The sequence below is a fragment of the Artemia sp. Qi Xiang Cuo genome, chromosome 15, assembly GCF_049724085.1.
Source record: "Artemia sp. Qi Xiang Cuo chromosome 15, ASM4972408v1, whole genome shotgun sequence".
NCBI lineage: Eukaryota > Metazoa > Arthropoda > Branchiopoda > Anostraca > Artemiidae > Artemia > Artemia sp. Qi Xiang Cuo.
Genome location: NC_142808.1, coordinates 37,510,345 through 37,638,111, shown reverse-complemented (window position 1 = coordinate 37,638,111; position 127,767 = coordinate 37,510,345). Strand labels below are relative to the sequence as shown.

At 34.9% G+C, this 127,767-nt stretch overlaps 1 protein-coding gene across 2 annotated transcripts; it reads right to left on the bottom strand.

The window, feature by feature from the left end:
* Nucleotides 1-6,689: 6,689 nt before the first annotated feature.
* LOC148943634 (dymeclin) lies at nt 6,690-119,718 on the bottom strand. 2 transcript variants are annotated; one of them, XM_089100873.1, is made up of 14 exons: nt 119,514-119,718; nt 93,350-93,496; nt 89,740-89,861; nt 85,753-85,837; nt 79,431-79,538; nt 78,476-78,615; nt 72,990-73,148; nt 60,826-61,007; nt 57,903-58,028; nt 18,627-18,740; nt 15,579-15,785; nt 13,862-14,044; nt 12,824-12,937; nt 6,690-7,000 (listed from the first exon to the last, which is right to left on the bottom strand). In XM_089100873.1, the coding sequence occupies exons 1-14, from the start codon at nt 119,648-119,650 to the stop codon at nt 6,842-6,844; spliced, it is 1,983 nt and encodes a 660-aa protein (XP_088956999.1). In that variant the 5' UTR covers nt 119,651-119,718; the 3' UTR covers nt 6,690-6,841. The 2 variants fall into 2 exon arrangements, with proteins under 2 accessions (XP_088956999.1, XP_088957000.1); XM_089100874.1 differs by lacking the exon at nt 79,431-79,538.
* Between the last annotated feature and the right edge of the window lie 8,049 nt (nt 119,719-127,767).

Below are 127,767 nucleotides of genomic sequence, written 5' to 3'. Positions count from 1 at the left end.
CTTTGACTTTATTTTTAACGTACGGTATTTTGATTTCACAAAACACTCTATTATTAAACACAGTGGAGAATTTTGGGTAATCAGTTGAGACTGATAAACTTCAAAGCCAAGCCTTAGAATTTTTTGCAAGAAAAATTAGATTTCAGTTTAAAGCGTAGAGTATCAAAACACGTGTTTCTGTTCTGTCTTTACTCTAAATAAAGATATAAGAGTTTAAGCGTCAAATATGAGCATTATATAGTCTTTCCAAGTAGGTCCAAAGCGTCGCTGTAGTGCATTTCATACAAATTTCTCTAGCGTGGCCAAAAGAATTTTCGAGATTCTTAACAATTAGTTAAACAGTCTATTTGCCACACTGACGACACACGTTTGAGATTTTCTGAAGAAATCAAAAATAGCATAAAACAGTTTTTTATTTTAAATTTATGAAAACCCGTAAAACAAGGGAAAAAGTTAGGTGCAAAATGTGATTTTATAAAATAGCATAAGGATGAAATAATAACAACACAAACTTGAAATAAAATAAAAGCAATCGTCTATTAAAAAAATAATCATCAGAAAACAATTAACATAAGAAGCAAAGGCTTAGAACGTAATTTCGAATCAAAAAGCAAAAAACAAATCGAGTAAAGCTGCAAAGCAACAGTTATGCAATCTTTTTTATATGTAAAAAATGTTCTTCAAACTTTTTAAGGCTTAACCATTGGACTAGTCATAACTAGGGGATAAAGGGTCTTAAAAGACACCAATTTTGGTTCTAAATATCAAACAATCTTTGCTATATTTAGTTTAAACTAAATACACATGCCCATTAGAACACAAAGACCCGTCAATTTGGAATTTATTCAGATTCTGAAAGTGTACCGTAATTTGAAAATCATTATCTTTTTTACATTATGGTTTCTTTTTTTATCATTCGATTTGTATTTTCTTATTTCTGTGTTTAAATTGTGTTCCCTTTTTGCTATTATTTTTTCTCTCTATTATTTATTGTTGTTACCCTTTTTTATCGTTTTTGCGAGATGAATTTAGACGACACTATCGCTACCTAGAAATTGTTCCTAATATGATAGAGAACGATTCAATAGATTTCTCTAAAAAGAATTGCGTCGTTTCATTGACAGCGTGTCCAATAATACACTATATGAAAATGTGGTTCAACCTTGTTTTCTAGGGCTATAATGAAAGAAAGGTTGTAATGTTTAGGTTACGTTTTATGGCTGACAAGCTGCCAAAAATAAAAAGTTCCTCATACGACTGACCGTATATCCAAGAAATAGACCATAATAAAAATATGGCTCAACCCCACTTTCTATCGATGATAAGCTGGCAGAAATCGTGCTTTACAGCCATACACCTGGGGCCAAAAGAAAGGCAAGATATACTATTACGAGGTGGGAAAATTCGTATTTCATGAGAGGGAGCAAAGATTGAAGTTTTGAACAGAATGTTGTAAAGGAGGGGCGCATAGAGTTGCTTGCCTCAGACCACTTGCTGTTGCAATGGGTTGCTTGAAGTGGTAGTTTATTTGCAAGAGCCTGGAAGTTCTGAAACGCTTTTTCTTACAGCCACTGCCATATTGGAAGGTCATAATAGCAAAACAAAAACTTCAGAGGGTGACTTTACCATTTTCGAATCTTTAAATTAAATATATACAAAAGATTAATATAGGACACGGATGTTGACACTCAATTCAGCATACTAGTAATTAATATTCGAAAAACATTCTTAAGCCATTATATCAACAATATATTGCCAACATTAACGAATATAATCCCTGAGTAAACCAGTATTAGATCAGCAGCAATGTATAATCACAAAAATGAGTTAAAAAATATATAACTTTACCATTATACTAAGTTTTGCTATTTGAAATTTGCGATTCTCTTCATTCTACCCAAATTATGGCCTAAAATTGAACTATTATAGAAAATATAAGAAGGGTTGAATATCGGAGAGCTTAAAGGCCAATATTAGATGTAAATTGCTGAAAAATATGCAAGATACCAATAGAATAACATGCAAAATGTCCGTAGTATCAGAGAAAAATGGTCGTGAGATACCTTAAATAATCGCCTTTTCTTTTCCATTATAGACTTTTTTTAGTTTGTGTGGACAAACTGTTTAGAATTGTAGATAGCTTGTATAGACCCAGGATTTTGATAAGAGCAAACAACAAACTACTAAAAACCAGCAAATACTTTCCCAAAAATTTTAGGAAAACCATTAAACATTCCCCGTTTTGTGTTGGAGACAGACATATTAAATTTTAATGAAACTTACATTATCAGAAAGTGTAAATTTTGTTTGTTCAATTTAGCGGAGCAGAATTTTCTTTTGGAAAATCAGAAAAGGGCAGTCCCTAAAAAGGTTCTAGTATACCTGCTCGAAAAAGGCTAAGAATAAGTTCAAACGAATTATCATTTGAGTAACCTGACCTCTTTGGGAGTTCCCGGTGGTGCCACCCGCTTTGACTGATAAACTTGCCGAAAAAAGATAAATATAAATTGTTACTTGCTTTACAGTCAAATTCCACTGTCAGACCACAAATCACGACACTAGGAGAATTTCCCTGGGAGAATTCACTAATGGATTAAAGATTTCTTTGAAATGGCCAGCCGACGCTGAGGCTCGGAAAATGAGTTTTGAGGTATCGTATCGCCTTAAGAGCTAAAAAGCAGCCCCTTCTCAATACTGCTAATTCAACGACATTTATAGGGTGTGGGGCAAATATAATTTCAATATCTGGGAGGGTGGGAATTTGTTGTTTTTTCGGTTTTTCAACAGAAGTACAACAATAAATTAGCTTTCTAAACAGAGGGGGAGGTACAACAGGTACAATTAAGCCCCTCCCTCCTTTGTCTCTCAGAAGCTTCCTATGAGTATTGACGCAACTTGAACAAAATAGCCCTGCAAAAATGTTGGCTTTATTCATCTAACTACTTTCAAAAATTAATCACACCTTAATGGTGAAACGTATGAAGCAGATAGAAAACGGTATACATTACTAGTTCTGTCTTAGAAAAAACTACTTACAGGAAACAGGCTAATTTATTTCTAAATAAATTTTCCTGTCAGCATAATTTATTTCCAAATTAGATTATCTTTTGCTTTTATTGCTTCCTGAAATTACTAGTTGTGATTTTTTGTTATATGGTGTGTACAGCCATTTTTACATTGTTTTTATTTTTGTGGGTAAAAACTAAATAAGTGGATTCTCCGCCGTTTCAGTAAGTAAAGCAAATACAGATGGCCTTCTCAAGGTCATCAATATTCATGTCTCATTGGCGGTATCCTATTCATTTTGACAAATATCTAAAAAAAACTAAAAAAGTTAACAGCTAAATATCTAAAAAAAATTAAACTAATAGTCGCAGAACTTTTTGCTTCTTTAATGGTGTTCAATGGTCTTGGTTTGATGTTCTTTAAAATTTTGAAATTCTCCAATAAAAGGATATGAGCATAAAATAGCTCTAGAATTGACGACTCTTGAAGGGTTTTGACAGGTCAAATCTATAAAGTTTGAATGTGACCATTTAAGTCTGAAAAACTTTTATACAAAAAAAGCTTTATTTTTATTTATAAGACAAATATGTAAAATTGTTAAAGTACCAAAGAAAGAGAAAACGAAATCTGACTATTTGAAGTGGTTAAGTGGGAGGTTACACAACTATATAGATTTTAAAAAATTCGAAAAAAAAACAGAAAATTAACTTTTAATGAGAAAGACCTCCATAGTTAGGCAGTTTTTGTAGAAGCCGGTGCCATATTAAAAATAATCAACACGGTTGGAAAATAAGCTAAAAACAAATATCCCTAAACAGTTTAAGAAGGTCGAGCTTTCCTTTGAACGTGTAAATGTCTTTGGGAATTAGCAGATCGTTGGTGGTTGATCTCTTTGCTGGGGAAAACCGTTGCCAATTTATTTTTATGGTCCAAGGTGGCAACAGGGACGAAAATATAATAAAAAAGAAAATTCATAAACTCGAAACAACCAAATGAAATACCTTATGAAATCGCATATTAGGTATGGATAGACCTAAGACAAGCCCTAGGGGCAAAAACTGTTTTATTACGATGCCCTTGGCACTTTAAGAGTTAGCCTACCATAAAAAAAGAAAAAAAATTATTTACTCCTTGGGCCCCGCTATTACTATCTTTATGGGCTGATCCAGCAAACTAAGTTAATACTCAGCTCACGAAGACCCATTACCTACACCCCCTCCCGTGAAAAAAATAGCATCAGTGGCCGATAGGCTCTTGGTGCCCTTTCAAGCACAGTATTTTGAAATAGGACTTTACCTGTCTCTTTTTTTCCCTTTGTAGAACAACCTTCCTTGGTTGTTAATGTCTCCACCCTTTTCTTCCCCATCCCGAGAACCCCGAACACTAACACCAAACTGGCTTGGATAGGCAATAGTCTTCTCCCAAAAGAGGAGAGTTACAAATCACTCTCCAGTCGTCAGCGGCAAGTGGCACTTCATCCTTAGAGCCTGCACTTGCCACTGAAATTTTTTCTCCCACCTCAGATTTCTCCTCAAGGTATCGGTACCACGTTCGGCGCTTCTGATCACCTAGGACATGATTTTACAAGCCATTAATGGCCTCAGTTAATTTATCCTTGACAATGTGATCCCCAAAATACCCTACCTAACGGTCAGACGATAGCCGGGATGACAAGTGGCTGGACAACCATGAAATTAGCAGTAGTAGGCCTCAACTTATGCCTACTACTCTCAGTAGCAGTACGACCTGGTTGTCAATACTATCCCCCCTCGAACCCATAAAAGGGTAGAGAAAATATATAATTTTCAAGATGGTTTTTCATAACTAAGATTTACGATGAGAAACCAAGACTAAGATTTTACACGACAGGTTTGTGTTTCGAGTTCAAATAGAGAAATCTTTGAATTTTTAAATTGCCCCTTGTTTCCCCATGAAGAGCCAATAATGCTTCTTGAAGTTATGCCACTAAATCCCTCCCTCCAAGATCAATGAAGGCATCCATCAATTAGTTTATATATATATATATATATATATATATATATATATATATATATATATATATATATATATATATATATATATATATATATATATATATATATATATATATATATATATATATATATATAATATATATACGTAAATTAGTATACCTTGTATCTGTCAATAGTGGAGGGTATCGTCTTGAAAATTGGTAGAATCGTATTCAGGTTAAGGCAGGAATCTAGTGAGTAGATGTGGCGCTGATTCGGTACTCTACAATTCACTTGAAATTTTCAACTACTATTTTCGGTCTTTGGCTTCACAATTCAATACATCTAAGAACAGTTTTTCTTTAGATAGAAATCAATCCGCCACACATTTTGATATTGCAAAGTATTATCAGAATCAAGGCACCTCAATTTATGAGATAGAATTCGAAGTGCTTCATAGCCTTTGTTTAATAGAACTTTTTTATAAAATTTATTTCATGATTCGCTATAATATATTATTTAAAATGTTCATGCCAAATTTGGTGCAAAAATCCCATTATAGCAACTTGATTTTTTATCAATCTAATTTAGCTAAGAATTTTGAAGAAATAATAAAAGCTAGCACTTAAGCTAGATTAAAAAAATCTTTCAACACAAAAGAATAATTCAATGAACAGAATTATAAGATAAGGAAAAAACACTAAAAAGAAACGCCAAATAATTGTTAAAGGTAGATAAGAAATTTAAAACCGGACTGATCGGCCAAGAGAAAGTTGCAAAGGAAACAAAGAAAAATAATGAAAAAAATGGTTCTAAATAAACTGGAATTCACGGAAAAAAAATATACACCACCAATATTACACCTGTATACTCAATAAGATGTCCTCAATGCAGGCGAATTTAAAAGGAGATAAACAAATAGAGAAGATGAAAAGAAGAATCGAAAAAAAAGGCAAAAATTGTCACATAGCATATATACTAGATTTACTCCTGTCCAATCCAGGAAGAATAATGTCGCAACAAAAAGCGGCCATTATAAATTTTGATGATTTTCGAATTGGAAACCAGAATATTCGTTGTGTTTTCTTCTACCATTATTTTGAATTTCCTTTAAAAGTTTTGTTTTATCTTCTTGATTTATTTTATTGCTTTGAACGCCGCATTATGTTTACTTTGTCACTGTTTCGATCTTTTATTCTTTAGTTACGGTGATGATGCCCTGTGGATAATAAATGGATTTCCACAGTATATTTTTCTTCTGTGAACTCTGCTGGCCTTGGACCCGTTTTCTTAATTTTTCATTATTTTGTTTGGATTTTGCCACATAGAGGTAATTAAAAAATTCTAGTGTGGACTTCAGAAGCAAATTAATATTAATCAATTGTTATTTCCTTTATAAAAAACAACCCAAAACTACAAATTAAATGCCTTATATGATCATTAAAAACAAAAGAATATATTATTAATTATGATAATTAATTATAATTATAAAAATATAATATTGAAAAAGAAAAAGAAATAAAGAATATAAGACTTCTTTCTGCACTTCTAACAACATTAATGGACAAAATTTTGTTTTATTGTCTAGTGTTTTAGAACACAAATGACAAAAAAAGATGATTTGTCTTTAGGACAAGCTGCTTACCTGATAAACTTCAAGGTCAAATTCACTTATTACTTTCCGAGACACTATCTAAAGCTAACATCTACTGAACTGTTATAATTTTATTTGTCTTAGAATGAAAAAAAAGAAGAAGAAATTGAGGCAAGGCTCAAAATAGGAAAAAAAGTAATTGTTGTCAATAGAAAATACCCTGAACATACAAAAAATAACGCACAAACAAAATTTTAGTCAGCCAATATTAAGTATCACATTCTTGTTTGTCCGAAGAAAATAACCTTATTGAAGAGGGACACCAATATAATTCTGTCGTTTGATATACAAGATACCAAATATAGGGCAAAAAAAATTCTTCAGGATGTTTTTCTTCAACATATCTGAATTTCAGCTCGGACAGCACCTAGAATTGAGAAACTAAATTAGAATTTGTTTTGTTATAAGCAAATAATATTTAGAGAAAAAAGAGGGCAAAACAGGGGGGAGGGGTAAAAGGTTCGCACCTCCCGAACAATATATGAAAAATTACATTAATAATGTATCAAGTTTCCGGTTATCAAATGAATACAAAGAACCGGTCGGCTTTTCATAGCTGAGCCCGTTTCTCCGAATCAAATCCCTGTACATAGAACGTATTGTCAAGAACTTGGGAACTAATTAGAGCACGAAAGTGCCGTTTTTCAGTCAGGGAAACCGGAAGTTCAATAACGCTATTGTCCTCATCCTGGCTTCACCTTTGGCATAACTAGTAGGAGGGCGTCAGATACTACTACTACTACTACTAAGAGCTCACCGCAGCAACAAGCTGCCTGAGGCCAAACCCACCTATGCACGTTCCTCCAACCCAATCTATTCAAAGCCTCTCTTTTTACACCTTCCCAGGAAGTTCCCATTTCCTTTAAATATTTCCTTATAACGTCCTCCTACCCCAGACGAGGACGACCTGCTTTCCCTTTAGCCCTAGACGGTTGGCCGAAAAGGACAATCTTCGGCAATCTGTCGTCCTTCATCCGCACAACGTGCCCTAGCCATCTCAACCTTTCTTCCATTATAATCCTAGAAAGCGGGATTGAACTACATTTTTCGTACAGCGTACTGTTTGAAATACGGTCAGTCAGCCGGGTACCCAGAACAATCCGTATGAAATTTCTCTGGAAAACATCTAGCAAATCTTCATCCACTTTTCGGAGCACCTATGCTTCAGAGCCACATTTGACCACTGTCATCGTTGTAGCTTCTATTATTTTAATCTTGGTTTGCAGACTTATCTTCCTATTCTTCCAAATTTTCTTTGTCTGTGAAAACTCACCATGAGCCTTGGCTATTTTACTTTTAACATCCTCAATGCTCCCAACATCTTTGCTAATCATACTACTAAGGTAAGTGAAGCTGCCAAACTGATCAATCTTTTCGTTACCCACCGTCACCTTTTCATCTTCACTTATTCCTAGCCTTAGTGACTTAGTCTTCTTCAAACCTATTTTCAAACCTATTCTAGCACCCTGAACTCGCAAAATTTCTAGAAGTTCATTTTTTTGCTCACACTTTCATCTAGGATGCTTAAATCATCAACATAATCTAAGTCCATGAGTTTTTCCTCCACATTTGATTCCGTGGTCTCCCATTGCCTTTCCTGTGCTCCTTCAAACAAAGTCCATCAAATAATCCATATAAAGGGGGATAGAACACCCCCCTGCTTAACTCCTGATTTTATACAAAACCAGCTACTAACCTCATTTCCTACCTTAAACGCAGCAGTGTTATTCTCGTACATAGCACCAATAACTTTAATGTATTTGTTTGGTATACCATACAAGGATAAGACCTTTGTTAAAGCTCTTTAGCAAACCTTATTGGTTATTGAGGCTTTGACGACGACCATTCTTATAACTGATCCCCATCCCCTCTTTCCATAGGCAAAACTTACTGGTTATTTAATGTCTATAAAGACCTTTTCAAAGTTAGTCCCCACCCAAAACTAACACAAATTGTGTTGTCATCCTAAATAGAATCCATTTTATGCATTTGCCTTAATTTATAAACAATGGCTTCGAATTTCTGCTACTATCAGCGTCACCAATATTTAGGGTGGGGGGAGGGGGAGGGCAAAAAGCATTTTTCAAATTTTGGAAGGGAGGGGTAAACTTGTCGTTTTTGAAAGTTTTTCAGTGAAAATGCCCCTAAAAAAGGCATTTTCAATAAAAATATTTCCCAAAAAGTATTTTCTAAGTATAGAGGTGCAAAACCCCCTCTCAAACTGACACCCTGGCTAATAGACTACTTCTCACACTAGACTACTTCTTGCACATGGTTCATGTTTTCTAAAATCAGGAGCAAAAATAAGCAAATTAAAATATTTCTGACGTGTGAATTAGTGAAAGATTCATGAGTAATTAATAAGGTTGCTCACTGTCCTCTTGGAGGGTCTCCACCCCCCCCCCCCAAAAAAAAAATCGAACGCACAGTTCTTTTTTTTGTAATTCCATCTAAATAACTAGTATTTACAAAGAGTTAAGCCATAAACTGAGAAGTAAATAATACAACAAAGAACCATTACTAGTACAGAAACTCATCACAGCCAGGGCCGTATCCAGATTTCTTGTTCGGGGGAGGGGGGTTTTACAAATTTTTTTTTAAGAAAACCTATCAAAAATGTGTTCTCATGCATTTTTATTAAGTTTTTACGAATCGGAAAAACATTTCAAGCGGGAGGGGTTCAAACCCCCTAACCCCTCTCCTGATTATGGCCTTGATAGAAGCACTCATCACAGGTCACTAATACGTATGAGGTCAAGGTCTACATGCTGCTCTAATACCCCACCTCACAAAGCTTCACTCTTTACTCCCAACCATAAATTTTCTATTCCCTTTAGGTCCTCTATTAAGATCCCTTCCCCACCCATTCGAATATGTCCTGCTTTTCGGTTTGCTCACCCCACAAGAAGCAGCATTTTTGGAGCCTGGCATTATGTTGTTAAAATGTGAAAACCTTCCTAATTCTTCTTTCATCATGTCTACAAAGCTGCTTAAAATATCTTTGGCAAAATTTTGTAAAAATGTGACCTAACCTTCCCTAATTTTCTTTCATTATTGTCCAGAAAATAGAACTAAGACAATAAAGATAGGATAGATATTTTTGGCACGTTTTTGTTAAAACACGATGTCACATACCCACCTTTTCTTTCATTACTGTCTAGAAACAAGATTTCAGAAAATGGAGGCAGAAAGAAGGACTTAAACAAATTATGGATGCAATAAAGGACAATACTAGATTTTGAAAGACCCATTACCTCCTCTCCTCCAAAGAAGACGAAAAGGACCGTTTTCAAGCGATCCTAACTTTTAGTCTGGATACTCCTTTACAGGTTTTTTTAAAGACTTTAATGCAACAATTCTCATTAAGAGCTAGCCTTGGCAAAAAAAAAAAAAAAAAAACAACTCTTAAGTTATTTATAACTTCAGTCTTTTTTCCAATAAATTGTTCTTGATGTTTGGACCGTTAATTTTATTGCGTCACGCTTAACCGTAATTTTTCGACGCCTAAACTACAAGATTTCTAATTTCTAATGATTAATTCTAATTAATCATTGAAGAGCCATGGTTAGGATAAAACCTTACAAAATTCGGAAGATTTTTGTTTTATCAAAAAGGAACATCTAGCGAGCCTTTTGACTGACCTCTTAGCTCGGCATAGATACAAAAAATCCAAAAAATAGAGAAAAGTAAAAAAGAACTCTAATACTAGACGCATCAATTAGTGAGGAAGTGCACACTTAAGCATAAGTAGTATATGTTAGATTTAGTAAACCTTCGCCTAATTTATTTTGAAACAGGAAAACATAAATTACTTAGGAGCTTTGGAGTCAAATACATATGGCTGGAATTTTAACACCACGCCCTCCCTTCTCGCTTCGATAGATTTCATGCTAAATATTGAGGCTCTTAAGAGAAACAAGTAGGCTAATATAAAGAAAGTAAAAATATCCTCCACTGCTTTATTGTTTCAAAAAGACACTCGTAGACATTCTTTTCAGAGGAGTGTGCCTGCCAAAACTTTTCCAGTTTGAGCTGACAATGCTTCAGAAAAGATATTTTTGCCAGAAATTTGAAGAACGCCCAATGCGAGGCCTCCTTCATCCTTTCAGGGTCTAAGCTTCTTTATTACAACCAGAACTAGTCTCCTCCCCATTACGCAAACACTCCCATCTCCTCCTATACAAAGAACTCCTATCTATCATTACTATCAAATAGTCGAGCTATCTACAACAAGTCTTAGTATTGTTTAGTCATTATATGTTATTAATACATTCCAACGATAAAGAGCTTCTTTACCGTTACATATCAGATCAATTCGGTCAATATTTGAACCTTTCAGAGGCAAATTCTACCAGGTTCCCAAAAAGGCAAAATATTCAAAATGAAGGATCACTCTGGTTTCGAGTTCAATGAATGAATTACCCCGTAGAAAACACATCTTTCATGATTGCTTATGAGTTTGAACATGGAAAACGTTTTGAGCATTTTTCTAGAATGGAATTTTCTAAAATGGGTCAAATTGTCTTCTAAAAATTAATTCGTGTGAAATGACTAGAGCTGTTTTACATTTTCTGTATTAAAGTGCCAAAGACACTAAAATGAGACCTGATTCTTTAAATCGATTAAGTGGAAAGTTACAACATCATATACGTCTTAGAAAATTAGAAATGCCGGGGAACTCAATTATTAATGGAAAAGACCTCCTCATGTAGCTATGTAGTTTACCGCTTAGTGGGCTGTCAAGTTTGAATATAAGTGTGACAGAAATCAGCAGAAAATGAGCAAAAAATATATCAACATGGAACTCTACAAAATGTAAATTTTCTTATTGCTGTAGCAAAAGACAAAAACTGCCATAAATCTGACCCATGCTTTAACATGGACATTATTACCATTATTCATGACTATAACCTTAAACTCATTAGTTAATTGACCTACCTACAAAAACGTTCTTTCAGAAACAGTAATTAGGCTATCCTATTTTTTTACATTCATCCCTTTAGTTGACTATTGACATATCAATAGTATTCTTATTTCCTATGATTTAAAAACATCACCTTTATTAGTTGATTTTTACATATTCCCACTTGGGTATATTTGTTAAAAAACCCAACAGAACATACCACCCTATTAACTGTTGCATTACTCAATGCTCAGCTGCAGATAAATTGGGTTTCACAACCCTCTGGTTGGGCTTGTTTGTAAATAAGAAAAGTTTCTGCTTGTTTCTTGTCTTGATTCAATTGTGGCAACAAAGTTGAGGATTTACGCAATGAAAAAATCTTAATAATTGCATAAGAGCAAAAAGAAAAATAGTAGAAAATACCAGTTTTCCGATATGAATCAGAAACTGGGGTCTCCAATTATTTTTATAGACTATCTATCAACAAGTGAAATGAATCCTTTTTATACAATTCCGAAAATGGTTATACCAGCTTTGCCTCTCGCTGAGACTATCTGTCTTGGCTTTACTCCAATTAGCCATGGCATCACATTTTCCATCACTTCCACCAAGTTGATTTTAATTTAAAAATCAACAATGTGATGCTGCTCAAAATACAATGACAATATGCGAATATGTGGTTCAAACCGAAGATGGAGCCAGGGGGTAGAAAATATTTAATTTTGACTCCTTTGTATTTTAAGGTTTATTCCCCCGCAAATCTTAAGACTTCGCGACAAGTTCAAAGTTGCAGCTTGTGCCGAAAAGAAAAGATGCCTGCTCCTTGCCATCATTAGTAACTAGATTTTTTCGTCGGATACTAACTCGATTTTTGTTTAGGAAATGATTTAACTTGCCTAAGAAAAGAAAAATTTCTGCTTTCAACCTATGTCAACATGCAATTAAGTGAATGGACAAAGTTGACTTTCAGCTTTCGAACGACAAAACAATAACACGCCATTATCTTTCTTGCAAAAGCAGCATAAAAACTGAATTGTTTTCATTCTCTCTGAATTTTTTTTATCATTTTCAGTTAAAGAATTATATAAATAGCTTTTTAAAGAGAATTTACTTGCAACTATTCAAAGATAAAAATCAATTAAGTGTTTTGATGCCGAAGCTTCAAAAATTGTTACAAGTGGACCTGCCCAAATTGACTTCTGAAACGCCCATTCATTTAATTGAACCTTATGAAGGAATTTATATTCATTAGGTTTTGTGAATTACCCTTAATTATTATTTTCTCACCTTTAAGCGATCTTTCGAGAATTCTTGCGCTCCGGCTTTTATAAACTCAAAGATTTGCTCCACAGCCAGGACTTCGTCATTTTGACTTAAAGATTTGCTAAAGTGACCCACAATCTGAAAATAAACGAGGGACTCACAAAAGATTTTGTTCACACAAACAATCCAAAACGATAAGAAATTAGTGACAAACAGAGAGGTCATTCAGGAGAGCACAAGGAACGAAGGGACATGCCCACTAAGCAGACATTACCAAATAGATCTTCTTCCCGAAAACTACAGAAAAAAACATCATACTTAAATAAGTATTTCGATCACACTACCTTTCCACATAAAAAAATGAAATAAAATATATGGATAACGGGCCCCTGTCTTGAAGAAAATTGTCACTGCAGTGTTTTTTCTATATTTTGATTTCGTTTTATTTAGGAAAAGTAAGCTTTAGTGGCACTAGTTGTTTATATATTTTTTTTCAGCGAATATTCAGACATTTTTATTCTTAACAGCTTAAGTGTAGAATTTAGAATTAAAAAAAAAATCCTATTTTGAAAAATTCAAGGACCCCTGACCTCTAAAGCACCTTCTGTTAAAATTGTAAACAATCAACATTTTGAAAATTATTTGAAACAGATCCCCTCCCTAAAATGATCCAGCCGATAATGTGTGCCCTAAAAACAATCACTATAAACAAGTTAAATCGAGATATAAAAAAAAGACCAAATCAAATTTTGAATAGTATTTACTGGCTGAGAATTTGGAACAGCCGCAATGCGTAAGAAGGGCGGGGTTATTTGGCTACACTTCCTGACGGACGCTTTAGGAATAGTATTATTACTTACGAAAAAATGCCACAGAATTCACCATATATGTCACAAGATCAACAGCATCACAAAAATTAATTAATAAATCAATGTAATTAGAGCAAACTTGTTAACATGGAAGAAGATGACAATAATTTGTTTTCTCCTTGCTGTAACTAACATAATATTGAATATTAAAGGTAGAGAATAGGTTAAAAACTTGCTATAGCTAAGAACTCACGGTTGCGATGTTATAGGTCAAGTCACTGAAAGTAGAATTGTTCTTGAAAATATCCAGAATCTCCTTTTTATACAACAGAGCATAAACTAAATTAGGGTTGTTGCTCAACTGAGAATACAAGACAGCATTCAATGTTCCCAAAATCATCTGCAAAATTTCTTCAGTCGCTTCCAAGTCTTGTACCTGCAAAGAATAAGCCCCTTTATAAAAAACGGAAACTTTTAGGCTAAGAAAAAACAAATATTGGGTAAAAAAAAGTTTGAATGGATTTTATTCATAATTTTTATCTATAGACAATACAATTTTTAATATTTCTATGGTTGAAAATTTACAAAGAATCCCCAAAATTGTACTTTCTGCGAAGAAAACATGATTTTATGAAAAAATAAAATAAAAGACTAGCCAGAAAATTAGGTTCCTTTTTCAAGTACAGTCCATCATGTAAATTTTTCTAAGAGGGCTGGCTTATATTTCTCAAAAATTATAAGTTGCGGTTTCACAGTTGTTTTTTGAACAGGGTTTCCTGGTGAGGTTGATTTTTATTTTCAAAAACAAAACTTGTTCGTGGTTATCATTCCAGTTTCAGAATAGCCCACACAAATGCTTTTATGCTTCCAAGGTATCTATGTTTTTGTTCTTCTCAGATTCGACACATCAGATTCAATTTTCGCACCTTAAAACGATAGACATGCAAATACACGATCGCATGGAAATCACTAATTGATTTGAAAAGGAACACGTTTTCTGTTTTTCCTACCCCCCCCCCCCACACATCTTCTCTACTAAAAAACTTCAGAAAGAAAACTGTCTTTAAAGAAGAGCTTATGAAAAATTTTGACACTTCAAACAAGCAGAATAATCGAGATTTTTCTGACAAATTGCCCTAGTACTAAACATTTTACTGTCTAGGCGATAATAGTAAGTTTATTTATAACCCGCAATATAAAATAAATGCGGAGTAAAATAAAAAAACAATATTATCCACAAGGAAATAATAAAATAACACAACGTAAATAATATAACAATATTTATAAATCTCTAATCTGGAAAAAAATAAGTGAGGGAGTCACTGGCATAAGTGAAGGAAGTGAAGGAAGGGGGTCATCTTCCTGGGAGTATTGGTCCTCAGGTCCTTAGCGATGTTGTCAAGCAGCACTAGAGGGTCCAGGCTCATTATTATTTAACTGAATTCTTTATTAATCAACGTTTTTTTTTTTTTGGGGGGGGGGGGATACTGTAAATTGAATCACTTTATTGAGTGCTGAATTTGTTGAGCATCTAAATCAAATTAAATTCATGAAATAATACCAAGACCTTAGAAAATTTTCTTTGAGCTGCACTTGCATTCACGGATAACTGCAAACAGATATGCTTGTATTTTGACAAACTGATATGCTTGTAGTATCCCACATATATTTGAAATAAAAAACATATATAATGTTCTAAAATTATTCAGCGAGAAAAAAAATATGTTTTTCTACTTTCGTAATTTGCACAGATAAGCACTTGAACGAGGCCTTGACCCTACCCACCCCTACCGGCACCTAGACAAAGATTACACCCAAACACAATAAACCACCAAGAAGGGTCCAGGGACAAGTTATTACAAGTTTCCATTCAACAAATTTAAACAATCAGGATTCCTTATCACTGTCCTCGGTACACACAAAACAAGATTTTACAGTTTTTATAACCTCAGATTCAATCATATACTTACTGACTGATCCTTGTGAGGATGTTGGCCAACTTCTCCATTTACTTCAATTTTGACAGAATTTTTAACCAAAGTGACTTGTCTCATATATCGCTTAGACATGGTTTCCAAGAAACTGACTAAACGTTGTGCGACATATGTGCTAAGATTGCGAAAACGAGATGCCATATTTGCCAGCGTTGCAAGACAATTACTATGCAAGTATCTATCCTAGAACAACAACAGAATTTTTAATAAAACTTGTAAAAGCTTAAAACCATAGGTCCCACATTAGAATCAGAAAAAGACATGAATCAAATCTATTTAATATGGAAAATTCCCCATGAGGAAAAATTTCCCCAAAGGCAAAATAACGATAGTAATTTTTAAATTTGAAAAGTCTTGTTTAATACCAAAATCAGAGACCTTACTGAAAAGTCACTTTATAATTCTGAAAATGTGTTAGATGACTTAATTCGTAATTAACCAACTCGTTAATTGAATATCCACAAATTATGAATATTTTTACCAGAAAGAAGCGTCAATTATTTGTGTTGAGGGATCTTTAATCATAGGCAGCGCAATCGCGCTGCCTAAGTAAAGAACGATGTTGGCACAATGTATTATTTTTTTTTTCTTCCATACCAGGGCTCTTCGTGTCGAAGGAGTTCAAAAAAGGCAATCATCAAATATCATCAAAAAACCGCCATGACGTCAGAATAAAAAAATTGAATAGAAGTTCTACCATTAAATAGAATTTTGAAATTCAGGCATGTAACTTGCTGTGCTTGTAATTTTCGTACATCCGGCATTTTCTCCCTTCCCACCCAGATTGGGACAGTTCCAGATAGGGATAGTTCCAGATTGGGATAATTCACGATTTACAAAAAGATAGACCACAAGATACTTTTCTAAACTTTTACCCACTCTCACTGCAACCATTATAAATTTTTGACACCTTTTGAGAAATTAGTTTATAAGAGCTTATTGAGTATAAATCTGTGTTTATTATTCAAATATACATAGCCTACAAATCAAGATAAATCAAGTATATATTTATTAAATGGTGATTATTTCACGCCTTTCTGAAAATAATGACCGAGCTGTGAGTATTTTCCATAATTTATGATACTTGGCCCTAGGACTTCGTGGCCAATGTCCACATAAATATACAATATCATCAAATCCAAAATACTCCTATATATACAGTTACTGCAAAACAGTGGCTGTAGGCCACTGCAATACAGTGGCTGTGGTGGCTCACTCTGTAGTAAAGACTATGTACTACAGTAATCAAGTTGTATGATGATGTGTCAGGAACGAGTTATATCCTCAATTTTGGGTCTTCATCACTAATTTTGCCATCCAAGTTATAGTTTCTTTTTGGGATTTTGAGCGATATTTTGGTGGATAAACTTAAACTTCATAAAGTTTATGTATTTTGAATCGGAATTAAAAGCCAAGTTTTTATGTATTAATTGTTATTCGTTTTTAAAGTTTTACATATTGCAAATTTCAAAGTCTTGATTTGACAGCCCCATTTATAAATATTTAAAAAAAGCAATTTTCAGTTACTATGGGCCGTGGTTCGTTCTTTACTAGGTTACAGCTGTCTCTGGAACCATGATACTCTTTGACCTTACATCACAACTTATCAATATGTCAAACACAGGAAAAACCATTCGTTGTTTTCTTTGCAGGAACTAGTAAAGAACGAACTACGTTGTCATCACTCTTACTTGCCTCCCTTTTAAGTATTCAATTAGTATCAAGATTTGCCCTCCAAATTGCATCCCCCCTTCCCCATCCTCCAAATATTTTGCATTACCTTTTTCAACTCCCATATTTTTATTTCAATATTTTGTCAAAAATTGCATTATATTTCAAATATTATGTTTTGTCAATTACAAAAGGCATAGACATAACAATTTTCTTTCAAATCATCCCTTAAATAGCCCTCTATGTTGTTCCAGCGCCCCGCTACCAGCAAAGAAGAAGAAATGAGGACAGCGCAAAAAAAAAAAATTTTCGCGTTGCTCAAGGTGGCTGGCTGCAAGCCTTCCGTATAGGATATTCGGCAATGGCGATTCCAAGATGGTTTACCCTCCTTTTCGACCGGATGCCATTTTTGAGGAGTTTCAGGTATTTTTCGGATTTCCCACAAACTTGCTTTCGATACCATTAAGAGTAATCGAACTAATAGTTGCAATTCCTGATTCAGATACAAATGTTAATTTTTCTGCAGTAGCCAGTTTTTTTAAAAGGTATTTTGAAATTTTTGGACACTACGGTCCGTGATTCGTTCTTTGATAGGTTGGAGCTATTGCTGCAACCATCACTATGCCTCAAATCCATCCCATATTTGTCCTAAAACGCACCCAAAAACCTTTTCATGTACAAATATTTACAGACGGGTGAACAAAAGTCTAACTCTCAGAGTAGGAGGTGGGGGGACTCGATTAAGGCAAAATGTAACCTCACTCTTTGAAAGCATAGTATTTTTTTAGCACAACCTCAAATTCTGATATTACCGGTGGGGATACTAATCCAAGGGTCGCTTTGCTTCACTACAATTTTATTTAGTTAAAAATTAATGGCGCGAAGACTTTCACTGATTTACTTTCTTAGCTCGACATATTTGCATATATTAAAGTAATAATCACTCAAATTAAACTATACGTAAGGAAAGGGGGGGGGGTATTAAACCAAACCTTTGTGATTAAAAAGAAACATATGCTTTTTCTGCTTTATGGTCGTTTAGGCCTTTTGATTGCGTTCAACTCATACAAATTCAAAACAAATAGTGGCGAAGACAGACTTGAACAAAAATTTTACATGTTTGTATGTTATGAACTGGTTATGACTGCAGATGTTTAAAGTCATTCAAACCATGACCCCGTTCCTTTAAAATAATCTTTGAACAGGCTTATGACTGCAGATGTTTGAATTCATTCAAACCATGGCCCTGTCCCTCTAAAATAATTTGTCAGCCTCGTTCACAGTCTGGGTTCTTCAAACAGTAAAGTTAAACAAAAAGTAAAGACACAATAAGAGTGTCGAAAATGAACTTACCCTTGTTTTCAATATGTTATATTGTACTGTCCTCAAGATAATAATGATCATCAAACCTCCAAGTGACATATCTGTTAAATTTCTTTCAGTGAACCAGGGCACAGATTTCAGAATCTGAGGAAACAAAAACAAATTCAGTATCGAAACCTATACAATTCGTGTCATGTTACTATAGTACGCTCCATTGATTACTGTACCCCTATAAGAGTTGACACCTAACATCATTTTATAAAAACTAATAATAGGAAAGTGCTAAATTATTGTTGTAGCGAGACATCAAATAAATAAGTAAAGAACAAATCTTTGGATTAAAAGCTAGCTTGAGATTCAAGGTTTCACAACATCCTGCAGCGTCCACAAAACCAAGTAGTTGTTTCTTTTTATAACTTTGTTCTTTAAATCTTAATTTGTCAAACGTTATTTTCTAGTACCACCCACTGAGCTACAAATTTTAACAAAACACCAATGTGGTTTTACAATTCTCTTAGTGGTAATAGTTAAAAAAAAAAAAAAAAAAAATAATCGGTAGCACAACAAAATCGTTGCTTGTACGGGTTTGCTAATACCAAGAGAATAATAACAGCAAAAATATAATCGGTGGCACAATAAAAGGGTTGCTTGCGAGGGCTTCCTATTAACAAGAAAATAATAAAAACAAAAATACAATCGGTAGCACAATAAAAGGGCTACTTGCGAGGGTTTACTACTAACAAGGAAAAAATAAAAACAATAATATAATCGGTAGCACAATAAAAGGGTTGCTTGCGAGGGTATCCTACTACCAAGAAAATAATAACAACAAAAATATAATCGGTAGCACAATAAAACGGTTGCTTGCGAGGGTTTGCTACTACCAAGAAAATAATAACAACAAAAATATAATCGGTAGCACAATAAAATGGTTGCTTGCGAGGGTTTCCTACTACCAAGAAAATAATAACAACAAAAATATAATCGGTAGCACAATAAAACGGTTGCTTGCGAGGGTTTCCTACTACCAAGAAAATAATAACAACAAAAATATAATCGGTAGCACAATAAAAGGGTTGCTTGAGAGGGTTTCCTACTACCAAGAAAATAATAACAACAAAAATATAATCGGTAGCACAATAAAACGGTTCCTTGCGAGGTTTTCCCACTAACAAGAAAATAATAGCAATAAAAATATAATCGGTAGCACAATAAAACGGCTCCTTGTGAGGGTTTCCTACTAACAAGAAAATAATAGCAATAAAAATATAATTGGTAGCACAATGAAAGGGTTGCTTGCGAAGGTTTCCTACTATCAAGAAAATAATAACAACAAAAATATAATCGGTAACACAATAAAACGGTTGCTTGCGAGGGTTTGCTACTACCAAGAAAATAATAACAACAAAAATATAATCGGTAGCACAATAAAAGGGTTGCTTGCGAAGGTTTCCTACTACCAAGAAAATAATAACAACAAAAATATAATCGGTAGCACAATAAAACGGTTGCTTGCGAGGGTTTCCTACTACCAAGAAAATAATAACAACAAAAATATAATCGGTAGCACAATAAAAGGGTTGCTTGCGAGGGTTTGCTACTACCAAGAAAATAATAACAACAAAAATATACTCGGTAGCACAATAATACGGTTGCTTGCGAGGGTTTGCTACTACCAAGAAAATCATAACAAAAAAAATATAATCGGTAGCACAATAAAAGGGTTGCTTGCGAGGGTTTCCTACTACCAAGAAAATAATAACAACAAAAATATAATCGGTAGCACAATAAAACGGTTGCTTGCGAGGGTTTGCTACTACCAAGAAAATAATAACAAAAAAAATATAATCGGTAGCACAATAAAAGGGCTGCTTGCGAGGGTTTCCTACTAACAAGAAAATAATAACAACAAAAATATAATCGGTAGCACAATAAAACGGTTGCTTGCGAGGGTTTGCTACTAACAAGAAAATAATAACAACAAATATATACTCGGTAGCACAATAAAAGGGTTGCTTGCGAAGGTTTCCTACTACCAAGAAAATAATAACAAAAAAAATATAATCGGTAGCACAATAAAACGGTTGCTTGCGAGGGTTTGCTACTACCAAGAAAATAATAACAACAAAAATATAATCGGTAGCACATTAAAAGGGTTGCTTGCGAGGGTTTCCTACTACCAAGAAAATAATAACAACAAAAATATAATCGGTAGCACAATAAAACGGTTGCTTGCGAGGGTTTGCTACAACCAAGGAAATAATAACAATAAAAATATAATCAGTAGCACAATAAAAGGGTTGCTTGCGAGGGTTTCCTACTACCAAGAAAATAATAACAACAAAAATATAATCGGTAGCACAATAAAACGGTTGCTTGCGAGGGTTTCCTACTACCAAGAAAATAATAACAACAAAAATATAATCGGTAGCACAATAAAAGGGTTGCTTGCGAGGGTTTCCTACTACCAAGAAAATAATAACAACAAAAATATAATCGGTAGCACAATAAAACGGTTGCTTGCGAGGGTTTGCTACTAACAAGAAAATAATAGCAATTAAAATATAATCGGTAGCACAATAAAACGGTTGCTTGCGAGGGTTTCCTACTAACAAGAAAATAATAGCAATAAAAATATAATCGGCAGCACAATAAAGGGGCTACTTGCGAGGGTTTCCTACTAACAAGAAAAAAATAACAACAAAAATAAAATCAGTAGCACAATAAAAGGGTTGCTTGCGAGGGTTTCCTACTAACAAGAAAATAATAGCAATAAAAATATAATCGGTAGCACAATAAAGGGGCTACTTGCGAGGGTTTCCTACTAACAAGAAAAAAATTAAAAAAAAAATATAATCGGTAGCACAATAAAAGGGTTGCTTGCGAGGGTTTCCTACTACCAAGAAAATAATAACAACAAATATATAATCGGTAGCACAATAAAACGTTTCCTTGCGAGTGTTTCCTACTAACATGAAAATAATAGCAATAAAAATATAATCGGTAGCACAATAAAACGGCTCCTTGAGAGGGTTTCTAACTAACAAGAAAATAATAGCAATAAAAATATAATCGGAAGCACAAAAAAGGGGATACTTGCGAGGGTTTCCTACTAACAAGAAAAAAATAAAAACAAAAATATAATCGGTAGCACAATAAAAGGGTTGCTTGCGAGGGTTTCCTACTAACAAGAAAATAATAGCAATAAAAATATAATCGGTAGCACAATAAAAGGGCTACTTGCGAGGGTTTCCTACTAACAAGAAAATAATAAAAAAAAAAATATAATCGGTAGCACAATAAAAGGGTTGCTTGCGAGGGTTTCCTACTACCAAGAAAATAATAACAACAAAAATATAATCGGTAGCACAATAAAACGGTTGCTTGCGAAGGTTTCCGACTAACAAGAAAATAATAGCAATAAAAATATAATCGGTAGCACAATAAAGGGGCTACTTGCGAGGGTTTCCTACTAACAAGAAAAAAATAAAAATATAAATATAATCGGTAGCACAATAAAAGGGTTGCTTGCGAGGGTTTCCTACTACCAAGAAAATAATAACAACAAAAATATAATCGGTAGCACAATAAAAGGGTTGCTTGCGAGGGTTTCCTACTAACAATAAAATAATAGCAATAAAAATATAATCGGTAGCACAATAAAACGGTTCCTTGCGAGGGTTTCCTACTAACAAGAAAATAATAGCAATAAAAATATAATCGGTAGTACAATAAACGGGTTGCTTGCGAGGGTTTCCAACTAACAAGAAAATAATAGCAATAAAAATATAATCGGTAGCAAAATAAAAGGATTCCTTGCGAGGGTTTCCTACTAACAAGAAAAATATACCAACAAAAATATAATCGGTAGCACAATAAAAGGGTTCCTTGCGAGGGTTTCCTACTACCAAGAAAATAATAACAACAAAAATATAATCGGTAGCACAATAAAACGGTTGCTTGCGAAGCTTTCCTACTACCAAGAAAATAATAGCAATAAAAATATAATCGGTGGCACAATAAAGGGGCTACTTGCGAGGGTTTCCTACTAACAAGAAAAAAAATAAAAACAAAAATATAATCGGTAGCACAATAAAAGGGTTGCTTGCGAGGTTTTCCTACTACCAATAAAATAATAGCAATAAAAATACAATCGGTATCACAATAAAAGGGTTGCTTGTGATTGTTTGCTACTCACAATAAAATAATATCAATAAAAATATACTCTCAAGCACAATAAATGGGCTACTTGCGAGGCTTTCCTACTCACAAGTAAAATATAAAAAAAAAATTAAAATCGGTAGTAGAATAGAAGGGTTGCTTGCGAGGGTTTCCAACTACCAAGAAAATAATAACAACAAAAATATAATCGGCAGCACAATAAAAGGGTTGCTTGCGAGGGTTTGCTACTAACAAGAAAATAATATCAATAAAAATATAATCGGTAGCACAATAAAACGGTTGCTTGCGAGGGTTTCCTACTAACAAGAAAATAATAGCAATAAAAATATAATCTGTAGCACAATAAAAGGGCTACTTTCGAGTGTTTCCTACTAACAAGAAAAAAATAAAAACAAAAATATAATCGGTAGTACAATAAAAAGGTTGCTTGCGAGGGTTTCCTACTAACAAGAAAATAATATAAACAAAAATAGAATAGGTTTCAAAATATCAGTGTTTCTTGCGAGGGTTTACTACTAACATGAAAAATATATAACAAATAATATAATCGGTAGAACAATAGACGGGTTGCTTGAGAGGGTATAATACAAACAAGAACATAATAACAACAAAAATATAATCAGTAGCACAATAAAACGGTTGCTTGAGAGGGTTTGCTACTAACAAGAAAATAATAACAACAAAAATATAATCGGTAGCACAATAAAAGGGTTGCTTGCGATGGTTTCCTACTACCAAGAAAATAATAACAACAAAAATATAATCGGTAGCACAATAAAACGGTTGCTTGCGAGGGTTTGCTACTAACAAGAAAATAATAACAACAAAAATATAATCGGTAGCACAATAAAAGGGTTGCTTGCGAGGGTTTCCTACTACCAAGAAAATAATAACAACAAAAATATAATCGGTAGCACAATAAAACGGTTGCTTGCGAGGGTTTCCTACTATCAAGAAAATAATAACAACAAAAATAAAATCGGTAGCACAATAAAAGGGTTGCTTGCGAGGGTTTCCTACTACCAAGAAAATAATAACAACAAAAATATAATCGGTAGCACAATAAAACGGTTGCTTGCGAGGGTTTGCTACTAACAAGAAAATAATATCAATAAAAATATAATCGGTAGCACAATAAAACGGTTGCTTGCGAGGGTTTCCTACTAACAAGAAAATAATATCAATAAAAATATAATCGGTAGCACAATAAAAGGGCTACTTGCGAGGGTTTCCTACTAACAAGAAAAAAATAAAAACAAAAATAAAATCGGTAGCACAATAAAAGGGTTGCTTGCGAGGGTTTCCTACTAACAAGAAAATAATAGCAATAAAAATATAATCGGTAGCACAATAAAGGGGCTACTTGCGAGGGCTTCCTATTAACAAGAAAATTATATAAACAAAAATACAATCAGTAGCACAATAAAAGGGCTACTTGCGAGGGTTTCCTACTAACAAGAAAATAATAACAATAAAAATATAATCGGTAGCACAATAAAAGGGTTACTTGCGAGGGTTTCCTACTAACAAGAAAAAAATTAAAACAAAAATATAATCGGTAGCACAATAAAAGGGTTGCTTGCGAGGGTTTCCTACTACCAAGAAAATAATAACAACAAATATATAATCGGTAGCACAATAAACGGGTTGCTTGCGAGGGTTTCCTACTAACAAGAAAATAATAGCAATAAAAATATAATCGGTAGCACAATAAAACGGTTCCTTGCGAGGGTTTCCGACTAACAAGAAAAAAATAGCAATAAAAATATAATTGGTAGCACAATAAAGGGGTTACTTGCGAGGGTTTCCTACTAACAAGAAAAAATAAAAAAAAAAATATAATCGGTAGTAAAATAAAAGGGTTGCTTGCGAGGGTTTCCTACTAACAAGAAAATAATAGCAATAAAAATATAATCGGTAGCACAATAAAAGGGATACTTGCGAGGGTTTCCTACTAACAAGAAAAAAATAAAAACAAAAATATACTCGGTAGCACAATCAAAGGGTTGCTTGCGAGGGTTTCCTACTACCAAGAAAATAATAACAACAAAAATATAATCGGTAGCACAATAAAACGGTTGCTTGCGAAGGTTTCCGACTAACAAGAAAATAATAGCAATAAAAATATAATCGGTGGCACAATAAAGGGGCTACTTGCGAGGGTTTCCTACTAACAAGAAAAAAATAAAAATATACATATAATCGGTAGCACAATAAAAGGGTTGCTTGCGAGGGTTTCCTACTACCAAGAAAATAATAACAACAAAAATATAATCGGTAGCACAATAAAACGGCTGCTTGCGAGGGTTTCCTACTAACAATAAAATAATAGCAATAAAAATATGATCGGTAGCACAATAAAAGGGTTGCTTGCGAGGGTTTCCTACTAACAAGAAAATAATAGCAATAAAAATATAATAGGCAGCACAATAAAAGGGTTGCTTGCGAGGGTTTCCTACTAACAAGAAAATAATAGCAATAAAAATATAATTGGTAGCACAATAAAAGGGTTACTTGCGAGGGTTTCCTACTAACAAGAAAAAAATAAAAACAAAAATATAATCGGTAGCACAATCAAAGGGTTGCTTGCGAGGGTTTCCTACTACCAAGAAAATAATAACAACAAAAATATAATCGGTAGCACAATAAAACGGTTGCTTGCGAAGGTTTCCTACTAACAAGAAAATAATAGCAATAAAAATATAATCGGTGGCACAATAAAGGGGCTACTTGCGAGGGTTTCCTACTAACAAGAAAAAAATAAAAACAAAAATATAATCGGTAGCACAATAAAAGGGTTGCTTGCGAGGGTTTCCTACTACCAAGAAAATAATAGCAACAAAAATATAATCGGTGGCACAATAAAAGGGTTACTTGCGAGGGCTTCCTACTAACAAGAAAATAATAGCAACAAAAATATAATCGGTAGCACAATAAAAGGGATACTTGCGAGGGTTTACTACTAACAAGGAAAAAATAAAAACAATAATATAATCGGTAGAACAATAAAAGGGTTGCTTGCGAGGGTTTCCTACTACCAAGAAAATAATAACAACAAAAATATAATCGGAAGCACAATAAAAGGGTTTCTTGAGAGGGTTTGCTACTAACAATAAAATTATAGCAATAAAAATATAATCGTTAGCACAATAAAAGGGTTGCTTGCGAGGGTTTCCTACTAACAAGAAAATAATACCAATAAAAATATAATCGGTAGCACAATAAAACGGTTACTTGCGAGGGTTTCCTACTAACAAGAAAAAAATAAAAACAAAAATATAATCGGTAGTACAATAAAAAGGTTGCTTGCGAGGGTTTCCTACTAACAAGAAAATAATAGCAATAAAAATATAATCGGTAGCACAATAAAAGGTCTACTTGCGAGGGTTTCCTACTAACAATAAAAAAATAAAAACAAAAATATAATCGGTAGCACAATAAAAGGGTTGCTTGCGAGGGTTTCCTACTACCAAGAAAATAATAACAACAAAAATATAATCGGTAGCACAATAAAAGGGTTTCTTGCGAGGGTTTCCTACTAACAAGAAAATAATAACAATAAAAATATAATCGGTAGCACAATAAAAGGGTTGCTTGCGAGGGTTTCCTACTACCAAGAAAATAATAACAACAAAAATATAATCGGTAGCACAATAAAACGGTTGCTTGCGAGGGTTTGCTACTAACAAGAAAATAATAACAACAAAAATATAATCGGTAGCACAATAAAAGGGTTGCTTGCGAGGGTTTCCTACTACCAAGAAAATAATAACAACAAAAATATAATCGGTAGCACAATAAAACGGTTGCTTGCGAGGGTTTGCTACTACCAAGAAAATAATAACAAAAAAAAGAGAATCGGTATCACAATAACACGGGTGCTTGTGAGGGTTTCCTACTAACAAGAAAATAATATCAAAAAAACTATAATCGGTAGCACAATAAAACGGTTGCTTGCGAGGGTTTCCTACTCACAAGAAAATAATAGCAATTAAAATATAATCGGTAGCACAATAAAACGGTTGCTTGCGAGGGTTTCCTACTAACAAGAAAATAATAGCAATAAAAATATAATCGGTAGCACAATAAAGGGGCTACTTGCGAGGGTTTCCTACTAACAAGAAAAAAATAAAAACAAAAATATAATCTGTAGCACAATAAAAGGGTTGCTTGCGAGGGTTTCCTACTAACAAGAAAATAATAGCAATAAAGATATAATCGGTGGCACAATAAAGGGACTACTTGCGAGGGTTTCCTACTAACAAGAAAAAAAATAAAAAAAAAAATATAATCGGGAGCAAAATAAACGGGTTTCTTGCGTGGTTTTCCTACTAACAATAAAATAATACCAACAAATATATAATCGGTAGCACAATAAATTGGATTCTAGTGAGGGTTTCCTACTAGCATGAAAATAATAAAAAAAAAAATATAATCGGTAGCACAATAAAACGGCTACTTGCGAGGGTTTCCTACTAACAAGAAAAAAATAAAAACAAAAATATAATCGGTAGCACAATAAAGGGGCTACTTGCGAGGGTTTCCTACTAACAAGAAAAAAATAAAAACAAAAATATAATCGGTAGCAAAATAAATGGGTTGATTGCGAGGGTTTGCTAATAAAAAGAGAAAAATAAACGCAAAAATATAATCTGTGGCACAATAAAATGGTTGCTTGCGAGGGCTTCCTACTAGCAAGAAAATAATATAAATAAAATTATAATCGGTAGCACAATAAAAGGGCTACTTGCGAGGGTTTCCTACTAACAAGAAACAAATAAAAACAAAAATATAATCGGTAGAAAAATAAAAGGGTTGCTTGCGAGGGTTTCCTACTAACAAGAATATAATATCAATAAAAATATAATCGGTAGCACAATAAAAGGGCTACTTGCGAGGGTTTCCTACTAACAAGAAAAAAATAAAAACAAAAATATAATCGGTAGCACAATCAAAGGGTTGCTTGCGAGGGTTTCCTACTACCAAGAAAATAATAACAACAAAAATATAATCGGTAGCACAATAAAACGGTTGCTTGCGAGGCTTTCCTACTAACAAGAAAATAATATCAATAAAAATATAATCGGTAGCACAATAAAAGGGTTGCTTGCGAGGGTTTCCTATTAACAAGAAAATTATACCAACAAAAATACACTTAGGAGCACAATAAAACGGCTGCTTGCGAGTGTTTCCTAATATCAATAATATAATATAAATAAAAATATGCTTGGTATAACAATGAACCGGTTCCTAGCGAGTGTTTACTACTATCATTAAAATAATAACAATAAAAATAAGATTTGCATCACACAGATACTGATCCTCGCGAGGGTTTACCACTAACCTGAAAATAATAGCACAAAAATTATAATCGGTAGCACAATAAAACGGCTCCTTGCGAGGGTTTCCTACTAACAAGAAAAAAATAAAAACAAAAATATAATCGGTAGCACAATAAAAGGGTTGCTTGCGAGGGTTTCCTACTACCAAGAAAATAATAGCAACAAAAATATAATCGGTAGCACAATAAAACGGTTGCTTGCGATGGTTTCCTACTAACAAGAAAATAATAGCAATAAAAATATAATCGGCAGCACAATAAAGGGGCTACTTGCGAGGGTTTCCTACTAACAAGAAAAAAATAAAACAAAAATATAATCGGTAGCACAATAAAAGGGTTGCTTGCGAGGGCTTCCTACTAACAAGAAAATAATAACAATAAAAATATGATTGGTAGCACAATAAAACGGTTCCTTGCGAGGTTTTCCCACTAACATGAAAATAATAGCAATTAAAATATGATCGGTAGCACAATAAAACGGTTCCTTGCGAGGGTTTCCTACTAACAAGAAAATAATAGCAATAAAAATATAATTGGCAGCACAATAAAGGGGCTACTTGCGAGGCTTTCCTACTAACAAGAAAAAAATAAAAACAAAAATATAATCGGTAGCACAATAAAAGGGTTGCTTGCGAGGGTTTCCAACTACCAAGAAAATAATAACAACAAAAATATAATCGGCAGCACAATACAACGGTTGCTTGCGAGGGTTTTCTACTACCAAGAAAATAATATCAATAAAAATATAATCGGTAGCACAATAAAAGGGTTGCTTGCGAGGGTTTCCTACTAACAAGAAAATAATAGCAATAAAAATATAATCGATAGCACAATAAAGGGGCTACTTGCGAGGGTTTCCTACTAACAAGAAAAAAATAAAAACAAAAATATAATCGGTAGCACAATAAACGGGTTGCTTGCGAGGGTTTCCTCATACCATGAAAATAATAGCAATAAAAATAGGAGCGTTAGCACTATAACACGTTTGCTCGAGAGGGTTTCATGATCACTTGAAATTATTCGAACTAAAAATATTATCGGTATAAAAAAACAAGGGCAGATTGTGAGGGTTACATACTAACAATACAGTAATATACCTAAAAATAAAATCGGTAGCACAATAAAACGGTTCCTTGCGAGGGTTTCCTACTAACAAGAAAAAATAAAAACAAAAATATAATCGGTAGTACAATAAAAGGGTTGCTTGCGAGGGTTTCCTACTAACAAGAAAATAATATCAATAAAAATATAATCGGTAGCAAAATAAAAGGGCTACTTGCGAGGGTTTACTAATAACAATAAAAAAATAAAAAAAAAAATATAATCGGTAGTACAATAAAAGGGTTGCTTGCGAGGGTTTCCTACTACCAAGAAAATAATAACAACAAAAATATAATCGGTAGCACAATAAAACGGATGCTTGCGAGGGTTTCCTACTAACAAGAAAATAATAACAACAAAAATATAATCGGTAGCAAAATAAAAGGGTTGCTTGCGAGGGTTTCCTACTACCAAGAAAATAATAACAACAAAAAAATAATCGGTAGCACAATAATTCGGTTGCTTGCGAGGGTTTGCTACTAACAAGAAAATAATAACAACAAAAATATAATCGGTAGCACAATAAAAGGGTTGCTTGCGAGGGTTTCCTACTACCAAGAAAATAATAACCACAAAAATATAATCTGTAGCACAATAAAAGGGTTGCTTGAGAGGGTTTGCTACTACCAAGAAAATAATAACAACAAAAATATAATAGGTAGCACAATAAAAGGGTTGCTTGCGAGGGTTTCCTACTACCAAGAAAATAATACCAACAAAAATATAATCGGTAGCACAATAAAACGGTTCCTTGCGAGGGTTTCCTACTAACAAGAAAATAATAGCAATAAAAATATAATCGGTAGCACAATAAAACGGCTCCTTGCGAGGGTTTCCTACTAACAATAAAATAATAGCAATAAAAATATAATCGGTAGCACAATAAAAGGGCTACTTGGGAGGGTTTCCTACTAACAAGAAAAAAATAAAAACAAAAATAAAATCGGTAGCACAATAAAAGGGCTACTTGCGAGGGTTTCCTACTAACAAGAAAAAAATAAAAACAAAAATATAATCGGTAGCACAATAAAGGGGCTACTTGCGAGGGTTTCCTTCTAACAAGAAAAAAATAAAAACAAAAATCTAATCGGTAGCACAATAAAAGGGTTGCTTGCGAGGGTTTCCTACTACCAAGAAAATAATAACAAGAAAAATATAATCGGTAGCACAATAAAAGGGTTGCTTGCGAGGGTTTCCTACTAACAAGAAAATAATATCAATAAAAATATAATCGGTAGCACAATAAAAGGGCTACTTGCGAGGGTTTCCTACTAACAAGAAACAAATAAAAACAAAAATATAATCGGTAGTAAAATAAAAGGGTTGCTTGCGAGGGTTTCCAACTAACAAGAAAATAATAGCAATAAAAATATAATCGGTAGCACAATAAAAGGGTTGCTTGCGAGGGTTTCCTACTAACAAGAAAATAATAACAACAAAAATATAATCGGTAGCACAATATAAGGGTTGCTTGCGAGGGTTTCCTACTACCAAGAAAATAATAACAACAAAAATATAATCGGTAGCACAATAAAACGGTTCCTTGCGAGGGTTTCCTACTAACAAGAAAATAATAGCAATAAAAATATAATTGGTAGCACAATAAAAGGGTTGCTTGCGAGGGTTTCCTACTAACAAGAAAATAATAGCAATAAAAATATAATTGGTAGCACAATAAAAGGGTTGCTTGCGAGGGTTTCCTACTAACAAGAAAATAATAGCAATAAAAATATAATTGGTAGCACAATAAAAGGGTTCCTTGAGAGGGTTTCCCACTAACAAGAAAATAATAGCAATAAAAATATAATTGGTAGCACAATAAAAGGGTTGCTTGCTAGGGTTTCCTACTAACAAGAAAATAATAGCAATAAAAATATGATTGGCAGCACAATAAACCGGTTGCTTGCGAGGGTTTCCTACTAACAAGAAAATAATAGCAATAAAAATATAATTGGTAGCACAATAAAACGGTTCCTCGCGAGGGTTTCTTACTAACAAGAAAATAATAGCAATAAAAATATAATTGGTAGCACAATAAAACGGTTCCTTGCGAGGGTTTCCTAATAACATTAAAATAATATAAAAAAAAATATTATTGGTAGCACAATAAAAGGGGTCCTCGAGAGGGTTTCCTACTAAAAAGAAAATAATAGCAATAAAAATATAATTAGTAGCACAATAAAACGGTTCCATGCGAGGGTTTGCTACTAACAAGAAAATAAAAGCAATAAAAATATAATCGGTAGCACAATAAAAGGGTTGCTTGCGAGGGTTTCCTACTAACAAGAAAATAATATCAATAAAAATATAATCGGTAGCACAATAAAAGGGCTTCTTGCAAGGGTTTCCTACTAACAAGAAAATAATAAAAATATAATCGGTAGCACAATAAAAGGGTTGCTTGCGAGGGTTTCCTACTACCAAGAAAATAATAACAATAAAAATATAATCGGTAGCACAATAAAAGGGTTCCTTGCGAGGGTTTCCTACTAACAAGAAAATAATAGCAATAAAAATATAATCGGTAGCACAATAAAACGGTTGCTTGCGAGGGTTTCCTACTAACAAGAAAATAATAGCAATAAAAATATAATCGGTAGCACAATAAAAGGGTTGCTTGCGAGGGTTTCCTCATACCAAGAAAATAATAACAACAAAAATATAATCGGTAGCACAATAAAATGGTTGCTTGCGAGGGTTTCCTACTAACAAGAAAATAATAGCAAGAAAAATATAATCGGTAGCACAATAAAACGGTTCCTTGCGAGGGTTTCCTACTAACAATAAAATAATATCAATAAAAATATAATTGATAGCACAATAAAAGGGTTCCTTGCGAGGGTTTCCTACTAACAAGAAAAAAATAAAAACAAAAATATAATCGGTAGTACAATAAAAGGGTTGCTTGCGAGGGTTTCCTACTAACAAGAAAATAATAGCAATAAAAATATAATCGGTAGCAAAATAAAAGGGCTACTTGCGAGGGTTTCCTACTAACAAGAAAAAAATAAAAACAAAAATATAATCGGTAGCACAATAAAAGGGTTGCTTGCGAGGGTTTCCTACTAACAACAAAATAATAAAAACAAAAATATAATCGGTAGCACAATAAAACGGTTGCTTGCGAGGGTTTGCTACTAACAAGAAAATAATAACAACAAAAATATAATCGGTAGCACAATAAAAGGGTTGCTTGCGAGGGTTTCCTACTACCAAGAAAATAATAACAACAAAAATATAATCGGTAGCACAATAAAACGGTTGCTTGCGAGGGTTTCCTACTAACAAGAAAATAATAACAACAAAAATATAATCGGTAGCACAATAAAAGGGTTGCTTGCGAGGGTTTCCTACTACCAAGAAAATAATAACAACAAAAATATAATCGGTAGCACAATAAAACTGTTGCTTGCGAGGGTTTCCTAATAACAAGAAAATAATACCAAAAAAAATATAATCGGTAGCACAATAAAAGGGTTGCTTGCGAGGGTTTCCTACTACCAAGAAAATAATAACAACAAAAATATAATCGGTAGCACAATAAAACGGTTGCTTGCGAGGGTTTCCTACTAACAAGAAAATAATACCAATTAAAATATAATCGGTAGCACAATAAAACGGTTCCTTGCGAGGGTTTCCTACTAACAAGAAAATAATAGCAATAAAAATATAATTGGCAGCACAATAAAGGGGCTACTTGCGAGGGTTTCCTACTAACAATAAAAAAATAAAAACAAAAATAAAATCTGTAGCACAATAAAAGGGTTGCTTGCGAGGGTTTCCTACTAACAAGAAAATAATACCAATAAAAAAATAATCGGTAGCACAATAAAGGGGCTACTTGCGAGGGTTTCCTACTAACAAGAAAAAAAAAAAAAAAAAAAATATAATCGGTAGCACAATAAAAGGGTTGCTTGCGAGGGTTTCCTACTAACAAGAAAATAATAAAAACAAAAATAGAATCGGTAGCACAATAAAAGGGGTTCTTGCGAGGGTTTCCTACTAACAAGAAAATAATTGCAATAAAAATATAATCGGTAGCACAATAAAAGGGCTTCTTGCGAGGGTTTCCTACTAACAAGAAAAAAATAAAAACAAAAATATAATCGGTAGCACAATAAAGGGACTACTTGCGAGGGTTTCCTACTAACAAGAAAAAAATAACAACAAAAATATAATCGGTAGCACAATAAAAGGGTTTCTTGCGAGGGTTTCCTACTAACAAGAAAATAATAAAAAAAAAAATATAATCGGTAGCACAATAAAAGGGTTGCTTGCGAGGGTTTCCTACTAGCAAGAAAATAATAGCAATAAAAATATAATCGGTAGCACAATAAAAGGGCTCCTTGCGAGGGTTTCCTACTAACAAGAAACATATAAAAACAAAAATATAATCGGTAGTACAATAAAAGGGTTGCTTGCGAGGGTTTCCTACTAACAAGAAAATAATAGCAAAAAAAATATAATCGGTAGCACAATAAAAGGGCTACTTGCGAGGGTTTCCTACTAACAAGAAAAAAATAAAAACAAAAATATAATCGGTAGCACAATAAAAGGGTTGCTTGCGAGGGTTTCCTACTAACAAGAAAATAATAACAAAAAAAATATAATCGGTAGCACAATAAAACGGTTCCTTGCGAAGGTTTCCTACTATCAAGAAAATAATAGCAATAAAAATATAATAGGTAGCACAATAAAACGGCTGCTTGAGATGGTTTCCTAATATCAATAAAATAATAGCAATAAAAATAAGATTTGCATAACAATAATCCGGTTGCTTGTGAGGGTTTACTACAAACATGAAAATAATAAAAATAAAAATATGATTGGTAGCACAATAAAAGGGTTCCTTGCGAGGGTTTCCTACTAACAAGAAAATAATAACAACAAAAATATAATCGGTAGCACAATAAAAGGGTTGCTTGCGAGGGTTTCCTACTACCAAGAAAATAATAACAACAAAAATATAATCGGTAGCACAATAAAACGGTTGCTTGCGAGGGTTTCCTACTAACAAGAAAATAATAGCAAAAAAAATATAATCGGTAGAACAATAAAAGGGATGCTTGCGAGGGTTTCCTACTACCAAGAAAATAATAACAACAAAAATATAATCGGTAGCACAATAAAACGGTTGCTTGCGAGGGTTTGCTACTAACAAGAAAATAATAGCAATAAAAATATAATCGGTAGCACAATAAAACGGATGCTTGCGAGGGTTTCCTACTAACAATAAAATAATAGCAATAAAAATATAATCGGTAGCACAATAAAAGGGCTACTTGCGAGGGTTTCCTACTAACAAGAAAAAAATAAAAATAAAAATATAATCAGTAGCACAATAAAAGGGTTGCTTGCGAGGGTTTCCTACTAACAAGAAAATAATAGCAATAAAAATATAATCGGTAGCACAATAAAAGGGCTACTTGCGAGGGTTTCCTACTAACAAGAAAAAAAAAAAAAAACAAAAATATAATCGGTAGCACAATAAAAGGGTTGCTTGCGAGGGTTTCCTACTACCAAGAAAATAATAACAACAAAAATATAATCGGTAGCACAATAAAAGGGTTGCTTGCGAGGGTTTCCTTCTAACAAGAAAATAATAGCAATAAAAATATAATCGGTAGCACAATAAAAGGGCTACTTGCGAGGGTTTCCTACTAACAAGAAAAAAATAAAAACAAAAATATAATCGGTAGCACAATAAATGGGCTACTTGCGAGGGTTTCCTACTAACAAGAAAAAAATAAAAACAAAAATATAATCGGTAGCAAAATAAAAGGGTTGCTTGCGAGGGTTTCCTACTACCAAGAAAATAATAACAAGAAAAATATAATCGGTAGCACAATAAAAGGGTTGCTTGCGAGGGTTTCCTACTAGCAAGAAAATAATAGCAATAAAAATATAATCGGTAGCACAATAAAAGGGCTACTTGCGAGGGTTTCCTACTAACAAGAAACAAATAAAAACAAAAATATAATCGGTAGAAAAATAAAAGGGTTGCTTGCGAGGGTTTCCTACTAACAAGAAAATAATAGCAATAAAAATATAATCGGTAGCAAAATAAAAGGGCTACTTGCGAGGGTTTCCTACTAACAAGAAAAAAATAAAAACAAAAATATAATCGGTAGCACAATAGAAGGGTTGCTTGCGAGGGTTTCCTACTACCAAGAAAATAATAACAACAAAAATATAATCTGTAGCACAATAAAACGGTTTCTTGCGAAGGTTTCCTACTAAAAAGAAAATAATATCAATAAAAATATAATCGGTAGCACAATAAAAGGGTTGCTTGCGAGGGTTTCCTACTAACAAGAAAATAATAGCAACAAAAATATAATTGGTAGCACAATAAAAGGGTTGCTTGCGAGGGTTTCCTACTAACAATAAATTATTAGCAATAAACATATAATCGGTAGCACAATAAAACGGGTCCTCGCGAGGGTTTCCCACTAACAAGAAAATAATAGCAATAAAAATATAATTGGTAGCACAATAAAAGGGTTCCTTGCGAGGGTTTGCTACTAACAAGAAAATAAAAGCAATAAAAATATAATCGGTAGCACAATAAAAGGGTTGCTTGCGAGGGTTTCCTACAAACAAGAAAATAATAGCAATAAAAATATAATCGGTAGCACAATAAAACGGTTGCTTGCGAGGGTTTCCTACTAACAAGAAAATAATAACAACAAAAATATGATTGGTAGCACAATAAAACGGTTCCTTGCGAGGGTTTCCCACTAAAAAGAAAATAATATCAATAAAAATATAATCGGTATCACAATAAAACGGTTCCTTGCGAGGGTTTCCCACTAACAAGAAAATAATAGCAATAAAAATATAATCAGTAGCACAATAAAACGGTTCCATGCGAGGGTTTCCTACTAACAAGAAAATAATAGCAATAAAAATAAAATCGGTAGCACAATAAAAGGGTTGCTTGCGAGGGTTTCCTACTAACATGAAAATAATAGCAATAAAAATATAATTTGTAGCACAATAAAAGGGTTACTTGCGAGGGTTTCCTACTAACAAGAAAAAAATAAAAATATACTCGGTAGCACAATAAAAGGGTTGCTTGCGAGGGTTTCCTACTACCAAGAAAATAATAACAACAAAAATATAATCGGTAGCACAATAAAAGAGTTGCTTGCGAGGGTTTCCTACTAACAAGAAAATAATAGCAATAAAAATATAATCGGTAGCACAATAAAAGGGTTCCTTGCGAGGGTTTCCTACTAACAAGAAAATAATATCAAAAAAAATATAATCGGTAGCAAAATAAAAGGGCTTCTTGCGAGGGTTTCCTACTAACAATAAAAAAATAAAAACAAAAATATAATCGGTAGCACAATAAAAGGGTTGCTTGCGAGGGTTTCCTACTAACAAGAAAATAATAGCAAAAAAAATATAATCGGTAGCACAATAAAAGGGCTACTTGCGAGGGTTTCCTACTAACAAGAAAAATATAAAAACAAAAATATAATCGGTAGCACAATAAAAGGGTTGCTTGCGAGGGTTTCCTACTACCAAGAAAATAATAGCAATAAAAATATAATCGGTAGCACAATAAAACGGTTGCTTGTGATGGTTTCCTACTAACAAGAAAATAATAGCAATAAAAATATAATCAGTAGCAAAATAAAAGGGCTACTTGCGAGGGTTTCCTACTAACAAGAAAAAAATAAAAACAAAAATATACTCGGTAGCACAATAAAAGGGCTTCTTGCGAGGGCTTCCTACTACCAAGAAAATAATAAAAACAAATATATAATCGGTAGCAGAATAAATGAGTTGCTTGCGAGTGTTTCCTACAAGCAAGAAAATATTAGAAATAAAAATATAATCGGTAGCACAATAAAACGGTTGCTTGCGAGGGTTTGCTACTAACTAGAAAATAATAGAAATAAAAATATAATCGGTAGCACAATAAAACGGTTGCTTGCGAGGGTTTCCTACTAACAAGAAAATAATACCAATAAAAATATAATTGGTAGCACAATAAAACGGGTCCTTGCGAGGGTTTCCTACTAACAAGAAAATAATAGCAATAAAAATATAATCGGTAGCACAATAAAACGGATCCTTGCGAGGGTTTCCCGCTAACAAGAAAATATTAGCAATAAAAATATAATTGGTAGCACAATAAAACGGCTCCTTGCGAGGGTTTCCTACTAACAATAAAATAATAGCAATAAAAATATAATTGGTAGCACAATAAAAGGGTTGCTTGCGAGGGTTTCCTACTAACAAGAAAATAATAGCAATAAAAATATAATTGGTAGCACAATAAAACGGTTCCTTGCGAGGGTTTCCCACTAACAAGAAAATAATAGCAATAAAAATATAATCGGTAGCACAATAAAACGGTTGCTTGCGAGGGTTTCCTACTAACAAGAAAATAATAGCAATAAAAATATAATCGGTAGCACAATAAAAGGGCTACTTGGGAGGGTTTCCTACTAACAAGAAAAAAATTAAAAACAAAAATATAATCGGTAGCACAATAAAAGGGTTGCTTGCGAGGGTTTCCTACTACCAAGAAAATAATAACAACAAAAATAAAATCGGTAGAACACTAAAAGGGTTGCTTGCGAGGGTTTCCTACTAACAAGAAAATAATAGCAATAAAAATATAATCGGTAGCACAATAAAAGGGGTACTTGCGAGGGTTTCCTACTAACAAGAAAAAAATAAAAACAAAAATATAATCGGTAGCACAATAAAAGGGTTACTTGCGAGGGTTTCCTACTAACAAGAAAAAAATAAAAACAAAAATATAATCGGTAGCACAATAAAAGGGTTGCTTGCGAGGGTTTCCTACTACCAAGAAAATAATAACAAAAAAAATATAATCGGTAGCACAATAAAAGGGTTGCTTGCGAGGGTTTCCTACTAGCAAGAAAATAATAGAAATAAAAATATAATCGGTAGCACAATAAAAGGGCTACTTGCGAGGGTTTCCTACTAACAAGAAACAAATAAAAACAAAAATATAATCGGTAGTACAATAAAAGGGTTGCTTGCGAGGGTTTCCTACTAACAAGAACATAATAGCAATAAAAATATAATCGGTAGCACAATAAAAGGGCTACTTGCGAGGGTTTCCTACTAACAAGAAAAAAATAAAAACAAAAATATAATCGGTAGCACAATAAAAGGGTTGCTTGCGAGGGTTTCCTACTACCAAGAAAATAATAACAACAAAAATATAATCGGTAGCACAATAAAACGGTTCCTTGCGAGGGTTTCCTACTAACAAGAAAATAATAGCAATAAAAATATAATTGGTAGCACAATAAAAGGGTTGCTTGCGAGGGTTTCCTACTAACAAGAAAATAATAACAATAAAAATATAATCGGTAGCACAATAAAAGGGTTGCTTGTGAGGGTTTCCCACTAACATGAAAATAATAGCAATAAAAATATAATCGGTAGCACAATAAAAGGGTTCCTCGCGAGGGTTTCCCACTACCAAGAAAATAATAGCAATAAAAATATAATTGGTAGCACAATAAAACGGTTGCTTGCGAGGGTTTGCTACTAACAAGAAAATAATAGCAATAAAAATATGATGGTTAGCACAATAAAACGGTTGCTTGCGAGGGTTTCCTACAATCAAGAAAATAATAGCAATAAAAATATAATCGGTAGCACAATAAAAGGGTTGCTTGCGAGGGTTTCCTACTAACAAGAAAATAATATCAACAAAAATATAATTGGTAGCACAATAAAAGGGTTGCTTGCGAGGGTTTCCTACTAACAAGAAAATAATAGCAATAAAAATATAATCGGTAGCACAATAAAACGTTTGCTTGCGAGGGTTTGCTACTAACAAGAAAATAATAGCAATAAAAATATAATCAGTAGCACAATAAAACGGTTGCTTGCGAGGGTTTGCTACTAACAAGAAAATAAAAGCAATAAAAATATAATCGGTAGCACAATAAAAGGGTTGCTTGCGAGGGTTTCCTACTAACAAGAAAATAATAGCAATAAAAATATAATCGGTAGCACAATAAAAGGGCTTCTTGCGAGGGTTTCCTACTAACAAGAAAAAAATAAAAATATAATCGGTAGCACAATAAAAGGGTTGCTTGCGAGGGTTTCCTACTACCAAGAAAATAATAACAACAAAAATATAATCGGTAGCACAATAAAAGAGTTGCTTGCGAGGGTTTCCTACTAACAAGAAAATATTATCAATAAAAATATAATCGGTAGCACAATAAAACGGTTGCTCGCGAGGGTTTCCTACTAACAAGAAAATAATATCAAAAAAAATATAATCGCTAGCACAATAAAACGGTTCCTTGCGAAGGTTTCCTACTAACAAGAAAATAATAACAACAAAAATATAATCGGTAGCACAATAAAAGGGGTGCTTGCGAGGGTTTCCTACTAACAAGAAAATAATATAAATAAAAATATAATCGGTATCACAATAAAAGGGCTACTTGCGAGGGTTTCCTACTAACAAGAAAAATATAAAAACAAAAATATAATCGGTAGCACAATAAAAGGGTTGCTTGCGAGGGTTTCCTACTACCAAGAAAATAATAACAACAAAAATATAATCTGTAGCACAATAAAACGGTTGCTTTTGAAGGTTTCCTACTAACAAGAAAATAATAGCAATAAAAATATAATCAGTAGCAAAATAAAAGGGCTACTTGCGAGGGTTTCCTACTAACAAGAAAAAAATAAAAACAAAAATATAATCGGTAGCACAATAAAAGGGTTGCTTGCGAGGGTTTCCTACTAACAAGAAAATATTATCAAGAAAAATATAATCAGTAGCACAATAAAACGGTTGCTTGCGAGGGTTTCCTACAAACAAGAAAATAATACCAATAAAAATATAATCTGTAGCACAATATAAGGATTGCTTGCAATGGTTTCCTACAACAAATAAAAAAAAAAACACACCTATATAAATGTTAGAAATATTACAGGTGTGCTAGTGATTGTTTCATACAAACATTAAAATATTAGAACGAAAAATATGATATTTATAATTCAAAATGTTTTCCTTCCGAGGGATTCATCCACAACAGACAATAATATAAATAAAAATATAATAGGTAGCACAATAAAAGGGTTGCTTGCGAGGGTTTGATACTAACAAGAAAATAATAGCAATTAAAATATAAACGGTAGCAGAATAAAACGGTTGCTTGCGAGGGTTTCCTAATAACAAGAAAATAATAGCAATAAAAATATAATCGGTAGCACATTAAAAGGGTTGCTTGCGAGGGTTTGCTACTAACAAGAAAATAAAAGCAATAAAAATATAATCGGTAGCACAATAAAAGGGTTGCTTGTGAGGGTTTCCTACTAACAAGAAAATAATAGCAATAAAAATATAATCGGTAGCACAATAAAACGGTTGCTTGCGAGGGTTTGCTACTAACAAGAAAATAAAAGCAATAAAAATATAATCGGTAGCACAATAAAACGGTTGCTTGAGAGGGTTTGCTACTAACAAGAAAATAATAGCAATAAAAATATAATCGGTAGCACAATAAAACGGTTGCTTGCGAGGGTTTGCTACTAACAAGAAAATAAAAGCAATAAAAATATAATCGGTAGCACAATAAAACGGTTGCTTGCGAGGGTTTGCTACTAACAAGAAAATAAAAGCCATAAAAAATTTAATCGGTAGCACAATAAAACGGTTGCTTGCGAGGGTTTGCTACTAACAAGAAAATAATAGCAATAAAAATATAATCGGTAGCAAAATAAAACGGTTGCTTGCGAGGGTTTCCTACTAACAAGAAAATAATAGCAATAAAAACATAATCGGAAGAACAATAAAACGGTTACTTGCGAGGGTTTGATACTAACAAGAAAATAATAGCAATAAAAATATAATAGGTAGCACAATAAAACGGTTGCATGCGAGGGTTTCCTACTAACAAGAAAATAATATCAATAAAAATAAAAACGGTAGCACAATAAAAGGGTTGCTTGCGAGGGTTTCCAACAAACAAGAAAATAATAGCAAAAAAAATATCATCGGTAGCACAATAAAAGGGCTACTTGCGAGGGTTTCCTACTAACAAGAAAAAAATAAAAATATAATCGGTAGCACAATAAAAGGGTTGCTTGCGAGGGTTTCCTACTACCAAGAAAATAATAACAAAAAAAATATAATTGGTAGCACAATAAACCGGGTCCTTGCGAGGGTTTCCTACTAACATGAAAATAATAGCAATAAAAATATAATCGGTAGCATAATAAAACGGTTCCTTGCGAGGGTTTCCTACTAACAAGAAAATAATATCAATAAAAATATAATCGGTAGCACAATAAAAGGGATACTTGCGAGGGTTTCCTACTAACAAGAAAATAATAAAAACAAAAATATAATCTGTAGCACAATAAAAGGGTTGCTTGCGAGGGTTTCCTACTAACAAGAAAATAATAGCAATAAAAATATAATCGGTAGCACAATAAAAGGGCTACTTGCGAGGGTTTCCTACTAACAAGAAAATTGTAAAAACAAAAATATAATCGGTAGCACAATAAAAGGGTTGCTTGCGAGGGTTTCCTACTACCAAGAAAATAATAACAACAAAAATATAATCGGTAGCACAATAAAACGGTTGCTTGCGAAGGTTTCCTACTAACAAGAAAATAATAACAATAAAAATATAATCAGTAGCACAATAAAAGGGCTGCTTGCGAGGTTTTCCTACTACCAAGAAAATAATAACAACAAAAATATAAACGGTAGCACAATAAAAGGGATGCTTGCGAGGGTTTCCTACTAACAAGAAAATAATAGCAATACAAATATAATCGGTAGCACAATAAAACGGTTGCTTGCGAGGGTTTCCTACAAACAAGAAAATAATAGCAATAAAAATATAATCGGTAGCACAATAAAACGGTTGCTTGCGAGGGTTTCCTACTAACAAGAAAATAATAGCAACAAAAATATAATCGGTAGCACAATAAAAGGGTTGCTTGCGAGGGTTTCCTACTACCAAGAAAATAATAGCAATAAAAATATAATCGGTAGCATAATAAAACGGTTGCTTGCGAGGGTTTCCTACTAACAAGAAAATAATAGCAATAAAAATATAATCGGTAGCACAATAAAACGGTTGCTTGCGAGGGTTTGCTACTAACAAGAAAATAAAAGCAATAAAAATATAATCGGTAGCACAATAAAACGGTTGCTTGCGTGGGTTTCCTACTAACAAGAAAATAAAAGCAATAAAAATATAATCGGTAGCACAATAAAACGGTTGCTTGCGAGGGTTTGCTACTAACAAGAAAATAATAGCAATAAAAATATAATCGGTAGCACAATAAAAGGGTTGCTTGTGAGGGTTTCCTACAAACAAGAAAATAATAGCAATAAAAATATAATCGGTAGCACAATAAAACGGTTGCTTGCGAGGGTTTGCTACTAACAAGAAAATAATAGCAATAAAAATATAATCGGTAGCACAATAAAACGGTTGCTTGCGAGGGTTTCCTACTAACAAGAAAATAAAAGCAATAAAAATATAATCGGTAGCACAATAAAACGGTTGCTTGCGAGTGTTTTATATTAACAAGAAAATAAAAGCAATAAAAATATAATCGGTAGCACAATAAAACGGTTGCTTGCGAGGGTTTGCTAATAACAATAAAATAAAAGCAATAAAAAATTTAATCGGTCGCACAATAAAACGGTTGCTTGCGAGGGTTTCCTACTAACAAGAAAATAATAGCAATAAAAATATGATTGGTAGCACAATAAACCGGTTGCTTGAGATTTTTTCCTACAAAAATTAAAATATGAGCAATAAACATATAATCGGTATCACAATAAAAGGGTTGCTTGTGAGGGTTTGCCACTAAAAAGAAAATAATACCAATCAAAATAAAATTGTTAGTACAATAAAACGGTTCCTTGCGAGGGTTTCCTACTAACAAGAAAATAATAGCAATTAAAATATAAACGGTAGCAGAATAAAACGGTTGCTTGCGAGGGTTTGCTACTAACAAGAAAATAATATCAATAAACATATAATTGGTAGCACAATAAAACTGCTCCTCGAGAGGGTTTCCCACTAACAACAAAATAATAGCAATAAAAATAAAATCTGTAGCACAATAAAAGGGCTCCTTGCGAGGGTTTCACACTCTCAATAAAATACTATACATAAAAACATAATCGGTAGCACAATAAAACGGTTTCTTGCGAGGGTTTCCTACTAACAAGAAAATAATATCAATAAAAATATAATCGGTAGCACAATAAAAGGGTTGCTTGCGAGGGTTTCCTACTATCAAGAAAATAATAATAACAGAAATATAATCGGCAGCATGACAAAAGCGTTGCTTTCGAGGGTTTACTACTAACAAGAAAATAATAACAATAAAAATATAAGGTATAGCGAGCCGGACGGTAACACCATGTACCGAGAAATAAAACTGTGAATAAAACCCATAGTAAAACTGCACAACATCATGATCTCGAAGCAACAATAACCCTAAAAAAATCCCGATCGACTCCTGGTTCCCTATTCCACAAAATGATGTAATAGCATTATTCGGAAGGACACGTGTTGGGAGAAATATCAAAGGAACATATACAGACAAATAGTACAAAATATAAGGACAAATATAAAAAATACAATAGCCGTGAAATATATAAAAGAAAAAAAATGTTCACAGACCTCTGCTTAACAGTACCAAATTAATTAAAGAAAACATATTTATTCTGATTTATTACGTTAAATCACGGATCCTCTTGATCAACCCTCAAAAGTTGCACAAGCCCTGGTTAACTAGTCCCCTTATCATTCATAAAGGTTATAGTCATTTTTAGCCCTATTTGAGTTTGCCTTAAACACAGAAGATCCAAAATGAATAAACGGGCTGGTTTTCAATCCTAAATGTAGTGTTGAACGATTTGATTAAACGATATATTGATATATCGCTATTTTTAACTTCGATATATCGACGAATGAAAGATCTTAAGCCGAACTGGCCAGCCATGACATAGACCAACAAAGAGAAAAATCTAAAAAAAAAAAAAAAAACGAGACTGTGGCCAGTGGAGAGAAAAGACAAATGCAAAAAAACGCGGATATTTCGCCTGTATCCAAACAAGTTTTCTTCAGCACGAAAGAAACACAATAAGAACAGGGTAAAAAAAAACAAAAACAAAAAAAAAAAAAAAAGATAAACATAAAAACCAATAAAACCACCACAAAAAAAAAAAAAAATGTACAATTGGTGCAAACTGATCCACGTAGGGAAAAGATGCTATTATTATAGAGTTACTTCAGTGAGGACACCAGAGTAACTGAGGAAAAATAAAAAAAACTGTAAATTACTTTAATTATTCAGTTACGAAATAATCCTTTTGTTAGCTATTAATTAAAAAAAAACTTTCCGAAAAATAAGTTTTTCAAAGAAAAGTAAAGGCCATTTTAAACTTAAGCTCAGTTGATACAAATACCTGTTAAAACTCAAACTCGAAACAACAAGACATTACTATTAAAGAATAAATGAAACCCAAACCGAACAGAAATTAAATAAACAATCATAGCAAAAACATCCAACAAGTAATAATATAAATGAATAAATAGACCTTAAAGTGAGTATTTCTTATATTTAATATTAAAAACAATCTAAAATCAAAAGAAATATTGAGCTATTGAAGTAACAATAAAACTTGAAGCGAATAGAACTTAAATAAACAATCCATGCAAACAGACATACAATATATAGTAATATAAATGAATAAATAAATCTAAAAACGAGTGAAACTTAAAAGAATATGCAAATCAAGTTTGAATCGAATAAAAATAACTACAAACAAGAATTTGGGTGTCGCCTCACTGCAGAAGCCGAAAACCTACTGCTTCATTGGCGCTTTACTGAAAACAATTCTTTGAAATGTTTTCACTTTTGTAACTTTAAGAAATCAAAAATTAATTAAGATTTTAGGGAATAAATATCAGCATATGTATATCAAATTGACAATGCACATTGTTTTTCAGTAAACACATTTGAATTTTTCTTATGTAAGGTACAAATTATATTCTGGCTTTTAGAAAGCATAGGGGTTTTGAACTCTACTCATATTAACTTATGCTCGTTTTGAGTTTGACTCTAATATTTATTTTAATTTTTGCTAATTTTGGGTTTCATTTATTTATTGATACTGATTTGGGGTAGTTTTATGCTTGGTAGATTATATGACAGTCCAGACGCCAGGTGTTGAAAATGTGAATCATACCACGACGGAATGGGGTTGCTATGAGAATTAGCCTACCCTCCACCCCCTAAATTGACCATGCGGATTCAAAAATACCAATGGCACTTGCTTGCGAGTGGTGGAACACTTCGAAAATGGCTTTTTATTATATTTTGATGTTTCATGCAAGAAAATTCATGTTCCACAAAGTTTGAGGTGCAGTTTCCGCTGAAATAGGAATGCCTAGAAGCCATAGAATGTTTTCATAACAAACTAACACGATTAGTTAGGAAAAATGGCAGAGTTAGAAAAAATGGCAAAACTATATGAGTCTTGAACAGTCTTGGAAAGTATAAACAAAATCAAATTGACTATGAGATATATGATGATATTAATTGTTGAAAGATCCATCAGTTCAAGATTTTTTTTTCACTGTAATTTTTATTTTCATTTTCAATGCTGTAAGAACTGGAAAATAATAAATTTGTAATATAAGAGTAATTCGTTTTCAGTGAAGCACCAATGACGCAGAAGGCGTTAGGTTTTTACAGTTAAAGAAGGGGGCAGTATCCAATTTTTTTTTGTAGTGAAACTATATTTGCCTTGACCAATCTTGAAAAGAACTAACAAATTAAACTGAATATTTGATGCACAATGATATTTATTGCTAAAAGCTCATCAGTTCAAAATTTTACTGTAATTTTAATATTTATTTTCAATATTAAGTACAAAAGAAAACATTTGTAATATAATTCGTTTTCAGTAAAGCGCCAATGACGCAGTAGGTTTTAGGCTTCTGCAGTGAGGCGATACCCAAACTCTTGTTTGTATTTATTTTTATTCGATCCAAACTGGATTTCCATATTCTTTTTAAGTTTCACTCGTTTTAAGATTTATTTATTCATTTACATTAATATATATTGTATGTTTGTTCGCATTGATTGTTTATTTAATTTCATTCGTTTTAAGTTTCCTTTATACTTTAATAGCAAAACATTTGTTTTCGTTTTAAGCTTGATTTTCATATTCAATTTGAACATTACTAGCTTTAAGATTTGTTTATTTATTTATATTATTACTTGTTTTATTTTTATTCTATGATTGTTTGTTAAATTTCCGTTCGTTTTGGGTTTCATTTATTATTTAATAGTAATTTCTGGTCGTTTTCAGTATGAATTTTAACAGGTATCCGTATCAACTGAGCTTAAGTTTAAAATGGCCTGTACTTTTCTTTGAAAAACTTATTTTTCGGAAAGTTTTTTTTAAATTAATTTTTGTTCGTTTTTGATTGCAAAAAGTTTCAAGTTTTTATGGCATGGAGGGGGGGGTTGCTTACTGTCCGATTATTCTTGACTTTAAAAAACATATCTAGAACTTTCAATTTAAATCGATTGAGGGTTTTTTCAAAGTGTATACGATTACCTCTTTGATAAAAACCTTATATATGAACAATAGACAGCTTGCATAACTTGTGGACAGCGATTGACAACAATGAAGTGATTGAAAAAATAGCTCTAATAAGGGGGACCATTTCACTTGCTGACACAAAGGGATCATGACTGTTTGAAATTGACCATAATAGGATTTTGTGTGCCAAAGCAATTTTGCATCTATCACAGAGTATGTATTTTAACCTTATAGTTGGATAATTATAATAGATTTCCTATGTGTTCTTCCAATACAAAACCCCTTCCCATAAGTTATAAACCCCCCTTAATAAGTTATGCCCCAGGGCATAACTTAAAACGCCTACCCCCGGGCCCTGGTGGGCTGTGTCGACACTGGAGTTTTTTGTTATCAGAACTTTGAACTATTTTAACAAAATGTCTATCTCAAAATTTTTATCTGATGCATTTATGGCTTGGAGGAGGGAGGGGCTAGTTACCCTCCAATCTCTTTTTGACTCTTAAAAAAGTGAACAAGAACTTTCAATTTTCAGTCAAATGAGCCCGCTCTAAATTTTATACGAGCATCCCTTCCATAAGAAATAATGGGAAGGATTCGGAGAATCCTTAAATTACAACCCACAACCCTTGCCCTGAGGGCTGTGGGGAAGTTGTCATCCTCAAAGACCTAATTTCCAGAACTTAAAACTACGTTTAGTAAAATGTCTGGCTCAAAATTTTGATTGGATGTGTTTGGGAAAAAGATGGGCGTGAGAGGGGGGTTAGTTGCCCTCAAATCACTTTGACTATTAAAAAGGGCAGAAGCCCTTTGAATTTCCAATCGAATGAGCCTGTTCTGAAGTTTCTACGACACCGCCTTCTATAAAAACCTTATATACCCCCAGGGTATAACTTAAAACCCATGCCTTGAGGGTTGTGGGGGAGTGTCCCCTCCTCTGGATCCGCCACTGCCTTATACTCTCTGTTTCTTTCCTTGTTAGGGAGGAGAGCAGATGCCTAATATGTGTGTGTTAATACCAAAACATTTTAACTCTCATTCGACCTTCAGGTATAAACAGAATTAGTTCAAAGAAAGGGGTGGGGAAAAAGGGCCTTTGGGGGGGAAGGGTATTTTGCCGTTGATAAAATTCGAATCTTAACGGCTGGATTGGAACTTCCAATGTTCAACGAAGTGAGCCCTCTCTGAAACTAATACAAGATACCCTTCTTGCTCTTAGGACCTGTGGGGTTTGGTCGACGCCAGAGTGCTGTTACTTAACCTTTCAACTATTTTTAACAAAATAGTATTTTTAAGCGATTTCCCTGGGGAAATTTTGCGACGGTTGGTGGAAACTTCTGGGAGAGGGGGAGTCTAAAGACCTCTGTTACTGCTAAATAAACTAAAAATTTTCACTGTTTTCGCTTCATTTTCTTAAATTCTGATTTTTGATTCTTATTGATTTCATTAGACTAATTTACGGCGTATCTGACTACGATTTGACCTTTCAACTATTTTTAACAAACTGGTATTTTTAACCCTTGCATATAAAGCAGCTCTGGGGGAAAAGTAATAAAAATATTGAAGCTATATAAGATTTATTCATTTATTTATGTTTGCACCGGTTATCTTTAAGTTTGTAAGATAGTTAAGTTTAATTTCTGTTCGTCCGGGGTTTTGTTTATTCTTTAACAATAATTTCTGGTCTTTTTTAGTTCTTAATTATAATAGGAATTGATTTTTGCAGGTCGGGAGTTCAATATGTCTCTTTACTCTTCTTAGAAAACTTCTTTTTATGCAAGGTGTTTTTAAAATTAATAATAATAAAACATTGAAGCCTTATGGCCTTTGCTCTACACAGCTTAATTTACATGCCTCTGAAAAATCAAACCTGATTTTTTCACGCAACAATAAATGGATCTTGCTAGGTTATTCCATTTGTTGATGAAGAAAGAACAGCATCATTTTGATTAGACCATTTTTCGGATTTTTTGAGCCACAATAATTTAGCATTTATCGCAAAGTATTTATTTTAACCTTATTTTAAGGTTAAGGGGGGGGGGGGTGCAAAAAAGGTTGATCCGATAAACTTGCGTTAGGAGCAAGTTCAATTAAAGCAATCTTGCGTTAATTAAGTAAGTTACATTACTTTAGACTACGTTAAGGGGGGCACCCCCTCGCCCCTCCCCTGGATCCACCACTGCCTTACACTCTGTTTCTGTCCTTGTTAGGGAGGAGAGCAGATGCCTAATCGGTGCGTGTTAATATCAAAACATTCTCACTCTCATTGGGCTTACAGGTATAAACAGAATTAGTTCAAAGGAAGGGGTGGAGGGGGGGGTTGCTATTTAATACCTCTTGATTCTCGCGAGTATTTCAGGTCTAGGCTATTTTTATGAAGGGAAAATTGGGAGATTTTACCATGGGCGATTTTCCTGGGGAAATTTTCCGACGGTTGGAGGAAACTTCTGGGAGAGGGGGAGTTTAAAGACCTCTGTTACTGCTAAATAAAGTAAAAATTTTCACTATTTTCGCTTCATTTTCTTAAATTCTGATTTTTGATTCTTATTGATTTCTTTGGACTAATTTACGGCGTATTTGACTACGATTTGACCTTTCAACTATTTTTAACAAAATGGTATTTTTAACCCTTGCATATAAAGCAGCTCTGGGGGGAAAGTAATAAAAATATTGAAGCTATATAAGATTTATTCATTTATTTATGTTTGCACCGGTTATCTTTACGTTTGTAAGATAGTTAATTTTAATTTCTGTTCGTTCGGGTTTTTTTTTATTCTTTAACAGTAATTTCTGGTCTTTTTGAGTATTAACTATAATAGGAAATAATTTCCGCTGGTCCTGAGCTCAATATGGCTCTTTACTCTTCTTAGAAAACTTATTTTTATGTAAGGTTTTTTTTAAATTAATAATAATAAAACATTGAAGCCTTATGGCCATAACTTAAAACTCTTGCCGAGGGTTATGGGGGAGTGTCCTCCTCAAAAACATATTTTCTATCTGGAAATCAACTACGCTGAACAAAATTTTGATTGGATGTGTTTGGGGAAATGATCGGCGTGGGAGCCGCAACCCTCAAGGCAATTGATGTCTTTCAGTCGAAGAGCCTGAGGAGGATCGAAGGTCTACGATGGTTCGACTTTGTCAGCAATGAGAAGCTGCTGCAGCTCACCAAGCAGTCTCAGTTTTCGACCAAAGCAGCCGAGCGAACACTACGATGGTTCGGACACCTACTTCGAATGCCTCCACACATACCTACGAAAACGATCCATGACTTCGACCCTGTCAAAGCCGGTTGGAAGCGACCTCGCGGCCGACCGAAAAAACGATGGTCTGACAGCCTGTCCGAGTTCCTGACGATGGCAAATATCAGGTTGAGCGATGTGCAAACGCTTGCCATGGACCGAAGTGGATGGAGGAGGCAGACGTCACTCTCTACGCCGAGCAGCGCCCGGCAGGAGACATAAGTCAAGTAAGTCAAGTCAAGTCCTCCTCAAAAATATATTTTCTATTTGGAAATCAACTACGCTGAACAAAATGGCTATCTCAAAATTTGATTGGAATATCTTTGGGGGAATGATGGGCGTGGGGGGGGGGGCTAGTTGCCCTCCAATCATTTTCGACTAGTAAAAAGGGCACTAGCCCTTTAATTTCCGATCGAATGAGCCTGTTTTGAAGTTTCGATGACAACGCCTTCTATTAAAACCTTGTATGCCCCCAGGGCATAACTTAAGACTCTTGCCCTGAGGGTTGAGTGTGAGTGGCCTCCTCAAAAATATATTTTCTATCGGGAAATCAACTACGCTGAACAAAATGGCTATCTGGAAATTTTGATTGGATTTGTTTGGGGAAATGATGGGCATGGGGGGAGGGGAGGGGGGCTAGTTACACTCCAATCATTTTCGACTATTAAAAAGGGCACTATCTCTTTAATTTCCAATCGAATGAGCCTGTTTTGAAGTTTCTACGACAACGCCTTCTATAAAAACCTTATGTGCCCCCAGGGCATAACTTAAAACCCTTGCCCTGAGGGTTGTGGGGGAGTATCCTCCTCAAAATATATTTTCTATTTGGAAATCAACTACGCTGAACAAAATGGCTATCTCAAAAATTTGATTGGATATGTTTGGGGGAATGATGGGAATGGGGGGGGATAGTTGCCCTCCAATCACTTTCGACTATTAAAAAGGGCACTAGCCCTTTAATTTCCAATCGAATGAGCTGTTTTGAAGTTTATACGACAACACCTTCTATAAAAACCTTAAATATCACCTGGGCACAACTTAAACCCTTTGCCCTAAGGGTTGGGGGGGATTGTCCCCCTCAAAAACATATTTTCCATCTAGAAATCAACTACGCTTAACAAAAGGGCTCTCTAACAATTGTGATTGGATGTTTTTGGGGGAAGGCGAGGCGTGGGGGGGGGCTAGGGGCACTACTATTGATTTTGACTAATCTACAGGGCAATATCCCTTTGAATGTTCAATTAAATGAGTCTGTTTTTAAGCTTCGACGACAACGCCTTCTATTAAAACCGTATATGCCCAAAGGGCATAACTTAAAACCCTTGCCCTGAGGGTTGTGGGGGAGTGTCCTCCTCAAAAACATATTTTCTATTTGGAAATCAACTATTATGAACAAAATGGCTTTCTCAAAATTTTAATTGGATGTGTTTTTGGGGGAAATGATGGAACTGCGTGGAGGGGTGGGGGGGGGCAAGTAACACTCCAATCACTTTTGACTATTAAAAAGGGCACTAGCTCTTTAATTTCCAATCGAATGAGCCTGTTTTGAAGTTTCTACGACAATACCTTCTATAAAAACCTTATATGCCCCCAGGGCATAACTTAAAACCCTTGCCCTGAGGGTTGTGGGGGAGTATCCTCCTCAAATTATATTTTCTATCTGGAAATCAACTACGCTGAACAAAATGGCTATCTAAAATTTTGATTGGATGTGTTTGGGGGAATGATGGGAGTGGGGGGGGGGTTGCCCTCCAATCATTTTCGACTATTAAAATGGGCACTAGCCCTTTAATTTCCAATCAAATGAGCCTGTTTTGAAGTTTCTACGACAACACCTTCTATAAAACCTTATATGCCCCCAGGGCATAGCTTAAAACGCTTGCCCTTAGGGTTCTGGGGGAGTGTCCTCGTCAAAAACATATTTTCTATCAGGAAATCAACTACGCTGAACAAAATGGCTATCTCAAAATTTTGATTGAATGTCTTTGGGGAAATGATGGGCGTGGGGGGGGGGGGAGCTAGTTATACTCCAATTACTTTCGGCTATTAAAAAGGGCACTAGCTCTTTAATTTCCAATCGAATGAGCCTTTTTTGAAGTCTCTACGACAACGCTTTCTATAAAAACCTTATATGTCCCCAGGGCATAACTTAAAACCCTTGCCCTGAGGGTTGTGGGGGAGTGTTCTCCTCAAAAATATATTTTCTATCTGGAAATCATCTACGCTTAAAAAAATGGCTATCTCAAAATTTGGATTGGAATGTTTTTGGGGGAATGATGGGCGTGGGGAGGGGGGGGGCTAGTTGCCCGACAACGCCTTCTATAAAAACCTTATATACCCCCAGGGCATAATTTAATACCCTTGCTCTGAGGGTTGTGGGGGAGTGTCCTCCTCAAAAATATATTTTCTATCTGGAAATAAACTACGCTGAACAAAATGGTTATCTCAAAATTTTGATTGGATGTGTTTGAGGGAATGATGGGAGTGGGGGGGAGTTGCCCTCCAATCATTTTCGACTATTAAAATGGGCACTAGCTCTTTAATTTCCAATCGAAGAAGCCTGTTTTGAAGTTTCTACAACAACGCCTTCTATAAAAACCTTATATGCCCCCAGGGCATAACTTAAAACCCTTCAACAAAATGGCTATCTGAAAATTTTGATTGGATGTTTTTGGGGAAATGATGGGTATGGGGGGGATGGGGCTAGTTACACTCAAATCACTTTTGACTATTAAAAAGGACACTAGCTCTTTAATTTTCGATTGATTGAGCCTGTTTTGAAGTTTCTACGACAAGGCCTTCGATAAAAACCTTATATGCCCTTAGGGCATAACTTTAAACCCTTACCCTGAGGGTTGTAGGGGAGTTTCCTCCTCAAAATAATATTTTCTATTTGGAAATAAACTCCGCTGAACAAAATAGCTATCTCAAAATTTGGATTAGATGTGTTTGGGGGAATGATGGGAGCGGGGGGGAGGTGCCCTCCAATCATTTTCGACTATTAAAAAGGGCACTAGCTCTTTAATTTCCAATCGAATGAGCCTTTTTTGAAGTTTCTACAACAACGCCTTCTATAAAACCTTATATGCCCCCCGGGCATAACCTAACACCCCTGCCCTGAGGGGTGTGGTGGAGTGTCCTCAAATATATTTTTTCTATCTGGAAATCAACTACGCTGAACAAAATGGCTATCTGAAAATTTTTATTGGATGTATTTGGGGAAATGATGGGCGTGGGGGGGGGGGGGTTGAGCTAGTTACACTCCAATTACTTTCGACTATTAAAAAGGGCACTAGCTCTTTAATTTCCAATCGAATGAGCCTGTTTTGAAGTTTCTATGACAGCGACTTCTATAAAAACCTTATATGTCTCCCGGGCATAACTTAAAACCCTTGCCTTAAGGGTTTTGGGGGAGTGTCCTCCTCAAAAATATATTTTCTATCTGGAAATCAACTACGCTGAACAAAATGGCTATCTGAAAATTTTGATTGGATGTGTTTGGGGAAATGATGTGCGTGGGGGGGGGAGCTAGTTACACTCCAATCACTTTCGACTATTAAAAAGGGCACTAGCTCTTTAATTTCCAATCGAATGAGCCTGTTTTGAAGTTTCTACGACAACGCCTTCTATAAAAACCTTATATGCCCCTAGGGCATAATTTAAAACCCTTGCCCTGAAGGTTGTGTGGGGAGTATCTTCCTCAAAAATAATTTTCTATCTGGAAATCAACTACGCTGAACAAAATGGCTATTTCAAAATTTTGATTGGCTGTGTTTGGGGGAATCATTGGCGTGGGGGGGCTATTTGCCCTCTAATCACTTTTGACTATTGAAAAGGGCACTAGAACTCTCGATTTCCAATCGAATGAGCCTCTTTTGAAGTTTCTGCGACGGCATGTTCTATAAAAAGCTTAAATGCTCCCAGGGCATATTGTGTAAATCTTCCTGAGGGTCGTGTAGGTTTGCAATTTCAAAAAACATATTTTCATTTAGAAAAGCACCTACGCAGAACCAACAGGATGTCTCAAAGTTGTGATTTGTTGTAGTTGGGGGAATGGTGGGCGTGGGGGGGGGGCTAGTTGCCCTCCAATCAATTTCGACTATTAAAAAGGGCACTAGAAATCTCAATTTCCAATCGAATGATCCCCCTTTGAAGTTTCTACGACAACCCCTTCCATATGAAGTGCCTCTGGGAAAAAAAAAAAATAAATAATAATAATAAAACATTGGAGCCGTATGGCCTTTACTATTGGCAACGCTACAGCGTTGCCTCTGATTACTGAAGCATATCGTTTTGGTCTAGCAGGTAAAATAGTCCCTTGGTGATTTTTTCAAATCTTAACTCCCTTATTGACTGTTGATTCACTCTTTAGAAGGTTTTCATAAATTGGGTCAATATTTAAATTACCTGTGTCCCTATTTATTGAAAGGTTAGCAAACATATGTTTTTAATTTCTGCATAATAATTTCTGCAATTTTTTTTTGCATAGCTTAAATCTTGGTTTTGCCAAAATTCAAAAATGAAATTGTAATTAAAGAGTATTTTGCATATTTTTATATGCAAAATAATATAAAAAAAAAAAACAATAAAAACTTCGATTACATAAATGAATATCAGGAAATCCAGATTTGAAATCACTCGAGCTTTGAACAAAGAAAATTAAACTAAAAGCTATTTTTGGCTCTTCGAAAACATACATAAGTCAACATTTTTCCCTAAGAGTCGGTTCCACCTTTCATTGATTAACTGATCAGTCTTGAAACATACTCTCAGGAAGGAGTCTGGTGGCGGGAACGAACATTAGTTTCGCGGCAACTTTGTATAGGAGCTTCTGAGACCCCATTTTACGAGACTTCCACGACTTGAGTGGATAAGTTTTTCTTGGAACTATAGACTCTGTTGAAAACCTGCAGAGCCGTGATAGATTCGGCGGCTGCTGAAGTATGCCTCGTATTGACTACTAAAACTTCATCGTGTTTTACTACCCGCAACCTTGTTCGATTCTGTCCTGGCTGAATCACAGGGACTGTCACGGCACTTGCATCTACTGATACAAATTCAGCAGAAAGCAAGGCCAAATCCGTCTTTCTTGATATTCTACTCTCAACTTGGATAATATCGTCTGAGGAACTGTACATTTTCTAGAAACGTGCATCAAGCTACGTGGCTATCGTGATGGGTGTGACCTGACCAAGACTTATAAACCTAGAAGGCATTTCATCCAGCCAAGCCTTTCGGAGGTCCTCAGAAACATTTGAGAGTCCATCCCCACTAAATGTAGTTGTTTGAGAACAGGCTATGCAAAGTTACTGATACAGCTATGCAAGCAGCATGCTATATATCAGTATGTACAATTAATTGGATTGAATACGCTATTGTCGAATACGCCCAACACCACCTAGATACAAAACAAACAATTGACAGGTTCAAATTACCCAGTACTTTGAGCAAAAGATAAAATCTATCGTTGAATCCAGAGTTGAGGGTTACGCTAAAAATGGCTCCCCTTTCGTACGGGTGAAGAGTTTTATTCTAGCAAATTATTCTAGCATTTATTCTAACTATTATATGAATCTCCAAGTAAAAACTACATGGAGAGGAGGGGTGAGTACTCAGTGAGGTATTAGATAAAAAAAAAAAACAAGTTTTTTTAACTGAAAGTAAGGAACGACGTTAAAACTTAAAACGAACAGAAATTATTCCGTACATGAAAGGGGCTGTCCCCACCTCAACGCCTCGCTCTTTACGCTAGTTTTTTATTGTTTAAAAAAAAGAGTTGTGACCTTCATAGCAATGTCCCTTCCCCCATGAAAACTTCCTTCATGGAAAGATCTTCCCACATAACCCCTGACCCACCCCTCCCCCCTATACCATAAAAAATACCCCCTGAAAACGTCTGTATACTTCCTAATAACCAATACGATATGTTAACATTGGGTAAATTTTATAAATTTCAACCCTCCCCCCGGGCACTTCGGGGGATTAAGTCATCCTAAAGGACATAGTTATCATATTTTCAACCATGCTGAACAAAATGGCTATCTCAAAATTTTGATCAGGTGACTTTGGGAAAAAATGAGCGTGGGAGGGGGCCTAGTTGCCCTCCATTTTTTTTTCACTAAAAAAAGGGCACTAAAACTTTTAATTTTCATTCCAATGATTTCTCTCACGATATTTTAGGACCACTGGGTCGATACGATCACCCCTGAAAAAAAACAACAAAAAAACACGCATCCGTGATCTTTCTTCAAGCGAAAAATGCAAAATTCCACATTTTTGTAGATAGGAGCTTGAAACCTCTACAGTAGGGTTCTCTGATACTCTGAATATGATGGTGTGATTTAAGGTTCATTAAGGTTCTAGAACTTTTAGGGGGTCTTTCCCCCTTTTTTTGAAAACCAGCCAAATTTTCTCAGGCGCGTAATTTTTGATGGGTAGGACTAAACTTGATGAAAGTTATATATTTGAATTCAGCATTGAAATCTGATTCTTTTGATTTATCTATTGGTATCAAAAACTCGTTTTCTAGAGTTTCGGTTACCATTAAACCGGGTCGCTCCTTACTTACAGTTCGTTACCACGAACTGTTTGATTGCCATTGCCACTAAAACTCAATCAATTTTGGTTTGTGAGTGAGCCTCCGAGAGGAATCATGTTTTTCAAATGGTTTTTCTTCAGTTTTTCCCTTGATTCACTGAGGAAACCTAATAAATATATATTCAAAATTTCCATTTGTACTGGTTTACTTATTGCTCTGTTAGAAAATCTTTTCAACGGTCCGAATTGTTTTGTTTCTGTGTGGCAAAGATACATCTACTTCTCTAGCTCACAGACTACCTAACATAATTCTTGTATAGAATTATGTTAGTATAGAATTATGTTAGTATGGAATATATATGCTTGTATAGAATAAGCGTGCACAACGTTCCTGACCCACATATTTGAGATCATTAATGTCTCTAGCTCAAAGATTATCTTACATAATTCCTGTGTAACTTGTGCAAAACGTGAAGATTTAGAAAAGTTAAGACGTCCCTAACCCACGAATCTCAGACCATCAATGTCTCTAGCTCAAAGACTACCTTACATAACTCTTGTATAATGTGTACACAACGTAAAAATTTTATGACGTTGATATTTATGGAATGTGTGAACGTGACGACGTTCCTGACCCACACATTTTAGACCATCAATGTTTCTAGCTCAAAGATTACTTTACATAGTTCTTGTATAACGTATGCACAATGTACATATTTTACGATGTTAATAGTCATGGAATGTAAGAACGTTACGACGTTCATTACCCAGAAATTTTAGACAATCAATGTCTCTTGCTCAAAAACCAGCTCAAATGATTTTTGTGTAATGGGTGAACAACATGGGGGCATTACAACTTAAATGACTATAGATAGTAGGGACGTCGTGGTATGTCTGACTCACAAATTATAAACCGATGGGAAAGCTTGGAAACCCGATTAGGTGAATCTGGTCTCAAATAAAGTAAAAGATAGAAAATAAATGCTAAATACAGACAATACCTTACTATGTACAGCGATATTAAAATCCCTACCTTCCCTCAGAATCCAAAAAAAAAAAAAAATATTCAATACAATTGTAAATCGTAAATAGTGAAATAAAATAGTAAATAGTAAAATAGTAAACAGTAAAATTTAAAAAAATAGTAAATAGAGAATACATTCCTTACAGCGATATTAAAATCGTCGCTTTTTCTCAGTAAAAAAAGCATAGTAAACAGTAAAACAGAACAGTGAAATAAGTAAATAGTACATAAGATAAAATTTTTTAGTAAATCAAAAAATATTTCTTACCCTACTATGTACAGCAATATTGAAATCGTCACTTTCACTCAGTATCAACAGATTGATAAGTATCATATAAACATGTCGTGAACCGCAAGAAGGAACTCCATATAAAACTTTTAGATGTGGTAAAACCTATAAAAAAAAGAAAAAAAAATCATCAAATTGTATAGGTGGTCAGCGTCCATAACACATAGCTAATAATGCAAGGTTACACAAAATGAAGCTAAAGTCAGTCTTTCTCAAAAGTACTTTTACATCCAGAGCCAGTTCGCGCAAAGGAGCATACGTTTTAATTTATTTTTTTATGCCTAAGCCCAAAAGATAAGGGAGCATTCCTATCTATAGGTATCGCACACATTCAACACGTTTCGTTAAAAGGTGACAAACTTTATGCGTAGTTTGACAAGTATACCCTTTTTTCTCACGGCTGGGGGATTGAATTGAAGCTGTCAAAATTTTTCTTCGGCGGGGGGGGGCCTAATGGGACTTATAATTTAATTTTTGGTATAAGGGACCAACAAATTTTTCCGTGATCCTCACAAAACGGTATACGCTACGAGTTTTCTTTCTTTTTTAAGCCCGTTGTCCCACATAATCATTGTCTAGTCGTAATTTAAAAGCCAAAACTAACAAGTGCATCGAACCTGTTTAAGCGGACACAAAGGTAAGGACATGTACAATTTAGCAATAATAATTTATCCTAAGATCATATCAAGTATATCAGATCAAGTATATCTAAACATTTTTTGAATAATTTCTCTTTTTCTTACGAGACAATTTGCATGATGGAACACCACTGTTAGGATTAGTTTCTTGGGGCTTTACACCAAACTTGAGAAAGTTACTAAATACTAGTCAAATATCATAATCATAATTCCAATCCCCCCTCTGTTCAGAATGGAGCACCCCGATGACTCCTTCTTTTGTCAGCTATGATCAACAGACTCGCTAAGGAATCTCCCGACCGATGGAAATTTTTTGATTATCTTACGGTCGTTGGTCCTGCTATAGAAATTCATTGAGTAACAAGACAAGAGAGTAAGCCATTCTAAATCCACGATAATCACTGTGTTTTAGTTCAGATACTTGTCACTGAATCCAACGATGGCTTGTTCCTGGTGAAATTGGTTGCATCCTTCTTATCAACTAGAACACATGTCGTAAAATCTAAGACACTCATCCAATCCTCTCCCTGTCTACAACGGAGTACCCCAAGGTGCTCTCCTAGGTCCTCTCCTTTTCTCAGTTATCATTAACAGCAGATGGAAGGTTGTCGATGATCTAACGGTCACTGAGGTCTGCTATAGAAACTTAATTAGCAGCAAAATGAGCATCTTAGACTACACTGCACATGATGCCTCGGACTTAGACATGAAATTAAACCTTTGTAAGACTACGATAATGCCAATATGTTTCCTTAAATCCCCATCCCTTTCTTACCCTATCCCTCCTGAAATTTCTGCGTCCTCCTTGAAATTGCATAGCATCATAATTTCTAAGAATTAATGTGGGATATTCTTTTTGAAAATATCGTCCACAAAACTAATTGATTTCCCTCTCTCTGAAGTTGGTAAATAAACTGAACAATCTTTCTCATTCTTTAAGGATTTATACTTCCTTAGCCCCTCCCCCCCCCTCATCTTGCGTATAATTTCCCAGTTTGGCAAAGTGGGGCTTTGATGATTCAGATAAAATTTAATAAATACAAAAAAGAGCCTTGCGAATAATCTTAAAAGAAGGTAAAGTTCCTTCTCTCTTCTCCTGAAAAAGGTTAGATTTGGGTGAGTACAGGAGAGTTACGTTGTGCCTCCCTTTTCCAAAAAATGCAATGACAAACTTTCGTACAAATTCCACTCACCTCAGGCTGTTTCTCAGCCCGTTCCTATCTTGTCTCTCATTCACTGCTTTACCTCTAGGTATGAGAAAACGTTACCCCTAAATTACCGAAAAAACTAACCCAAGCATCACGATAGTTTCTCTCGTTTAATTAATTGTACGTACAAGTGTTGCTTGTGTTGTGTATGGTCGCTCATTTTCCTTCCTTTTTACGTTGTCAGTGAACCTTTTTTTTTTAATTAAACAAATTTTGACTAGCTTCATTGGTTTCTAATGTTTTGACATGTTATGACCCATACTAATTTTATTTCTTTGACCAATCTGATTATTTTTTATCTTCATTTATATTTAATGTTCAAAATTACGAAATTACGTTTGACAAAATACCGATTTTATTATCCTACTGCAGCATACAATTAATGGCAATTAACAAGGTGCAATTCAGTAAAGGCTACAATTAAATACGAAACGTTTATATTCAGACTGATGGTCAGTTTTAATTTTTTTTTTTTTAATGTAAAAAACGTAGACAATGTAGGTCATTTCATTTCAAAAGTATTTCGTTAAATGCTTACCGCTATTTCGTAAATACTGCAAATTTATTAGGGCTCTATAGCGTCAAAAACATAACACACCATTTTACATCTGATTTAGTAAATCATATTTGAAACGAAACTTAAAAAAAAAACTCCAATAATAGCACCAGAACTAGAGGCAAAATAAGTTACTTACAGGTTCAATATTTTGCTATGGGGAGGGGGTTCAGGATCCAACAATTTTCCAAGGGAGAAAGCGAAAGAAGCCCAAAAGTCCGCCCGTTTTGGGAAATTTGTTCTGTTTTCGGTGCAGATTTTTGCGATCCTCAGGAGGGGAACATATCACCACTGGACCTTCCTCAAATCCTGCCCCTAGTTAGCTCAATTGAGAGGTGATAGAGAGGGAGGCCGGAGCAATTTTAATTGGTAAACCATTTGATTTGTGGAGGATGGGTGGCATGTTAAACCAGAAAAGAGGGAGCACCAAAAAAATTCCCGTTGCTCCTTCAGAGAAAAGTCTAAACTGAAATTTTAGAAAAGAATAAAACTTCACTCACCAAACTTTCTATATTCTCTTGCACAAGGATGAATTGTCGAAACGCGTCATGTTCGTGCAAAAGTGTATACAACACTAAAGATACTCGCTCATCTTCTAAGTGCTCACATAAAGCAGAAAGCAAATTTGAGTAGCTCATTTTAAACGATGCCGAAGTGTGCATTGGAGATATTTCTGACTCATCTGAAAAAGCTTAATCTCTAAACTAACAATCATTTATAACATCAGAGTAAATATTTCTTTCTTATTTAACTACGGTTCACAAGAAGCAAAAAAGTGCTTAGCCCTTGAGGAATACAGAGACAAAACACGTCCCTTGTAAATTTATGTGTCCTTACTCTTGGAAAACTCTTGAAACTTGTGAGTTAGCGTATAGCATCAGTATTTATATTTACAGACCTAAGATATTATCTATTTTATATAATGGGTATGAATTTTTTAATTACGTCAAATCTTGTAATACCTAGAAACCACCGTGCCAAGCCTCATGTGATATTTGAATTGGCAATGTTACCCTGAAAATTTTGAAGTCTTAAAGTGTAATGCAGAATAATGGAAAAAAACAACAACGAAAGAACCACGTCAAGAGGACAAGAGCATCGATTGCGAGCCAAGAAAGCACAGATGAGGCAGAGAGAGTGCACTGTCAGCTTGCAAAGAAATTCACTGTTCTCTGACATAATGATAGACAAATCTATAATGAGGGAAAACATAAAAAAGAAACCTCGAAAATTAAATAAATACGAATATTGAAAATACTTCCCTTGCACCGTGTGGGATTGAACCTGACTACATACAATTGTTAGATAAGGTTACTTCCACTACACCAGCACACGGCTTATTATTAATAATGTTTCAGAAGTTCTTGTTAAGCGGAAAAATCATATCTTTAATCACTTCATGTTGTCCTGTTCAAAGCTTCATTTATGTGCATGAATAGCTAACATACGCCATTGTTGTCAAAATAGTTTATAGCTAGAACGTTTTTTTTAATAGTTTGTTTTATAAGGAGTTTTATTGGAATTTCAATTGTAATTAGCCTAGATAAATATATGTACGAAACATTTACAGAAATCTAACTTTTAAAAAAAAACATTCAGAAAAGTAGCTTTACAGAAAAGAAACCAAGACGAGAGAAACTCCTACAAATAGGAGTTAGGGTACTAAATGCCTCCTCCCCACCTGTTACCGTTCTAAAGACCTTTTCGTTATTTGGGCTTTATTCCTTGGCTGCCTAACATGATTCTCGGTGACAAACTAAACCGATACTTTACATGCTACTTGCCCTTTTTAAGGGATAAGGAAAGATTAGTAGGCTACTCGGGCTCTAGACCCGGGATCTCCCCAAAATGCTAAGATAAAACGACTGATCTTGCAAAGACCACCAGTAGCACTAGGCCTGGCTAACCAAAGTGGATGGGTGAACGGTAACACCTTCCTTGAACCTGTTACCATTTTGTGAAATATGCAAAATCATACGAAACAAGCCCTATTCTTCTACTTCTTGATCTTCACGAGAGCCATTTGGACCTACAGGTTATTAGCTATTGCAAGGAAAATTCCATACCGCTCTTGACGTTCCCTCCTCATTGCTCCCGCAGGCTAAAACCCTTGGATGTAGCAGTACTAGGCACTTTCAAGTCTGAACTTAGAAAGAAATTTAATGAATAACTGGAGACCAATCCTGAGCAGCGAATTTCAATAGTTGAAGCGGCAGCGCTTGTTTCACAGGCTTTCCTGAAAATATTTAGCCCGGTGAACAGTGCATCTGTTTTTCGTGCAACAGGAATTCCCCCTTTTTGAAAAAGCGGTATTTTTCTACATAAAGATTTCTTACCCCCTGAGAACTCAAGTTTCTTGGCTTAATCCGAGGCCCCTCGGACGGAAAAAAGGCCTGTAGTCACTCCTGAGCATGTTCGATCTTTCCCCTGTGTGTCTGCTGTTACGTTTTTGGGGCGACAAGACCGCAATAGGGGTCGTACCCGAATAATTACTGACATACTCGAAAAAGAGGAAATAGAGCAAGCGAGAAAACCAAGACCAAAGAACACTACGAAAAACAAGCGTGGGCAGTCAGCAAAACTTCTTAAAAGCAGTAATAGCGCATTTCTGGATCTCAACGACGTTTCGAGTGATGACTCACTTTACAGCGGAGACCTGGAAGACATCGAGCCCTTCGATCTCGATCCAATCGCTACGAATGATTTTATTCTTGTGAAATTTGTGCTTGACAAGCTTAATGCAGAGATTTTTACGTCGTTCAAACTGAAAGTGTGAATAAAGGTGATTAAAACTTCCTCACCCACAAATCACGGGAGGGGCGGAAGGAGCCAGCTGAGGATTAGTCTTTGACTACAATCTCAGCTCGTACAGAGCGTGGTGAATTGGGTATCATTTTCATTCTTTTATTGTCATTTATAGCTGAAGCCCTGTTCTTTACTTTCAAGACTTTTATACATGTTCGAAAAAAAAATTCCAGTGTTTAGCATGGTGTCCGAACCAATACTAGGACCGTACAATCTAATCCTATGGACAGGGACTCTTTCGGACAATTAAAAAAAATTAAAAACTAAAAACTAATTTTTCCCTTTTTGGAAGAAAAATTTAAAAACATTTCAGAGGTTGTCTTAACAAAAAAACTACAGAAAAACAATGGTTTAGAAGGTAAACCGTTTCATAAAAACGCGTCTGGGTCAATCCCGACCTCCCCTTTTTTTTAAATGAAAGTTCAATCTCATTCTCTAATCTAGTGTATTAAGACCTTTTGAAGCCACTTCACATCCATCGAAAGCTGATCTCATTTAAACAATTTAAACTACCTTCAAACTAAAAATTTAGTTCTGGTCTTTATTCTTTGAGATCTGTACATTTAGGAGAATAAAGCGTCAAAAGTTAATCACGGAATAAGAGCAAAATGTCACCCACAGATCAGATTTTGGACTGAAAATTGTTTTTAATTTCCAAATACTTAAAAAATAGTCAGTGAACAAGTTTTAAATATCACCCCATCGTGCATTCGAGTTTTATGCGCTTTTTTTAGCTATGGGGTTTGGTTTCAACTATAAAAATTAGAAGCGTTATTCCTATTAACTCAGCCTTTTCAAATGGGCCTCAGTGGCACGGCGAAAATTCGCGTATTACATAGTACTTCAGCGCTTTTACTACAGATGGAGAATGTGGGGACGGTGATTATCTCATCTAGTTTATGCCATGAATATTTTATTGTTTATATATTTGTACGACTCCGTGCTTTCACACTTAATCGTTTTATATGGTTGTTCCTTTTTCAACGTATTTAATATTAATTAACCAGTTTTAAAGAGGTTTGTAATGCGTCTTTTGATCAACAATACAAGTAGCAAAAAATATTCGCCTCCAATTTATGAGATTCGAGTGTCTCAAACTAAGATTCATTTTTTTAAACGTGTCAAGAATGACGCATTTTTATTAAAAAAAATGACAGATTTTTGGATACTCCGGGAGACATTTGTGGACCGAACAGTTGGCAACCTTGCAGCGATACTGCCCCTTTAAAGTAACAAAAGAGATCGTGCCACATCAAAGTAGCATTTTCTGCCACGAAGCATCAATTTTTGCCCAAAGAAGATCAAAATTCCAAGAATTGCAAATTTTAAGATAGCCAATCAAATTTGCATAGTCTGAAATCCTAAACAAGAAGTTTTCAGCCCCACCTCCCAATTTGTAAAAACGGCTCTAGAGTAGTCGGGTCAATTCATGCAGCAAAAGTGAATGTCGAAGCGAGTTTTATCTTTATTCATAAATTGTTAGCTGGTAATGTCACGAGAGCTGCTGTGACTGCTAAGGTTGTTGAACTATCATCGGCAGCTAAATAACTTTCTTAAGTAGCAAAAGAGATCGCGTCACAGCAGTACGTAGTTTTCTGCCATGTTGTGCTACAAGAGACCAACTTGCCCCAAGAGGAGTGAAATTTTACGAATGCCAATTAGAAGATAGCCGATCAATTTTTAACAATCTAAAGCCGTCAATTCCAGGTCTTGGACCTTCTGAAACAGTTCGTGGTAACAAACTGTAAGTAAGATACGAGAAATATTTTTAAAGAGCCTTTAGACTTTAGCGTAAAGAGGAAGCGTTGAGAAAGGCGTAGTCATCCTCATATACGGAATTATTTCCGTTTGTTTTGAGTTTTAATGTGTGCTCTTTACTTTTGGTTGAAAAAAAAACTTGTTTCTAATATTCTATTTAATCATCTTCAGAAACAAAGAGGATTTCTGTTTGTATGATTAGCATGCATCTATCTCATTATTTATTTATGCTGATTTGTGGTAGTTTCACGCTTGGTAGATTATTTGATTTTATTTTTGCTCATTTTTTCTTCAATGAAGTTCTTTACTTTTCTTTGAAAAACTTATTTTGTGGAACAAGTTTTTTTTTAATTAATAACATGTAAGAGTCTAAATGCAAAAGCTATGCAGTTGTTCTTCATGTATGTTATGAGACAAAATTACTGCTAATTGGGACATATGGTGAAGTATATCCTTTAAGTATTTAATGTAATTTTCATATTGATTCCTGATATCACTCGACCACCAACTTCCCTCACCCCATTTTGTAGTTCAGAAGACCCGGTATATAAAAAATTGGTTCCATCCGGGATAGACCTTCTGCGTGTAAAGCAGACGTGATAACCACTACACTATGAAACCTTATTCGAGAATTTTATTTATATAATATATCACGTATATTTAGATCTAGTCTCTTTTCTTCACAGTTCATAGACAGTAAGTTTATCGCAGATAATTTCTGGTCTTCGGTCTCGGTGCGAACAAAAAGCTCCTCCCACTTGTTTCTGCCTTAGCGGATTATTCTGTTATAGTCAATCACTGAGAAATGGTTACCAAGTGCATTATTCGTAATTGCGAAAGCAGAAAAAAACTTGGTGAGCCAGCCAAGTGGTTTGCAAGCGTCCCATCTCACAGGTATGAATTAATTTATATACAAATTATGACTTAATCTATTATTTACGTGGACTCAACTGATCGGCCTATGTAGGATTTTATAAAAAAGGGGGCGGGGGGTTGATGAAATTTGTGAAAATAAGGAATTTTTACTTCTTCTAATAACTGGTGGGGTAGGTGTGATGGTTTCAGGGGCGGATCCAGGATTTTTTAGGGGGGGGGCGCAAAAGAGGTTGATCCGACAAACTTACGTGAGGAGCAAGTTTAATTAATACAAACTTGCGTTAATTAGGTAAATTACGCTACTTTAGACTACTTTACGGGGGTAAATCTCGCCCCCCTCTCTAGATCCGAAACTAGATAGTTTATAAATTTTTTTTCACGTCGTGTTATTTATTTTATCAGATTGTAGTTCCTTTGATATTTGAAAAAGCTAGTTGTTTTTTTTTGCGGATAGCCGAGATAAAACTAGTTTTGTTTTCAATCAATGTTTTCATATGAAATGGGCAGACCTTTCCTGAACTTTAAACAATAAACACCTCTGTTTGAAAATCTTTGCACTTTCTGAATTTAGATAGTGATAAGGGTTCCTGATTGAGAACAATTTTAGGACTTGAGTTCTAATTATTGGTTGTTGTGGTAAAAGTTGCCACAATAGCCCTATCCAAGGAAATACCAAACGTCTGTTAAGAATTGTTTTTCGTAAAATTCTTAGGGAATTTTCAGAAAATTGAAGGACATCACACATTTTAGTGGCAGATCCAAAATTTTACGGGGCTTTACGCTAGAAAAGCTCCTATTATAGAATATTCTTTCAGTTTGTTTACCAGAAAATAAATAAAATTCATTTCTTACTGCTGAGTCTGTATAATCTTAGACCTTTTACGGCACAATTTTCAAAATATTTTTAAGACTTTTTTTCTATCGGGGAACTATAAGAAATAATACATTTTTAACTATACATTTCAAAGATTTCAGCCGCTAAATTTAACGTTTGATTTTCCAGGGCAACAGAATGGCTAACATGTGTGGCCGGGAGGATATTTTGAGAAAACCTACTTATACAAAGAAATATGCCAATGTATGCAACTGCCAATTTGGCCCGCCAGACCTTGTTTGTGAGGAAGAGGGTCTTCAGAGCAGACGTCGGAAATTTAAATTCAATACTATGCCATCTCTCCTCTTACCCAGTAATCCAGAGACTATCGAAGGTCAGAGGCTGTTTTTTGCAAGTGACTGTGTTGTGAGGAAGAAGTTTAAGACAATAAAAGAATGTTTCAAAGTAACCTTAATTGATACTATGGTTGTAATTCCGAAAAGTCACAATCTGAATGAAGTTAATTTTACTTTCGTCCCTGTCTTAGAAACCATTAACGAAGAAGAAAATGTGTCCCATTCTTCAGAGATAACTGATTCTTCTAAGCAAAATAGTTGTTTGCCGACGCTTTCTAGCTGTTCCTTCGTCGCAACTCGTAATTTTAATCCAGAAGTTTCCCCGAAGGACCAAACCGGGCACGCCATTCTTCAGGACTGGGTAGAGCTCACGAAATCAGTGATGACCTTGCTAGACCGGGAAGAAAGAGGTTTTTTCGTAACGGCAAGAGAAACGCTCTTGCGTCATATAACCAGTTTGATGCAACTCACTCCTAGGAAACGTAGAGTCCCCACAATATGAAAATAAAGATATCCGTGAAAAATCCGTCTTGACAACGCCAAAAAAGAGAAGACCCCGTGACGAACAAAACTCCCCCTTACCTAAAAAAGTCAAAAGGTTGTCTGACGAGCTGCCTCAGAACTCAACAGGTGGAAAATTAGGGATGGGGGAGAGGGTAGAAATGGAGGGCACGGAGCAGTTTCCAAGCTCAAAAAAGAAAATGATACTAAGTCACTAAGTACTAAGTTTTAAAATTTACTTAAAATAAAACTTTTAAAACTGAAATATCAAAGCAAAGCACCAAACATCATAATCAATTGTCATCGCTTTATGGCATAGTTCAAATAAAACTTATTTTTTACTTGATTATCATCGTAAATTTATTCCTTGTCTTTCTTTCCATTCTTAAACCAATGATATATTTACCTTTTGCATTATTACAGCCCAATATATATACATTCATATAAATTTATATGCAGTGTTACCGCCATACCAATTATTCTCCTTTCCTTTTTTATTCTTTAATAATAATTTCTGGTCGTTTTGAGTTTGAATTATTGTAGGCTTCTATTTCTACTGATCTTAAGTTTAATATGGCCTTTACTATTCTTTAAAAAAAACTTTCTTTTTCGTAAAGTTTTCGTAGTATATATATATATATATATATATATATATATATATATATATATATATATATATATATATATATATATATATATATATATATATATATATATATATATATATATATATATATATATATATATATATATATATATATATATATATATATATATATATATATATATATATATATATTTATATTGGCGCGTACAAACAACTCCTCTCATTTGATCTGCCATTAGCGGTCCAATTACCCTGGAACACGTATTTTGGCAGAAACTTTCTCAAAATGCCTTTGAAACCAACTTGAGACTTCGAAACCTATTTTTAATTCCTAAAAACATCTAATAATAACATTACACTACTAACTACCAATTTTCATGTATGTATTGGAATAAATTAATTTAAAATTAGTTTCTTCAAAATTAGTGTTCCAACGTTGAAGCCAAGTTTCGCGTCCAAGAGAAATCTGACTTGTCTACCCGCGAAAAGATCTGATAACGCCTATGTTTCTATCTGCAAAAACGTTCTCCGGAGCACTCGCACCCCTGTCCGGGTTTTTATAATGGGAAAGATAGAGAATGATCATACTGCTAATTATATAAACTGTGCTTTTCTTCCATTTTATGATCAAAGGTGTATTTTTCAATGAAAATTCCCGGTATAAGTCTAGAGTTCGGGTTGTTGAAAGAAAGTGTGCTAAGAAAATAATTCTAGGTACTTCCTTGCTAGCTAGCAGGGGCGTCGTTTGGAGGTGGCAAGGGGGCAGTTGCCCCCCCCAATAATAAGGGTAAAAAAAATATTATACATCCCATGCCCTTTGACTATCCAGATATGGACCCCTCTCCCCCCCCCAATAGAAATTCTGGAGATTCGCCCCTGCTAGCTAGTACATAGCCTACTCGAGAATTCGAATCGCGAAGATAAGACAACAACCGGTTGTTACGGTCTTTATACAAGACAATTAGCTTCGGCTCGGTGGAAAACTACATTGTAGCTATATTTTAATTAAATATTTGGTACTGGTTAATTATGTGGACACTGCTAAAGAAGTCAAGTTTCGTTAATGCTAATGGAATAAAATAAAATAGGATGAATATATATAATTGTTTATAAACAAATTTGGGCTATATATTTGCACATTGGGGGTGGGAGTAGGGGGTAGAGGATACCATATATTAAATATGTATCCTACCCTAACCTAACAGTTTAAATATCGTAAAAGCAATGAAAACTTCGCTTTGCATTCCATTTCTCTATAGCGGTCTCTTGCATATAACCCGTCTGGCGGGTTTCGTCTCTCGTTAGTATATAGCAGTGTTCACATAATGCACCAGTACCAAATATTTAGTTGGTATTTCGGTTTCAATAGTTCTTTGTTGTAGTTTCCATAATTTCGTTACTAAACTATTATATTTTCATCATATTTTGGTATATTTCATTATAAGAAACCTAACTTCAATTCTAGAGTGTTCTGGCGGATCCAGGGGAGGCCGGGGACTCCCCCCCCACCAAGATCTTTTACGGCGCCCTCTTATCCTGTTTTTTCTTCTTTTTTTTTTGAATAAACTTGTCAATTTGGTCAACTATTGGCACCTTTGTCAAATCGGGCCGCCAAAATTTCGCTAATTGGTGCCCTTGTCACATTGGACCTCCTCCAAGATTTTGCTCCAGATCCGCGCTGCTTGAGGGTACACTAGCTAACAAGGAAGTACCCAACTCTTACTTCCTAATATGCAGAATAATCGCAGTTAACACATTTTGATTATAATTCCACTATATTTACACACACCACCATAATTTGCAAATACAGAGCCCAAATTATATATTTCCCATACATTTTGCCATGCTTCAATCATTTTTCAGCCCGTCTACCCGTAAATTGAATCCACTGTGACGAAATCAAGAACCGGAAAAACCCACTGGAAATATATAATTTGGGCTATACATTTGCCTTTCTTCCAGTGGTGTAACTTCGTCAAAATCCTGGGGGGGGGGACAAGGTTAGAGCCAATTTTCTCAAATCAAGTGAAAATGACAGTGAAAACTGAAAAATGAGCCATATAGTACCATAAAGGCAAAGATATACTAAAGAAAACTGACCGGTTTTCCTGGATGCTTGAATTATGCAGGTTTATCTTAGTTTGGACATGATTTTTGAAAAAAAAAAATTTAAGCTGGGGAGGGCAAAATGGGGTCTGGAGGCAGTTACCCCTTCCCCATAGCAAGTTACGACCCCAATTTCTTCTCGTATTTTTTATATACTATATTTACCCCCTCGACTTTGTTTTCTTATGCTTACATTAATGTAAATCTTCGCATCCCTTTCAACTGCTGTTCTTATCGTTGCTCCTTCGGAATACTTTAGTTGCCAATAACTTTCTACTGTTAAATCTAAGTCAACATGAAAACTTAGGTCAATTGCTACCCTCATAACTCCCCTAGAAATCCTCAGCATCTCCAATGGAATGCCACCTGAAAGAGAAGAGCGCACCAGTCCCATGGCTCTGATTAACATCATGTGAGGAATCCAGACATGAATAAGCATCACATGGCAGAGTTTTGTCAAATTCAAGAGTATTTATGGTTCAGGACAGACATAATGCTGGGGACTGCATTCTATTATTATGTATCATGCACATATTCAATCCAGCCATGTGAAATTTTACGTTGTATTCAAAAGCTAAATCAAGAATGCTAGCAAGATGTTATTAACAAAAGGGATCCAGTTGCGAATTGTGGCCAAGCCAGAGGAAAAGAAACGAGCTCTTCAAGACAGTTGGCAACCAGAGGCTTCCACTATCTGCCATCAGAAGAGGTAGATGATATGGGCACACCCTGAAATGGTTAAGTGTCCATGTGATTCGGCAGTCTCTCAGAAACCCATCCTCCCCCCCCCCTCCCCGAAGAACAAGCGTCAAGAAAGGGCAATCTTAATCAATTCATGCCACAATAAAGAAAGGCCCAGTGTCCCAATAAAGGTCCAAGAGTACGGGCACTAATGGGATAATTGTGGATGCAAATAACCCGCTCTCGACCCAATGATCGAGATCAGTGGCAAAAAATGGTCTGGCAATTGCTTGAGGTTGCGTAGTTTGAGAAAATATAACAATCTGCAAGGGTTAAAAAAATTAATCATGGTCGGGGGAGGGGAAAATTTTAGGAAGCTAGTAGTGGATAGTGTCTGGGACAAGAGTGGTGCTGTCAAACTGGCACTTTTGGGTTGTGGCCCGCACCAATCAGACGTATCCGTAGGCGACATTGTTGGTCCCTACAAATTTTGAATGTCTTAAAAAGAGTAATTTGAGCAGAGATTGACATACGAATAAATTGGTACTTCTTAATTTCGTTAAAATAATGTCTCTAGCCAGTGTCTGGAGAATTAAAATCAACACCAGTGTCATGTGCTGAATTACACATCAAATCTTTATTTAATGTTCGTTTTTTAACAGAAAGCATCTTGTGTAATTAACAGTAAAAAAAAGACAAAGATCCTTTCGGAAAAGAAGGAAAAACACGAATAATCTTTCGGGAACATCAAAAGCTAACTGAGTCCAACTGACTCAGAAATATTCAATTCCGATTCAGATACGGTATTAGAGAAATACTCAACTTATGATTCAGGAATCTTGTTTATAATATCACATGGTTTTTTCAGATTTATGATTGTCTGGTAGTTACTGACACTTACCGCTTATATAAACTAAGATTTCTTGATCAGAAATTGTTTTCCATATTCTATGTTAGATAGTAATATTTGCGATAAAGGTTATAGTCAAGCAATCTAGCATTTTATTATTTCACACTGAACCGATCTTTTTAAAAATGTGGTTCAATTTTGGACAAGCGACCTCAGCCAGGGCCTGACCGACCTAACACGTTTCGTAGGTGAAGGATGATTTGGCAGATTGCCAAAGATCGTCTTTTTTCGGCCATAAAAGGAAAATCAGGTCGTCCCCAAATGTCGTGCAAAGGGGTGTAAGAAAGGTTTTGAAGGAAATTATAACTTATAGGGACAGTATAAAGAGGGAAGCTTTGAATAGATTGGGATGGAGGAGGAGCGTGTGTACATGTGTTGGTATCAGGCAACTCGACACTGTAGTGAGCTGTCAGAAGTAGTAGAAGCATTAGTTAGCCTGGACAACTTCATTCACTTTTCATCTTCAACTAATTAGTTTACTGTGGACATCTTGACACCGTATTATTTCACCTTTTAATGGGTCGACATTGCCAATTCCCAGGAGGCACTTTCCGATACAGTTTGTCAAATTTGCTTCGACTAATTTTAGTTTTCAGGGAGTTTAAGATTATTTGGCAAAAGATTTTGTGTCAGAGTTGTACATTTGAATAAGTGATTGGTGCTGTGAACTTCTGAAACTTTTTAGACTCACAAATGGTAGCGTCTTAAATTTCAAAAGTAAGTCAAACCGGGTTTATTTAAAGTGCTTCGTTTTAATATTCAAATAAAATATGGTTCCAGATTTATTTAGGAAATATCATACAATTTTAACTGACGTTTTGGAAATAATTGTTGGACGTCAGAATTTATATTCTACACTGTACTAATTAAAAACCATTTAAAAATATTTTAGTTCTTTGAAAATCATTAGCGTAAATTTAATGAGCTCCTATAGGGGGGAAACTCATTTTTCGAAAAGCAGCCTAAAACGGAGTGAACAACTAAATATCTATTAGAGGATAGATTAAGTCAAATTGAGAGGATAGCAATTTGTTTTATGTTGATAACAACGTATATAACAAGAAAAGTAATAAGATCATACTCAAAATACTAATCATGGAAATTATTTATGCTTGAAACCAAGAGGGTAAACGAAAATCTAGAGGCCAAATAAGGCCCTGAAGGAACAAAACAAGGTCTTGAGGGGAAGATTGTCCCCAAGCCCAATGGTAAATTAGGGCCTTAGTTAAGGCAATAGAATCTTGACACACCTTCGGAATCTGAAAATGTAACCATAGCGCTCCTATATGGATTTTCTTCTTCGGACTGATAGCTCAAGACAAGTAATACGAGCAAAGACAGCTCAGCTAGCGGTGATTCTTCAACGATTGGAGTATTTCTATTGAATGTGAGAACGTTCCAAAGACTAGCTGAAAAGAAAGAACCGTAAGCAAAAAGATTCTCTAAATTTCGGCTTATCAAATGCTTTAAAAATTTACTAAAATCAACATCAGGAACCAAATACTGATCACAGAAATAATGGATATTGTCAGCCATAAAGAAGGAGCAGGATTTTCTAGCTCTGTGAGACTTTGACGTCAAAGGACCTGATTGACTCTTAGCCTAGAAAGGCCAAATAATTTCCCTCAAAAGTAGGGGTCAATGAAAAAAAAAAGAAAAAGGGTGTTGGTCATTGATCAACAAATAGTTGTCAGAAGCCAATCCTACTAATTTCAAACTAAAATGCACTTAAATACACTCTTATAATTCAAGAATCTTTTTGCTCACCCAACGATAAAAAAAATAATGTAGGTTAGTTTCTTTTTTTCTCTTTCCAGGTAAGAGAAGCTTTTTCTAGTCTAGCCTTTTTCAAAAAGTTAATTCAAGTTAAAAGTACAAGGTTACTCTTGTAATTACAAGGTTGCTGTACTTCGAAATTTCGAATAAAGCTAGGACGAACTTGGTAGCACTGACGGAAAATTCAGCATGCCCTTGGAACTATCATCAATGTAGTTTGAGGTAATCTGATATGTGGTAACGTATGAAACGCACCTCAAGCTAAAATCCTTCCGCGTATATTTGTTTGGGACCACATATACGGGAGAGGGATCGTGTTTAGTGGATCAGTTACAGAAAATCGTGAAGTAGAAATCCCTAGATTTCAGAAAGATAGCGCCTAGATTTTCCCATCCCTGCTCAAATGCCAAGCACCAAGTGACTACGGTATGATAGCCATTCCTTCCAAGTCAACAATCTAACAATAGCTTCCTTAAAAATCTGTCTTCTTTCACTCGTCCTATCCCCCCCCCCTTAAATTTCAACTATTACTAGGAAACTACCGCATTGGTGGTTATCTAAAAAGGTTTGAATTGGGGTTTCCATATTAATGATTGAGTATGATAACTTTGCTAAATCCTATTTCACGACGTTAAAGTGTCACAGCATCCAGCATTAAACTCCTTAATAAACTCAAATATTCCAAATCTTTGATGTTTGAATGTTTGAGAACTTCCTGACTCTTCATACGCAGTTATTTCAGTAGGCCTGTCCTGTCTGGTATCTTAGCATGTTGAAGGAACTGTCAGATATGACAGAGTTAAAGCTATAAGATCCTTAATAATTATCTTTAACAAAGGAAAGTCAATCTTAGTACCCCTGAGAAAAGGATATGGATTTTCTTACGTTTTGCCAAAACATTCTCCACAATCCTGAACAAATTCCCTTTTCCCAGGTGATTCTTTTTTTCTTAGACCTCACTCTTCAAGTTCTGCCTCAGCGAAAGTCCCCACTTTAACCCCCCCCCCCCCAAATAAAAGCAAAAAAATGTCTACAGAAAACTTCCACTCCGTATCACCAACAATTTAGATGAGAGATTTCTTTTCTCCCCACATTGTACCTTTTTTTCATAAGTCGATCACCCATTACTTCTTGCGTGATGTATATATTTTATTATGTTTAACTTTAACATCTTGTTTATTCAAACATTTCGATACAGTGCTATTAATGTCCTGAATTAAAAAATTGCTTATTGTTGACACATAAAGCGATTTTGGGTATCTCAGAGCTTCTGATAGTCTTTTTGAAACAGAAGACCTGGATGGGTCGGATCACTCACTTCTTATCTCATTAAAGAGGTTTTCAGGTTTAGTGAATGTCAGGTCCCATTAAAAACCTGATGTAAATCGGAAATTTCTGTAAACCTCTATTTCTCAGAACAACTAAAATTGCATTTATGCATCATTTACCGTGTCCACACGTCGTATTATAAGTGCAGACGAAAGGGACTGCCCCATGGGAAGAAAAATTTTGACCAGAAATCTCTTTTTGCTTAATAATTTCCTACCCCTATACGTTATATCTGGTCTAATCTCTGAAAAATCTTTTTTGGACTAAAATTACTAGGCACGCAAAACTAAAAATATATTTCATTTTATTTCTAGTTCTAAATTTTCACATAAAGTTTTATATTTCCCCTGCAAACTCTAATTTCTGGATATGTTCTAGTTAAGCGTAATCAAATTAAATGAAGCTAAACTAGAATGAAAAGCACAGAAATAGACAAAAAAAATGGAAGGAGTAGAATATCCAAACTTTCACGTTCAAAAAAAACTAGAGACAAATAAAAGTGAATTGCAATACTGTGAATATTTTGAAATTTGTTGTTTAAAATGAATACATCCTCCCAACATGTCCTGGAAAAACGCCAAGGATAGACAGAAAGGCTAAAAAACAAAAGGTTAAAAAAAATTAATTCAAATTAAAAAAAATAGTAAAGAAATGCAGATAAAGAAGGCAAGTAGAGAGAAGGAAAAATAAAACAAAGAATTAACACGCTGTTAAAGAAAAAATAGAGTCTGACGAGTAAGTATGTGGCACCAAACACTCGACAACATAAATTATCTTATTAATGTTTTTTTGCAATAAGAGGGAGCAAAAAGATGATTGTAAGGCAGAGAATCAAGTGACAGCTTCTATCAAATGTTACATAATTAGAAGCTGCATAAACACAGCTATTATAGTTCTATTAAACAAAATCCTCAAAAAAATCAAAATCGAAAGGATCTTCGTAGCTTATACCATAGTTTGTTTTCCAGTCATTCTTTTTTTTCCTTTCGGGTACTGCCCTTTTGTTTCGTAAAAAGCACTGTAATACCTCATCAGTGGCATATTTCAGATACTGTAAATTTTTGCTTCGTTTACCACGATGGTACCGAAACAGTAATTTAGTGAATAGTTTCGACCTTATTGATGTACCATCTCAAATAAATGGTCTTATTGAAGCTTTATGTGTGAGAACTTTCAATTGTATTTCAGATTATGACCCCCTTTTCTTTTTTTTTCTTTCCTGAAGTTGGTTACTCGAATTTTTTGCTTATGGTATTTAATATTACTTTTGTGTTGTTTTTTTTTCCTTTTCTTTTCATTTCTTTGTACTTATAGTATTTGCTTTTTTGCTTAGAATATATTAAATCATTTTCGTCTTGTTTTTTCTTTCCTTTTCACTTCTTTGTCCCTGCACTCCACATTGTTGTTTTGCTTTTTGTGGGTAATAAATTATACATACTCTGAATGTAAAAAATTTTATGGGGGCTGTCATTTGAGGTTTAGACGTAAGCTTACTACAGAAAAATAAAAAAAAACGCACATTCTGAGTATATATCATTTTACTGTAGTTTTGAAGTTAGCTCACTGAAGGAGGATAAAAATAACACGCGAACTCCAAATATGCAGCATTTATGGGGACTACCAAGTGAAGTTTTAAGTCGGCCCACTGAATGAGGACAAAAAAATATCCGCAGACTTCCCATATAAAGCATTTTAACTTACTCCACTTAAAACTTCAGAGGTACCACACTAAAAGGAGGATATATGCCATGCTATTATGTCACTCACTTATGCAGGAGAACAATATAATATTTAAAACTGTGGAGTGTTTAGAGCCTAGCGACCTTAGTTGAGATTAAATTTTAAAGGCCTTGTTTACTATAGTAAATATTTTTCATAAGCCACTGGTGCCACTAATAGATACACTATGTGACCCAAGTTGAGTTTAATTTTTACCTAATGAAATTTTTACTCCGAATACAAAAATGCACTCCGAATGTCACTCACATTCCGTTTCATAATAATTATCCGTTTAATTAATAATAATTTAAAGAAAAAAGGGGGAAATTTTTTTTTTTTTGGGGGGGCTGCTTATAACTTTCCTTAAGAAACTTTTGATACTAAACTCAAAAATTCGATCATACATGTTTAAGCACCCATACTTCTGTAGTTGTTATTATTTTGTTTCTTCGTTTCTTTGCTGTCCTGAAGCACCAGATAATCAAGTAAAATATAATTAAAATTACTATGCAAAATTATGGAACTATAGACTGATTGCAATGAATGAATATTTAACTATTTTAACACTTTCAACAGATAGCAATCACTTTCTTCGGGCAAAAGAAGCATAGATCTATTCAATATATATTTTCCATAGCAGCTTATGCAGTTTTTAAAATTGTGCTAAACAATCTTCTTTCAGAACGATGTTAGATGAGAGAATTGGTATTATATTAGTTTTTTTTCGAAATCTAGTCTTTTTTTAAGTTGAACAAATCTGAAGCAAGTTGAAAATTTATTTTTCAATTTTGGGCTTTCTTGAAGTTTTACTTGGCTGGATATTATTATTATTATTTATTTGCAAACTCGTCGAACAAAACGAAAAATCGAAGCGGAGAAAAAAAGAAGAAAAAATAAGAAGTAAAAACCTATACAAATCACAATAATAAATAATAATGAAAACAAAGATACCAGTGAAGATTATACAATGAGTTCCAAGGGGGAAAAAAATAGAGTTACTGGATTATTAATGGAGCCCAAGGATGGTTTAGCTTCACTAATCAGGGACTGTAAACAGACACTTGCTTTGATTCAGAAATAGTGGACCAGAAATGTTATACTTCCTCACAAGATATGGGAGAAATAGGGGGGATTTATGCGGGAAACGGAGAGGATGTTTTGCCAAACAGAAGAAAACACAATGGAAAGTATTTCCGCAATGGAAAGCATTTTCCAGACAATCTATAAAGGCGGGAGAGCTACCAAAGAGAAAAGCTTTGTAAAATTGCAGCATAAAAGACATAGCAAAACATTTTGTTTTGCGTATAGTGTCTTTTGATTTTGGATGACTAAGGAGTTCCAGCTATTTTAGTCATATTTCCTCCAGCATAACTTGCCTGGTTTTGGAACTGCCAATTTCGACATTTTCAGCCTTATGAGTTTACTTTGATTTATATTGTATATTTTTACCATTGTTATCCACATCAGCTCAGGAGTTGAAAATGAAGAAAATCAATCAAAATAATATTGACAAAACACTCAGAATTATATGTTAATGATTACTAACAGTAAAATCAGAAAATCTAGATTTGTCTTTATTGATTTTGTGGCAAAAAAAGCTAATTCCGATTTACTTCTTAATTTTGCGTCTTGATTTCGAGACGATTAGTTAAAGTCTCCTACTTATTCGTCTTCTTTGTTAATTTACTTTTTGATCTTTGAAAGCAAATTTTAATTGTGCTTTTTAGAAATTCAGCGGGATATTACCAATCAGTTGACACATTCTACGTTCAGTCTTGTTAGATGACCGTAAGGGTAATTTCAGTAACTTCAAAAATATATCATCGATAAAACTATCTTAAAAGACACCAAAAACTATGAATAAAACACCAAACCAAGTGCAAAACAAATTAGAAAAATTTCAAAATCTTACAAGTTAAACCCAGAACAACACTGCCCCCTTCTGACTGACCAAACCAAGTTTGAGGCACTGGGACCCTCTGAACGAAATTGGCGAACAACCTTTTCACCAGAACACCGGCGTGAATTCGACATCTTTCTGAGAACAATATCCTAGAAATATATGACCTTTTAAATAGGGTTTCATGATAGAGTACAAAAGGAAATAAAAGTATATGATATTTGACTATGCCCTTAAACTCAAGTAAAAACCCATTTTCTTTTACTGTTTTTTCTTTCTTTATTCGTAGTTCTTTGTTTTCTTTCCTTTTGTACTCCACTTCTTTCTTATTTGTACGTAATCCATTACCATTGCTATTGCTACCAAAGGTTTAAACCGACGAATCAAGACTTGTTCAGCCTCTTCACCTTCTGTTCCATAAGACTACAAATCACACGTTCGTGAATATAAGCCTAGGACTTTGACATTTTTTTCATTGATAAAACATGCAAATATTGAAACTATATCCTTTTTCGGGTAAAAGTTACACATGTGGAGTTGCAAAGACAGTTTTCGTCGATATAGACTTTTTTGTCTCACAGCTGGGAGATAAAAATTCAAAAGTTAAAAATTCAGGGATTGTTTCTTTTTTTTGAGGAGGGAATTTGAATTTTGGGTTAGGAGTGGACAATTTTCCTCCAATTCTCACAAAAGAATATACGCTACCTCCACCCCCATCCCCTAATGTGAAAATACATAGCCCAATTATATATTTCCCATCTATTCTGTCAATTCTCTTTGTCTTTCCTCACGCTAAGTTGAAAAAAAAACTGGTGAAAGAAACCGGTTTACAGTGCGTCAATGCATGAACAACTTGAGCTGCACAAGGCATATCATACAAGTACCATATATATATATATATATATATATATATATATATATATATATATATATATATATATTTAAAGAAAAGGATAAATAAACCTACCTAAATATACTAGAATATTCGCCTTTCCAGCATCTTGTAAACATTTGATGGGAACATAAAACTAGTAAAACGTTCATTATTTCCAAATATAAATGGTAAGTCACTTCACTGAAACAAAAATGATAATAAAAATCAAGACGAATTTCATATATACATATATATAGTTTTGTAGCTTGTAGTTTATTGAAGCTTGAGTTTTCGATTTATAGAAAAGCTACACATAATGATAGGTATTTGCATTTTTCTTGGAACCACTCTCCTCGGGTAAAAAGAGGAGTAGTTAGGTATTTGGTTGATCCTGTAATAAGAATAAGATCAGCAGCTCATATAGTCCCCAAACCGAACCTATTAAGGTCATTTCCTTCTGCAATGGATATCCCATAAAATTAGCCTACTTGAATACGTCAGAGAAAAAAGGCAAAGAAAAGGCAGAAAAGGATACATCAACTCCACAACCCCTAACAGATATCGTCCCTTTGGGTGGGTAATCAGAAACTTTTCACTGTTCTACCCTATATTCCCAATTTGAGCGATAAACTGAGAAGAATACTAAAAAAACATAACTTAAATGTCAGTTTTAACAATTCAAATAAAACACAGAGTTTTTTCAACAGCAGCAAAGATAAAACCAGCCTCTTTTCGTTTCTCTTTTCTTTATGATTCTTTCGTCTTGAAACAGGTCAGAAATATACCATATTAATCTAATAGATCTACCTTATAGATCATAAATAAATCATATGCCTTTTTGTATTTTCAATGAAAATAATAATAATAATGAACAAAAAATTGCCTCCTCCCCTTACACTTTGAAAAATAAATTGTAGGCCCCCTCAATATTCCTATGACTTTATTGCACGTACAGGAATTGGGGGGGGGGAGTAGTTAAACTAGAAGCTATTTTGACAACCAAGAGGAAAGAAATGTTCTTAATGTAAATGAACTCAAGTTTTGTTAAAATAATATTTAGTTTAGGGCATATAAATTGGGATTAACACTCGTTTTGTATTTATGATACATAGTCTTTGATCTGTTTAGGCTCGAAGCAAGTGGCTAATTTGGGCCAAACTCCCTGACACTTCAAATATTCCTTGAATTTCCGAGCATTTCCTAATCAAATTATCTAGCTTTTTTTCTTTTTTTTTTACAAATACCCTTCCCAGGAAGAAAAATTCATTTATGGCTTCCAATTTTTTAAGGATATACCCTCTGCAAACACACTCTCTCATCAGCAGTCGTCAGGGGTAAGAAAAAAAGAAGCCGAGTGTGTCCGTCTCCATTTAGTTCCATAGGCCTCCATCTCAGCGTAGGCGTTAAAATTAACGATAGTTTATTTTGCCATATGAAGCTAAGAGAGGAAAGGAAATAATAAATGATAAATAAAAGCAAAAAAGGGTGAGAAAGCGAGAATTTTGTTAGAGTTCACTCTACAAGATCTGAACAAACACTCAGAGTTGTTTTGCCGTTCGTATATTGTAGTGGGAATGGACGGCTGCATTGCTGCCGTCGATGTTTGTTTTACCTAACGTTTCTTTTATCGCTCAATGTGTCCCCGTCACAATACTATCCTAAACACCTCTAAGAGACGCTCGGTGAAACAAACACTCGGTAAAAAACGCCAAGTCTCGGGCCTATGATTACAAAACTGCAGGTTTTTATTTGGCTGTTACTGAAAGTGATGACTCACTGGTGTCTTCAGTGTGTGTGCTTCAAATAATAAAATTGATATATATGAATTGTATAATGTAAATGAAACAAGTCTTGCAGACTACACAAAGTGATATCATAAAATGAAACAACGTTTTATTGTAAAAAATGTGAACCGGACTTTTCATTGCAGGACAAGTATGGTATAAATCCAGATATTCTACCAAACTTAGTGTTTATGATGAAGGCTTTACATAGAAGACAAGTGACTAATAGAAATATTATTGACTTTTTATATATAATTTATGAGATTTTCTTCTCTCTTCTTTGGTTATTTGTATAACTTTGAGCAATAAACATGTTTAAGCTTAATGAGCCTTTTAGAATGATAGACTGTGGATCTAGCACGCGAGGAAAAACGCAGCTTAGTTCAAAAATAATAGAAAATTCAGGGTCTGTCATAAGTAGTGCCCCTGAATGCATTATTTACTGATGTCAGAATTCTCATGATGAGATAAAACTGCACAACATTCACATTAAATTTGTTCAAGGATTCAATATTTTCGAGAATCTTCCTAAAAATGGACTTTTCATAATAGATGATCTTATGAGTGAAATTGACAAGTATTTTACAGCTATTTTCGAGCTCTAGAGTTTTTTTGTCACATCATTTTAACTGGTCAACACTGCAAATAATTCATTTACTCCGAATAAAGTTTTTAGAATTATGTCTCTCAAAACCTCCCATGTCATTTTATTTCGAAGTCCTAGAGACGTGTCTTTAATTATGACACTATCAAGGCAAATGTTCCCTAGGCTATTCTAGGATAAGAATCTTATGGTTATTAGTAATACATTTGACAGGGAAGTAACCATTTATTTACCATCCGCAAAGAAAAATAGTTCTAGTTAAAATCATGGAGCAGTTGAAGAAACACTACCATTTCTTATAATTGTTGTCTTAATCAAAGCTAAGCTTAGAATTTTATTAAAATAACCAGTGACTTTTATATAAATATCAGGGGGGTTTCACATCAAGATATCAGACTCTTTGAAGAAACGGTGCTGCAAAGGTTAGAAAACTAAGATTCTTCAGCAAAAGAAACTCTCTTAAACAAAAACGTAAAAAGCTCGGTCAAACAGTAAACATTTTGCTCACAATATTAACACCAAAAGTACCAAGTTTGTTGGAAGCCTCATTAATCCCGCTAACATGTCATGTAACAATAAAATGTGCCGCACTTATTATACCTGTAAATGATCTTTCCTCACCCTCTCCACTCCAATCAAAGCTAGCCATCACTCTCGTGAGAACAATCAGCTTTTTGGTAGAGTCAAGGAGAACCAATTTTTATTTCAAGTCTCAACAAACTTCGGAATTTGCAAATGGCAGTTAATAGATCCAAGCGTGAAACTACCACAAATCATCATCAATAAATGAATGAAACTTAAAACGAACAGAAATTACAATAAATAGCCGAGTGAAACTCAAAACGAGCAAAAGTTAATATGAGTAAGGCTGATTAACTCCCATGCCTTCTCAAAACCAGAGCACAATTTGTGCTTTACTAAAAAAACAAAAAAAAAAAGCAAACAAATGACCGTGGATTGTCAGTTTGATTGACATATACTGAAATTTATTCCTTAATGTTTTGATAATTTTTTATTTATCAAAGTAAGAAAAGTGAAAACATTTCAAACGTATTTTGTTTTCGGTTTTGATTGGATGTGTTTGATTTTGATTGGATGTGTTTTGGGGAATGATAGGATTGTGGGGGGATGCTGGTTGCCCCCCAATCACTTTTGACTCTTAAAAAGGGCACTACAACTTCCGACTTCCAATCCAAAGGACCCCGATTGATCCGAAGTTAATAGGACCAACCGTTCCATAAGAACTTTATATGCCCGGGACATACCTTACAACCCTTGCACCTGGGCTCTGGAGGGTTGTGTCCACCTTAAAGCCATTGCTATATCCTCTTTGAACTATTATGAACAAAATGGCAGTCTCACAATTTTAGTTGGATGCGATTGGGGAAACAGGTTGTCAGGTAGGAGGGGGGGCTAGTGGCCCTATATAAATTTTGAGTCTTAAAAGGGAACTAGAACTATATATTTCCAATCAGATGAGCGTCCTCTAAAGCTCAAACGACAAAACCTTCCATAAGAAGCTTATATGCCCTCGGGACAAAACTTACAATCCTGGCCCCCAGAGTCTGGGGGCTGTGTCAGCCCCAAAGGCCTTGCTATGTGATCTTTGGACTGCTTTTGAACAAATGGCTATCTAAAAAATTCAATAATATTGCATATAAAAAAAAATTATAAATTTCTTAATATAATAGCTTAATAGCTATAATATACAATCACTAGTTATTAATCTTATTTTAGAACAAACTTATTTTGTCTTGTGTTTCTTTTAAACAAAAATATCTGTTTTGCGTTCACTTTCCCGTTGAAGACTCAAAAGCCATTCTAATCCTTTCATCCTACAGCACTAAACGACAAAATACGTTTAAGATATTTTAACTTTATAATAATAAAAAATTATTAAAACTTTACGGAATATATATCAGTATATGTATACTAAACTGACAATCCAAAGCCATTTTTTTTTTAGTAAAGTGCAAATTATGTTCTGGTCTTGAGAAGGTATGGGGGATGTCAAAGACATAATTTCCAGATCTTTCAACTACACTGAACAATATGGCTCTCTCAAAATTTTGATTAGATGTGTTTTGGGAATTGATGGGCGTGGAGGGGGGGGGGGTAGGTACCCTCCAATCACTTTTGAATAATAAAAAGGGCACTAGCCCTTTCGATTTCCAATCGGATGAGCCTTTTCCGAAGTTTCTACGACAACAAATGTCCATCTCCGAATTTCTATAAGATACATTTCGAGAAAATACAAGGCGTGGGAGGGTATCCACCCTTTGATCCCTCTCAATATTAAAAAGGACACCAGAACTTCTGATTATCAATCCAATGAATCCCCTCCAAAGTTTATACGATCACTCTTTCTATACAAACCTTATATGCCCAAATAAATGTGCATTGTCAGTTAAATATACATATACTGACATTTGTTCCTTAAAATCTTAATTAATTTTTGATTTTTTAAAGTTAAAAAAATTAAAATATTGAAAAGATTTTTTCAATAAAGCAAAAATTATATTCTTGTTTTTAGAAAGCATAGGGTTTTAGAACTCTACCCATGTCAATATCTGCTCATTTTGAGTTTGATTTAGTTATATATTATTATTTCTGTTCGCTTTTGGTTTCATTTATTTATTGATACTGATTTGTGGTATTTGATTGATTGGTAGACTTTTTGATTCTATTTTTGGTTTAATAAAGCTTTGAAAAAACTTATTTTGTGGAAAAAGTTTTCTTTTTTAATTAATACAAGTATTAGACAGATTCAACTCTTGTGAAGAACGTACAGATTCATTTAGATTTGAAATTCAGCGAAGTTTTTCGGACCTCATTAAAACTTTTAGTGTTTGCATTTCACAAATGTAAACTAAAACTTACTGCTGACAATCAGCCTGTAAGTCAGTCTTTCTCCCTAAAATGAATACTGTTCAAATTCAAAAAGTGAATTTGACAGTGCTAGAATTGAATCTTTTTGTATTTCATCTGGTCATCTAAGCGAGAAAAATATTGTGAGCTACCCTACAGCCATTGTCATAAATACTAGTGATTCAAGACAGAGAGAAGGGCTTTGGATTGAAATTTACTTTCCTTCAAAAACATCTATTGAAATATTTCACAATTATGGAAGAGATTACAAAGCTTGGCGTTTTTGCAAAACTTCGCTAAGAAAATTTCGGCAATAACTCAAAATAGAAAGCAGATACAGAATACTTTAATAAAATTGTGTGGATTTTATGTTATGTTATTTGTTTTGTTAAGAGTTTATCATTATATCGTTAAATTTATCTTTAAAATATTTTCAAGTGAATTTGTGTCAAATGATTATATTAGTGAGATTGTAATTTAATGATACAGGTGATTATATAGCGCTTAAAAGTGTTTGTAATAATGTGTAATAAAAGTGTTACGTTGGATAATCTTTCCATGGAGGAATTTTTCATGGGGGAAGGGAATTTTCCATGAAAGGGGTGCCAGATTTCACAGCATTATTTAAGAAATGATCAGAAATTAAATAAAAAAAACAAGTTTTTTCAGTCTAAATAAAGGAACAACATTAAAACTTAAAATGAACAGAAATTATTAGGTATATGAGGGAGTTGAACCCCTTGTCAATACCTCGCTCTTTATGCTAAAGTTTTTTTTTTAGCACTTTCAAAAGAGCCTTTTTATTTTAATTAAACGGCTTTTTTTATTCAGGGGTCATTCTTGAAGAATTGGAACAAAATTTGAACTTTAGCGTACAGAGCGAGGTATTGACGAGGGGGCGAACCCCCTTACATACGAAATAATTTCCGTTCGTTTTAAGTTTTAATGTTTCTCCTTACTTTCAGTTGAAAAAACTTTATTTTTATTTTATATTCTTCTAGGTCGATCAGTTTTCCTTATTTTGAATGCGGACAGAAAGTATACCCACATATGGATACACAAATATATACAGTACTTTTAATAAATTGTATCGCTTCTACACCTTTTGGTTTGTGTCTGACTTTTTTGGCTTTAAACACACTTGACAAAATAAAATTACCTTACGGGAAGATCAACAAGCAATTCCACAAGACGGTTTATAAACGATTCCAAAATGTCTGGAGGATAAAGAATCTTTTCTGCCTCTGAAAAGAAAACAATTAAAATGAAAGAGAAAAACCCTTATTAAAATCTCTTATACAATTTCAAGATACTGAAGGTCAGGGGGGGGGGGGAGAATGACTATATCACATTAAATTGTTTGTGCATATTTTTAAAATACAATTTTAAGTTAACTTACTGATACCTTTTTTTAATTTTTTCCACGATAAGTTGCAGCCCAAAGCAAAACGTGCTATGAGGAATTAATTACAGATTGATTCAATTTTCGTCTTTGTCTTAATTTTGGCGTTTCTTTTACTTGACAGAAAGTACTCTTATCCAGTAGCTTTTTTTTCTTTCTTTCAAAGAATTGACTTTTCATCTACCAAGTTTTTTGGCAAATATAGGGTATTCAAATAAGTTCACTTTATTCGTTGATAATATTCGGATCGTTTTCTTTATTTCTAAGAACCGAACACTAAGTAAATTTTGGCAAAGACGAGACGCGCAGATAAGTTCTCTGTAATTTTCTTTATAATATGTTTGTAAACAACCTATTTTAGACCAAAGATTAAGGTAGAGTACTACGAGTGGAAACTGAGTTGATCCAAATGGCAAATAATTTATCCTTGTTAAGATTGGTCCTAAACACAAACTACAAGATAAACTACAGTTATTGTCAAGACAATATTAATAATATCTTTCAGCAACCACCTAGTTATGTACAACCAGGAATATTTCGAACTTAATTTATCAACAAAACTATATAATAATAGTCAAAACAATATGGTTTTGGTTGGATAATTTAATTTTTTACTGAACACTAAGCTTTCTTGAGTTTTTAGAGAGTTAAAATAGCGTCGTAAATTTTGTTGGCCAGTGAAAGAATGTTGATAGCTTTATGAATTATTCTTTTATTTTCTGCAGGTGACTTAAGGATTTTCCTGTTTCTCTTCCTGTTTTGTTACGCCGGTTTTGTGTTTTCATAAAGAGCTAGTTTTTCATAGTTTTTTTTACTGAAAACTAAACTTTCTTGAGTTTTTAGAGAGTTAAAAATCGTAGCATTAAAGTTGTTGACTTCAAGGCCGATAAAAGGTTGTAGGGAGCTTTATAAATTAGTCTTTCATTTTCTACAGGCCACATAAGGATTTTCCGATTTCTATCCCTATGTGCCTGTTTTTTTGTTTTCAGTAAAGCGCTACTTTTTCAGAATTATAAAAATACAGGGGTATATCACGAGCTACTTTGAAACAGGTTTTCAAAAATCGGTTGGATAAATGACGAAGATTATTTTTTTTTTTTTAATAATTAATCAGCATAAAAATCAGATTATTGTGGTGTATAATTTTTGGCGAACTTCCAATTACTAGTCTTATCACTTTTGACGGGGTTTGCCTTTTACTTACCATTCATTACTACACTAGTTGGAAGTAGTTATTCAAAAGGAAGTGGCTTGAAGAACTCTGGACAGAAAAGAAAAACACACGCACACACACTGTACATATGGATGATATTTTGAAACAACTCAAAATTCCCATTATCAATTGTAGAGTCTCGTATATTTGAGTGTACTCTAGGAGCTTATTATGGTCACTTAAAAATAACATAAGTGACTTTCTCACCATCCTAATTATGATCACGAATGGGTACTTTCGCGAATGATGGTGAGTGCTGAAGTGCTCTCTTTGCACTGGACCTTAGCTGACTTTCCGAGAGCTTCAAATTGTTCATTAAGAAGTTGGTGAATTTGTTCAGCAGAGAGGCAGGAATAAGCCAAATACTTTGGGTCCAGGCTAGATTAACCAACATCATCCGTTTCCAAATAATGATTACCCAAATTTGATTCAATGTCATTATCAACCATCATATTTTTAACAAAGTGAAATATCCGAGTTGCAGCGGTAGCTAGCAACCTAGTAAGAGACGATCACGTCCAATGTTAAGAAATATAAAAACTAATAACTGTTTAAAAACGAATCAAATCAAATTTCTAAAAGGATCACTAACCGGAAGTTTTGATACTGTTGGAGAAATTTAATATGTATATATATACACGCTATGTAGTACGTCATTTGATTATATTCTTACGATGATGTCATCGTAATCGTTATCAGTGATGATTAGGATTATATGTGGTCATGTAAGAGTTGTGTTGTATTCTTATAATATTAAATAAAAAAAAACATTTTTTTTTTAACTGAAAGTAAGGAACGACTTTAAAACTTAAAACGAACAGAAATTATTCCGTATATGAAAGGGGCTGTCCCCTCCTCAACGCCTCGCTCTTTACGCTAAAGTTTTTTATTGTTAAAAAAAAAAGAGTTATGAGAAAGTCAAACTTTAGCGTAAAGAGGGTATCAATATTCCGTTTTTTATAGTTTCGGTTACCATTGAGCCGGGTCGCTCCTTACTTACAGTTCGTTACCACGAACTGTTTGAAAATGATATTGGTATATAAGGTCACGAAAAATAGTGTCACCAAGTTTTGGTATGACGTCGGTTATGGTCGGAGCTTACCAAATATGACTTTAGTCGTGTGTTATATCATCTTGTACATTAATTTCCAGTTTTTGTAAAAAAAATTGGGTAGGGGTGCAAACAAAAGGAGCTGGATTCAGTGTTTCTTCTACTCTGTAAGAGTTTACTTCAAAGTTGTTTTTTTATTATTATTTTTTTTTTGCACTGAAGACGGCTTGGCGGAAGTCCTTGCCGAAATATCTGCTTTTGTCTTTTCGATTCTTCTGTCCACTGGCTGATTTACCCTCGTTTTCTTGTTTTTTTTTAATTACATTTTGCTATTTTTTTCAAACCTCACAAATTTAACAGATTCATGTGACAAAAGTATATACAAAAATAAAAAAAGAGTTAAAATACAAGATGGTGAGTTGATAAACAATTTAAAATAATAATAAAAATCTTTCTTCTATCATCACCTGAAGCACCTCTCAGGGAAAGTTAAAAATCAACCTAAAACACTTTTTGGAGGCTTACGTGCCACCTTTCCTTTACAGAAGGTCACACCCTCCAAAACTACTCTTTGTTACTTTACTTGTCTCAAACTTCTAAACTTGGAATAAACGTCCGTCTTAGCGTCATGGTTTTTTCCATAATCTTTTCTTCGCTTTGGACAACAAGCCCTAAACTTAAGTGCAAATGGTTCTTCAATTGATCTTACATTTAAAAAAAGATAATGGTAACAGAACTGTAAGTAAAGATCGACATGTATCTATAGTACCCAAAACTCTAACTTAGGAATACGACAACGATAAATATATGCTATAGGGCCTTTTCATGGTTATCTAAATAAATACATTGAATTAATTTTAAACTTACACATAAAAAGTTGAGAGCCTGAGAATATCTGCGTAATTTAAGAAAAAGGCGGGGAGCACCCCTCAAAGCCGCACGATCTTGATACAGTCACAACGTCATATTCATATCACCATGAAACCTACTGGGAAAATTCAAGCTGCTATGTTTGAAAATACCATATTTTGCTGTTTTTTCCGGAAAATGTGATAGCAGGCGAGGGTAGAGAAAGGATTTCTTCCGAGGACAAGATAGTGGAAGCACAAAAAATACATTCTTGCACCCCTTTTATTCTATTCCTTCTCTCCCTCCCTCGGTGTACGGGTATATCTATAATACTTTTTTTTAGATAAAAAAAGTACACATTCCTCACGATTCCAAATTACTCAAGTTTTTGTTTTAACACATCTAATTGTTCACATTTCATGGGGAATCAAAACCTTTAGAACCCTCAAACTTATGACTAAGCTAAAAATTTTAATAGTATTAGGTAACATAATTAATATGCAAGAAAAATTAATTTATAATAGACAAATCGTCAATAACCGTCTCCTACCATTAATATCCGTTATCAGGCCACATTACTCAGGAAATTCATTAATAAATAAAAAAGCTCTAAAAAATCATGGGAGCTTACCTAAATTAGGTACACTTTGAAATTCAGCCTGAAGTTGGGATTCGTCAAGGCGATCCACCCATTGGGATAAAACACATCGAAGAACAAATAAAGCATTGTGTGACTGCCACGTAAAGAGGTGACTGAAACGGAAAAAAATATCAGGCACACAGGAGAGACATATTTAAAACTAAGAAATACAAATGAGCAAAATGAGTGACAAAACCAACAATTGAATATCAATTTGCTTGGTGAAATATTTCAATTAGTTTATAAGCCTGTAGTTTAATAAAAATATAGTTTAATAAAGACACAGTTTATTTACAAAAACACTGGTTTTCTAGGGTAATATGCGTTGCTGTCATAGATGTTTTAAAGCAATTACACAAAAGAAGAAAAGTTGAAATCCAAATAGCTTGGTCAATAGGACATGGGTGTAACAACAATAAAGTGCACTCGAAATCATTACCCTGAAAAATATGTTTTTGAGCTTCTCTGGAATATCTGGACGCCTGCACACATTTATTTTACATCAATTGTGAATCTTAAGAAGGATCATAATAGTTCAGGCGGGAGAAGCCCCCCTGGTTCCTCAAATAATGCATTGTTAGACCAGTATTTTTCAACTATCACTGCAATCTTTGGACCAGACATGGGAAAGGGCTTCCATATCATCCTCGCTGAGAGGTATGCAAATACACTAGATATGCTTTAATAAGGCATAATCTCTGTCAAGCAGTGATCTATTAAAGAATTTTGTATTTTCTGTTACTCTGGACTAGGGTTCGTTCTTAATTACATTTATACCAAAATAAGCTATATCTTTTTTCGACGTTACATTATCACGTTACTTAAATTTTAAACATTTATACCAAAATAAGCTATATCTTTTTTCGACGTTACATTTTCATGTTACTTAAATTTTGATGTAAAGGTGGGCATGACATGCAATATACCTAGTGTTTAGAGCTCAATATGTAAGAACAGGGGTCGTCGAAGCACCACTAGTAATTATTTTTCACATAGACCCTCAGTCTTCTACACTTATGGTTAGTCTCGAGAATTGGTTAAGTTGTAACTTGAGGAGTAGTCAAAGTTGAGTTCAAGTTTCGTTCTTTTTTAGCATTAAACACTATACTTTTTTTTACTTGCATAGGTTTCAAAACACGTAGTTTGATCATCATTCATCCCGACAAATGGACAAAGCAAAATGAGGTCTTATGAAGAGTCTGTTATTAGTCGTCTCAAAGAATATTTTGTACCAAAGGCCGTATTTGGAATTTTCATAAATTTAAGGGATAGCAAACAATGTTTTCAAGCGTTTGGTAGGAGTAATTTCTTGGGGGATTTAAAGGAAATATATCTATAAAATTATATCATAGATCTCCTCATGTGGTTTGATTTTTGTATATAGTCCATTAAATTGAGTCAGGCAGTCTTTAAACTAGATGCAATGGACATTTTCTTTATGATAATCTTGGCTTATCTTCCCTGTGTAATAAATACCATTTTGGAAATTCAAGAAGTGGGGGAATACCACGAATATTACAAAATGCGAATTACACTAGGGTACTTTCTTTTGATATACAATCCACATAATTGAATCGGTGATCTTTGAACTAGAGGTGCCGAAACACTTTTGACTCTCCTACGAAGTAAATATCCTCTGTAAGTGCAAACAGTGAACAAATATCCCTGAGACCATAAAAAATCCATTTTGGGCAACAATTTGATTATTGGATTGATTTATACCGCTGGCACCACTTATTGGGGTGTAAGTACGGGTGTCGCCACTTATTGATACAAACATGGCGCAAAAAGGTTGCTATGCCACTTACTCGAAGGGGAGAACCCCTTGTCGGCCCAAATGCAAGTGGGATTCCCGCTCTTACAATTCTATTAATTGATTCCGTATTTTTTTTTTCTCTCTTTATATGTAACCACAATAGGCTACTATCACTATGTAGGCTAAATCAACTAATCTCTTCGAAAACGCAGAATTCTTTTACTATCAATCCTGTTAATAGTTACTGTTCTTGCTGCCACCACTTATTGGATTGATTTATACCGCTGGCACCACTTATTGGGGTGTAAGCACGGGTGTCGCCACTTATTGATGCAAAAATGGCGCAAAAAGGTTGCTATGCCACTTACTCGAAGGGGAGAAGCCCTTGTCGGCCCAAATGTTAGTGGGATTCCCGCTCTTACCCCAACGGTTAAGAGCGTTGCCACTAATGTTCGTGGTGCTAGCTACCGCTGGCACCAATGTTCGTGGTGTTTAGCCACCAGTGTTATACCGGTAGGCCACAACGCCACTGGCGTGGTAATATACGGGTGTCACCACTTATTGGAGGGGAAAGCCCCGGCCCCAAATTATAACGCTATGCCCGTGTCTACCACACCGGTTCTGCAAATATCGGGTTTGGTCCTACCTGATTTACAGTATACCCTGTCCCCGGGTATGATAACGCGGTCAAGTGGTCCAATGGCCACTTTCTAAAGCCAAATGTACCCGCCTTGGGTTACGGCTAGAAAATTTCTTAACTCTCTCCTTGGAGGTAACAAACCTCCCTGTCAATATAATAATGAAGGTACCTCGTAGCTCTATTCCTGCCTGGGTTACGGAAACTAGTACACAGTTTGTAGAAAACACCTTACTTGTATTCTTCCAAAAGGTCACAATAGTACCACAAAAATATACATATCCCCGAATGGGGTCAAAACGCAGACTAAAAAACAATAATAATCTTTACAGCACTGTCCGTAGGGGTGGACCGTCACTTGGCCCAACCAATCAGCTACATCCCCATTCAAACCCAATTATACCTCTTCGATTTATCTTTCAATGACTCCCAAAACCAGGAAGTACGAAAATAGAACTTAGTTCAAAGCTTATTTATTGCAAAACCAGTATCGCTTAGTAATGGAATTTAATCTGTCTTTTGAAATTATACTATAAGCAAATGTAATTAAGAAAACGAAAACAGGTCATTTATCTGAAAGGAAAAGAAACAGGGGTTGGAACCCCAACATTGATTATATATCCTCTGGTATTGGGAGCAATGTTTAACTAACAAAAATGTAGCATATGCAAAATAAAAAAAGGCCCTCTGAATACCCCTAATACTAAGATGATGTATTTTTGCTAAAAATTTGAGATACACCCTCTGGTTTTGGGTAAAATAATTAGCAAAAATAGGATAAAACATACTATGTAACAATATGAAGCAAAAATGGTAACTAGTTAGCATCAATCTTTTTTCTTTTATATCGATCTTGGCTTTACATGAACGAAAATTAAAAGCAACTGGCAACATGCCATTTTTCATAGATAAAATACAACATTAAAAAACGACCTATTTCAAACATTATTTTCACAAAAAAAGATCTCCAGATTTAGAGTAAAAATCTAATAAATTTGGAAGACATAGGGAAAAGACAAGGCCTATTGAATCTCCTCAAAATAACAATCCTGCTTCAATTGAAATAAAAGAAAAGAGTTTACTTCTATCAAGTTTTCATACGATTTATAATATTCTATAAGCAAATATAAATTAATAAACACAAGTTAACTACAGCAGAAAAATTATTCCGTCGAAAAACTTCAAATAAGGAGTTAGGCTGAACTTACTCTTGAAGATGAACGCAATCCTTCAATTCTAAGGATCGCTCAAGGAACACGTACATCAATGCCCCAACGTTTCCAGTATAAAAATTGTTGACTAGGAGGTTCTCATTAAATACTGACAAAGCAGAAATGACACTCTCCTGTTTCTCTCTAAAAAAAAATTCTTTATTACACACTTGTAGTGAAAATACTACAATATTCATAATAAAAGATCTTTTATACTGAATTAAATAGTAAAAAAAACAAGTTTTTTAAATGAAAATAAGGAGCAACATTAAAACTTAATACGAACTGAATTTATTCAGTATATGATGGGGGGCCCCTCTCTTCATCCCTTTCTCTTTACATTAAAGTCCTTTAAAAATACCTGTCACTAAAATTCAGCAGCCCTTGTGTTCATAAGTTGTTCTTAAAGAATTAAGACGAAAAGTCAAACTTTACCGTAATAAACAGGGGATGACGAAAGGGGCCTCCCTTATATATACGGAAAATTTTCTGTTAGTTTAAAATTTTAAAGTTGCTCTTTATTTTCAACTTTTTTTTTATAGCTACTCTCCAATGGTTTGGTTACTTCAAGAGGGCATTAGAACTTTGGCTCTCCAATTGTTTGGTTACTTCAGAAGGGTATTAGAACTTTAGATCTCCAATAAAACGAGCCCTCATCTGATCTTCTAGGATTATTGTTTCGATACGACCACTCTTTCGAAAAAACAGCAAATAAACAAACACACATCCACAATCTTTCTTCTTGCAAAAAATACGAAATCCCACATTTATGAAACCTATACTATAGGGTCCTCTAGTATGTTAAATCTGGTGGTATGACTTTCAGTAAGATCGTTCGACTTTTGGGGGGTGTTTCCCCCATTTTTCGAGAATCAGAAAAAAATTTTTAGGCTCAAAGCTTTGGATGGGTAACATTAAACTTAAAGAATTTTATATATTTGAAATCAGCATGAAAAGTCAATTCTTTTGATGAATCAATTGTTACCAAAACTACTTCTTTCAGAGCTTCGGTTACTATTGGGCCCAGTTGTTCCTTATCAAAACCCGACGATCAATCTAAATGTTTCAGAGAAATGAAAATATTCTCAGGTTCTCCGTAGAAATGAGAGCAGGCTTAGCTTCTTTTTACCTGGGAAATTCATCCCATACTATACACATAGATTATAAGTTCATTGACACCCCTTCAGAGTTGTCACAAGTAGGAGGAGGGAATTTTTCAGCAGCGGCTATACCTAAAATAGAGAAAATGCACCAAATAGAGCAATCTCTTTTCATTGAGACTTTGCCTGAATAAGGGTGGGATGGTGTGATACATCACTTCTTATTGCCGAAAAATATCTTTGACATTTATTTTAAAGCTTCATTTTACTAAACTGATTTACTTTAATATTTCATAAAATTTATACAATGATGTGTAATTGAGGATCAGATATTATAAAGGAGGGGTAGTGGGTCATTTTGTAGGCGGGAGGGGGGAAGAAGCCTCAAAGAGTGCATTTTTAATTCCAAAATATCCTAATACTCGTTGATAAATACAGAATGAGTTTGGGGGAAGAAAGGAGGGGTATTCAAAATTGATATCCCTCAATCCCATAAATATGACGTAGATAATTTCGGAGACCACACTGCCTTTCCATGACGATAAATAAAAGTTCAAATAGGGATAAAATCCTTTTAATAGACAGTGATTGATAGGAATTCCCAAAAAAAATAGATATTTCTGTCACATAAACATTGACTTTCATCAGTAGTACAAATAAAATAAAACACTATAAAACAAAAGTTATTTTACTAAATCAACTAACAATACATATTGTTAGAATCTCTAATTTTTTTCAATGCAAAGGCGGTAGATATTGACCTTCTTGGATTCGGCTCATTAGCGTTCAATGATATAACATTTGGACAAAGGTCAACTAAATTGGGTGAATTGAACTTTACTCTGTCAGATTTTGATAGATTATCATAGATAGAGTCCAGCCGAAATTCACCTGTATACTGATTCAGAGAAATATTCTTGAATAAAATTTTCTTTATTTCCAGAATTTCACGAAAATTTTTTTGCGTTAAACCCCGATCCCTAGAAACCAAATAGATATTCTCGAACAAAATAAAATGGTCTGGAAAATTAAAAATATGTTCTGAATACTTCAGCCCTTTCAGAACACATTTTTAATTTTCCAGACCATTTTATTTTGTTCGAGAATGTCTCTTTGATTTCTAGGGAACGGGGTTTAAAGCAAAATTTTCGTGAAACTCTTGAAATAAAGAAAATCTTATTCAAGAATATTGCTTTGAATCGGGATAATCGGGTTGGCGAATGCAACAATAACTTTTTTCAGCGAATTTAAATGGTAATATTTTTTTTCTATTTATATACAATGCTTCAAGGTTTTTAAACGTATGTATACACTGCATTTAAACACGAGACAGATGTACTGTCGAGGTCGCGATGGTTTCAGCCACATAGAAGATCAAGATTATGCAGAATTTCCATCCATATGAACAATAACACCCCTCTCCACCCACCCTAAATTCTGTAGCAGAAATATCACTAAGAACTTATTCAACTGAACATCTGTTCATTGAGAATTTTGACTAAACATTCAAATTTTGTCAAAATTTCTTAGTTATATTTTAAATTTTATGCTGCAACACTAAAAAGGGGGGATGCTACCAAACACTTTATTGTTATTATGCAATTACATATACAATTTAACTGCAAGAAACTGAGTGTTTATGAGGCAGGTAGCCCAAATTATATTTTGGTTTTAACTGAGAGTGAGGAGCAACAATAAAACTCCTTGCTCTTTATGCTCAACTTAAACCTTTGGTCACAGTTCTTCAAGAACGACTATTCAAACACACGGTCGTTGAATTGGAAAGAAAATTATTTTTAAAGCATTATTACACATAAAGAGCAGGGGGTGAAGGAGGGGGCAGCTCCCCTCATGCACGGAATAATTTCTGCATGTTTCAAGTTTTAATGTCGCTCCTTACTTTTAGTTAAAAAAAAAATTTATTGAATAATAAGAAAATTAATTGGATTATTTTTATTGAAAATACATGCATTAATGAAACCAATATTTTTACTTGGACTTTTATAATGAGCTTTATAATTTTGTTGAGCAACGCTAGATGGTGTCAGTTGTTGTTTTTTCTCATAGAGAAAAACTCATGTTCTCCCTTTGGTCACTTTCCCAAGTTCTTTGATATGAAGCTATTACTTTTCACAATCCTGTCCTACGCTAGGAAAAATATTTGCTTCCTATCAGAACTAATCATAACAGGCTATAGAGAAGTGTATCGTATTAGTAGTACCACCATCTCCAAAAATATCATTATTCAAAGCCCAAAGTTTTCCACAAAGCAAAAAGTATGCCTAAAATTCTCAACGCAGGAAAACTGCATGTATTGTATTTGAAGCTGCAATATGAAGATGAAGATGCAATCAGTCTTGTTTGGGAGTTCATACCGTAAACACCTCTGTTGGATATAATCTGGATATAATCTCATTATACAATAAGACCCAATTGTGATTCCCTACGGACTTATTATAGTCAACAGAATCAAGTCTGGATATAATCTCATTATACAGTAAGACTCAATTGTGATTCCCTATGGACTTATCATAATCAACATTTTTGAACTTGAATTATTTATAGTTAATTGACCAAATCTGTTTGATGCATTGCCTGTAGAAGTCAAGAGCTGATTTAATCGTGCTATATTTGGTTAGCGGGGGGTATTCACACACACCCCTTGCCAGTAAGTCCCTTTTGATGCTATTTCAAATGAACTGCTAATCCTCCCGAAGCGGATTTATAATCGAGATTTATCATGGCTAATGTTACGCAAAAATTGTTCGACGAGTTCAGAAAAGTTTTGAGCGGAAAACTAGATTCTATTATTGGTTCGCAGACAGAATTAAATAATAAGCTTGACGGAATTACTTCTGAGATCGCGTCGCTGAGAACGGAGGCTGCTGACCGAGATGTGAGGCTTAATAACTTTGAGAAAACTATCGACGAGTATGTCGACAAGTACCAGGCCCTGGAAAAACAGCTACTACTTATCGACGTGAAAGATCGCCGTCTGAACCTTATTGTGCATGGTTTACCGGCAGAAGAGCCTAACAAGAAAGTTGAAGATAGCGTCATTAAATTAGTTAGCAAAAAGCTGGGTGTAACTAGTGACATATCTATGACTAAGTGCTATCAGATTTCTTCACGGGCTGCAAACATCACAAATAGGTGCAGCAAGCAAAATAGCCGACGCAAGGAGTCCCCCGTATTTATTTCACTAAGCTCGGAGAGTGATGTCCTGTCGATCATGAACAATGTTAAAAAGCTAAAAGGTAGTGGGATTATAATCTCTACAGACCTGCCCCCTGCTCTCAACATGATTCGGAACTCCCTACTCTCGAAAGCACAAGAAATGAAAGAGTCGAAACATATCGTTTCATCCAGAGTGCGTCATAAGGGTATTAACTTATGGCTAGAAGTGAAAAAAAGTGATTCTTCTAACTGGGAAAAGATTAATTAGTTTGTTTGTAGTGTATACGTGGACCATTATTTGTTTTATTTGTTTAATGAAATACGTCCGCGATCGAGAGATGAAACAAGTTCATTTTGTTGGTGTGTGTCATGATTGGGAAAATGACCACTAGTCAGTGTTGGTTTTTTTATTTTCGTTGTTTTTTTCTTTCTTATTGTGTTCAGTGCTCAATGCGACTTCGACTTGTTAAGTCTGCCATGCCAGATTATGCTTCATCGTCGCTATTATTTTTTTCTATTTTAAATAGGCCTAGAAATAAGGTTATGTTTTTTCTTCATGTGTTTTTTTAAGTTGAAGATAAGATATTTCACAAGACGTGCCGTACTTTTCCACATCAAGGTTTGGTTGATGATTTATTACCGCATCACTACAGACTCCCACCAGACGGTTTGGTAAGTCAAAATGATTATGATTAATTCTACTGGTGATGGGACATCGAGTAGGTTAAGAGATTTTGAGAGAGACCCATTAGATTTAATAAAAATTTCTGCAGATTGTGGTTTTTCGGATGATGAATATGATATTTCTATTAGATCCCTCCCTATTAACAAATATTTACTCCCTAATGAGATTAACGGTAGTTAATCTCCTGGTAGTGTGAGGCTGGCGAGTTTAAACTGTTGCGGGTTGATGAGTAGTTTGGACCATTTATCTTCGTTCCTTCCATGCTGCCGAGTTGATGTATTAGCTGTATGTGAGACTTTCTTAAATGAGTAAACTAGTCACCTAGCGAATATTAACGGTTAAAATTTTATTTCTAAGACTAGGAATGACAGATCGAGAGGAGGCCTTGGTTTTTTTATTCATAATGATATTACTTACAGGATTGTTTCGGATTTTGATTCTATGTATGAAGAAATGTTGCTTGAATTTTTGGTTGTTGAGCTTGATTTTGGTAATGAAAAAGTGTTGTGTTGTTTGTTTTACAGACCACCTAGCTCTTCGGTGCAACATTTCATAAGTAAGCTGGAAGCGTTTTCTTCGATCGCAATCGAGCGAAGTCGGAAGATTATGTACATGGGGGATTTTAATATTGATATAAGTAATGCTGGTCATGATCTTTCATCTACACATTATTCGCCTTCGGCTGTTGATTTTCTGACACTTTTTCTTTCGCTGGGGCTTCTCCCAGCTTGTCGTATTCCAACTCGAGTTGTAAGCTCGACAGCAACGGTAATCGACAATATTTTTCTGAATATAGAATTTGATTCGTGTCATGCTATTATCGATGACACGTCAGACCACTTTATGCTTTTGATGGAGATAAAAACCGGGCGACAAACGGCGACTCCAATCAAAACAACTAGAAGGCTTGATGCTACATCTGTTCAGCGGTTGAATGAACTGCTGCTTAAAATTGACCCCTCTCCATGCTTAGACTGCGAGGATGTAAATCAAGCTTCACAGTATTTTGTCAACGAATTTACCACAGCACTTAATGTGGCTTGTCCGATGTCTTCGACCCGTCTAAGACGTTACAACAGATCTAAAAAGCCTTGGGTTACACGAGGACTACTAAGGTCGATCCAATCAAAGAACAGGCTGTATAAAATATATCTATCGAATCCCGATGAAACAAATCAAGCCTTTTTTAAAGCTTACAGAAATTGCTTAACCAAGGCTCTCAGGTCTGCTAAACAGCTCTACTATTTGAAGGCCTTCAATAGCGCGCATGGATCTCCTAAGAAGGTATGGACATTAATAAACGATTGTATCGGCAAAAAAAAGTTAAATTCTTTTCCGGACGAAATGATGCCCCCAGGTGGTGATACAGCTGTTAAAGGAAAACTTAACGTCGCCAACATGCTCAACACGCACTTCGCTAAAATAGGTGAAAAGACGTCGGAAGAGGCATCCCAAAAATCAACGCCAAATTCTGCTGATTTCAAAAGTTTTCTACCCTCTTCTACTGACCGATCCATATTCCTCACTCCAGTCTCGTCTGCTGAATTGATGCTTGTACTTCATCAACTCAAAAATGGACACTCAGAAGGAATCGACGGATCTTTTACGAACTTGCTTAAATCGATTATGCCTAGTATAGTAAATTTTCTTGTGCACATAATTAATCTTTGTTTCAAGAATGGTATCTTCCCTTCATGTATGAAGTCCGCCCGTGTCATTGCACTACACAAAGGGGGAGATATAAATGATCCGTCCAACTATAGGCCCATATCTATTCTATCTGCTTTCGGAAAAATTATTGAACGTTGTTTGTACGTGAGGATTGTAAATTTTCTTGCCAAGAATAGTTTTTTCAGTAAGTCCCAATTCGGGTTTCGAAAAGGACATTCTACTGAGCATGCTATTTTGGCAGTAACCCAGTTTATTCATGATGCCTTGGATAAGGGTGAAATTCCAGCTTCTATATTTGTGGATATACGGGAAAGCGTTTGACACTATTTGTCACATGATTTTAAATGAAAAATTGTCTAATTGTGGTATACGTGGTCCGGCTAAATCGATAATATTGTCATATTTAAGCGATAGAGTCCAGTGTATTGATGGGGGCGATGTTATATCAACGTCTTCGAACCAGTCCAATAAAGTTGGAGTGCCCCAAGGTTCAATTCTCGGCCCTCTGTTGTTTCTAATTTATGTTAATGATATTAGTAATTCAGTTGAGGACCTAGGGCTGACCGTTCTCTTCGCAGATGACACAGCCTGTAGTGTCTCTGGAATCGATGAAGATCGTGTCAAACATAATTTAAGTCTAGCATTCGATAGACTAGTAGCATGGTTTACGGCAAATAGGCTAGCTCTGAACACTTCAAAAACAAAGTTTATGGTATTTTCGCGTACGTCACGGGCACTTCCATGCCTGAAGTTGATTAAGTCATCTGTTCCAGGTATGGATACATCACGTGTTGAAATTATTTGTTACCTTGGTGTGCTGGTTGACTCAAATTTGATTTGGAAGCCGTATATAAATGGTATAAGATTGAAGCTTGGAAGGAACGTGGGTATTATGCAACGTATGAAATTCATTTTGCCGCTCGAAGCTATGTGTTCTATTTATTTTGCTCTTGTTCATTCTTATCTAAATTATTGCCCACTTATTTACTTGAATACTTTCAGATCCCATTTAATTCCGCTTCAGAGGCAACAAAATAAGGCGCTTCGTATTTTAAAAAGTTATCTTCCTTCCCCAGCGTCTTTCCCCAGTAAGTCTTCTACAAAGAGTTTACATTGTTTATTGAATATTCTTTCTGTTGAACTTGCAGTTACTTTTAGCTCGATTTTATTCAAGGTTAATCATAATCTCCTGTCACTGCCCAGTTGTTTCTTTTCTTTTGATTTGTTCCCAGTTGCTCCGCCATCTTCTCATCTAGCTCGCAGCATACGCAAACTACGCCAGCCGTTGATAATTTCAGAGAGGTCCCGGTTTTCTCTACGAAATAGTGTGGTCGCCACGTGGAACCAATATGAATCTATTTTTGATTTTGATGTGTCGATTGGAATTTTAAAAAATAAAATAAAATCATTCCTTTTGGACATTTATTAGTCAAATATTATTTTATTATTAATATATTCTCCTTATAATAATATTCTCTTCTTATTTTTTGATCTCTCTCGGATCTTGATATCCTTCTTCTTGTCCCATTGCTGGTTGAGAGTTGTTTATGTATCGTCGGGTGGGTGTCTGCCGTGATGTGGTGAGTAATTAACCTTACATTTATTGATTTATTTATATTTGTTTGTGAAGTCTACCATTTTGATTGAAAATCCGTATATTTCTTTATTGTTTTTCTTTTTTTATTTGTGCAAAACGAGCTTGTCTCACTGCCAGATATCTGTATATATTTAATGTCATTATGTAAGATTGAATAATAAATGAACCTGAACCTGAACCATGATCAGACTAAAGTAGAGAAATTTCATAAAGTTTGGATCTTTGTATTTTGAATTAGCCTGGTGTATTCTAGATACTAGTAAAATGCTAATGGTATTTTGTCATAACACCCTTTTTATTTGACCTTTTCATCCCGAGAAAAACGTGATGAGAAATTTCATCACGTTTGGACCTTTGTATTTTGAATTAGCCTGATGTATTCTAGATACTAGTAAAATGCTTCTGCTATTTTGTCACAACACCCTTTTTATTTTACCTTTAAAATTATGTCTTCAATTTTTAATTGTTTTGTCAAGCAAATTCATTCTTTAATTTTCCTCAATTGCTGATGTGAAAACCACAAATTGGTTTTGTCGTCAAAATGACGTGAAGCAAGCTCATTTATATAAATCAAAATGTTGACAAGTCCACTGTATGATTAAAAATAAACAGGTCATGAAAGCTTATTAAATTAGAGCAGTGCAATATGAAACAGTAACTTCATGAATAGCCCAAAGGCGTTATTCATTTATTTTTTTTTACTAGTCAAGGAGAATGTAGGATAACAGGCAAAAAAAAAATCATATCGTATACTCCTGATATACACCTAGGAAAAATGTTGGTCTCATATCTCGAACAAAAAATTTAAAGTCCCCTCAAAGGGTGAAACTATGGTTTTTGAAGATGACGCAGTCAACTCGAACAACAAAATATCAATTTTGCAGGCGACATATCTCAATTTTGCAAGCTTCATGAGATGCCCAGTTCAGCTAATTTTACGAAAGATCAATAATATGACACATTATTGCGTCCCCCCTCAAAATCAAGGGAGGCACTAAGAAAATATCACCTTTGTCTCAATGGCACTAGTGAGAGAGAAAAATCTTTTGATGTTTTTGTGAAACCAGTTTGTGCAGGTGGAGTCAGATTCTCTATTTAAAAATACAACAACACAGAATCTGGTTGTTTATAATTTTTGATGATTATTAACTACGAAAAGAATTTATAAATCAATTTAGCGTAAAGAGCGAGGCGTTGAGGAGGGGACAGCCCCTTTCATATACGGAAAAAAACAAAAGTTTTTTTTTATTTATTCCATATATAAAAGGGGTTGTCCCCCCCCCCACGCCTCGCTCTTTATGCTAAATTTTTTTATTATTCTAAAAAATAGAGTTGTGAGAGAGTAAAATTTTAGCGCAAAGAGCGAGGCATTGAGGAGAGGACAGCCCCTTTCATATCCGGAATAACTTCTGGTCGTTTTAATTTTTAATGTCGCTCCTTAATTTCAGTTAAAAAAAATAGTTTTTTTTTGTTTAATTCAATTCAATTCAAACTTTTTATTTCCTCCGAATACGAAGAGTAAAAAAAAATAAAAAAAAATTATAACCGCTAATCAACAGGCCATAAAATTATTTTAAACTATATAACAACAAATACGCAAAGGCCTTCAATCAAAATTACCACACAAATTAACACTTCATTCAATAGATAATAAATTAACACTTCACAAATTAACACTTCATTCAAAAATTAAATCAAATAAAATAAATTAAGCTTCGTGCGCAGCTCTATATAAATTATGAGAAAAAACATTTAATTTGGATAAAAACTTCTTTTGCTTTTTCTCCAAAACATCAACAGGGTTTTTTATTGTATATGCATTCATTAAAAAAGTATTTGATTCAGATTTAGAAAAGCGGCAAAGGAACTTAGCAAAATCAAAAAATATGGTTTTTACATGCGCAATATAACTAATTCTAAAAAACGGGAGAAGCGATTAAAAAACTAAAATTTGAGGTAAAGCGACTGTATTATATACCTGAGCCAGGGATTTCCGAGAAAGAAGATCGCGAAGACAAATTACTGCCTCGAAACTAGACGCTATTCTACTTTTAACTGCTTTAGAAATAGAAGCACGGCATAGAGCTGAAGTTGGTCCATAAGGCACACCAAGATATAAAAAAGATTCCAAAGGTTTTAAAATACTATCATAAATACGGACAGAAATTTCTGAATTAACAAGATCATTAGCCTTAGGACCAAGAATTAAAAACTGACACTTTTCAGGGCGAAAACGAAGTCCATGCTCCCTAAAAACCTTTGCTAAAAAATCTACATTTTGTTGAAGTGACTGAAGCGATCGACTCAAAAGGAGTAAATCATCTGCGTAAGCAATCCACGACAGAACATAACCTTTACCATAAATAAAAGTCAACTGAATTTGATCAAATAGCCCCGAAGCAGTAATATTGAAAATCAAAGGAGAAATAATGCTCCCTTGTCTCAGCCCCCTACATAACTTAACATTATAATCACTAACCTGATTCTTCCACTTAATACGAATACGAGAGGAGCCATACCACTTTTTAAAAACCAAAACTACTGGTAGTGGGACATTATTCTTCAGAAGCGCAGTCATAGCCCAAGAATGGATAATTGAATCATACGCTGTCGCAAAATCTAACGCAAGTGTATAAACTCTATCCCATTGCTTACAAAAGGATATTATTCTTGAAAGGAGGGTATGAGCAACATCCATGCTTAGACCCTTGCGGAACCCAATTTGATTCAGGCCTTGGTTACTTTAATAAAACTATAATAAACTTTAATAAAACTAACTCAAAAACTTTGCTAATCTGCCACGAAACAGTAATCGGCCAGTAATCAGAACATCGATTCGTATTCCCTCCTTTTTTTGAAAGGGGTGAAGTGGTAGCACGAGAAAAGCTAGCTGGAAGAACTCCAGAAGAAAAAATAGTAGTAAAAAGAGTAGCGAGGAGAAGGATTGCTTTGGGGGATGCCCATTTTATACGGTTTGAATGTATACCATCATGATCAAAAGAATGCTTACTTTTTAGAGCTTTAATTGTTACCGTTACATCATCAACAGACACAGATGTTTTACTATTTGGGCGGGACTTTGAAATGTCTTCCGATAATAAAGAGTCAAGCCGTGATTCAACTGCCGCATCACCGGATGAAAAAACTTGATTATAATGAGTTATCAAATCATCTAGTTTCAGAGAACTATTAGAATCTGGTGAACAATTATTATTACGACGTCTAGAATTAACCAAACTCCAAAGCGCATTCCTACCACTAGTAATCCTTGAACCAATTTCATCTTTTATAATTTCACTATGCAAACGCAACTCAGCCCGAAAAACGAGTTTAGTTAATTTCATACCATCATAAAATGGTCCAGATTGTGGTTTTCCCACGGAATTCCAAAGGTAACAAGCTTCAGATGCATTTTTTTGGCTTTGCTTTAAAATCGGGTTACGGTTCCAAACTGAAACACGAGATCCACGACGGAAAGAGTCAGTCGTAAAGACTTTATTAGCCCCGACTTTTAAACTATGAACAATTTCAAGATAAAATATATCAATATCAATTTGATCAACATCCTTAGAATAATTTACAATTATTTTAGCTAAAGTGCATCTGATTCTTCATGATATTTGCTCATTTTTTCCCAATCCCAGATCATTTTAATTACAATTTGACTAGAATGATGGATAATTTTAAAAGATGGAATTTGAATATTTAAATGAAAAGAAAGGTAAAAATGGTCACTAATAGGCATATCCAACCCAACATCAACAGGCTGTGGTAATAACGCTGCATTTGAAACCAGCACATGGTCTAGATAAGAGCAAGAACCAGAATTATGGACATACGTAAAATCCGCATCTTTTGAAACTATAGTAAAATCCCGAAAACAAAGATAAAAGAGCGGAGGAGCGGACATCAGAGATAGCAATGTTGCAGTTAAAATCCCCGCAAATAAGCCACTGGAAATCTGATGAAACTTTCGCCACAAATCGCGATAATTCTAAACATGCAAAATTGAAATAAAAATCCGAATCAATAGTATTATAATTTGTTGGTAAATAGCACGAAAAAACAATAATCCCTGGGATTCGAACATCAACAAAATAACGATTAACGGCAAACACTGAAACTGGAATATTCTCTCGAATAAAAATGCAAACGCCTCCTGAAGGGCGTCCACCTGTAGGTGTTGCTGGAGATATAAAACACTTAAACTGCTGCGACTGGCTCGAAAGAAGACTAGTAGAGTGGTCCAGAAGATGATGCTCTTGCAGACACAAAATATCTAGATCGCGCAGCATAGAATGCAATACATGTTGTTTATCACCAAAATCATTCAGATTCAGAGATATAATCTTTGCACTAATAATTTTTTATTCTTTGCAACTTTTTCGGTTTACTGTTTGCAGCGAAAGCTAAATCCAGTATGCTCATGAGATCCACAATGGAAGAAACAAGGTTCATTATGGCAAGGGTTGTTCCTAGAATGAGAGTGTCCACTACCAAGGCACTTGAGACAACGTTCCACGCTAGAGCAGCCTGACGATATATGCTCTAGCGACCCGCATTTGTAGCACATTCGTGGTAAAAACTTATAATCAGTAAGCCGGAAATGTTCGTAGCCAATGTGAATCCCATAACGCAAATAATGAGACTTGGCCGTCACCGAACGGAAGTATACACGATATGATTTCGAAACACCGATGCGCTGTATCTCTTCGATACCTTGGTTAGAAGCACACACACTCTCTGGATTGATCGGAAAGTCTACTCATGATAATAAACTGACAATTCTCGATTTGCGAACCTCAGTTTTACCGACCTTTTCATTCAAACAGGCTTTCAAGTTTTCGGCGTTTTGTCTTTTCGTATGAATGACCCATTTCTGTTGCTGGGATCCTGATTCCTTAGAAAGTGAAATCCGCACTATACCATCAGCTCCATCCAACGATTTCAGAAAAGCTTCACGCTTTAAGGGATCATCACAATCTTGTGGTGGTGAATCTACTACAAGACCCACTGTTTCTGACTCGTTATTCAGCAGAGGCCAGGATTTATCATTCAGTTTTTCTTTATTTATACAGCTCAAAACCTCGCTCTGTACTCCGTCACAACACTCTTTCACCACAGCAGGAGTCTCCGCTACCTTACTTGTGACGTAATCAAGTTTATCAATAATGCTAGAAAGATGCCGGTCCCAGGTTTGATTGGCACTGCTAAAGTGAGCATTTTGATCCGTATCTATCACAAATATCGCATTACTCGCAGTCACGACGAATTTCAGATTTGGCAAGCAAGGGGTTGCATCCTCAGAAATAAGGATGTCTAAAATATCCTTTGACAGGCTTTGCTTAGCAGAGGGGTCGCGACGTGCAAGGAGTTTATGCGTGGGGTTCACTAGAGATGTTAGGAGGCTTCTAGCTTGATCAAGATGATCATTAGAATAGAAGTTTGTACACGAAGATATACAGGAGGCGGACGAAATTCCTGACTGTAGACAGTGCCGGAAAAAAACTTAAAACTGGTGAATAAACAAGAGTCTCTGAAGGAGGCGGGATCTGCGGGGAATCAGGTTTATCAGCAAATTACTCGCAGCAGTCCGAGCACTCATGTATTATAATACTGTCTTTCTCAATGCTCTGAAGAATTTCACAGTGGTTATGGCAGAGGCGACCACAACCCCCAGAAGATGTGTTGCAAATAACTGTTCCTCTGGTTTCGAGACTGAGGCTCTCTTTGCAAACTTTGCACCCTGTCTTGTACAACTTTTCAGAAGTCACGGCAGCCATTTATCAATTAGTAATAATAGCATATAAATATTAACTTGGTACTATGCGCTAAGGAAATGCAAGGGGGCTACCCCAAACCACTACCCCGCCTTCGCCTGAGTAAAACTATTACAAGATAAAATCTCTACTTACGGAAGGTGCTCTCCTCAGTGATCTTATATCCAAAAATAACATTTCATAAACGCTCACAATCTATCACCGCGGATCACGCCAAAATTCATTTCATTTCACATAGCATCCTCCTTCACGCAATTTAATTTCTGAACGTTTTTTGATTAATGCAGCTTTGATTTTGGCTCACCGTACATGAATAATTAAAACTAGACCCCGGCACCACGCCGGCGGATCGACCGAACGCCGCCAACGAGAGGCCCAGTCGAACGCCGCCGAAGTGTCGTACAGAGGCTGCCCTTGTCGCCGCCGCCGACAGAGGCAGCGGCGTTCGGTCGACTTTAATTTAATTTTGCGGCCATTCCTTATTGCGTCAACCGCAAATTCGGAGCTTTTCCTTCTCGTGTGGTTTAGTATTTCGATTTTCCTGATTAGAAATCAAGCAGGGCTTGCACTATCCCCAAATTTTCAGGTAATTTCCCGAAAATCTATGCGTCACTCCGAAAAAAATTACGTTCCCCGAATCCCCGAAAATCACCCAATCACGGTGCCAGACCGAGCGATTTATCATCAATGACTTTCCCTGCCAAATATTACTTTGCATACCATAATTCTTCACTACTCTCTTGTTCGTTGATTTTCTTCTCTTTTGTTACTTTGCATAAAAACCAGACAGATGCAATATTCAATTGCAAATATTGCAATATACACAGTTCTTCATATGTTGACAAAAAACAGTATCGTCTTTATGAAATGAGTTTACATCATTTCAAATGCAGTTTCCCAATCGCTATTTCTTACATCGTTCGTAGTCAAGAATTTTGTTTTCAAGTTGAATAGAATTATAGAACGCATTCACTAATATACAGCTTCAGCCTTCAGTTGGATTTTGAAATTGATAGTCGACAGATTGTTTCTACAGCTGAATTGTAAGTTTGCAGGTTTTTTTTTTTTTTTTGCTCTTTTTAGATAAGATTTTCTTAATCTTTGATACTCAATTGTTGAACGCCTGATAGAAAATACAATCTTCTTTCTGAATAATGTATAATTATTAGTAGTAGCAGCAGTATTTATAACAGAACTAACATAAAGAAAGAAAAACGAGCAAAAATGGGGTTTTTATAGGCCAAATGAAGATACTGAAAAAACAAAGCGAATATTTCGAGAGGACAAACGCCTCTCTTCTTCAGCGCGAAACAAAACGATGTATCAATAAAAGCCAAAAACTAAAAGAATTAAAACCAACTACCTAACAACCATAAAAGTGAGTTATTCGCCAATATCCGCGATTTGCACAAAATCTAAAAAAACATGAACTGCCATCGACGTTTGTCCTCTCGAAATATTCGCTTTGTTTTTTCAGTATCGTCATTTGGCCTATAAAAACCCCATTTTTGCTCGTTTTTCTTTTTTTATGTGATGTCAGGCCAATGTGGTTTAAGAAATTAACAGAACTAACAGTTACATTTTGCCTGTTGGTCAACTGAATATCCCACTCATGATGCCCCTGAAGTTTCCTCTTGGTATGATAAGCCGTTCTGAAAATATTGCTGATACGCCCAATTCAGCAATTTGTATACACATAGTATGTTTTGACTTAGTTCAAATTTCCCCTCAACGTTTCCTCAGATAATGTTTTCAAAATCTTCAGCATTAGTAGTACTCGATACAGAAGTATTAGTTTTAGGGATAGTAGTGGTCATTGTAATAGTACTTTTGGTAGCAGTTGAAGCAGCAGTAGTTGTAGTAGTAGTAGCGTGTAAATATAGCCTTTTTGGTCAATTGATCATCTCCCTTGTCATTTCCTGAAAATTCCAAATTAATATACTCCGCCATTCCTGAGGGACACCCTTTTGACAATCCATATACACATAACATGTTATGATGTAGTTCAGAAGTCTCCTCAACATTCCCTGAAAGACTCAACTTAATGCCCTTCATATTTTGGGAAAGTAAAAGTCAAACATGCAAGCCTCTTCACAATAACATATACTACACGTAAACAATGAACCAATTGCATAGCTTGCAGCCCTTACTTTGAGGCCTCGTGGGGGGGGGGCATTCCTAAACACATAATTACTGAGCTTTTCAACAATGCTGAAAAAATTGATGTCTCAAAACTTTGTTTGGATGTTTGTTATTAAAAACGATGGGCGTAAGGGGGGGGGGTCTCTTGAATCACTTTGACTCTTAAGAAGGACACTATAACTTCCAATTTAAAATCAAATAAGATCCATCTGCATTTAATAATGACCATCCATTCCACTAGAACCTTATATGCCCCCACGGCATAACTTAAAGCCCTTGCCCCAGGGCTCTGAGGGGATTTTCCAACCTTGGAAGCATTGTTATATGTTCTTTGGACTATTTTAAACAACATTGCCATCGCACAATTTCAATCAAATGCAGTTGGTGAAAAGACGGGTAGTTGGGGGTGGCCTGTTGACCTTCGTCACTATTGATCCTTTAAAAGGAACTAGAGCTTCCAATTTCATCCAAATGTCCCATCTCTAAAGTTTATACAACCATCCCTTCCATAAGAACATTAAATGCCCCAGGGGCATACTGCAACCCTCGCCCTTAGGCTCTGGTGGTTTGTATGAGCCTCAAAAGCTTTGTTATATGATCCTTGGACTATTTTGAATGAAAGGCCTGTCTCAAAATATCTATTGGATGCATACCGGGAAAACACAACATGCTTGTGTGTGGGGGGAAGGGGGGAGAGGGTTGCTATGCTCTGATCACTTTGTCTCTTAAAAAGGGCAATAGACCTTTTGATTACCAATCTAATGAGCCCCCCCCCCCCAAAGCATATACGACGACCCTTTCTATAAGAATCTTATAAGCCTCTAGGGCATAACAACCCTTACCCTGAGAGCTGTAGGGGAGAGGGTCTTCCTCACAGACATAATTTCCAAACCCTTCAACTATGATGAACAAAATTGTCACCTCCAAATTATTACTGGAAGTGTTAAGGGAAATGACGAACATGGAGGAGAGGGGGGAGCTGGTTGCTCTCAAATCACTTTGACTCTTAATAAGGGCACTATAACTTCCAATTTCAAATCAAATGAGTCCCATCTGAAGTTTATACGACCGCTCATTCCATAAAAACTTTATATGCCCTCATGATGTAACTTAGAACCCTATCCCCAGGGCGCTGGGGGGTGTTTTCAATCCTAGAGGCATTATTATATGTTTTTTGGAATATTGGAGGTGTGGTTATTGGAGGTGTTAAGGGAAATGACGAGCATGGAGGGGGGGCCGATAGCTCTCAAATCACTTTGAATCTTAATAAGGGCACTATAACTTCCGATTTCAAATCAAATGAGCCCCATCTGAAGTTTTTACGGCCGCCCATTCCATAAAACCTATATATGCCCTCATGGTATAACTTACAACCCACGCTGGACAGTTGTATTAAACCTAGAGGCATTATTATATGTTCTTTGGACTATTTTCAAAAAAAAAAACGCTATCTCATAATTCCAATCAGATCCGTTTAGTGAAAAGAGGAACTAGAAGTTCTAATTTTCAACCGAATGAGCCTCTTCTAAAGTTAAAGAACCATCCCCTCCATAAAAAACTTAAATGCCCCGGCGTTATAACTTACAACACTCGCCCCCAGGCTCTGGTGGTTTGTACCAACCCCAAAAGCCTTGTTATATCCCTTCCGAAAAAACCTTAGATGCCCCAGGGACATAACTTACAATCCTTGCCCCCAGGCTCTGGGGATTTGTTTCAACCCCAAAGGCCTTGAGACATAAAATGACTATTTTTTAATAACATGACTATCTCAAAATTTTATTAGATGCATTTCGGGACAATACTATGTGTGTGTGGTGGGGGGGGGGGTGGCTGACCTCTGATCCCTTTGACTCTTGAAAATGGTACTAGAGCTTCTGATTACCAATCCAATGACCCCCTCCGAAGTTTATATGACCACACTTTCTATAAAAACCTTATATGCCCCCAGGACATAACTTCAACCCTTGTCCTAAGGGCTGGGGGGGGGATTCCTCACCCTAAAAGACATAATTTCCAGAACTTTCAACTACTTTGAACAAAATGGCTACCTCAAAATGTTGATTGGAAGTGTTTGGGGAAATGATGGGCATGGTCGGGGTGACATTTACCCTCTGATCACTTTCGACTGATAACAAAGGCATTAGTTCTCTCCATTTCCAATTGAATGAACCCCTTTTTGAAGTTTCTATGACAATGCTTTGTATAAAAACCTTATATGCCCCAAGGTCATAACTTACAACCTTTGTCCTGAGGGCTGTGGGGGGTTGTTATATTCAAAGACATAATTTCCATATTTTTCAAATATGTTGAACAAAATGGCTATATCAAAATTTTGATTAGAAGTGTTTGGAGAAATGAAGGGTGTGGGGGGGCATTTGCCCTCCAATTACTTTCAACAATCAAAAGGGGCGCTAGCTATCTCAATTTGCAATCAAATGAGCCCTTTTTGAAGTTTCTACGACAATGCTTTCTATCAAAACCTTATATGCCCCCAGGGCATAACTTACAACCTTTGCCCTGAGGGCTGTGGGGGTTTTCATCCTCAAAGACATAATTTCTGGAACTTTAAACTTAGTTTAACAAATTGGCTATCTCAATTTTTGGTTGTATGTGTTTGGGGAAAGGGTGGGCCTGGGAGGGGGGTTAATTTCCTTCCAGCCACTTTTGACTATTAAAAAGGGCACCAGCCATTTCAATTTCCAACGAATGAGCCCATTTTGAAGTTTCTATGACAATGCTTTCTATAATAACCTTATATGCCCCGAGGGCATAACTTATAACCCTTGCCCTGAGGGCTGGGGGGGGGGAGATTTGTCATCCAAAAAGAAATAATTTCTGGACCTTTCAACTACATTGAACAAAATGGCTATCTCAAAATTTTCATTGGATGTGTTTGGGGAAATGGTATGTATGGAAGAGGTGTTAGTTGCTGTCCAATCACTTTTGACTACTAAAAAGGGCACAGGTCCTTCCAATTTCCAATCAAATAAGCCCTTTCAAAGTTTCTACAACAACTTCTTTGGTACAAAATGCCCTGGTCTTAAAGAAAAAAAATAACACATTGCGCCAACACTGTTCTTTACTTAGGCAGCGCTATTCCGCTGCCTATGATATACTTTTCTTATCTTTTTCATCTTCCCTGAAATCATAAAAAAATAATTGGTCTGAAATTCAAACTTCGATTTTCTCCAAATTCCAGAAGCTAAATTTCAAGACAATCCAAGAAAACAAAATCCTGAAATAATCATTTTGAATTAAATCAAATTTAAAATTTAATTAATTGGAGGCAAAGAAGAAAAAGTGCATGGAAATTGCAAAATTCCATGCACTCTGGTGTCTAGTAACAATAATACATCTATGGCAACTAGGAATGCAAAAAGCCTGTTATTGTACAAAATTGTGTTATTTACAAAGTCCAGAAACAGAGAAGACCTGAGTTGCAAATGACTCAGAAAATATTCAGAACAGATTCAAAAACAGACTCAAAGAAATATAAAGTACATAATACATATATACAGAGGGGATCACTCCAATGGAATCACACAATTGACATACATAATTTTATTTAGAATCCTGAGTTGATTACTTTATTCTAATGAGATTTAGTCCCCATAGCTGTAACAACAAGGTAATAAATATGTGTTATGATATAAAAAATGGGAATAATAAATGAATATGTTAGGGAATGAAGCTCACAATAGACTATTGTGAAGTACAGCTCTATTAGAAACGGATTTGTTCTAATTGAGAACACTTTTTTACACAATTTTGTTTCACACTTCAAATCAAATCAATAGGAATAGTGACCACTAATTTGGGGCCCCTCCTAAAATCGGAGGGGGGTGGCTTTAGCCCCAGACAGCTTGCCCCCCTCCAAATGAAGCCACCAATTCCAGGTAGATAGTTTTTTAATAATGAGAAGACACCCCAGAAGCTCTATAGGAAACACTAATACCAGGCTGCAAAACACGTTTTTCTCCAATCATGTAGTTGGCCTACAAAACTCAATTAGCCAGAATGCAGTCATGGCCCCTAATACTGAAGGCTTCAAGGCAGCTGCTGATAGAGAATGGTGCAGCAAGACATGGTGCACAATTTAAGATGCCCCCAATGAGCTGAGTCACCATCATTATTGATTAGTGCCAATAGAATTTGTCCTTATTGCTCACAAGTATGATTTAAGGTAATGGATAGAAGAATATGATGGAATAAGCTAAAGCTCTCAACACTTGTGTGTCCAGAAACCAGACACTAAAGAGGTTATGTCATAACACTAATAAGCTTTTAACTGGCAACACCTCCTTTCAAAAGCCCTTTCAACTTGATGAATCCTTCAGGACAAGAGGACCCAAACAAGAAGTTGTTCTTGAGCAGAGTATATACCTGAGTACACAATCAATACTTTTCCACTAGAGGTAGTCCATTGGACTCTTCTTCCTGAGAAAAAAACATTCTAAACATTCTACTGAACATGCAGTTGTTTCTTTACATGATTTTATTCACTCTGCTCTTGATTCTGGTCTACTTCTGGCTGCTTTGTTTTTAGGTATTTGGAAGGCTTTTGGTTCTCTGACAAATCTTAATTTTCTTGATAAACTTTCTCACTTTGGTATAATATCAAATGCTCATTCTTGGTTCTTGTCATATCTGTCACAATGTGTTATTTTCATTATTGAATCTTTTTGTGATATTTATTAGGTTCAATATGGAGTACTTTAAAGATTGGTTTTGGGTCTGATACTGTTTTTTATATATGAATAATCAAAAAAACTTTTTGCACAAAATAAGTTTTTCAAAAAAAGTAACGAACTTCGTTAAACCAAAAATGAAAAAAAAATAGAATCAAATAATCTACAAAGCACACAACTACCACAAACCAGTATCAATAAATAAATGAAACCCAAAACAAACAGAAATTAAAATAAGTCGAACTCAAAACAAGCAGAAATTAATCTGAATAGGGTTCTAAACTCTTTGATATCTAAAATCCATAATATAATTAGTACATTACTGAAAAAAATTCAAATGAATTTACTGAAAAAATGTGCATTGTCAGTTTAATATACATATGCTGTTATTAATTACTTAAAATCTTAACTATTTTTTTATTTCTTAAAGCCATAAAAGTGATAACATTTAAAGAATTTTTTTTCAGTAAAGTACAAATTATATTCTGGCTTTTAGAAAGCATGGGTTTAGAGCCCTATTCAGATTAATTTCTTTTCGTTTTCATTTGAAGTTTCTATGACAAAACTTTATATAAAAACCTTATATGCCCCCAGGGCATAACTTACAAACCTTACCCTGAAGGTTGTGGGGGGGGGGGGAGTTATCATCCTCAAAGACCTAATTTCCAGAACTTTCAACTACGTTGAACAAAATGAATATCCCAAAATTTTGATTGGGTGTGTTTGGGAAATTGTGGGCATGAGAAGGGGGTTAGTTGTTCTTCAATCACTTTTGACTATTAAAAAGGGCACTAGCCCTCTCAGTTTCCAACTAAATGAGCCCCTTTTGAAGTTTCTACAACAATGCTATGTATAAAAACCTTACATACCCCAAGGGCATAACTTAAAACCTTTGCCCTGGGGTTTTTTCTTCCTCAAATACATAATTTTCAGAGCTTTCAACTGCATTGAAAAAAAAGGGCTATCTAAAAAACTTTGATTGAATGTGTTTGGGGAAATGGTGGCCATGAGAGGGGGGTTAGTTGCTCTCCATTCAGTTTAGACTATTAAAAAGGGCACTAGTTCTTTCAATTTCCAATCAAATGAGCCCTTTTTGAAGTGTATATAACAAAACTTTCAACAAAGACCTTATATGCCCCCAGGGCATAACTTACAACCCTTGCCCTGATGGTTGTGGGGGGGGGAGATATCATCCTCAAAGACCTAATTTTTAGAACTGTCAACTACATTGAACAAAATGGCTATCTCAAAATTTTGATTGGATGTGTTTGGATAACTGGTGGGCATGAGAGGGGGGCGAGTTGCCCTCCATTCACTTTCAACTATTAAAAAGGGCACTCGCCATTTCAATTTCCGATAGAATGAGTCCTTTTTGACGTTTATACAACAAAGCTGTCTTTGATAACCTTATATCCCCCCAGGGCACAACTGACCCCCAGGGCCCGGAGAGCTGTGGGGGGGGAGTGTCCTCCCCAAAAAGAAAATTTCTATGTGGAAATCAGCTATGTTGAACAAAATGGCTATCTCAAAATTTTGACTGGATGTGTTTGGGGAAATGGTGGGCTTGGAAGGGGTGTTAGTTGCCTTCCAATCACTTTTGACTATTAAAAAGGGCACTAGCCATCCCAATTTCCCATCAAATGAGCCCTTTTCAAAGTTTCTACAACAACTCCTTTGATACAAAGTGCCCTGGTCTGGAAAAAAAATAATACATTGTGCCAACATTGTTCTTTACTTAGGCAGCACTACTGCACTGCCTATGATAGTGATCTTTTCTTTGCAGTTAAAAATTGTAAAACATAAGCATGCTATCATCTTTGTCAACAAGCAAAACACAATCTCTTGAGGTATGAGTCTGGATCTGAAGATGGTCTGGTGGCTTTTGCAGATGATAGCACCCTAACCACTTTAGCTAAAGATGAGTCTAGTCTGCTCCTGAAACTGACAAAGGATTTGAGTGTGTCATGGTTTGAGTTGAAACATCTTGTATTAAATGTTTCCAAATCTTTTCTTTTTTCTAGTCTCTTGATCTTTATAAAATCAACCTACACCACTTAAGGACTTATCTACAGACTTGATGGTGGTTTTGTATGTTTTATGGAAATTTTGAAGAATGAAAATCCATTGTTAAAAGACCACAAACATATGATCAAAATGAAGGTGTCTAGCAATCCTGGTGTCCTTTGGAAGTTGAAGTATTCACTTTGTGGTTGCATTCTCAAATTTTACTTTGTCTTCATTGATTCAATTGTATGTTTCTTATTGTCCACTAATATGGATGTCTACCTTTCCATCTTCAACATGTTTGTTTTATTCTGTACACAAGAGGGCCAGAAAAATTATAAAAGAGACAAAGGTTCCTTTAACCAATCCTCTTCTAAATCTTTGATCTGTACATCTCACATCCTGTGCACATTTTGCCTTTTCTTTAGTCCACTGGCAACTACCAGCTGTTTCCAGGAGTCTATCTTTTGTTTCTAATGTTTTATCATATGCTCTTCAAAATTCTACTGATATAAGAATCCTTTCTTACATCAGTAAAAGGATTATAAGAAATTTTTTCTGAGGTAGTCATTTGTTTGTGACTTTTTATTTATCATTACTATTCTTGATATACATAAGATGTATTTTATTTGTTATAACTTGGTTTTACTGTTATTAGGATGGGGCTTTGCCTGTGCTGGTTAGATTTTAATTATTTTGAAAATGTTTGTGGTGCAGTTTGGTTTCTCATATTATGTGGTCCTAAAGTTAACAGTGAATTATAGGGTACAGATAATTTTATGATTAATTTCTTTATGCTTTCTAACCAGGTTTCCTTACCATGGAGCCTTTTTTGTGTGGGGGGGGGTGTGCTTTTTTGTGGATCTTTATTTTTCAATAAATGGACTCTGAACAGCTGTCACTGCCCCCTTTGTAGATACATTTAAGATTTCTATCAACAAGGGTTTGTCCACCATACAATGGAATGCAGAATGGGATACTATTGAGTCACTGGTTTCCCATTATCACTGACTGGCAACTCTAAAGGATTATTCCTTAATTTACTGGACATTGAGATTTAAGGTAAGGAGTTAATTAAGGGCCTAAAATATACCCTGAGGAGATACTCCCAATCTACTATCTCCAGCCAACCCTTGCCTTATTTACAGGGTTTAAAACAGAGTATATATGACAAGTCTATGTAAATTTTGACAAAAATATTTGGGATTTTCCCAATATTTGATCCTAATTTTCGGTTTTCAGTGGCTCTAGTTTTGCAAAATATAATTCCTATTATTTCAGTAGAATTTCAAGACATATCAAGGGTTTTTTTGTAGCCTAATCAGAAAATGAGCTTACATGTCTTATAAATCAAGATTGAGCAAAGGTATGAGGTTCAAAACACTTTTCTTACACCTCATATTCTACTTCTCAGTACTCCAATTTTATAACACAAAGATTGTAAAAGGTCAGTGGCAGTAAAATTCTACTTTAGCTACTTTTGGCTATCTTGGAAAGGGGTTAGGTTAGGAAAATGAAACTTTCATAGATGGGTCTACAGGTTACAGTGCAGCCCAGGAAGGTATTTTGAAGTACCTACCTCCACTCTTCTCCCTCTAGAGGGTCCTGACCCTTGATGACCTTTAAAAATCTGTGTGTTATAAAAATGAAACCTTGCAAAATAGATCTTCTGTTCTTCCTTCACTTTTAAATGAAGTATAACAAAATTGTTTTCAGCTTCACAACTTTGCTCAATCCCAATTTTTAAGGTTCTAAAGATATGCAAATGCATTACATTTCCTAAATTTTGAAAAAAAAAACTTAGATGGCTTGAAATTTTACTCAAATTACAGGAATTGCGTTTTCAGAACTAAAGCCAGAGAAAAAGAAGCTGATAACTGAAAATTAAGGTAAAAAGTTGTTTTGTCAAAATTTCAATAGGTTTAGACCTGTCACATTGACAAATTTCAGGACCCTCTAGATGGAGAAAAAGTGGAGCTATGTACTTCAAAATACCTTCCCGGGGCACACTTTGGCCTGTAGACCAATCTCTGAAATTTTTATTTTCATAACCAAACCCGTTTCCAAGATAGTCAAAAGTGGCTAAAGTAGAATTTTACCTCAGTGGTCTCAAGAAGAAGAAGTAGTAGCAATAATAGCTTCAAAATATCTTCACAGTGGATCAATTAACTCTGGCTGTAATAAATTTACAGTTGGCTATATAATTCAGCTTGAATGAAACTGAAAATGTCATTTGATGTCTTTTTTGTGCTCTTCCATAATTCAATAATCACTTATGGGGCTAATTGCATCTTGAGTCCTTAAATGGGCCCCAAAGTTATTTTATATGAATTATGAAAGAGCATTAAAAAAGCAGTAAATGACATTTGCACTTTCATTCTATCTAAATTATATAGCAACTGCAAATTTTCAATAAATTTAAACCACCCCCCCCCCTAAGGTGCAAGTAAATATCCTGAATTGGAATATACCCTGAATAGTCAATGCCAAAGTTTCCTATTTGAGTAGCTTAATAAATGAGGTTTGAATTGTTACAAATAAATATTTTAGAAAATATAACTCTTGAACAACTTATTTATAAACTAGTGATATGTTTTTAACCACTTTTCAATACCTTAACTAGTGTTGATAACTTCTCTGTGTGGTTACAAAAATGAAACACCTTTGAAGCCCATAAAGGGGCTCAAGATGCAGTCAATATCTACCAAATCATATTATTGAGTTAGGACTAAAGTGAATACACCATTTGATGCCTTTTTTTATGCTGATTACAAATATAATAAGCATTTATATCGGAAATGAATTTCAGCCCCCCCCCCTATATATGCCAATTCAGGGTTAGGTTAGGTACAGCCTATATCGGGGGGGGGGGGCTGAAATTCATTTCCGATAGAAATACTTATTATATTTGTAATCAGCATCAAAAAGGCATCAAATGGTGTATTCACTTTATTCCTAACTCAATAATATGATTTGGTAGATATTGACCCAAGATGCAATTAGCCCCAGATGCAATTAGCCTATTGAATTATAAAAGAGCATAAAGAAAGGCTTCAAATCATGTTTTCACTTTCATCCTAGCTAAATTATATAGCCTACCCAACTGTAAATCGATCCTGGATTCTTTCCTGAGAATAGCCTGGACTCTTATTTATCTAGCCTAGGCTAGATTAAACAGCCTGTGCTAGGCCACTTCCCAAGATAAATGAAAAGTCCTTCAGCTAGTATTATTACTCTAAATTCTGTAGCTGATAATATTTATATATCTTTCTTTTAAATTAGCCCATATATGTACATGTCTTAGATTATAGGCCTACCTTGTCTGTGGTGTCTTGAAGAAGGATGATAGAAGGCTGTTCCAAAATGGATTATTTGGGCCTAGTGATTCATTACTTGTAAATTTTTCAGCTAGCTCTGACTGTGTATCAGTCAAGGCACTACTCCCTTGTCCCATTTGCTATAAAATTAATGTAAATATCATGGGTATTCAATTGTTTTTAAGGCTTGAAAGCTAGAGTGCAAGTTTTTCTATTTGATCATGTTACTTGAGCAGTTGACTTAGATGACGCTCCTGCTATTCCTTTCATACCGGGCTAAGTCTCAGTTAACTATATATGCCACAGAAAATTAGCCCAGTCCCCACAGATCATGGGCACCGGCAAGGGGGGCATGGCATCTCTCCTCCCAGGAAATTTGGGACTATAAAGTAATTATCAGGAAACCAAAAGCAAAGAGAGCAGAATAGGGAAAAACCATAAAAAAAAATGGTTGTTGCCCCCTTGTTGGCTGTCTGCCATTAGATTTTGACCCATAATAAGCAAAATATAAGTTGTAATTTATGACTGAGTAACCCATAACCAGTTTTCCTCAAACAATTTTCCATATGATTTAGCTGGAGCAAAAAAAAATCAAATTCTTCACAGTAATGAACGGTAAGCAAATAATGATCCTTGTCAGTAACGAAAGTATAAGAGCCAAACTATTGATAACATTCAGTCAAATAATCGGTTTTAATGGTAATCCTAATCATTTATTTGTTTATTAGTAATTTGTGCAGTTATTAGAACACAAGAAAGTTCGTATAATGATAGAAAACACAAAGAAACAACTTAATAAGCTGCAATTTCGGTAAGAATATGCCGTCAACTTTTGCTTGCATTGCAAGAGTACCCAGGAGGTCATACAGGAAGCCTCTACAATCAGAAATGTTTCCCCTGCATGGAATGCTAAGAATTTTTTTAAAATTCCCACTGAACGGATACGTTTTTTGTGTTTTATTATCAATCATTTTTCCAGGAGTGATTGTATTTATCTAGTTGTCACTTTGAAGAAGATCTATTTTTTTACAGATATGAAATATAAAAGTGTCAAATATACTGGCCTTTGGTATTCAAAATTAAATGAAAAATATTGAATTACAAATTTTAACTTGATTTTCTTAATCATAGTTTTAATGTTTTACTATGAAGAACTACTTTGATAATGCGTTACTTTTTATAAACAGTGAGTATAAAAGCATTAAATATTTTTGAGTTTGATAACAAGTTCAAAACTGTCAGTATTGTTAAAAAATGTCCGTCCAAAGCTTCGGCATTGCACAACAGAACTAAAATGCTGGAAGTTTATATCTTAGTTTTTGTATGTATTAGTTTATATCTTAGAAGGCTATTGTTTCGTGTATTTTTTGTAATTACTTATTTTTTTCAATTTTATATATTTTTTCTTTAATTGACATACTTTTTCCATTAAATTTAGAAAATTGTTTGTCTCTAAACTTCATTAAATAAAGAAAAAACAAGTTTTTTCAACTGAAAGTAAGGAGCAGCATCAAAACTTAAAACAAATAGACATTATTACGTATATAACTGGGTTGCCCCCCCCCTCAGCACCTCAATCATCACACTACAGTTTTTTGGCACTTTAAAAAAGTTACTTATTCTTCTAATTAAACGACCCTTGTGTTTCCGGAGTCGTTTTTAAAGAACTGGGACAAAAGTTAAACTTTAGGGTAAAGAACAAGATGTTGAGGAGGGGGCAACCCGCCTCATTTACCCAACAATTTCTGTTACTCCTTACTTTCAGTTGAAAAAACTTGTTTGTTTTTCTGATGTTTTTTTTAATAAGGCCAGGATACCTGGCTCCACCTCTACGGAAATATCCCCCTCCCCATAAAAATATCCCCTGGACAATCCAATCCTGGCGAAAACTTACCTCGGACAATTACCCTTAACATCTCCACGCGTAAAATGGAATCGGTAAAGAGAAAGAAAGACATAAAGAGAAGTTTTGTACATGAATTCTGGCAAATTCACCCAGTATAAAATTTCCACTGAAAATTTTGCCCCCTGGAAAATATCCTCTCCAATGAAAATTCTCCCAGCAGAAAATTCGTCCTCCTCTCCCCACCCGAAAACTGTATGCACACTTCTCAATAACAAATAAAACAATGGGCGAATCTTATAACCTTTCATCAGGGGCTGTAGGGAGTCATTTTATCTTCAAAGACGTAGTTATTAGGCTTTTCTACTATGCTGAACAAAAAAACTATCTCAAAATTTACCTTGGATGATTTTGGGAAAAAAGTGGTATCGGAGGAGGCCTAGTTGCCCTCCAATTTTTTGGTCAATTAAAGAGAGCTCTAGAACTTTTCATTTCTGTTAGAATGAGCTCTCTCCCGACGTTCTAGGCACACTGGATTTATACGATCACCCCTGGGGAAAAAGCACGAACTGTTGGATTACCCATCAAAATCAAAACAGAGATCATTGAAAAACTGATCGTATTTTCTGGATTACCAAAATTATTTTATTCATAAGACTTTACAGTTTCACGAAATGTAATTTTCACAAATAAAAAAGGTTTTTCAACTAAAGTGAAGATCAAGTTTAAAACTTAAAACAAATATAAATTACTTTGTATATAAAGGGACTGCCCCCCCCTATCGACACCTTGCTCATCAAAAATAAGTTTTTTTAGTGCTTAAAATTTTTTTTTCCAATTGCATATTGGAAAAATTTGAGGTACCGGTCCCTTAAATCCCTTGTCAATTGCTTTTAAAATGTGGAAATCAATAATTATACGTTGATTAATACAATCCTAAGTTAAAACTTGTAATTTTAATTTTGGGCAAAATTTGAATATACTTAAAAAATTGGCAATGAATAGTAATTTTGGTGAAAAATCCTTGTTAATATTACTACTAAAGAATTTTGGTTGGATGAAAAGGAGTATTATTATTTGTATGGGTAGAAATTAGGTGAGACTTTTGATCTTCTACATAAGTAAAGCCACCACAGCCTCTACAATAGGATTTTCTTATCGACAAATACATTATATATATATATATATATATATATATATATATATATATATATATATATATATATATATATATATATATATATATATATATATATATATATATATATATATATATATATATATATATATATATATATATATATATATATATATATTTTTAAACACATTTAAGCATTTCATATAAATAGACAAAGAATAATATTACCATAATTGCTGAAAACTAAGTTCCTAGCAGTATTTGCCACCCCAAGGAAATTTCATGGCGGGTTGATGATGACCTGCCTTGCCTTTTCCACCTCTGTGCTCGTAGATATGGGAGTGTAACACATTAGCTGTATAGATAAACATTCTAATTAATTCCTACTCCCCTTCTGCTTTCAACATTTATCTGAAGCCTTATGAAGAGTAAGTAGTTTGTCCATTAAAATGCACTTTTGTAGGAATCTACCCTGCCCCCATCTAAGCAATTACTCACCCCCTCATTATAGCTGATACGCAATTACAGATCACCAAACGTAGCCTATTTTCATTACAAATAAAGCGAATCAACTTGGTTGAATACAGCACTACTACCGTACGGCATTACTTCTTTTGCAACTGGGAAGCCTAAAATATAGTTACTGATACTTTTAAATCAATTAGCTTCTCAGGATTTTAAATTTATCGCAGATCCGTTGTCTTCAGGGTAAAGTCGTAGTTTGGTGCCCTAAACCACCTAAACTATCACCCAACCACCACTGCTATTTTGGCGTCTGCCCCCCCACCCCCCTGGAGCATTTTCTGTCGTCGCCCTTGCCACAGATTACTATTCCTGGGTCTACCACTGCACAACGGGACGTAAGATTGCCAATCGCAAAAAAAGATTCTCAGAAATTTAGTATTTTCCATACTCGGTAGATATGTTTTACATTTTCCTCCACTTTGGTATAGGTATTAAAAAGGACCCCCCCCCCCTATATAAAGGATTATTTCTGTTCATCTTAATTTTACTGTCACTCTATACTTTAATTAAATATAAAAAAATAACAATTTTTTTCAACTGAAAGTAAGGGGGAATATTAAAAATTGAAACCAACAGAAATTATTATGTAGAGGGGTAACCCCTTTTCAATACCCCCTTCTTTACGCTAACAATTTTTTTGAACTTTTAAGTTAGCTTGTTATTGTAATTAAACGGATCTTGAGTTTCAGACGTCATTCTTAAATAATAAGAACATAAGCCTCTTTTGAAAAAACTTTTTTTTTTGTTACTATTTATTTAATGTTTTTATTTATTTTAATTAGTAAAGTCCGAAAAGATCACGGTATGATCGTCACTTCGAAAGCTTCATATAGGGGACGGATTTGGGTCCAGTTATTTTTTGTGTTACGTTTAAACCACATATGTTGGCGCTCTCTTCTGTTTTGGTTTTCTTATCTGATAAGAATAAACGTACGCTGCGTTCTTGTTACTACCTTTTTTGTAAGTTCATTTTGGATGTACCTCATTGGGAGCGTAACTGAGATACTAGCAACCGGTATAACATCCTGGAACCGTACATGGTTATTTGGGAAAGACAAGAGAAGTTTTGTATGTGTTCAGCGGAAAATGAATTGTGTGATGATTTGCGATATTAATTCGAAAAATTTTTCCCACAAAAAAGTTTTTCAAAGAAAAGTGAAGAATTCCATTAAACCAAAAATGAGCAAAATTAAAATCAAATGAACTACCAAGCGTAAAACTACCACAAATCAACATAAATAAAAAAATGAAACCAAAAACGAACAGGAATTACAATAAATAACTGAGTTAAACTCATAACGAGCAGATATTAACATAAGTAGGGCTCATGCGCCCTACTCACGTCTTTTTTAATTGAAAGTACGCTAAAAAATTTTCACCCGAGATCGTCCGTAATAGATTTCCTGGTTGCAAGGAAGAGTTTTTCCGTGGGGGGAAAGAATTTTTTATGAGGGAAGAGCCGGATATCCCTGTATTATTTAACAATGATCAGAAATTAAATTAAAAAAAAGTTATGTTAACTAAAAGTAAGGAGCAACATAAAAACTTATAACGGACAAAAAATATTACGTATATGAAAGGGGATGTCCCCTCCTCAAGACCTTGCTCTTTACGCTAAAGTTTTGACTTTTTGTCCCAAGTCTTTAAGAACTATGGTAAAGGCATTTTAAGTTTGTAGGGTGAAGTTGTAGTTGATTCCTTTATTACTCCCTTATAGGGGAGATAACTATGGCCCTAAGGTAATTAATCTTTGGTAGCGTGCCTTAGACTATGACCTGACTAATGGGATGTTGGGGGGGGGGGGGGTTAGTAGTAGCGTCCTAGTAATGGCCAAGTTAATTTAAGTTATTTTTTAGAAACTTTTGAATATGAGGTCAGTACAGGAGCGGCTTGCACGGAAGCCGTGTTGCTAGTCGCGTCAGTGTCGGTCAAGATTTGGTTTTATTCTCTTGAGGATTATGAGAGCAAACAACTTTCTTGGAAGGAAGCAGTGTGTTAAAATGTTTTTGAAATTTTTACCAGAAAGCTTCTTGTCCAATCTTTAGGCCCCATTTCCAACTTCCAAGTTGTCTTGAAGAATTTGCTTGACAAGGTCAAGCAAGAAATGACAGTCGTTTTAAGTATTTCTGCTGTGATTATCTTTTGACCTGAGGATCGTCAATTTGTGAAATGTTTTGCTGCCATAAAAATCTCTGTGGTATCCGGAGGTTCTATATTGATTGGAAGGTTTAGTAGCGGTATATCGGGGTTCCTTGGTGGTTCTAGAGGGGGAGGAAGGCTTAGAAGCGTCTAAAAATGCTCTGCCCTGACTTTTCTCACATCTTCTAGATCTTTTGCAAGACGTACATTTGGGTCTCGTACAGGACTTTACATAATCTGGCGTTTTCCAACGATTTCATTGGTTAAACGGTATACAGACTTCGAGTCTCCTCTTCTTACAGCCTTTTCAGCTAATTCAGCTTTCTTTTCAAGGTGGTTACGGTTGTATTTCCTAGTACTCCTTTTTACCATCTTGCAATGATATTGGTATGTCAGGTTGCTGAACACGTGATTCTCAGCACTGCAGTTAGGAAGAAGCAGAAGCTTCGCCTGCTTGCGTTTTTGAATATAGTCCCACGTTTCATGTGACAGCCATTGGTATTTTGGTCTTTTTTTGAAACCAAGGACTAATTTAGCTGCTTCTTTATAGTTTTCCTTGATTTTTTTCCCACATACATTCTTCGTCTATTTCTTTAAGGGAGTGTAGGACTTCAAATCTGTTGGTCCACTCTGTGATAAATTCTTTTTTGATATCCCTATCTGACAGTCTGTCTGAGTCAAATTGTGGTTTTGGAGCAGGCATCTTCTTTGTCGGGACTTTAAGCTTGATTTTGATTGTTGCTATCATAAGTGAATGATCAGATCTAATATATGCCCCTCTGAATGAGCGAACATCTTGGAGACTCGTTCGCTATGTTCTTCTTATGAGTGTATGGTCAATTTGGTTTCTTGTCACTCTGTCTGGGGACGTCCATGTATGTCTTTATGCTTGAAAAGTTTGCGGCCGATCATAAGATCATTTGATAGTGCACAGTCTATCAGGCAGTCTCCATTTTCATTTCTGGCACCAAGACCTTCATTTCATTTGACTCTAGGGCAGTGAGTTTGGTCGTTTCCAATCTTGGCATTAAAATCATCTGATCTCATGCAATGGCGCTTCCTTGATCGTGGCATTTAAGTCATTGTAGAATTCCTCCTTTGTTTCATCTCTTGCATCATTTATGGGTGTACAAGATCCAATTAGTGTCATCTTTGCATGGTCTTCATTTAGCCTTATCAATATGGGGCTACCTCTGTTGATTCTCCAAATAACCTCTGTCTACCACTTCCAAGCCGTCGGACCTCTGACAAGGCGAGAACGTCGATATTGTATCGTTTTATCTCTTTTTCCAATTTTGCCGGCTTGGAAGGATGTGCGAGTGTTCGCACATTCCCAAATCATTTTTCAGTTTTTGTTTCACATTTAAAATCGTGTCCGGGGGCATGCATTGGTCGTTGTCGTTTAGATCGATCCGGTATTCTTATCTTTGGATGTTTCGGTGGCGGTTAAGTTTCTCAGGCGGGTTTGCCCTTCAAACCTCAGGAGTGGGGTGCAAACCCACTGCCAAACCCTCCTCCTTTACACAGCCTTGGAACTGTCGTAGTCCAATATCAGTTGGACTTGGTGGAGTTAAACTGAAACCTCCTTGAAAGATTTTTTTAACTGAAAGCTCCTTACTTTCAGTTAAAAAAATGTTTTTTAATTTGATTTCTGATCGTTTTCCAGTTAATATCAGTAAGTCTGGCTGACCTTCAATGAAAACTCCCCCTCCCCCTTCGCGGGGAAATACTCTATTGAAATTTCCTCCCAAGTAATATAGGCCTCCCCCCGTGAAATTTCCTCCAGACAATTCCATCCTCGCTGAGAATCCCCCTCACCCGTAAGATTCCTTGCGAACGATTTGGACTGAATAATTCTCCTTGGCATAATTTCATTTGAAGAAACTGATTTTACGATCATTCCGGAAATCCCCTCTTCCGTGGAAAGTTTTCCTTGTAAATTCAAACACGCGGGAAATAGCCCCTGGCAATTCCCCCTGAACATCTCCAAATGTAAAATTGATTTGGCAAAGAGAAAGTAAAACAAATTAAAAAAAATATAAGAACTCTGTCAACCCCCCCCCCCATGCAGTATCTGTCATCCCCAGTGTACTATCATAGTATCAGTCATAGTAGCACATGCCCCTGTTGAGACAACTTACAGAGATAGTTGCGACTCGGATTAATTTTAATAACCAGTATTGTATTTGGTCATAAAAAAGGCTCATAAGTTAAATTGATACTCACATGATACTAAGACAGCTAACCTTATTAATTATGTTATTGTAAACCAAATACTAGCAGGACCAATACAAGATACTAAGGTATGTAGGAATGCGCTTATTGATGTTAAAGTACAGATATCCGTCTAGTAGTAACCTAGGGTTAATCTAAAGCTGAAATTTTGGAAGGATAACTACCCTCCACGAAGCTATGACGTCGGTAGACTCCAGGATGAGAATTTGAGAGAAAATTTCCAGGAACAGTTGAATGCTAAACTTGAGAGCTGAAAATTTGACAATATAAAAGATGAATGAATAATTTTACGAAATAATTTGTGAAGTTGTTGATGGTGTCTGAGGGAGGAAAGTTAGGAACTCAGCTAGGAATATTAGTGAAGAACTTTTATC

Excerpts from the sequence above, each read along its gene's own strand:
- LOC148943634 (XM_089100873.1), bottom strand. The coding sequence starts at position 119,650 with ATGGGACAAGGGAGTAGTGCCTTGACTGATACACAGTCAGAGCTAGCT. Across the intron at positions 89,862-93,349 it reads GATTGCGTTCATCTTCAAGA|TCACCTCTTTACGTGGCAGT; the intron begins GTAAGTTCAGCC and ends TTTCCGTTTCAG. Across the intron at positions 7,001-12,823 it reads TCTCGAAAGATCGCTTAAAG|GTGCTGTCCGAGCTGAAATT; the intron begins GTGAGAAAATAA and ends TCTCAATTCTAG.